The 121896-nt window shown below is 31.4% G+C and overlaps 3 protein-coding genes and 1 long non-coding RNA gene across 7 annotated transcripts; 1 reads left to right on the top strand and 3 right to left on the bottom strand.

Annotated features, from left to right (window-relative positions):
• Nucleotides 1-290: 290 nt before the first annotated feature.
• LOC143256253 (mitogen-activated protein kinase 1-like) lies at nt 291-39163 on the bottom strand. Of its 3 annotated transcripts, XM_076513214.1 has the most exons (11): nt 38745-39163; nt 36812-36938; nt 22460-22515; nt 14738-14927; nt 12242-12374; nt 11880-11951; nt 10583-10662; nt 9028-9106; nt 5001-5110; nt 3594-3751; nt 291-3507 (listed from the first exon to the last, which is right to left on the bottom strand). In XM_076513214.1, exons 1-10 carry the CDS (start codon nt 38864-38866, stop codon nt 3632-3634), a joined length of 1089 nt encoding a protein of 362 aa, XP_076369329.1. In that variant the 5' UTR covers nt 38867-39163; the 3' UTR covers nt 291-3507; nt 3594-3631. The 3 variants fall into 3 exon arrangements, with proteins under 3 accessions (XP_076369329.1, XP_076369330.1, XP_076369331.1); XM_076513215.1 differs by lacking the exon at nt 291-3507 and having other exon boundaries at nt 3615-3751; nt 4920-5110; nt 38745-39162; XM_076513216.1 differs by lacking the exons at nt 291-3507; nt 3594-3751 and adding an exon at nt 5857-5912 and having other exon boundaries at nt 38745-39162.
• A 16505-nt stretch (nt 39164-55668) lies between these two features.
• LOC143256254 (3-oxoacyl-[acyl-carrier-protein] reductase FabG-like) lies at nt 55669-75128 on the bottom strand. The gene is made up of 9 exons (XM_076513217.1): nt 74920-75128; nt 73581-73720; nt 68545-68637; nt 68300-68436; nt 67842-67884; nt 67205-67274; nt 64720-64756; nt 58323-58386; nt 55669-55970 (listed from the first exon to the last, which is right to left on the bottom strand). Exons 1-9 carry the CDS (start codon nt 74969-74971, stop codon nt 55812-55814), a joined length of 795 nt encoding a protein of 264 aa, XP_076369332.1. The 5' UTR covers nt 74972-75128; the 3' UTR covers nt 55669-55811.
• On the bottom strand, nt 70866-73567 carry LOC143256255 (uncharacterized). Its single transcript, XR_013031219.1, has 2 exons — nt 72876-73567; nt 70866-71042 (listed from the first exon to the last, which is right to left on the bottom strand). It is a non-coding gene; the product is annotated as an uncharacterized LOC143256255 (long non-coding RNA).
• Nucleotides 75129-83430: 8302 nt separating the features above from the next.
• On the top strand, nt 83431-110911 carry LOC143256251 (flotillin-2-like). 2 transcript variants are annotated; one of them, XM_076513200.1, is made up of 10 exons: nt 83431-83605; nt 87301-87391; nt 90085-90166; nt 91855-92069; nt 93921-94153; nt 99645-99764; nt 101775-101989; nt 105590-105773; nt 106050-106190; nt 108041-110911. In XM_076513200.1, exons 2-10 carry the CDS (start codon nt 87343-87345, stop codon nt 108068-108070), a joined length of 1269 nt encoding a protein of 422 aa, XP_076369315.1. In that variant the 5' UTR covers nt 83431-83605; nt 87301-87342; the 3' UTR covers nt 108071-110911. The 2 variants fall into 2 exon arrangements, with proteins under 2 accessions (XP_076369315.1, XP_076369316.1); XM_076513201.1 differs by having other exon boundaries at nt 87139-87391.
• Nucleotides 110912-121896: the final 10985 nt, after the last annotated feature.

Genomic DNA, 121896 nt, shown 5'->3' with positions numbered 1-121896 from the left:
ACGCCTTAACCCACTTGGCCATATCTCTTTAAGAAAAAAAAAGTTATGTTCGTGTGTGGATGTGTGTATATAATCAACTAATATTTTGAAAATTCCTTTGGAATAAAAGCTTTGGAAAACAAGAAATATTTTTAACAACTAATTTGTTCTCACAAAAAATTACCGCAATTGTGTGAGCAATGATATTGTGATAATATATATATAAATTTTCAGTCAAGTACATCTTGTTTGTTACTTATAGTGAATCTTTTGTGAAGTTCAAAGCTCACTCTACTTGACACACTCAGATATGGATGTTTTTAAATATTTTTATTTTCCAACAATATTTATCGTTTCTGCCTTGACACTCTCAACTCGTCTTCAATAATCAAGACAATTTATGTCTAAATTTTAAATCCATTAAAAATTACGAAAATCACACTCAAATATTTGTACCGGAGAGGAAAAAAATTGGAAACCATTGTTTAATTAAGTATTCCTTCTGATATTCTACTAACACATCAATTAAATGAAACTAGAGATCAGGTACAAAATGGACTGATGTCCTGGAATCATCTCCCAAACATTTAACCATGACGTACACAACGTCGGCTCTAGAAGAAAAATATAAATAGGGGGTGCAACAGTTCTTCACGTTTTAAACCCTGAATTAATCAACGATTGTAAGTCTATCATCGTTACTCAAACATGCACATTATTAATAAGTTCCACAAGAGCAATGATAATAATTGAAAAGCTACAAACGAAATCTCTTCTGTTAAAACTCACATCAGAACAAAAAAAAATAATAATAATGACGGAAAACCTTGATAAACAAAATTGTTTCGTCACTTTAACTAGTCTAATTCAAGCTTTGCGGTACAGAATTTATACGTCATTTTTTGTTGTTTTTTTGCCGTGCATTATATAACCAGCAATGTAAAATAGTATTATACAAAAACATCATCATCGAACTAAACTACCAAATATTCACTGTAAGTACGAGTAACATTAAAAACAACACTGTGTTACCTTCTACTAATAAAACTGTAAATAGCTGATATGTTAATATACCTCCTTATTCTCTGTGTCTCTGGGGCACATTAAGATTTATTTAAATGACAGAAGTAAACAGTAGTTTCAGCGTCTGCGACCTCACATACAGTCGCTTTTATCGAAAAATAACTTGCTAGTACGTCCATGGCTTCTCTCACACAGGCATAGATTTACATTTGAACAAACGCCACGTTCTTCCTTCACAAGCATGCGTACGTACATGCACTCCGTTCCTTTTCATCAAATACAAATTAAAATAACTGATCACTAACTGATAATACATAAGATGACTGAAACAAATAGTAATTGAACTAAGCAACAGGTTTACTATTCTGTTGTGACCATTCTAAAACTTCGAATTGAAACATATATCACAACTGACTGACTACCAACAACCAATCTTTATCTTATCCATGCATGGAATACGAAGGTATATGAATAAATATTTATGTATTACGCAGTGAATTCACCTATATTCCAAAAATCGCCTTAACTTTCACCGTATACATAAAACTATTAAATAATATTAACATCTTTTATTGTTCACGCCGAAATCCACGTGCCAATCACACAGTTTAGTGTCGCACCTTTAGGTAACAAAGGGAACTACGACAAATTATTCAAGCATCATCGCTAACTACAGTAAACTTCACATGGAAGGATAGAGTATTCAAGATGGCGTGAATAGAACAGGAATGAACGAATTTTTCCTTGCACTGAATAGTACCGATAAAATCAAATCTGGGATAAACAGAAATGAATTAGATTTCTATAAGCATAATTGTCTGGACTCTCCTAAGTACATCTTGATAAAAGTAAATGAATATCTAAGATAAAATCGTCTTGATAAGGTAGGAATAACATTCACAATTTAGACTAATGGAGAAACGAGGCTTGTGACATCACATCCTCGTGTGAACTTTTTACAAGGTTAAATTTGTTTCCTCCACAATATGTAAGTTTATGAATATTAACATATATTAATTTTTTCTCGTTGAAATTCTGATTATTATAATTTAAATAAATTATAGAACATTACAACGTACTTATGAACAAATTATGTTAACCTAAGCGTTACTGGAACGGCTAAAAGTACTTGCTGGCTAAATCACATTTCAGTTGTACGTTTCTAGTTTATATTGTACACTTGTTTTTACAGCCAAAGTTTTTACTATATACACCGCAAAAATTTATAATACTCAAAGAACTAGAAACGAAATCAACTTTCACAGATAACACAAGGTAAGGATCTTTCAGGCTTAACATGAAATCTACTGTTTTAAACAACAATCTATTAACAGAATTTTCTGGAACGTAATTCCTAAGCGCCAACAGTTAATGAAAAGTATTTCATTCTTATTAAGAATATATTTACATTTTTTACGTTTACTGTGTTACTCTGCAGACTAGTGTAGTGTTAGATTATTTTATAAATACCAAGAAAACAAAACAGCTAAAAAGCTGGTCTAAGCCTATTCTTTGATCTAGAACACGGGGAATTTTATATAACTAAAAATAGTGTCTAATTTACTCTAAGTTAACACTATACAACTCCAACTGCACTTGTGGGTACAAGTTAAATTACTAATATAATAGTATTAAATGTTTCAACATTAAAATAATTAATACGTTTCAGCTCACATGACATTTTCTGTTTTTATACAAATAAGTAGAATATTTCAAAAATTGTAACTGTTTGGTCATGAATCGTTTCTATGTCTTCACTTTGAAGCTGGGCAAAACATGTTGGTTTGATTCTTGTCTATTTATCCCGGTTTTCTGAAGAGGATAACTTAAGATTGAATGGATTTTGGTCCAACTTATAAAACAGGTAATGCATACAAAGTTTCAGGCCTGATTAACTTTTAAAAGTAAAGGTCAAAGTAAAGGCATAGACATTTCATAGCAATAATTTCATAAAACTGAAGACACAATTACATGAAATGTAATAATACAGTCAACACATTTACAGTATCACAAGTTCATCACGTAAACACACACATTATCGAATAAACAAGATTATTTTAAAGAACCTCTTGTCTCTCTTAAAACACATATAAAAACGTTAACAAAATTAACTTTATTTTTCTACACAATAAATTTTTAACTTAAAAGAAACACATTAAATTATACATCTGAGTTGTTGGACTTACGATCATTACAGGTCAGATTTGTCTAAGTTACAGCTTTTCACAATATAACTATTTCCTTCTTTAAAATCAACAAAGACCTGAAGAAACAACTCGGCCGACTAGATTCAAAATAACTTGTGCCAAAGTAATATCCAACTGAATTAAATACAATTAATCTGTGTATTTGCATATTTCAGTCCTGTTTAAACAAGCTTCATTACAACAGAAAAAAAAAATCTAAGAGTTGGCACAGATGAATAAAACCAAGTCTTGAAAACTACCATCTTCTCTTCTCAGTAGTCCAACCAACAATCTTTACTCTAAAAACAATGTCCCCAGACTACAGGAGAAAGAAAAATAAAATTGTAAATATGCATACAGATGACACACACTTTCCACCAAACATAAAGTATAATTTATACCTACCAAGAATAAATGTACTGAATTACAGGATTCTGAAGAACTTAAGGTCGCTGCAGTTTTCCTTTAAACAGTACGGTTTCTTCAAATACTAATTCTTTCAGTTTCTCTCTCGGCAGGTCGTCGAGTTCCATGTCGAGACGGAATGGTTCTTCTGCCACAGGCTGATAGAGACAAATATTAATAAAAATTAAGAATATTTCTAGGATAATTAATCTAAAGACACTTTTACATCACTTTTAAAGTGCTATTAATACAAGGAAGAACAAACTTAGCAGCACAAAGAGTGTCTTAAAGATCATAGGGTAATAAACTGCATATAAATTTCCTACTGACTGACACATCAAAATCAGACATACACACTATATATATTATTTAATTGCACATAGGATTTATAGGTAATTCACATATTTTGTTTAAATTGTTAGTTTTTCTTTGTCACAAGAGCACACTGTTCTCAATTACAAACTAGTTAGGAAGGGTGTGACTTGGATAACTTGGAAGGTACAACAAAATTGTAAGCATAAACACTTGCTGGAGTGGTATTGGGACACACTTGATTCCCAAGGGAAATTTGGAGAGGTTTTGAAGAGGAATAGTGCATCTTGATTGACGTGGACATTCTGGTGTATAGGCCAACATACTATTATGGATGTTATACAATTATCAAATGCACTGCTTTTCTGCTATGTGGCTAGTAGAATACTGAAATTTTAGCCAAATCACTTACACATTGAATAAACAAATGTTAAAGGCATATACTGATTGTCCTTATATATTTATATCTCACTTAAAGAATTCTCAGATAATGCTTCAGACATGTTAAAGAATGTATCATGTTTTCAGAGAGCAATTGACAACTTCCTATAAGTATGTTACTAAACACCAGATGGAATAAGTAAAGTACATCTAAATATCTGTTAAACCAGTGTTTCTCCACCACTAGCATGCAGGTTGGCACTGGTCTGATACACACCCAACTTGTTGGGATTTCACATAAACAACAGCAAAACATGAAAGATTATTCATAAACCAACTGTAACAGTTTGGTATTTTAATAGTAGTCCTCGATACCCAAAAGGAACTTGGCTCTTAGCTATAAATCAAATATGGCTCTTTTAATGTTGAACCTTATATTACGTTAACTGGTAAAAATATAACATTGCACTCAACGTTTTGACTACAATCCTCTGTATAGCTGTAGCGTACCAGAGAAAAGTAAAATAAAATTAGCAGTGTTCTACTTCTTTTACCCCACAAGTACTTCACCTTTGTGGGTACCACTGTTTACCATTCAAAGAAAAGCTAATAGAGCTGGTGTAGCAGACAAACCTTAATATAACTTCAGTTATAATATTCTGAAGTATAGAGTCTCTGGTAACGTTTACAAGTATTTCCTGAGAGAGTAAGTACCTCATCAGCTGGATCATAATACTCCTGGAAGTATGAGTGAGCCAAAGCCTCTTCTACCGTTATTCTTTTGTGAGGGTTAAATGTCAACATCTTGTCTAATACGTCCACAGCTACATCAAATGAAAATCAGCTTACAGTATCTATGTCAGTTAAAACAATATAATAAAGATAAAACATATTTATTCACATACTTTTAATGAGGAAATATTTATAACTTGCAAAAGAAAAGTTAGAAACTCGGGACACCTTTACAAATTTACATGTATTTTAATATCCAAGTCCAGGTATCACTCCAAGGTATTCAGAAGGTTACAGAAACTAATTAAAAACACAATTTATTAAAACTTTCCAGTTGTGTTTTTGGATGATCCTATCATCAGACAGTTTCTCAAGAGTTTTGAATGGGCATGTGCTCTTCTTTAACTTAAATCATCACTAATATATCAAGTTTACCACAAATATTTAGAAATAACATAATAATTTGAAACAATGGAATCTATTGGTCTATTTTGACCATTCCATCCTCTAAACTAAATTAAAATAATTACAAAAGATTTTTTAAAGCTAGCCCTTATCATTAAAATAATTACAAAAGATTTTTTAAAGCTAGCCCTTATCATTAAAATAATTACAAAAGATTTTTTAAAGCTAGCCCTTATCATTAAAATAATTACAAAAGATTTTTTAAAGCTAGCCTTATCATTAAAATAATTACAAAAGATTTTTTTGCCCTTATCATTAAAATAATTACAAAAGATTTTTTAAAGCTAGCCCTTATCATTAAAATAATTACAAAATATTTTTTAAAGCTAGCCCTTATCATTAAAATAATTACCAAACTTTTTCTTAAACTCACTTAAATTTACTGTCTCTACAACATCTGAAGGCAATCCATTCCAAAGGCCATCCACCCTGTTCGAAAAATAAAACTGTCTTGGCTGAAGATGACACAAAACCACACCAAAATTTATATCTGTGTTCCTTAGTCTTACTGTTCTCACTGTTAAATGTGAAAAATATTGATGCATCAATTCTACCAATTCCATTTACCATCTTAATCACCTCACTGAGATTCTCCCTAACTCTTTTATTTCAAGAGAAAACAAGAGGTTTCAACCTCTCCTCATATGACAACCTTTTCATCCCAGGCACCATTCTAGTAATCCTCCTTTGAACCCTTTCCAACAGTTCAATATCTTTTCTAAGGCAAGGAGCCTAAGACTGGTTGGTTGGTTGATTTAGTGTTTTATGGCACAAAGCAGCTAGGTTATCTGCGCCAAACGTCCGTTAAAAAGGTAAAAACAAATTAAATGTAGTAAAATACAAAAAAGGAAATGAAGGTAAAACAAAACAGCATTGAAAATCAGAAAAAGCATAAAACCAATGTTGGCCTAAGACTGAATACAATATTCGTAATGTAGTATAACCTGTAATGAGCTGTACAATAAAATTATAACCTTTTTAAACCTGTATTCAGTATTTCAGTAGATAAAACTTCAAATCCTATTTGCTTTACTACCAGCAACAGCACAGAACTTGGACGGCTTAAGAGAATGATAAACTATTTAACCAATATCCCTTTCCTTCATAACTGTGAAGGTTATAATAACCATCCAAATTATGATAACCCACACACATTATCTTGTATTCTTTATAATTAAAACCCATCTACCAATTACTTGTCCAATTCATTAACTGATCTAAATCATATTGTAAATCAGCATCCTCTTCACAGCCACCAACACCCAAGACCTCAATATCTTATGAAACTTTATTGACTGTTCCTTCATCTATGTCATTGATGTTAATCAAAAATAGTAAAAAGTCCTAAGACTGAGTCCCAAGATACACCATTTTCAACATTAATCTAGTTTGACTGAACACCATTTGTAACAACCCTCTGCTTTCTTTCATCCAGCCACTCTTCTAATCCAATTTGCCATGTTTTTTTTCGGTTTTTTTACAAGCCTTTTATGTGGGACTTTGTCAAATGCTTTCTGAAAAGAGAGTTACATTAACTAACTTCCAATCCTCTGGCACTTGCCAATTATTCAAATACTGACAAAAAATAGTAGCAAGTGGATCACATATCCAATCTTTAATTCTTTCAAAACTCTTATAGAAATATCTTTCCCAGTCTTATACTTTTTAAACTTCCAATTGTTTCTTAAAAAAAGAGTTTGTGCATAGAAAAAGAACAACAATGGTTTTATGATTTCATTTTGAAATAAATCTTTTGAAGGTACAAGCGAGATTCAAACTTGCAATCTCCTGTTTGCTAGACAAATTCATCAACCAACTAAGCCAAGAATATGACACCTTCATGGGCTCATATACTTTACCTGTTCTTGATGACGAGAGAAAACCCACTTGAAGTGAAAAATATACATGTAAAAATGGCTGCTATTGGTAAATATATAGCATGGACATTCTCCAAATATGTAACATCAGGCAGCTCATTCATTCAAGACTCTTTTAATTTTAAGTCTAATCTTAATCAACTTAATCATAAAGCCTTAATGGCCAGTTTCGATGTTATATCCCTCTTTACAGAAGTCCTAACCGGTGAAGGCTGCAAGATAGTCTTAGAACTCTATATCCGAGACCCTAACCCATCAATAGACATTCGCAGCAACCAATTAGCAACCCTCATAGAACTCACCATGATGAAGACAAACTTCATGTTCAACAACCACAACTATATACAAACAAATGGCCTAAGCATGGGCAACCCAGTATCACCAGTTCTACAAGTAATTAACACAGCATTACATCCAACACTATACTGGTTCTGATATGTAGATGACACGATTGTGGGATTCACATCTACAGAACACACACTTAATTTTTTTCAATCACATTAACTCTATACATCCCAACATTAACTTCACATGCAAACAGGAAGAAAGCAATCACATATCATTTCTTAACCTCAAAATTGCAAGAACTGATACACAATTTGAAACTAAAATCCACTGAAAAATCACCCATACTGGACTATACATTCCTTGGAACTCAGCACATGAAACAAAACAAAAACTCAACATACTAAGAAGCCAAATAAACACAGCCATAAAACAATGCTCACCAGATAAAATTAACAATGAATTATACAAAATAAAACAATACTTCATCAACATCAGTAAGTTTCCTCCACAAACCATAGAAAACATCATACGCACACACCGAGACAGAAAGCAAAATCAACCAACAAAGTAAATATATCTCATGAAACAATATACTGCTGCATACCATATATTCCCAACATCAGCAAAAAATTAACCAACATTTGGCAAAAACTAGTGACAAAATATGACATTCCAGTTAATACCAAATTTATTCAAAAACTAGGCACAAAACTAAGGTCTATACTATGTAAAAACTACACGGACAAACACCACACCAACATTATTTATAAAATACAATGTGATAACTGCCACGACTTCTATATTGGAGAAACAAGTAGAAAAATGGAAACCAGATTCAAAGAACACAAAAATTAGGAACTGTAAATTACTCTCTTTGTCTTTGCAGGATAACGAAAATTGTAACAAGAATCCACAACAACTCAAACAGCTTGTAACAATATGTATCCTTATTGTTATTGTCCGTCTAACTAATAATCCCACCACACAAATTGTAAATCACTCAGCAAACATACAGCTCCTGAAGTCATGACAAATTACATAATACACGAGATGCTTGCAAGTGTACATCAAAATAAATAATGTTTTTTGTCATGTCACCTAACTAATTTAACCTAATAAGTTTAACTACATTTATAACAATAAATAAGGAATACACACAAAATCTTATCTGGGTCTTCTTATTTTTTGCTGTTAAGTGTCGATGAAACTGAAGCCTACTTTTTGTACTAATGATACAACTATACTAAATAATTTATCATTTAATTAAGTATTGCACTTAAGAACACAGCGTAATAACATGCAAAAACAAAGAATGTTACATAACTATTACAATTTTTCTGGCTTTTTAACTCATGTGATAAGACGTAAAGCCAACTAACCTTGCTGATTAGCATCAGGGTAGAGACGATTCCAAGGAACCTTTGGTTTACCTGGTAATGACAGAAGATAGCTTCTAGCCTGTAATACATTAGTATTAGATGAAAATAAAACTTCATATAAAAACAAAAAGCATCCTTCATTCATCATATGTAAACAAAGACGCTAGGCTGAAAACATTGAATAACAATCAGAATACTTTGTTCAAAATGCTGAACAAGTTAAAAGGTCAAGAAGAAAGAGACAGAAAACCAATAAAACAGATGTATTTTCAAACCTACTTATTCCTTACAAATTGTTTTTAAGGTTTAATGGCCATATCTCTGCACAAAAGTCATCTAGCATAGCTAATAACTTTATTTGTTTCTGCTGTCTGTGAGACTATATTGGGTCCACTCAAACAAGATTAACTCGTGTGAAAGAACATAAAGGTTTGAGATCCACGTCTAAATCAAGTGTGCTTGAACATACCCTAGATCAGTGTGACAAAATCATACATTCAAGTTATCTTAAGAACTTAGTAAAGCCTCTATACAAAAGGAAGTTTGCTTATACAGAACTCAAGACCTGTAATTATAATCAAGTCAGTTATGTTTGCTGATTATGTTGGGTTCTATAACATTTAATTGGTGATTTCCCAAATAAAAGTAACTTGCTTTGAACAGGAATTAATGACAATGTCTTTAAAATTCTTAAACCTAGATATAAAGATATTATTACTTCTTTCAAACCTGAGTAGTTACTTTGATTTCCTGAAAAGAACTACGGTGAATAAAACAGACAGTATTATTATTTGATTCTAACAGTTGTACCTCGCACTGTTTCTGCCTTAAAGTATCAAATTTAAAACCAACAAGAGTAAACCAAACCTCTTGGTTTATCAGTAATTCTCAACTAATGGATTTCTGGTATTTTGAAGTTTTCATTCATTTATGTTTTAAACAAGTTTTTGTTGTTACCTTCACCTCTTGAGATTGCATTCAAGAAACAAATAACCAAACTAAAAAATAATCTTATAACAATATTTGAACTGTATTGCAGAAAGTAATCCATTGCAACAGCAAGATACGTAAAAGTAGGTTAGAAATATTCCTGTTTACTCTGTATCGTCTTGAGATTAACTGAACAGTAAACGTTACAGACTTATTGTACTTTTATTAAAACTGTTAAACTAGTAATATGACTGGTATGTTTGATATTTCTGCTGAGTTGATAAATCATTAAATGTTTCCCATTTTGTATAAATTGTGATACCACTCTCATTCTACGTGTGATATGTATATCTTTAATCATTAAGACTTATTCTGTAGTGTTCAACTGGCCTGAAGGCAGTCTTAAGATGTTGTCAAATTGATTTTAGTGTGATTTACATTTGTTTTGTGTGTTTCAGTCATATGAAGTTACAATAATGCTGTAAATCTGATAACACTGCCAGCTGAAAAACTAGTCCCATATTAATTTGATTTTACAAAAACGTTTTTAGGATGACATCTATTTCAGTTTGTCTTGCTGTAAAGGTCAGTAAGGAATTGATTCAGGAGAAAATAACTCAGTTACCTTTTCATTAATGATGCAGTTAAGATCCTCTTGAGATGGAGATCCAAGAATACCAAGAATGTGGTTCAGCTGATCCAGATCTGTAAACAATATAACCTATGTAGAGAGTCATCAAGTAAACAATGTAACCTATATAGAAAGTCATCAAGTAAACAATGTAACCTATATAGAGAGTCATCAAGTAAACAATGTAACCTATATAGAGAGTCATCAAGTAAACAATGTAACCTACATAGAAAGTCATCAAGTAAACAATGTAACCTATATAGAGAGTCATCAAGTAAACAATGTAACCTATATAGAGAGTCATCAAGTAAACAATGTAACCTATATAGAGAGTCATCAAGTAAACAATGTAACCTACATAGAGAGTCATCAAGTAAACAATGTAACCTACATAGAGAGTCATCAAGTAAACAATGTAACCTACATAGAGAGTCATCAAGTAAACAATGTAACCTACATAGAGAGTCATCAAGTAAACAATGTAACCTACATAGAGAGTCATCAAGTAAACAATGTAACCTACATAGAAAGTCATCAAGTAAACAATGTAACCTATATAGAGAGTCATCAAATAAACAATGTAACCTATATAGAGAGTCATCAAGTAAACAATGTAACCTATATAGAGAGTCATCAAGTAAACAATGTAACCTACATAGAGAGTCATCAAGTAAACAATGTAACCTACATAGAAAGTCATCAAGTAAACAATGTAACCTATATAGAGAGTCATCAAATAAACAATGTAACCTATATAGAGAGTCATCAAGTAAACAATGTAACCTATATAGAGAGTCATCAAGTAAACAATGTAACCTACATAGAGAGTCATCAAGTAAACAATGTAACCTACATAGAGAGTCATCAAGTAAACAATGTAACCTACATAGAGTCATCAAGTAAATAATGTAACCTACATAAAGAGTCATCAAGTAAACAATGTAAACTACATAGAGAGTCATCAAGTAAACAATGTAACCTACATAGAAAGTCATCAAGTAAACAATGTAACCTATATAGAGAGTCATCAAGTAAACAATGTAACCTACATAGAGAGTCATCAAGTAAACAATGTAACCTACATAGAGAGTCATCAAGTAAACAATGTAACCTATATAGAGAGTCATCAAGTAAACAATGTAACCTACATAGAGAGTCATCAAGTAAACAATGTAACCTACATAGAGAGTCATCAAGTAAACAACACTATGGAACACTTTCAGGAAACAAAACTTCTAAAACACACCTTTCTTGAGTTAACATAAAATTCATTATTTATAACAATACTTACAATGTTTTCCTGGAAAGATGGGTCGATTAGACAACATCTCTGCCAAAATACAACCAACTGACCAAATATCAACTTTACTAATACTAAGGAATGACACGTTCTTTTCATAAAAGCATGTTGTGTTTTAAAGACCCATATGTTTATAAAGTTGACATACATTACCTATTTTCTGTAAGGAATATTTATTCAAAAATGTATACAAGATACAGCACTGTTTGATACAGAAATTGTACAAGATATGAAAAACGGTTAATTCATAACAACGTTCAAAGTTGTACAGAACGTTTACAGTTTCACATACACAAAAGATCAAAAACAACTTCTAATGCTTGACCTTGAGGTACATCGGTTAGAAAGGATACTAGACTTGGTATAGCCTTTACTATTCAGCATAATCTCTGGGGCACGATACCACCTGGTGGCTACATACTCTGTTAGAAAACCTGTATGGTCGTGGTCAGGATCAGCCACTCGAGCAAGACCAAAATCACAAATCTGGGAAAAAAAAAATTAACAACATTATTCTCTGAAATAGGTTTTCTATCTATCAAAAAATTTGTTACTGATTTAAAACAGAGATGAATTCTTAATTTAATTGCAAGTTTTTGTTTTCAAACCAAAACTTGAATTCAGCAAAAATAAATAATATTGAAACACAGTAACAAAACTGTCATGTTAAAGTATAGTGACTGAAACACAGTAATAAAACTGTCAAGTTAAAGTATAGTGATTGAAACACAGTAATAAAACTGTCAAGTTAAAGTATAGTGATTGAAACACAGTAATAAAACTGTCAAGTTAAAATATAGTGATTGAAACACAGTAACAAAACTGTCAAGTTAAAGAACAGTGATTGAAACACAGTAACAAAACTGTCAAGTTAAAATATAGTGATTGAAACACAGTAATAAAACTGTCAAGTTAAAGTATAGTGATTGAAACACAGTAATAAAACTGTCAAGTTAAAATATAGTGATTGAAACACAGTAACAAAACTGTCAAGTTAAAGTATAGCAATTGAAACACAGTAACAAAACTGTCAAGTTAAAGTATAGCAATTGAAACACAGTAACAAAACTGTCAAGTTAAAGTATAGTGATTGAAACACAGTAATAAAACTGTCAAGTTAAAGTATAGTGATTGAAACACAGTAATAAAACTGTCAAGTTAAAGTATGGTGATATTGTACACAAAAGTGCAGAACTATATTTATTTTTCTATAGAAACATACACCCTTGTGCAAATTAATTGAAACAAATGGTCATTTTACGATATTTTCAGCATGGGGGCCGGTGTAGGCTCGCTGGACCCGCTGATTTCCTTTAATAGTCATTTTTTCACACAGACGGCACCATTAGCTGTGTTTTGCAGTACAGTCGATCTATTACTGAGATATATGACAAAATTTTGAGGAATATTATGTTGTTCGAAATTGCATTAGAAGGGCAAGGAGACCAGTCAAAAAACAACTTACCAACTCAATGAAGAAAAAACGGTATCAATGGGGTCTGAAATACAAGAAGAACTGGGTGCAAGAACAATGGGGGAAGGTGTTATTCAGTGATGAGACTCATTTCTTCGTACAGGGTCAAAGAAGTCTGCATGTTCGCAGATCTCCAGGTGAGAAACTTTGAGAATCTCACATCAATCAGTTCATAAAACATTTCTTGGAGAAGATGTTTTGGGGCTTTTTCAGCTACTATAGCGTCGGAGGCTTACATATCGTAGAAGGTATGACGCGAGGACCACAGTACATCAAAGTTTTGCAGAGAAGAGTTGTTCCAGAATTGAAAAAGAGATTTCCAGATGGATCTGGCATTTTTCAGCAAGATCTGGCTCCGTGCCACACATCAAAACTTGTGAGGAATTTTATGAGTACAACACGAATAAAGGTGCTGGACTGGCCTAGAAACTCTCCAGACTTAAATCCTATTGAAAATCTTTGGGCAATTTGTAAAGAAAGACTTCGGGGAAAAGACTACTATGAAAGATAAGCTAATTGAGACCATAATAGAGGTGTGGTACTGCAATCCAAAAATTAGTAAAGATTGCAGTCAACTCGTGGACTCGATACCAAAGCGGATTAATGATCTTCTGAAAAATAAAGGCAGTCATATCATGTATTAATTTGTGAGTAATTATTGGATTCTCAGAAATGAAACGCAAAAAATTGAAAAAATTGTAATTTTCCGTCTTGTTTCAATTAATTTGCATAAGGGTGTATATATATACATACACATGCATGTTTCAAATATAATAATTTACAATTAGACTTACAAAGGAATTGGATATCATATTCAATGATTCACATGATGATATACATATAACATATGAAGCATATACATACAGATACTTTGCTTATAAAAGTCTTTCATAAAAAGTGGTACATTAAGCATCATAAAGTAGTCTACTTTACGAGGCAAAACAAAACATGACAAATTTGTACTGTTTAGAGGCCACAAATGGACCTGCCATCCTCACATGCACAATAAAAATTAAAAATATGAGACTCAGGAATTATCAAAACATCTGAACATGTATTAACCATAAGGATACCACTTGGTGGCCACATAATTTACAAAGTAAAACTCACACTAACAGCTTGAAGTAAAAAAGTAAAATCTATACTGAGTCCAATGGCAAAAAACGTCTTAATACAAACCTGTATATGATTATAAATAATAAAAAACGTCCTTTATACTTAACTTCAAAAGGAAACAATGTTATGTAGAATAAGGAAAAACATTAACCGATACATTTACTAAACAAATATATTTATTTCACTTAACTTACTGTTGCACATTCCATCAATTATATAAATATTAGCCATAATTTATTCATTTGAGATGGTGACTTACCTTTAAATCACAGGAGGTGTTCAGCAGTAGGTTACTAGGCTTGAGGTCTCTATGTAAAACATTTGCTGAATGGATATACTTCAAACCTCGAAGGATTTGATAAAGAAAATAGCAGATGTGGTCATTACTAAGTTTTTGAGTTCTCAGTAATTTGTATAAGTCTGTTTCCATCAAACATTGGACAATATAACTGCTCACAGGTCAAGGAACAACCCTTTTTTGTCAACCTCACACAACTATAATTAAGATACACAGTTAATAAGTAGTCCCTTGTTTACTTTTCTAAGCATCACACATTACAGCTAATAAAACTAACATTAAGAAAATAGTTGCAAGTTAAAATATTTACATTGCTGTACAATAACAGACAATTATTATGGCTGTATCTGATGGTTCATTTGCTAGCTAGAGATTGAATGATTGTTCTAAATGTTCAGAGGTTCTTCAAGCACCACTTAAGAAGTGCCAGGTGTTTTCTTCTTTCCTTACCACTTTATACAATGTTTGAATAGCAATCATGATTCAATTTCACTCACAGGAAAAACCTTGAACTTTTAATTTGTATAATGACCATTACTTAAATAATAAGTTATATTAAAAACACACATACAACTTGAATGTTATATATGTAGCAACTTCTTCTGTGTATTGGAGCAGACAATTACAGTGAGTATAGGGAAGGAAGGGTAAACTTTCAGCAAAAATGCTTCAGTAAAATGTACTGGGTGTAAGAGAAGTGTTTACAGCAGAATAAGTAAGAAACAAATATATATACCTAAACTAATATTTTATTAAGTTTATTAGGTACATTTATAATAAGTAGACTGACTGTCAGCCTGTTTGGAAAGGTGACTGTTAAATAAATTTTCCTTAAATCAACTGCAGTTATTTTAAAAAGTAGGACCTCAAGCACTGAACATAGCTATGCGAGTATCACAATTAACATCAACTAAGTATATATAAGAAATGTGCATTTCTTTATATTTAAAATATAAATACTTGATTACTGTCCTACATACATGTTTTTAACCCCTATACAGCAGAAATGTTGTAAGTAACAACATCAGTTGATGACTTATACAGCAGAAATGTTGTAAGTAACAACATCAGTTGATGACTTATACAGCAGAAATGTTGTAAGTAACAACATCACTTGATGACCCTTATACAGCAGAAATGTTGTAAGTAACAACATCACTTGATGACCCTTATACAGCAGAAATGTTGTAAGTAACAACATCACTTGATGACCCTTATACAGCAGAAATGTTGTAAGTAACAACATCACTTGATGACCCTTATACAGCAGAAATGTTGTAATTAACAACATCACTTGATGACCCTTATACAGCAGAAATGTTGTAAGTAACAACATCACTTGATGACCCTTATACAGCAGAAATGTTGTAAGTAACAACATCACTTGATGACTTATACAACAGAAATGTTGTAGGTAACAGTATTAGTTGATGATGGCCACCATTTAAGGTTAAACTAAATGTTAATAGTTTACTTTATTTATTACCTACACTGAATGAAATTTAAATCGACAGTTACTACAACATCATCAGTGATATATTATTTTTCAATCTTTGTTTAGTAACGTATTCTGAACCTAGATAGTCGAAATCTACCCTTTGTTACAGTCGTAATCATTAAATTTCTTTTGTAAGTTGTTCCATGTAAAAAGTTATAAAAAGACATGTTGTTCTGAACTACAAGGACTTGTTTGTCATTCTTTCATTGACATAAACACTAATTAAGTCAGGTTTGTTGTTTTTCCTGAAACATGAGAAGACATTAGGAGACCAATGAACAATATCAAAGTACAAGAAAAGAATTTGAGTGACAAGAGAAAACATTTCAGTGAAACACGATTCAAAAGAGCCAATGTAGTTAATAAGATAAGAATTTTCTTGTTCTCAAATAATTCTGAGTTGTTGGCTAAGTTGTACAAGTTTTATAAATAAGTGAGAACTTGATTACATTAAAATATAACACCTGAAAGAAGTTATGTATTTTTCAGTTAGATTGTGGTACTCACTAAACACAACTCATCTCTAGTTAATCATTGTTTTCATTTTTAATTAATCACCAGATTCAATTTCTGTTTTTCAGTAACAGAAGAGTAGAACAAACTAAAAAGGTTAGAGTTTCTGTGGTCCAAGATGTTCAGGTTAAAACAGATTTAACAATGTCTGTGTAGACAAAAGCTCCCTACCATCTACAGAACTTAATTCACCTGTGCCCCATTCCTCTGCAAGTTGACTCACCCAGGGTCATTTGGTTGAGTTCAAACAAAGTAACTTTAAATTAAAAAAAAAAGGAAAAATATACTGGAACTAAATGTAGATTTAAAAGTAATGGAAAAGTGATAAATACACCAAAATACAATATTCAGGAATTATATTTAATTGAACCCTAACAAGGGATTTTCATATTACAATGAAAAAGGGTGTTATATTATTAAAAGTAAAATAAATTCTTGTAAGAAAACATTTATGAAGATTGTATTGTTTGTTAATTTTGCTATTACAGAGTTCTTTTCAGAATTAATTTCAGTATTTGGCCAGATAATATATTCTCCAAAACAAGAGGTAAAATTAATGTTTCGTGAAAAACTAGCTGAACTGGAGTGATTAATTAAACAATACAATAAAAGATTAATTAAATACAATAACAGATTAATTAAACAATACAATAACAGATTAATTAAACAATACAATAACAGATTAATTAAACAATACAATAACAGATTAATTAAATACAATAACAGATTAATTAAACAATACAATAACAGATTATTTAAACAATACAATAACATATTAATTAAACAATACAATAACAGATTAATTAAATACAATAACAGATTAATTAAACAATACAATAACAGATTAATTAAACATTACAATAACAGCAACTTTTGCATCAGGCAAGTTCCGATTTCAATAATTACAACATTTTGATCCAAAGGTTCACGTGATCCTCAGGTAATAGTTAAGTTCGATAGTGTGGTTCAAAACATTGTAATTATCAAAATCAGGTCTTACCTGTTGTAAAACTTGCTTTTATTCTATTTTTGGAATTAATTAAAAGATAAGATGATTGTATAACTGTTACTTGAGAGGATGTACAAGACTGTTAGTTATAAAAACATGTTACTACATTTAGATGCAGTTAAAGAAATAAAGCTGTAAATATTTATGTATAATAATAGTAATAATCTACTTCAAGAGCATATTTCTATTTTATTTTTAACAACCAATTCAACAATTATAACATACATTCTGCTAAGTGACATGATATACCGTACACAACACTGGGTTCATGTTTAACAGTGTGTGAAGCACAAATATTTGGACACAAATACCAGAAATTAAAATAAATTGAAATATTAATACATTTAGAAATGATAAAACATTTCCTTAATCAAATATTAAATTTTGAGATATACAAAACAGTTTGTGTTTTCAGTAATTGAAACATTAATTTTAGTTGGCTTTTTGTACTGTTTTTGAACACATTTTAACTTGCTTGTGTTAACGTTAGTTATCCTTATTTATTTTGGGTAGGACCACACTTGTCTTCTTAATCATACAATTGTATTTATGATCTATTAATGAATAAATCTTTTTGAAATAAAAAACACTGAGCTATTTATCTTTTCATATTATCCACTCTATAGGGAGAAAAAATTATATACCTCTCATAAATAAACCTTTCAAAGTCAATGAGGCAAATTAATGACATGTATTTTGATGGCACTGTTTGAAGCCTAATCAATACTCACTCAGATCTCTACAGAACTGCCAGCTATTACCTTAGACTAGTACTGAAACATTTCTTGAGTGGGTGGTTCTCTCCAAGATACATTTTTAGGTAAGAGAAACATTAACTTCAATATGCTATTCACTTCTCCACAGAGCTGAAGGCAAGGCTCTCACATTAATAACATCCCAGACCTGCACAAAAGAGGAAAAAGCAAGCCAATTCAGCTGGCATTGGTCTGGTTCTTAGCTTCGGGGTGAGTGACCTGAACTACACTTACACGTAAATACCCCAGATCTACTTCTGATTGAAGGATACATGCATCTACTTGGTTTCATACTAGTAGGATTACACTTATCTGAAATAATATTATACATATCTCTCTCTCCCTAGCAGTTCAAGAGTGGAGAAGTAAACAGGAAGGAGAAACATGGTAAGGAATAATGTTAGACAGTGCTTGGACCAAACAGGGATTGCACATCTGTGTAAGGTCCCAACACTAACAGATTATCCAACAAGTTACTACAATCAGAGACAGCAAGCACTTTCTGCTTCTGTTTCATTTTAATAAAAATGTTTAGATTAAAAATGTATGATAATCTGAAAGTGCAAAAAGTACATTATTTCACAAGAAAATCAAAGCGCCATCTAGCTATGCATACAGAATGACTCCAAGCTAGTGCTTGGAGTCTTATCTCTTGTTTGTGTTCACCACAATCTCTCCAAAGTGAGAATAAAGTTTATATTGATTAAAAAAAGAGAAACTTGGTGAAATTCTAGTAATAATAATAATAATAATACACAAAAAGTTATGATGCAATAATAATAATAATAATACACAATAAGTTATGATGCAATAATAATAATAATACACAAGAAATTACAATGTAATAATAATAATAATACACAAGAAGTTACAATGTAATAATAATAATAATAATACACAAGAAGTTATGATGTAATAATAATAATAATACACAAGAAGTTATGATGTAATAATAATAATAATAATACACAAGAAGTTCTGATGAAATAATAACACACAAAAAGTTATGATGAAATAATAACACACAAGAAATTATGATGAAATAATAATAATAAACAAGAAGTTATGATGTAATAATAATAATAATACACAAGAAGTTATGACGTAATAATAATAATACACAAGAAGTTATGACGTAATAATAATAATAATAAACAAGAAGTTATGATGTAATAATAATAATACACAAGAAGTTATGACGTAATAATAATAATAATACACAAGAAGTTATAAATAATAATAATACACAAGAAGTTATGATGTAATAATAATAATAATACACAAGTTATGATGTAATAATAATAATACACAAGAAGTTATGATGTAATAATAATAATAATACACAAGAAGTTATGATGTATAATAATAATACACAAGAAGTTATGATGTAAAAATAATAATACACAAGAAGGAAGTTATGATGTAATAATAATAATACACAAGAAGTTATGATGTAATAATAATAATACACAAGAAGTTATGATGTAATAATAATAATAATAATACACAAGAAGTTATGGTGTAATAATAATAACACACAAGAAGCTATGATGTAATAATAATACACAAGAAGTTATGGTGTAATAATAATAATACACAATAAGCTATGATGTAATAATAATAATAATAATAATAATACAGAAGAAGTTATGATGTAATAATAATAATACACAAGAAGTTATGATGTAATAATAATAATACACAAGAAGTTATGATGTAATAATAATAATACACAAGAAGTTATGATGTAATAATAATAATAACACACAAGAAGTTATGATGTAATAATATAATAATACACAAGAAGTTATGATGTAATAATAATAATAATACACAAGAAGTTATGACGTAATAATAATAACAATAATACACAAGAAGTTATGATGTAATAATAATAATAATACACAAGAAGTTATGATGTAATAATAATAATAAACAAGAAGTTATGATGTAATAATAATAACACACAAGAAGTTATGATGTAATAATCATAACACACAAGAAGTTATGATGTAATAATAATAATAATAATACACAAGAAGTTATGATGTAATAATAATAATACACAAGAAGTTATGATGTAATAATAATAATACACAAGAAGTTACGACGTAATAATAATAATAATACACAAGAAGTTATGATGTAATAATGATAATAATAATACACAAGTTATGACGTAATAATAATAATAATAATACATAAGAAGTTATGATGTAATAGTAATAATACACAAGAAGTTATGATGTAATAATAATAATACACAAGAAGTTATGATGTAATAATAATAATACACAAGAAGTTATGATGTAATAACAGTAATAGTACACAAGAAGTTATAAATACTAATAATACACAAGAAGTTATGGTGTAATAATAATAATACTCAAGAAGCTATGATGTAATAATAATAATACACAAAAAGTTATGATGTAATAATAATAATAATACACAAGAAGTTATGATGTAATAATAATAATAATACACAAGAAGTTACAATGTAATAATAATAATACACAAGAAGTTATGATGTAATAATAATAATACACAAGAAGTTAGGATGAAATAATAACACACAAGAAGTTATGATGTAATAATAATAATAATACACAAGAAGTTATGATGTAATAATAATAATAATACACAAGAAGTTATGATGTAATAATAATAATACACAAGAAGTTATGATGTAATAATAATAACACACAAGATGTTATGATGTAATAATAATAATACAGAAGTTATGATGTAATAATAATAACACACAAGAAGTTAGGATGTAATAATAATAACACAAGAAGTTATGATGTAATAATAATAATAATACACAAGAAGTTATGATGTAATAATAATAATACACAAGAAGTTATGATGTAATAATAATGATACACAAGAAGTTATGACGTAATAATAATAATAATACACAAGAAGTTATGATGTAATAATAATAATACACAAGAAGTTATGATGTAATAATAATAACACACAAGATGTTATGATGTAATAATAATAATACACAAGTTATGATGTAATAATAATAACACACAAGAAGTTAGGATGATAATAATAACACACAAGAATTTATGATGTAATAATAATAACACACAAGAAGTTAGGATGTAATAATAATAACACACAAGAATTTATGATGTAATAATAATAACACACAAGAAGTTATGATGTAATAATGATAACACACAAGAAGTTATGATGTAATAATAATAATACACATAAAGTTATGATGTAATAATAATAACACACAAGAAGTTATGATGTAATAATAACACACAAGAAGTTATGATGTAATAATGATAACACACAAGAAGTTATGATGTAATAATAATAACACAAGAAGTTATGATGTAATAATGATAACACACAAGAAGTTATGATGTAATAATAATAATACACATAAAGTTATGATGTAATAATAATAACACACAAGAAGTTATGATGTAATAATAACACACAAGAAGTTATGATGTAATAATGATAACACACAAGAAGTTATGATGTAATAATAATAACACAAGAAGTTATGATGTAATAATAATAATAATACACTAATGTATAATCTTAATGTAACTACTAAAATAAGATACTTTTACTGTGATACATTAATAATACTATATTAATCTTAATGTAACTACTAAACTAAGATACTTTTACAGTGATACATTAATAATACTGTATTAATCTTAATGTAACTAATAAACTAAGATACTTTTACAGTGATACATTAATAATACTGTATTAATCTTAATGTAACTAATAAACTAAGATACTTTTACAGTGATACATTAATAATACTGTATTAATCTTAATGTAACCACTAAGCTAAGATACTTTTACAGTAATACATTAATAATACTGTACTAATCTTCATCAAAACAAAATGAAAAAGATACACATCCTTCATCTGGTCTATGGTTTCAGGACATAGTATATCTCTGATGTCAATAATCTTGAAAAAGAGAAAAACAAATGTATAAAAGAATATGTTTTAATAATCCAAACAAAGATACCAGATCATACTTGAATCACTATGAATACTGAACAATTCAGATATTTAAATTTCCTTGAAATGGAACTTAAAAGGTAATTCTCAATACTCCATTCTTTCCAAGCTATGATGGTATTTGTTTTAGGAAACATGAAAAGAAAGGGTGTTTGGGTATTATCTGACATCATTACTTTAAATGTTTTTTTTTAATGTTTCTACTATTTTATTTCTGTGAAACTAAAGAACTGTATTTTATCTTTGTGTAGCTGCTTCATTGTTATTGCGTAGCATAAACAAACTTTAATTTTTATGTAGGGTAGAACTTAACCAAAATCTTTGTGCCTAATTTCTGATGGACATTTTGTGACTTACACATAATTCTATCCTTACTGACGTTCTACACATAAATACATATGCACTGATTTATTCCTTTCTAAGAGCACCTTCGATTTGTAACCTAATGTACTGTGTGAACAACAAGTGACCATTCTGCCCTTTGAAAATGTACATATTTAAACCCATCCATTATTTTTCAGGAAATCCTCAGTTCCCTCTTAAAACTCTTGTAAAGTGTTGGTCTCTGTTACTGCTGGTGGTAATTCATTCTCTGAGAGTCAATAACAGTAAACCTTCTTAACTGGAACCTAATCTAGCTCTTTCAAATCCTAAATTTGTGTCCTCTTGTCCAATTATTTTTGGAATTCAGTGTAAAAGAAAAAGATGCTTCTATCCTTTTGATTCCATGAATAATCTAGTAAACTTGAATAAGATAATTTCTCAAGAGATCATAACTTATCCTTAAACAATAATCTTTCTACCTCTGGAATCATCCTAATCATGTTCAATAAATTAATAACATTTCTCAGATAAGGAAACCAAAACTCTATATAGTATTCCATATGAAGCCTTACTAATCATTCATATAAATAAATTATTACTACTTTAACTCATAATCAAAGTCTATAAATACATCTTAAGATTCTGTTAGATTTAACTACAAGAAAAAAAAGACTATTTCAATAGCTTGAGTAGGTTAAAAACCACCATGTTAAAATCAGTATATTCTGTCACATTATTGGATTAACACATTTGGAAATAGTGTGTTTAGTTTTAGCCTCTACTGGTGAATAAGTGTTAGCTGAAAACCTATCATAGAGTGGGAGTTAAATATATTAATGTGAACTATTACAAGATGATAAAACTGTGATTTAGACAAGTACAGCAGTAGTTTTAACATTTCTAGAAACCTTCTAAGGCCAATTATGTCCAACTTTTTTTTAAATTTTAGTCTGATGATGAAAACTTGAAAATTACATAAGCATCTGCTTAATACATCTAATCCCAAAAGTTTTTTCCTAAGTATAATAACTTTAAGTGTAATAACTACGTATAATAATTTTAAGTGTAATGTGTGTTTGGTGTTTTTCTTATGGCAAAACAACAAAGGGCTATCTGCTCAGCCCACCGAGGGGAATCGAACCCATGATTTTGGGGTTGTAAATCCGGAGACATACCGCTGTACTAGCGGGAGGCATTAAGTGTAATAACTAAGTATAATAATTTTAAGTGTAACAACTAATTATAATAACTTTAAGTGTAATAACTAAGTATAATAATTTTAAGTGTAATAACTAATTATAATAACTTTAAGTGTAATAACTAATTATAATAACTTTAAGTGTAATAACTAAGAAAAATAACTAAGTATAATAACTAAGTGTAATAACTTTAAGTGTAATAACTAAGTATAATAACTAAGTGTAATAATTTTAAGTGTAATAACTAAGTATAATAACTTTAAGTGTAATAACTAATTATAATAACTTTAAGTGTAATAACTAATTATAATAACTTTAAGTGTAATAACTAAGAAAAATAACTAAGTATAATAACTAAGTGTAATAACTTTAAGTGTAATAACTAATTATAATAACTTTAAGTGTAATAACTAAGAAAAATAACTAAGTATAATAACTAAGTGTAATAACTAATTATAATAACTTTAAGTGTAAAAACTAAGTATAATAAATTTAAGTGTAATAACTTTAAGTGAAATAATTAAGTGTAATAACTAAGTATAATAACTTTAAGTATAATAACGAAGTGTAATAACTTTTAGTGTAATAACTAAGTGTGATAACTTTAAGTGTAATAACTAAGTATTATAATTTTAAGTGTAATAACTAAGTATAATAATTTTAAGTGTAATAACTAAGTATAATAATTTTAAGTGTGATAACTAAGTATAATAACTTAGTGTAATAACTTTAAGTATAATAACTAAGTGTAATAGCTTTAAGTATAATAACTAAGTATAATAATTTTAAGTAATAACTTTAAGTATAATAACTAAGTGTAATAACTTTTAGTGTAATAACTAAGTATAATACCTTTAAGTGTAATAACTTTAAGTGTAATTACTAAGTATAATAACTTTAAGTGTAATAACTAATTATAATAACTTTAAGTGTAATAACTAAGAAAAATAACTAAGTATAATAACTAAGTGTAATAACTTTAAGTGTAATAACTAATTATAATAACTTTAAGTGTAATAACTAAGAAAAATAACTAAGTATAATAACTAAGTGTAATAACTAATTATAATAACTTTAAGTGTAAAAACTAAGTATAATAAATTTAAGTGTAATAACTTTAAGTGAAATAATTAAGTGTAATAACTTTAAGTATAATAACTAAGTGTAATAACTAAGTATAATAACTTTAAGTGTAATAACTAATTATAATAACTTTATGTGTAATAACTAAGTATAATAATTTTAAGTGTAACAACTAATTATAATAACTTTTAGTGTAATAACTAAGTATAATACCTTTAAGTGTAATAACTTTAAGTGTAATTACTAAGTATAATAACTTTAAGTGTAATAACTAATTATAATAACTTTAAGTGTAATAACTAAGAAAAATAACTAAGTGTAATAACTTTAAGTGTAATAACTAATTATAATAACTTTAAGTGTAATAACTAAGAAAAATAACTAAGTATAATAACTAAGTGTAATAACTAATTATAATAACGTTAAGTGTAAAAACTAAGTATAATAACTAAGTGTAATAGCTTTAAGTATAATAACTAAGTGTAATAACTTTAAGTATAATAACTAAGTGTAATAACTTTAAGTGTAATAACTAAGTATAATAACTAAGTGTAATAATTTTAAGTGTAATAACTAAGTATAATAACTTTAAGTGTAATAACTAATTATAATAACTTTAAGTGTAATAACTAAGAAAAATAACTAAGTATAATAACTAAGTGTAATAACTAAGTGTAATAACTAATTATAATAACTTTAAGTGTAATAACTAAGAAAAATAACTAAGTATAATAACTAAGTGTAATAACTAATTATAATAACTTTAAGTGTAAAAACTAAGTATAATAAATTTAAGTGTAATAACTTTAAGTGAAATAATTAAGTGTAATAACTTTAAGTATAATAACTAAGTGTAATAACTAAGTATAATAACTTTAAGTGTAATAACTAATTATAATAACTTTATGTGTAATAACTAAGTATAATAATTTTAAGTGTAACAACTAATTATAATAACTTTAAGTGTGATAACTAAGTATAATAATTTTAAGTGTAATAATTAAGGGTAATAACTTTAAGTGTAATAACTAAGTATAATAACTTCAAGTGTAATAACGAAGTATAATAAATTTAAGTGTAATAACTTTACGTGAAATATTTAAGTGTAATAGCTTTAAGTGTAATAACTAAGTGTAATAATTTTAAGTGTAATAACTAAGTGTATGTTTGTTTCTTTGGGAATTTCGCACAAAGCTACTCGAGGGGTATCTGTGCTAGCAGTCCCTCATTTAGCAGTTAAGACTAGAGGGAACGTAACTAGTCATCACCTCCCACCGCCAACTCTTGGGCTACTCTTTTACCAACGAATAGTGGGATTGAACGTAAATTATAACGCCCCCACGGCTGGGAAGGCAAGCATGTTTGGCGCGACTTGGACGCGAACCCGCGACCCTCAGATTACGAAGCGCACGCCTTAACGCGCTAGGCCATGCCGGGCCCAACAAAGTGTAATAACTTTAAGTGTAATAACTAAGTATAATAACTTTAAGTATAATAACGAAGTGTAATAACTTTTAGTGTAATAACTAAGTGTGATAACTTTAAGTGTAATAACTAAGTATTATAATTTTAAGTGTAATAACTAAGTATAATAATTTTAAGTGTAATAACTAAGTATAATAATTTTAAGTGTGATAACTAAGTATAATAACTTAGTGTAATAACTTTAAGTATAATAACTAAGTGTAATAGCTTTAAGTATAATAACTAAGTGTAATAACTTTAAGTATAATAACTAAGTGTAATAACTTTTAGTGTAATAACTAAGTATAATACCTTTAAGTGTAATAACTTTAAGTGTAATTACTAAGTATAATAACTTTAAGTGTAATAACTAATTATAATAACTTTAAGTGTAATAACTAAGAAAAATAACTAAGTATAATAACTAAGTGTAATAACTTTAAGTGTAATAACTAATTATAATAACTTTAAGTGTAATAACTAAGAAAAATAACTAAGTATAATAACTAAGTGTAATAACTAATTATAATAACTTTAAGTGTAAAAACTAAGTATAATAAATTTAAGTGTAATAACTTTAAGTGAAATAATTAAGTGTAATAACTTTAAGTATAATAACTAAGTGTAATAACTAAGTATAATAACTTTAAGTGTAATAACTAATTATAATAACTTTATGTGTAATAACTAAGTATAATAATTTTAAGTGTAACAACTAATTATAATAACTTTTAGTGTAATAACTAAGTATAATACCTTTAAGTGTAATAACTTTAAGTGTAATTACTAAGTATAATAACTTTAAGTGTAATAACTAATTATAATAACTTTAAGTGTAATAACTAAGAAAAATAACTAAGTATAATAACTAAGTGTAATAACTTTAAGTGTAATAACTAATTATAATAACTTTAAGTGTAATAACTAAGAAAAATAACTAAGTATAATTACTAAGTGTAATAACTAATTATAATAACTTTAAGTGTAAAAACTAAGTATAATAACTAAGTGTAATAGCTTTAAGTATAATAACTAAGTGTAATAACTTTAAGTATAATAACTAAGTGTAATAACTTTAAGTGTAATAACTAAGTATAATAACTAAGTGTAATAATTTTAAGTGTAATAACTAAGTATAATAACTTTAAGTGTAATAACTAATTATAATAACTTTAAGTGTAATAACTAAGAAAAATAACTAAGTATAATAACTAAGTGTAATAACTTTAAGTGTAATAACTAATTATAATAACTTTAAGTGTAATAACTAAGAAAAATAACTAAGTATAATAACTAAGTGTAATAACTAATTATAATAACTTTAAGTGTAAAAACTAAGTATAATAAATTTAAGTGTAATAACTTTAAGTGAAATAATTAAGTGTAATAACTTTAAGTATAATAACTAAGTGTAATAACTAAGTATAATAACTTTAAGTGTAATAACTAATTATAATAACTTTATGTGTAATAACTAAGTATAATAATTTTAAGTGTAACAACTAATTATAATAACTTTAAGTGTGATAACTTTAAGTGTAATTACTAAGTATAATAACTTTAAGTGTAATTACTAAGTATAATAACTTTTAGTGTAATTAAGTATAGTAACTAAGTGTGATAACTAAGTATAGTAACTAAGTATGATAACTTTTAGTGCAATTAAGTATAGTAACTAAGTGTGATAACTAAGTATAGTAACTAAGTGTAATAACTAAGTATGATAACTTTAAGTGTAATAACTAATTATAATAACTTTAAGTGTAATAACTAAGTATAATAATTTTAAGTGTAATAACTAATTATAATAACTTTAAGTGTAATAACTAAGTATAATAACTTCAAGTGTAATAACGAAGTATAATAAATTTAAGTGTAATAACTTTACGTGAAATATTTAAGTGTAATAGCTTTAAGTGTAATAACTAAGTGTAATAATTTTAAGTGTAATAACTAAGTGTATGTTTGTTTCTTTGGGAATTTCGCACAAAGCTACTCGAGGGCTATCTGTGCTAGCAGTCCCTCATTTAGCAGTTAAGACTAGAGGGAACGTAGCTAGTCATCACCACCCACCGCCAAATCTTGAGCTACTCTTTACCCAACGAATAGTGGGATTGAACGTACATTATAACGCCCCCACGGCTAGGAAGGCGAGCATGTTTGGCGCGACTTGGACGCGAACCCGCGACCCTCAAATTACGAAGCGCACGCCTTAACGCGCAAGGCCATGCCGGGCCCAACAAAGTGTAATAACTAAGTATAATAACTTTAAGTGTAATATCTAAGTGTAATAACTTTAAGTGTAATAACTCAGTATAATAACTTTAAGTGTAATAACTAAGTATAATAACTTTAAGTGTAACAACTAAGTATAATAACTTTAAGTATAATAATGAAGTGTGATAACTTTAAGTGTAATAACTAAGTATAATAATTTTAAGTGTAATAACTTTTAGTGTGATAACTAAGTGTAATAACTTTAAGTGTAATAACTAAGTGTAATAACTAAGTGTAATAACTTTAAGTATAATAACTAAGTGTAATAACCTTAAGTATAATAACTAAGTGTAATAACTTTTAGTGTTATAACTGAGTATAATACCTTTAAGTGTAATAACTTTAAGTGTAATTACTAAGTATAATAACTTTAAGTGTAATTACTAAGTATAATAACTTTAAGTGTAATAACTAAGTGTAATAACTTTAAGTGTAATAACTAAGTATAATAACTTTAAGTGTAATAACTAAGTATAATAACTTGAAGTGTAATAACCAAGTATAATAACTTTAAGTGTAATTACTAAGTATAATAACTTTAAGTGTAATTACTAAGTATAATAACTTTAAGTGTAATAACTAAGTGTAATAACTAAGTATAATAACTCTAAGTGTAATAACTAAGTGTAATAACTACGTATAATAATTTTAAGTGTAATGTGTGTTTGGGTGTTTTTCTTATGGCAAAACAACAAAGGGCTATCTGCTCAGCCCACCGAGGGGAATCGAACCCCTGATTTTGGCGTTGTAAATCCGGAGACATACCGCTGTACTAGCGGGAGGCATTAAGTGTAATAACTAAGTATAATAATTTTAAGTGTAACAACTAATTATAATAACTTTAAGTGTAATAACTAAGTATAATAACTTTAAGTGTAATAACTAAGAAAAATAACTAAGTATAATAACTAAGTGTAATAATTTTAAGTGTAATAACTAAGTATAATAACTTTAAGTGTAATAACTAATTATAATAACTTTAAGTGTAATAACTAATTATAATAACTTTAAGTGTAATAACTAAGTATAATAATTTTAAGTGTAATAACTAATTATAATAACTTTAAGTGTAATAACTAAGAAAAATAACTAAGTATGATAACTAAGTGTAATAACTTTAAGTGTAATAACTAATTATAATAACTTTAAGTGTAATAACTAAGAAAAATAACTAAGTATAATAACTAAGTGTAATAACTTTAAGTGTAATAACTAATTATAATAACTTTAAGTGTAATAACTAAGAAAAATAACTAAGTATAATAACTAAGTGTAATAACTTTAAGTGTAATAACTAAGTATAATAACTTTAAGTGTAATAACTAATTATAATAATTTTAAGTGTAACAACTAATTATAATAACTTTATGTGTAATAACTAAGTATAATAATTTTAAGTGTAACAACTAATTATAATAACTTTAAGTGTGATAACTAAGTATAATAATTTGAAGTGTAATAATTAAGGGTAATAACTTTAAGTGTAATAACTAAGTATAATAACTTCAAGTGTAATAACGAAGTATAATAAATTTAAGTGTAATAACTAAGTATAATAACTTTAAGTGTAATAACTAAGTATAATAACTTTAAGTATAATAACGAAGTGTAATAACTTTTAGTGTAATAACTAAGTGTGATAACTTTAAGTGTAATAACTAAGTATAATAATTTTAAGTGTAATAACTTTTAGTGTGATAACTAAGTGTAATAACTTTAAGTGTAATAACTAAGTGTAATAACTTTAAGTATAATAACTAAGTGTAATAACCTTAAGTATAATAAATAAGTGTAATAACTTTTAGTGTAATAACTAAGTATAATACCTTTAAGTGTAATAACTTTAAGTGTAATTACTAAGTATAATAACTTTAAGTGTAATTACTAAGTATAATAACTTTAAGTGTAATAACTTTAAGTGTAATAACTAAGTATAATAACTTTAAGTGTAATAACTAAGTATAATAACTTGAAGTGTAATAACCAAGTATAATAACTTTAAGTGTAATAACTGAGTATAATAACTAAGTATAATAACTTTAAGTATAATAACGAAGTGTAATAACTTTTAGTGTAATAACTAAGTGTGATAACTTTAAGTGTAATAACTAAGTGTAAAACTAAGTGTAATAACTTTAAGTGTAATAACTAAGTATAATAACTTTAAGTGTAATAACTAAGTATAATAACTTTAAGTGTAATAACTAAGTGTATAACTTTAAGTGTAATAACTAAGTATAATAACTTTAAGTGTAATAACTGAGTATAATAACTTTAAGTGTAATAACTAAGTATAATAACTAAGTGTAATAACTTTAAGTGTAATAACTAAGTATAATAACTTTAAGTGTAATAACTAAGTATTATAACTTTAAGTGTAATAACTGAGTATAGTAACTTTAAGTGTAATAACTTAAATGTAATAACTTTTTGTGTAATAACTAAGTATAATAATTTTAAGTGTAATAACAAAGTGTAATAACTTTAAGTGTAATAACTTTAAGTGTAATAACTAAGTATAATAATTTTAAGTGTAATAACAAAGTGTAATAACTTTAAGTATAGTAACTTTAAGTGTAATAACTTAAATGTAATAACTTTTTGTGTAATAACTAAGTATAATAATTTTAAGTGTAATAACAAAGTGTAATAACTTTAAGTGTAATAACTAAGTATAATAATTTTAAGTGTAATATCTAAGTGTAATAACTTTAAGTGTAATAACTCAGTATAATAACTTTAAGTGTAATAACTAAGTATAATAACTTTAAGTGTAACAACTAAGTATAATAACTTTAAGTATAATAATGAAGTGTGATAACTTTAAGTGTAATAACTAAGTATAATAATTTTAAGTGTAATAACTTTTAGTGTGATAACTAAGTGTAATAACTTTAAGTGTAATAACTAAGTGTAATAACTAAGTGTAATAACTTTAAGTATAATAACTAAGTGTAATAACCTTAAGTATAATAACTAAGTGTAATAACTTTAGTGTTATAACTAAGTATAATAACTTTAAGTGTAATAACTTTAAGTGTAATAACTAAGTATAATAACTTTAAGTGTAATTACTAAGTATAATAACTTTAAGTGTAATAACAAAGTGTAATAACTTTAAGTATAATAACTAGAAGTATAATAACTTGAAGTGTAATAACTATATATAATAACTTGAAGTGTAATAACTAAGTATAATAACTTTAAGTGTAATAACTTTAAGTGTAATAACTAACTATAATAACTAAGTGTAATTACTAAGTATAATAACTTTAAGTGTAATAACTAAGTGTAATAACTAAGTATAATAACTCTAAGTGTAATAACTAAGTGTAATAACTACGTGATAATAATTTTAAGTGTAATGTGTGTTTGGGTGTTTTCTTATGGCAAAACAACAAAGGGCTATCTGCTCAGCCCACCGAGGGGAATCGAACCCCTGATTTTGGCGTTGTAAAATCCGGAGACATACCGCTGTACTAGCTGGGAGGCATTAAGTGTAATAACTAAGTATAATAATTTTAAGTGTAATAACTAATTATAATAACTTTAAGTGTAATAACTAAGTATAATAACTTTAAGTGTAATAACTAAGAAAAATAACTAAGTATAATAACTAAGTGTAATAATTTTAAGTGTAATAACTAAGTATAATAACTTTAAGTGTAATAACTAATTATAATAACTTTAAGTGTAATAACTAATTATAATAACTTTAAGTGTAATAACTAAGTATAATAATTTTAAGTGTAATAACTAATTATAATAACTTTAAGTGTAATAACTAAGAAAAATAACTAAGTATGATAACTAAGTGTAATAACTTTAAGTGTAATAACTAATTATAATAACTTTAAGTGTAATAACTAAGTGTAATAACTAAGTATAATAACTAAGTATAATAACTAAGTAATAATAACTTTAAGTGTAATAACTAAGTTATAATAACTTTAAGTGTAATAACTAAGAAAAATAACTAAGTATAATAACTAAGTGTAATAACTAAGTGTAATAACTTTAAGTGTAATAACTAAGTATAATAACTTTAAGTGTAATAACTAATTATAATAACTTTAAGTGTAATAACTAATTATAATAACTTTAATGTGTAATAACTAAGTATAATAATTTTAAGTGTAATAACTAAGTATAATAACTTTAAGTGTAATAACTAAGTGTAATAACTTTAAGTGTAATAACTAAGTATAATAACTTTAAGTGTAATAACTAAGTATAATAACTTTAAGTGTAATAACTAAGTATAATAACTTTAAGTGTAATAACTAAGTATAATAACTTTAAGTGTAATAACTAAGTATAATAACTTTAAGTGTAATAACTTTAGTATAATAACTTTAAGTATAATAACTTTAAGTGTAATAACTTTTAAGTGTAATAACTAAGTAAGTGTAATAACTTTAAGTGTAATAACTTTTAAGTATAATAATTTTAAGTGTAATAACTTTTAGTGTAATAACTAAGTGTAATAATTTTAAGTGTAATAACTTTAAGTATAATAACTAAGTGTAATAACTAAGTATAATAACTTTTAGTGTAATTTAAGTAACTAAGTGTGATAACTAAGTAACTAAGTGTAATAACTAAGTGTAATAACTTTAAGTGTAATTACTAAGTAAATAACTACGTGTAATAACTTTATGTGTAATAACTAATCTGTGCTAGCAGTCCCTCATAAGCAGTTAAGACTAGTAGTCATCACCAATAACTCTTGAGCTACTCTTTTACCAACGAATAATGGGATTGAACGTACATTATAACGCCCCACGGCTGGGAATAATTAAAGCTTTAACAAAGTGTAATAACTAAGTGTAATAACTTTAAGTGTAATAACTCAAGTATAATAACTTTAAGTGTAATAACTAAGTATAATAACTTTAAGTATAATAACGAAGTGTAATAACTTTAAGTGTAATAACTAAGTATAATAACTTTAAGTGTAATAACTAAGTATAATAACTTTAAGTGTAATAACTAAGTATAATAACTTTAAGTGTAATAACTAAGTATAATAACTTTAAGTGTAATAACTTTAAGTGTAATAACTAAGTATAATAACTTTAAGTATAATAACTAAGTGTAATAACTTTAAGTGTAATAACTAAGTGTAATAACTTTAAGTGTAATAACTTTAAGTGTAATAACTAAGTGTAATAACTTTAAGTGTAATAACTAAGTATAATAACTTTAAGTGTAATAACTAAGTGTAATAACTTTAAGTGTAATAACTAAGTGCAATAACTTTAAGTGTAATAACTAAGTATAATAACTTTAAGTGTAATAACTAAGTATAATAACTAAGTATAATAACTTTAAGTGTAATAACTTTAAGTGTAATAACTAAGTATAATAACTTTAAGTATAATAACTAAGTATAATAACTTTAAGTGTAATAACTAAGTATAATAACTTTAAGTGTAATAACTAAATGTAATAACTTTTGTGTAATAACTAAGTATAATAACTTTTAAGTGTAATAACTAAGTATAATAACTTTAGTGTAATAACTTTAAGTGTAATAACTAAGTATAATAACTTTAAGTGTAATAACTAAGTAATAACTTTAAGTAACTTTAAGTGTAATAACTTAAATGTAATAACTTTTTGTGTAATAACTAAGTATAATAATTTTAAGTGTAATAACAAAGTGTAATAACTTTAAGTGTAATAACTAAGTATAATAATTTTAAGTGTAATAACAAAGTGTAATAACTTTAAGTATAACAACTTGAAGTATAATAACTTGAAGTGTAATAACTAAGTATAATAACTTGAAGTGTAATAACTAAGTATAATAACTTTAAGTGTAATTACTAAGTATAATAACTTTTAGTGTAATTAAGTATAGTAACTAAGTGTGATAACTAAGTATAGTAACTAAGTATGATAACTTTTAGTGTAATTAAGTATAGTAACTAAGTGTGATAACTAAGTATAGTAACTAAGTGTAATAACTAAGTATGATAACTTTAAGTGTAATTACTAAGTGTAATAACTACGTGTAATAACTTTAAGTGCAATAATAGCTAAGTATAATAACTTTAAGTGTAATAACTAAGTATAATAACTTTAAGTGTAATAACTTTAAGTGTAATAACTAAGTATAATAACTTTAAGTGTAATAACTTAAATGTAATAACTTTAAGTGTAATAACTAAGTATAATAATTTTAAGTGTAATAACAAAGTGTAATAACTTTAAGTGTAATAACTAAGTATAATAACTTTAAGTGTAATAACTAAGTATAATAACTTTAAGTGTAATAACTAAGTATAATAACTTTTAGTGTAATTAACTATAGTAACTAAGTGTGATAACTAAGTATAATAACTTTTAGTGTAATTAAGTATAGTAACTAAGTGTGATAACTAAGTATAGTAACTAAGTGTAATAACTAAGTATGATAACTTTAAGTGTAATTACTAAGTGTAATAACTACGTGTAATAACTTTAACTGTAATAACTAAGTATAATAACTTTAACTGTAATAACGAAGTATAATAATTTTAAGTGTAATAACTAAGTGTATGTTTGTTTGGGAATTTCGCACAAAGCTACTCCAGGGCTATCTGTGCTAGCAGTCACTAATTTAGCAGTTAAGACTAGAGGGAAAGTATCTAGTCATCACCACCCACCACCAACTGTTGGGCTACTCTTTTACCAACGAATAGTGGGATTGACCGTACATTATAACGCCCCCACGGCTGGGAAGGCGAGCATGTTTGGCGTGACTCGGGTGCGAACCCGCGACCCTCAGATTACGAAGCGCACGCCTTAACGCGCTAGGCCATCCCGGGCCCAACAAAGTGTAATAACTTTAAGTGTGATAACTAAGTATAATAACTAAGTTTAATAACTTTAAGTGTAATAACTAAGTATAATAACTTTTAGTGTAATAACTAAGTATAATAACTTTAAGTGTAATAACTAAGTATAATAACTTTTAGTGTAACTAAGTATAGTAACTAAGTGTAATAACTAAGTATAATAACTTTAAGTGTAATAACCTTAAGTGTAATAACTAAGTGTAATAATTTTAAGTAAAATGACTAAGTGTAATAACCGTTCTGTTCAAATTGTTAACATTTAACAAAATTATGGTACTTTATAACAATATTTCAATGTATTAAAAATCACTTATAAATTCTAAAAATAAAGATCCATTTAACAGTAATCAGTGATGTCGAGAAAACCCACTTGTAGAGAAATATATATGTGAAAACGGCTTGTTTGGGTTGAGAAAAGTTTTTACATTGAGGAATGAACAGCGTTTCAACCTTCTTCGGTCATTGTCAGGTTCACAAACGTAAAGGTCGAAACATTGTTCATTCCTCTATGTAAAAACTTTTCTCAACCCAAACAAGCCGTTTTTACATATATATTAAACAATAAGTTGGAACTGGCATAAATAAAATACTTATAAGTAAACTTGATAAGATAATGTTGCAAATTGCATTATACAAAGACCAAAGTGTACTGAAGGCACCAAGTTTTACCTAAAAACTTCTATACGAATCAATGGGTCACAGAAATCTCTAAAAATAAAACAATATAAACAGGTGACACCACTATTTTTGTTAATAAAGCATGGTCGAAGCTTTATATATCACGATAAGAAAAGTATATAAACACTAGAATAATGTGTCACTCCTTCCTGTTGATGCTGAAACGTGCTGTAGATATGGCCTGGTTCTTTCCATAAATGTTTAAAAGGTATTTATATCATGTGATTTTTAATGTCGTTTTATTAATGTTTTAAGGAGCAACATTCAATTAATGGAAAGATTTTGGTTTTAATTTGTGACACACAAGCTTACATTAAAAGACTAAAAATCAGATATTTGTGTTTTAGGCAGAATGTCTATAGAACAACTTACATTTTCATGTTTGAATCTGGTTAGAATCTTAATTTCCCTGAGAGTTCGTTGACAGTAAGTCTGGTGCTCAAACGGAGATATTTTCTTGATAGCTACTCTCATATTATCAGTGTTGTCTTCTGCTGAGCTACAATTAAAATAAGGCGAGTAACCAACAGTTAGAATATATCAGTCTTACTGAGTCTGATGTTAGAAAGTAAAGCAAGAATTAGAAAATAGTTTTCACCAAATATGTCCTCACATTAACCATACTATAAAGATACAAAAATTAGTTGAAACATTGTATGATCTACAAAACAAAGCTAAGAAAGTATAAATATTCTAAAATAGAGTTCAAATAATTAAATAATACACGTATAATTTTAGAAGTTTAAAAGAGACAACTTTAAAAGTATATGATTTATAAAAATTTGATGGTTTTAAAAATAGGTAAATTTTTACTAGTGTTTTTTTACAGATTCACTGAGAAAGCCCTAATAATATAGTTTCTTATTTATAAAACAAATGTTTCTTGAGCACAAAATTGTGTTTTTATACTTTATTTTAAAAATGTGTGTGTCTGAACAGCAATAACAGAATATTTTTAGTTTCACTATCACACCCTGGCTTGAAACAGTTTCAATACACATGGTGGGCAGAAAGCCCATTCTGTAGTTTTATGTTTAACTAAAACAAAACAAAAATTACAGACTGAAAAATATAAATTTTCTCAGCTTGATTACTTTCTTTTCCCAATTCTGACAAACCTTATTTTCACTAGAAGTAAAACTGTGTTATTGTGTGTTATAAATTTACACTTTGAGTTTTCCTTTTTCACTGTTGACAATATATATTTTTTTTGTAATGCAGCAAAAGCATGTTTTCCGTGGCTGATTTAAGGTTGTGTGGGCTTAAGGGCTAATAATTTTTGTGGGTCCTACATCTCATGTAATTTTGCATGAAATAAAATTTTCAATGAGCTCTCATTGAGACTATGGCACCTGGTGGGGCTGAGCACCTCTAGCCCCTACTTATATATGCCATTGCATGTTTTCTTAATTTATTTACATGTATAATTTTATTCATTATATCTACCACCTAATTCAACACATATAAAACTAATTTAGTAACAATTAAAATACAATTTTATTTTATTATTGTAACTAGTTATTTTTCAAAGTCTGTTCTTTATCTTGAGATTTGACATTATTTGTCTATGACAACTAGTGTTTTGATAAATAACAGCTCAGACATTATGTTTCATACTCATGAAGACAAGAAATATAAAACTTTGAAACTTATAACTTAAACGAATTTTAAAGGTGTCACTATCTGTCGTCTTTAGTAAGTGTACTATAAAACATAGCATCTAACTGTAAAAATAACTTGCAAGATAACTATATCATTAAACTTATTATAACTATAGGTATAACTAATTGCATTTAGTGAGAGCAACAGTGATATTCGATACACATAACTAGCTTTCACTGTTAATTTCTTTTTAATTTACCACAGCACTTGTAATGGTAAACTTACGTCGTAAGAGACTGCATTTTAAATTACAGCTTAACAGTAATGAAATCTTAATTAATTTCTTTGTAGCTTATAAGTTAAGTTTAATAAAATGGAATAATAAACTTATACTTTAAGTTACACAATATAATATCAAACTGTATTGCTTATTGTCACTCTTTTAACTTATCTGTACTCATCAGTAATGCATGTATAATATTAATACGTTTTGAAACGTAGTTCTAATTTTTATATTTGAGATAGTGCAATTTTATTGAACGAACGAGGTAAATAAAATTTATCTATAAACTACAATTCAGTTTGCTTGGAGCATATAGTCACTACTTACAGTTCATACTGGCAAACTAACCGACTTTTCAATTACAAATAAATTTAAAAAAAAAAAACTAATTAAATCAAACTTTCAACAACGACCACTTACACAACCATTCCATACGCTCCCTCGCCAATGTACACTAAATTTGTATATCGAGGTCCAACCTCAAAAACTTGTCCTCTCACCACTTGCGACGAAACATCACTCGTTCCAGTCGCCATTTTCATACAACGGCGCGGAAACACTGTGCAAGCGATGACGCTATTCCCGGAACCTTTCCTGTGAAAATACTAAGCCTATGGTGAACTCGCCCTTTTGATAATTTCCCTCGGGTGTCGACAACATTTATAAAATGCAAACAATCGCATTCATTCAGTTACATTATGACCATGGTAGGAACACTACTTTGTATAGACTACAAACATATAGGTTGTTGAGGTGCTGTATTCATTTGTTTTCTTAATTGCAATAAGTTTATTATATTAAATATAACACTTGGTAATGATGAAATACAACATATTGTGTGCACAGCCTTATGAAAACCCAGCTAAACAATTAGATCTCAACTTTCTGATGTACCGAAATATTTGAAAGGGATTTACCAAAGTTTATGATCTTACACATTTTATTTTTTCTTTCTTTTTATTTTTAACTGTAAAAAAATTACGCTCCTTGGACGGTAAAAACAAAGCAAAATAATTATTACAAAATATGTATAATAAATTGTGTGGATAACGGGTTTTCTTTAAAAAAGGTCATTCTCGTCTTATGCTCTTAAATAAAGATTGAGATAAATCAATATATTTTAATTTGTTTATCGTAAAGCGAAAGTTACACAATGGGATACACGTGCTCTTCTCACCAGAGGTATCAAAACCCTCTTTTTAGCATTATTATACATAAACCCTCAGTCTTACCACCGAGCCACTAGAGAGAGGCAACACAATATCGTAGTATCTTAAACTGTTCATGGATATCTGAGAGTGTCAGATATGAAAAGTTCACCCATTTGTTTTTTGTTTTGTTTTTTTGAATTTCGCGCAAAGCTACTCGAGGGCTATCTGCGCTAGCCATCCCTAATTTAGCAGTGTAAGACTAGAGGGAAGGCAGCCAGTCATCACCACCCACCGCCAATGCTTGGGCTACTCTTTTACCAACGAATAGTGGGATTGATCGAACATTATAACGCCCCCACGGCTAAAAGGGTGAGCATGTTTCGCGCGACGGAGATGCAAACTCGCGACCCTCGGATTACGTGTCGCACGCCTCAACCCACCTGGCCATGCCAGGCCGTGAGGGTGTTGACATCAGTCTAAAGTCAGTGCGTAATTTCAGTGGCCACCTTCATTTATGTTCAGCGTTTATGATATATACCTTTACACACCTTTCTGGGCTAGTCTCATATACTCTACTGTTTGTTCATTTTGTAGCATATTTTATATATGTATTGACATATATATATATTTTTAATACAGTGTATACAATAATAAATGATATATTAGGTTACGTTTTCATCTTACCCGAATCCAATAAATCACTCTCAGCAAGTTCGAGGCACACATATGATATAAGAGTAATAATTAAATCCCAATAGTCGGTGTGAAAAGAGTACCTCATATACAACTAACAGTAATAATTAAATCCCACTAGTCGGTGTGAAAAGAGTACCTCATATGTAACTAACAGTAATAATTAAATCCCACTAGTCGGTGTGAAAAGAGTACTTCATATATAACTAACAGTAATAATTAAATCTCACTAGTCGGTGTGAAAAGAGTACCTCATATATAACTAACAGTAATAATTAAATCCCACTAGTCGGTGTGAAAAGAGTGCCTCATATGTAACTGACAGTAATAATTAAATCCCACTAGTCGGTGTGAAAAGAGTACCTCATACATAACTAACAGCCTATTCACTAAAATCTGGGAACACTGGTGTTCGTCAAACAAAGAAATAAGTTATTAGTCCTTGATTTCAGTTATCAACAGTAACGAGCCTAGTATAACCAAGAGGTTAGGGCAGTCAACTCGTAATCTGAGGGTCATGAGTCCAAATCCCTATCACACCAAACATGCTCGCCCTTTCAGCCACAGGGACGTTTTTGTATTGTCAATCCCATTATTCGTTGGTACAAGAGTAGCCCAAGAGTTGGCAGTCGGTGGTGATGACTAGTTAGTTGCCTTCCTTTTAGTCTAACACTTAAATTTGGGACAGCTAGCGCAGATAGCTTTCGAGACGCTTTGCGCGAAATTCAAAACAAACAAACAAACAGCAATGACGTTAGTAGTCTCACCATTGGCTTTGTGCCTCGCTGGTACAGCGGGGATTTACAACGCTAAAATCAGGGGTTTGATTCCCCTCGGTGGACTTAGTAGATAGCCTGATGTGGCTTTGCTATAAGAAAACACACACACAAACACATAACATTGGATTTAAAAAAATCAACGAGGTCATTCATACTTGGGAGTCCCCTCCTAATACAGAGACAAGTCTACGGATTTACAACCTTGAAATAAGGGGTCCGATTCCCCTCGGTGAACTCAGCAGATAGCCTAATATGGCTCTTCTATAAGAAAAACACATACACATACACACAAATACTTTGGGAATTATAAAGTTATATGTTCATAGCCATGTGTGTTCGTGAGAAAATAATGTGTCAAAACTAGAATTTTATATGTATGGAAGTTTCGAGAGACCCTTAAATCCTCAAGTAAGACAAATAATTTCGAAAACGTCGTGCGTGTCCTTCCCAAACAACTAAGTTTGAAGGTTGTGCTTCTGGTTTCTTGAGAGATCACACAATTTCGGCGTTGAGTAAAAAAATAATAAAATATTCGAAAACGTACGTCTGTTAAACAATACGGAATAATTACTTGTCTATTAGTAATATGTCGAACATTCTTTATATATCAGCATTAAGTTAGGTTACCTGTGGTGAATGAAAAGACTTGCAGTATCTTTAGAAGCAAATCAAACTAGTTTTGTACCAACGTTGGCGCCAGGCGAATAAATCTCTTAAAGTGAAACAGTTGTACGGAAAACAGCAAAATGAACTATGTAATTCGTCAAAAAATACAGTACGTACAGATAATCCCATAATTAGTTGAAGGGGCCCGGCATGGCCGAGTGTGTTGAGACGTTCGACTCGAAATCCGAGGGTCGCGGGTTCGACTCCTGGTCGCACCAAACACGCTCGCTCCTTCAACCGTGGGAAGGTTAATATGTGACAATCAGTCCCACTATTCCTTGATAAAATAGTAGCCCAAGAATTGGTGGTGGGTGGTGATGACTAGCTGTCTTTCCCCTAGTCTTGCACTGGTAAATTCCCTAATTTACGGTTAGCGCAGATAGCCCTCGAGTGGCTTTGCGCGAAATTCAAAACAAACTAAAAACAATTATTTGAAGTGTCAACGAATAAAAGCACGAAATACTGTTAACTTTCTAATCGTTGTAGCAAAAGCTCATGTAATCTCATTTTAAAAAAATCACTGATATGAAATTAAACCTTGACTTGTTGTTAATCTTGAAACTAAATAACAGTAAATCATTGTTTAACTATTACAAAATAAAAGCTGAAATATTGCTATACACTAGACAAAGCTTCATCCGAACAAACCTGGAAAATTCGATTTGTAGAAAACGTGCTACTGACAGATAAGCCTAACATTATATACGAGATCTGCATTCTCTTCATATTTACCGACAAGTATTAAAGTCACAATTAAATCATGTATCCACTCTGGACATAACACCAAACAGTTTTCACCATCAATATATTAAAGCATTGCAAGCAATATAGCACACATCTCTTTTTGAACAAAGTACAGTTTCACTGAGCAGGTTACGTTGTCTGAATGAAGAACACCAAGAAATCTTTCCAGGATTATCTAACAGATGACAATATGAGGACAAAATGAATCATGCAAGAACAATGTGAAGGTCACTCTCAAAGCCCTGCAACATTAACGGACCGAAACCACCAACACAAAACTATGTAGGTGCAAATGTTATGAAGATGTAAAGTACTGAGAGTAGTGTAGGAGGCGTCATCAGGGTGAGTTTGTTTGTTTGTTTATTTTGAATTTCGCGCAAAGCTACTCAAGGGCTATCTGCGCTAGCCGTTCTTAATTTAGCAGTGTAAGACTAGAGGGAAGGCACCTAGTCATCACCACCCACCGCCAACTCTTGGGATACTCTTTTACCAACGAATAGTGGGACTGACTGTCACATATTAGCGTTCCCACGGTTGAAAGAGTGAGCATGTTTGGTGCGACCAGGATTCGACCTCAGATTACAAATTGAATGCCTTAACCCACCTGGCCATGCCAGGCCTCATCAGGGAGAGACAACTCGTACAGTTATTCTGGTTCCAAGCTCTTGAAGATGTGAGGGAGGAAAACGCTGGATTTTTTGTTAATTTAAATTGATTCAACGTTTGTCCATTAACTCTATGGCTCGGCATGGCCAAGTGCGTTAAGGCGTGCGACTCGTAATCTGAGGGTCGCGGGTTCGCATCCCCGTCGTGCCAAACATGCTCGCCCTCCCAGCCGTGGGGGCATTATAATGTGACGGTCAATCCCACTATTCGTTGGTAAAAGAGTAACCAAAGAGTTGGCGGTGGGTGGTGATGACTAGCTGCCTTCCCTCTAGTCTTACACTGCTAAATTAGGGACGGCTAGCACAGATAGCCGTCGAGTAGCTTTGTGCAAAATTCCAAAACAAACAAACAATTATATAACGTACTTGGAAGAGTAGTTGTATATTTATTGATCAAATTAAACAATGGATTTTGTGCTATTTTATAACAAATATGAGAAAGATGATAATTAATGAACCATAACCAACTCAATGATAAAATATAAACCTAAATGTGTCTCTTTAAAGTTACATAACTTATAAAATAATTCAACTAAAAATAAACACCCTTTTATCTGAAGAACAGTTTACACAACGAATAGAAGGAAGCTGTTTAATAATAAGGCTTATGTTTAAGTTTTCGACACTGTCCTTAAAAAGGCTTTTTTTAACCTTTCAACTCTGATCTTGATAAGGTTTCTATTTAACCTCTCAACTCTGTCATTGATACGATTTCTATTCAACCTTTCAACTCTGTCCTTAACAAGGCTTCTGTTGAATCCACACAAAGAAAGTTGACTTTTTTTTTTTTTTGGTATTCATAAACTATCTAGCTACGTTTATTAGGATCCACCAATCACATTTTTTTAAATACTGTAACGTGACATGTAACTGCTGTAGCCCTATAAATGTGAAGTGTAGTAACATCGTGTTTAGTCCCCAGCTGTGAATAAGATAGTCATGTTCCAAACGAACACACATTGGTGGTATTCATTTAACGAGAGTGTTATTTCTTTGTCCGGCTGTTCATGGACGTTTGCTATCGGAATTTATAAACGATGGCAATCGAAATGATGTACGTCTAGAATACCTGTAACCATCAATTGTCGCTGACAGACCAACTAATGAGATAACTGAACGAAACAGTAATGTGAAACGGATATCAGACTGTTTGTCAATTGACGGAAACACAATGTGTTGTTCTAACAAATCAAGTCAATAGAAGTGGTGTAATAGTGTGAGAAATACCACCCTGCTATGGACTGAATCCTTTCAAATTTGAGGGAAACAACGTGTATCTGAAGTGACCCTTAATTTTAACCATTTAATTCCATGGAAAAATGTGTTGATTCAAGCAAATATTTGATTTATAACAACAACAAAAAGCAGTTTTTCTTGTCATCAGTTTTACATCCGTTATATTGTACTGCTTGTATATGCAAGCATTTATAATTATAAACCGGAAATGACATCTGAACAGCTGGTATGGGTATTAACACTTTTATTGATTAGCAGAGAATAACGTTTCGAGCTTCCTAGGTCATCTTCAGGTTATGAAGGTTAACATTTTTATTTCAACTGAATGATATCTGAACGGTTGATTAAGACAGAGAAATATTTCTGCTAATTTCTGTTTGTGATTTGTTGAAGTCCAACTCTTTAGGTAGGAAGTAAAGTTTCTTACACAAACTTCTACTGATGCTGACAATTCAATTGACACTGATATTAGTTTTTGTGGTTACCAAGCTACCTACTGCATGGTGATATACTAACACAATGGATTGAATGTTTGTTTGTTTGTTTTGAATTTCGCTCAAAACTACACGAGGGCTATCTGCACTAACCGTCCCTAATTTTGTAGTGTAAGACTAGACGGAAGGAAACAAGTTATCACCACCCACCGCCAGCTATTGGACTACTCTTTTACCAACGAATAGGACTGAAAGGGCGAGCATGTTTGATTTGACGGGGATTCGAACCTGCGGCCCTCAGATTACGAGTCCAACGCCATAACTACCTGGCCATTATAGAAAAAAATATCTTATTGTAGAAGGAAAATGGATTATATATAATTTTTATATTTAAATAAATAACTGACGGAAAACAGGCACTACGTATATATATATGTGTGTGTGTGGGGGTATTTTATTTTTGACAATCAATCCAGTAATTCCCCGAATTTTTTTAAACGCAACAAAAATCCACTCTGGGAGTGTCTGCGACTGACAAGTACGTGGCATTATTAAATATTCTGGTTTGTAAGATGATGTAGGTTTACAATCGATTAACTGTGATAAAATTACTGTTTCTAAAAATAAACAACCAAGGTACATTAAGGATCACTGGTTATAATTAAGAGCTAGCGTCACAATGAACGTGGAGCCGTAGAGTTGAACGCGTGTTATGTGTGTGTGTGTGGGTAATATGCTGCAATGACGACTGTTGAAAAAAACAGTATCTGATGTAACAGTACATCAAACTTGTAAAATCAGGACTGGATTACAGCTAACCTAAATTTTAGTTATATCGTATTAAACTCAACTATTTTTCAAGTGGCCTAAATAATATCTTGTCTTTACATTTAATGTTTTTGCTATTTATTGTCTGGTATCGTGACTTCACGGGCGCAAATAATTACCGTCTGCAACAGATACAACGTCACGTAGCCAATTTTATCAAGATCCAATCAAAGCACAATATATTTATTCTTCCCGCTTATCGATTTACTAATCGTCAACAGATTCTGCTGAATGTTTCCTGAACCGGATAAGACTTAATGACGTCATGGAATATGACTTTAACCTGTCGTTATGTAAACTTTACACATGGAAATGTCACTAACATGAATTAGTACTTTTTTTTTAAATATTCATTTTCATAACATTTATAATAAAGCAAGTTCAATTTGATGAATTCTTTTAACCTTTTATTAAGTGTTGTATACACACACAATTCTTCATTTTTTTTCTATTTCTTTAATTGATCAGCTGTAAGTTTACGTATTTTTCAACTCTAAAATACATAGTTTGAGTCTTCGTGATGAACGAAGAGCAGATAGTCCTTCACACAGATCTGCGCCAAAAAACACCTTATATTTGCAGTTTTTAGTTTAGAAATGTTTCGTATTTTTAGCTTTCTTTTCGTGAATTAGTGAACCTGCGTTTACAATAATTTAATATCGATTTTATTCATTTTTGTAACTTTCTTTTGAAATTCTAAATTAATTGTGATTTTCAACTTTTAATTTCGTCTTACAATTTTTTAATTCGAGTGGTTGAAGTCTTTTATTTTCCTTTGTTGTCTTAAAGTAAGTGTCAGGGTGTCTTAAGTGTGATCTATTACTGGAATTTACGACACGTTTGTTATGACTTTAATGTGTCCGTTTAACGTGCGATGTTAAAGTTAGGATTCCGGAAAACAATGATGTAAGAAAACGTGTATAGATTATCTCTCTCGGTCAGGAATATTCAGATAAGTTTTCTAAATTATTGTGAAAGTTTTATATAAGTACTTAATACATTTTTGTAATCCACATGTGTGTGTGAACGTTGAAAAATTACAATAATTTTCCATCTTAGATAATAGTTACAAATACGTGTTTGGTTCATATCGATGTGAGGCGTCTTCGTTTGCACGTTTAAAACCATTTTAACAATGTTCAGGCTTCGCTACATTATTTACGTTTGAAATTTCATCCCCTTCCACTTATTAACGAATTTTGGCAAATAATAGAAGTCTGAAACGTTGGTACTTATTTTTGTAGTGTTTATGCTGAAGATGGAATTAGGAAAGTTCTATTGCTTATCTTGTGGACAATTTTAAATTACATTCCTACTAAACGATTTGTGAGTTTGACACGAACAGTAGCATTCCGTCAACAGTCAAGTGAAATGTCTTCGCTTGAAGGGGGTATAATTACTAGTCATGTCAACGTATTTTTCATTTTACAGGCCGTATTTTTAAAGATTTTTTTTTTATGAAACTAAGATATTAATTTTTCACCATAGCAACTACATACTTATATCCACATCAACCCAGTAACGACTGTAACTAATTAAAAATACTGTTCTTACACAATTGCATGGCTAGTGCTAGTCGTCGATAAAAGAAAAAAAATGGACTGTGGAAGAGATGGGGCTAGTTATATCGTATTTTCCAGGTTCTGCTAATGAAAACCATAGTCTTTCCATATTCTCCAGAAGAGAAAAATTAATTTGGAAAATTCCATGCGAACCCTGTAACGGGAAGTATTTCCTTTGGATGTGTTTATTTGGAATGGTTGCTGACGATAGTAATTATGAGATACCACAATAGGACTCTGATCTGACTTGAGAGCGAGACATTTCATTATATTTTATCCTGTATGGAGGTATTTTATTCTAATGCATTTTTATCAAGAAGTTGTTTTATAACAGAAGTAGGAGCCAGACAATTATATATGTGAAACCGGCTGGTATGGGTAGATAAAGCACTATGTAGAGATTGTTCGCTCCTCTATATAGTGCTTTCTCTATCCATACCAGCCGTTTTTACACACAATTTTCTCTACAAGTGGGTTTTCTCGTCGTCACTGATTAGGAGCCAGACAGTTTAACAATGACTAACTTGTTCTCAACATACATCTATTTGTTCAGTAGTGTTTTCCAACTTCTTTATCTGTTCGAGTTCACTGTAATTCTATTAATGAAATTTCTGGAAGTTGCATTTTACAGATAAATTATTCTTAGATCTTTGGTATCAGAAAACGTAAATATCGCACACAGTTGTTAAAAAAATAACGTGAATTTCATTTACAGTGTCTACCAATATTGTTACCTGTAGTGTGAGCAGTGCAATATACAGGTGAAATATTTTGCTTACTTTATAATAATAATGTTGTGCCACTGTAGTAAATCTTTAATATACTTCCTATAATGTTTGATTACTTCATCCATATTAAGAATTATACTAGAAGCTGCAGCACAAATCTCTTTATTTAAGTAATGGTTGAATGGCTATAACAGCAAGGGTATCAAGAACGATAAAAATAGCTGACGATCAAGTTATAACAACAGTGTGTGGTAAGTATTACAGTTAGATGGATCTGAGAAACTAATACTACCATTATGTATGTTCATATCCTTTAGGCAGGGGTCATTTTCAGCTGAGATAGCTTCATTTTGTCTACCAGGGTAGTTGGCTTCTGGAATGGGCTGCCACTGGATGTTTGTTGTAGGGGCAGTAGATTTAAATTACTAAAAATAAAACTTTATAACTAAATGAATGATAAAAGCTGGTTTTTAAGGTGTTAATTTTAGTTATTTCTTTAATTTATTTATTTGATAGTTTTAGTTTAGAGAATGGCCCAGCCAAGATGGACCAACAGATCCTTTGTTGTCCCTAAATATTATACACGAATTATAAGAATATTACAGTTTATTTTTAGGATGTAACCTTCAAAAATAAAATTGTGTTATCCATGATTTTACAAGCTCTAGTTGCATAGTAAAATATATAGGTTTTAATACAAGGTGTTGAGACTAAATCAACAAAACCTTTTATCTTTTTGTTTTGAATTTTGCACAAAGCTACACTACAGCCATCTGCACTAGCCATCCCTAATTTAGCAGCGTAAGACCAGAGGGAGCCAGACTAGAGTTAAGGCATCACCTACTGCCAACTTTTGGGCTACTTTTTTACTAACGAATAGTGGGATTGACCGTAACACTATAATGTACCCAATTGCTGAAAGGGTGAGTATGTTTGGTACAACCGAGATTCGAACCTGCAACCCTCAGATTACGAGTCAAGCACCTTAACACACTTGGCTACACCGGGCCGATATTTATCTTTAACTAAATATATTAATAAACCAATAATTATTCCAGTTCCTGTTCATAGGCGAGGGCAACATATCCTCTCACTCAAATGATTTTTATAAACTAAAGCATAAGATTATATTACTTACCTGTAAGTTGAATATGTTTATATTATTTAATTTCAAATCAACATTGCCAACATACAAACCGAGAATATGTACAGTATGTATTTATTATTTTATACATGGCTTTAAAAAGAAGTTATTACTAACTTCACCAAAAATTGATTATTATACACATGTTATAGTCTTAAAAACAGATTACACAATGTAACAAAATGTTTACTTTTTCTCATTCCTGGGCAGAAAGTTTTATTTTCCAATTGCTTATGCCTAAAGTAAATAGAAAATACCTATTTTTCTCTTCAAACTTTGCTTTTGTGACCTGGATAATGAAATTTTCAAATTTACCCATTTTCCAGAACATTCCAGATAGATTCAGTGCTGAGTAGCTGATAGAGAATTTTCTCAAACTTACAAGAATTTTCAAGAACTTTCTGGAATGTGAGAGAACTTGCACGAATTTTCTAGAATGTTGGAGAACTTAGAGAATTTTCTAGAACTTTCCATAGTAATATATATATACAGGGGCTCACCACTCACCACTTCAGTTTTAGCTGCTTAAGTGAACATATAGACCTATCTGATTTTTATCAGAGATGGTATCAAGGAGCTGCAAGCATTCTCCAGATGCTATGTACGTGGCCAATTCATCAAGTCAAGAGCGAAAAAGTACTCTGTGACAGCAGCTGCTAAAATGCATGAAGCCTACAAGGCATATTTTGGCATGCCTGTCTGGGATCAAGACAAACCCTGGGCACCTCGTTTTACCTGCGAACACTGTAAGAAAACTCTAGAAGGTAAGACGGATTGTTTTTGCTTCCTTGAATAGTAAGATTTTATATTATACAGATTTTAGACCTTTCAAAATTTAAATATCTTTTGGTGCACCTCAAAGAGGAATACAACAGCATTAAGACCTTGCTAGAAGCCTTGAAATATGATAAGTATGGCTGGGAGGTTATCGGAAACTTCAAAATGGTGACATTCCTGATGGGTCTCCAAGGAGGCTTTACCAGTTTCCCTGTTATCTTTGTCTTTGGCACAGCAGCACACTACAACAGGAAGCACTAGCCACAATGAACCAAGTTCTCTGTGGGGAGGTGCAATGTCCAGTGTGAGCCATCAGTGGACCTTCAGAACGTGTTGTTCCCACCATTGCACATAAAATTGGGTCTTATGAAACAATTTGGCACAGCTGTTGATAAGGAGTCTGCAGCCTTTGAGACTTCTTCCCTGAGCTGTCTGAGGCAAAGGTCAAAGCTGGTGTCTTTGTTGGACCACAAATAAAGAAGATCCTGGAGTGCACAGAATTTCCCTGGAAGTTCAGTGGGAAGGGAAAAAAAAAAAAGCTTGAGGCAGCTTTGTCACAATAGTTTGGGGCTTCTTGGGCAATCACAAGACCAAAATTTATGTGGCACTGGTGAAGAACTATGGCAAAATGGATGTCCCTGAAAGTCCATATCCTTGACGCTCATCTTGATAAATTTAAGGATAGCATGGAAGCACATTCAGAGGAGCAAGGCGAGAGCTTCCACAAATATATACTGAACTTTGAACACCTCTATCAAGGAGAATATAACGAAAACATGATGGGAGACTGTATTTGAGGTCTGATACGTGAAAGTGATTTACATTACAGTCGTAAATCTTGAAAAACTACTAACTTCTAAACATTTTTGTATAACTTTAGTGTAAATACATGTTAATCTTAATTTATATGTTGTTTTATTCAGACCTTATGTAAATGAAAATGTGCAAATTTGCCCATTTTTACATGGAAAATATGTTAATTTCTAAGTTTCATTATCCATACCACAAAAGGAAAGTTTGAAGGGAATGATGGCCATTTTCTGTACTTGTACAACATAAGCAATTAAAAAATAACACATACTATCCAGGAACAAAATTTGTGTTACATAGTGTTATTAATGGTAAAACTATTTTCACATTAATAACAATAGTACCCACAATTACATAATTTGTGATGCCTTGAAACTGGATCTTCTCCAGTGTACCAATAAATAACCATCTTATTACACTAGCTTTCTTAAAGAAAGTAAGGAAATGTATTACAAGTGAATCTATCTCCTTCTGAAGTAAGGAGATTGAAGACAAAGTTAAAACAAGGTGAATAGCAACCTTTATTAAAGTGATAAAAACAAAAAGTGAACAAATACACTACCTCAGAGAGAACACTTCATTGGGTTCTGATAGTGTTATTTCAGAAAGTGACAGAACACACAACACTACATACACAATTCTATAGTACCATACCAAAAGGTGTAAAAATCACAGCACTGCCTACAAAATTCTATAGTGACATACCATTAGGTGTAGAAATCACAACACTGCATACACAATTCTACAGTGTCGTATCACTCAGTGTTGAAAGCACAGCTCATATCTATATTCAAAATTCTACAGTGCTATACAACTGAGTGTGCATCTCTGGTGGTCATTCTGATACAAAGTAAGGGCATGTCTTTGAAACAACAACTGTACAATAATTAGTTGTCCACCTTTTCTTAGTATACTCTACTATACAACAATCTTTCTGACAAGAAAGCACAGGAAACATCATAGAGGAATGACCAGAAACAACTGACTCATTAACAGAGAAGATAGCTATTCACTGTTCCATAACACAGCAATCTTTCCTACAGTTGTTCAGTTGATCCATGGTAAATGTCTAGTTACAGCTCAAAAGACACAAGATATCAAAGAGAATACTCATAATAATAGGTACTTAATGGTCATTCTGATTTAAGAAAAACAACTCAAACACCTTTCCTGACCAACACTGTGTTTTTAAAATATAAACAGAGCAGTGGAAAATAAGTACCTCAAAATAAAAACAAGGATATAAGTACCTCATTTAATAACAAGTATACTAAAGGGTAGGAAATAAGAACCTCTAAACAACAACAAACATATTAAAGAGCAGGAAATAAGAACCTCTGAACAACATATTAAAGAGTAGGAAATAAGAACCTCTAAATTAGAAACACATTAAAGAGTAGGAAATAAGAACCTCTAAACAACAACATATTATAGAATAGGAAATAAGAACCTCTAAACAACAACATATTAAAGAGTAGGAAATAAGAACCTCTAAACAACAACATATTAAAAAGTATGTAATAAATACCTCAAAATAACAAGTATATTAAAGGAGTAGGAAATAAGTACCTTTATTGATGGACCTCAGCGTTTAAGAATTACAAAGTGTTCCTGGTTTTACTTCTAATGAAGAAAATGTGGGACATTAAACACAGAATAAAAAAGAAACGTCTCTCTGTTACAGACAGCAAACAAATGTAAGGTTTCAAATTTCCATCCTATCAACAGTGCATCCAGGTAAAGAATATACAATGACCTAAGATTGAAATAAAACAATTTAGCTCAACACATCACTCAACACTCTGCTCTATGTGTTAAAATTAAACTAAGTCCATTGGCTTGAGCAAAATTTGTTTGGCAACGAAATTTTTACTGCATGGAGCAAAGAGAAAATGTTTCTTATCATCCAAGTTGTCTTTCAGGACCCCAAAACTGTTTTTGAGGCTTAAAAGATTTTTAAACTTACATTCCCACCATGAATGTGATTTGATTTAGCTGAAGTTAACTGAAAAACATGGTAAAAGTAAATGAAAATTAAAACACTTTACTTCATCCAATTCTTAAAGTGTAAACTTTCATCACTTTTGTAATTACCAGATTCAATTTAATCAACCGTAATCTGATGTGGTATAAAACCTGGAAAATTCATATGCTGCAATTCAACCATGGTGATCTATGTTGTTAATATCAGTACAGAGAAAATGAAACAAATCTCTTCCCTTAACTATGATTAAAAACCTTGTACTCACTGGATGAATCAATATAAAAAATACAAGTTCTATAACTGGTGATAAGACAACTATGATTTTAATATTGTTACACTGATAGTACATATGACCATATCTCTATTAATACCATGAAATGAGAGATTTTTTCCACTAAGTGCACTTCCGAGAGTTAATTAATTCGGTTAATTTTCAGTATGTGTGTTTTCTAACTATGAACCTTCTTCATGAAATTAACTGAATAAATTTTGCATTTGTCACAAGTAGGCTAAAACCAAGAAACATACATGTGTTTGCAGAACCATTCTGTATCTGTTGTGATCTTACCACAAGTTGTAGATTTTGATGAACTAGATAAAAATGTCCTAATGTAGGAAAGCCCACTATTCAAGTTAAAAATTTCTGGTTATTTCATAAGAATTAGGTACTCACACTTGTCAAGTACTACTATCTAATGAGAGATGAATTATTCCTTTCGATAGACAAATTCATGATGTCAGAAAAACATTTAGGTTCAAGAAGTCTTGACACAAAATGATAAAATCCTGTAACTTAAGTGATTTTGAAAGGTGTACCTTTCTTCTTCAGTGGTATGCTGGGAATGGATGTATTATTTTATTTCTTCTTCAAAACGAAGTAACACAAAAAAGAATAAAGATATGATGAAATTGTTTTAACTTGCTAAGAGAAATAAATCCACAGGTATAATATTTTATTAATCATAAAATTTCAAGTTTGCTCCTGAAGACGAATTGTTTTTTGTTTGTTTTGAATTTCACACAAAGCTACTCGAGGGCTATCTGCGCTAGCCGTCTCTAATTTAGCAGTGTAAGACTAGAGGGAAGGCAGCTAATCACCACCACCCACTGCCAACTCTTGGGCTACTCTTTTACCAACAAATAGTGGGATTGACCTTCACATTATAACGGCCCCATGGCTTAAAGGGCGAGCACGTTTGGCACTACGGGGATGCGAAGCAGCGACACTCAGATTACTAGTCGCACGTTTTAACACATTCGGCCAGGCCGGGCCCTGAAAAAGAAAGGTTCACCTTTCAAGACCATTAGAGTTTTAGGGCCTTTATCATTCTGAATAAAGACGAACGTATGAAGAAGTTTGTCAACTAAACCTTAAAGTAAAATTTTAATAGACATCACTTGAAACTTTATTATTAATAAAATATCTTTAAATTAATTTTAAGCATTTGTTTCTCTTAGTATGTTTTGTTTACTTATTCTTGAAACAGAATAAAAATTAAACATTTTCCTTATTAAAGTAAGAAACCTTAATCAGATTACCAGCAATATTAATCATTACAAGCTCTCATATAAACACAGACACGTATCTCAGATTATTACCAACTATCGTATTTTGTATAGAATAACATTAAAAGGAACAACAAACATTTCTGTCAGCTTGTAAATTAACACAATATATTTTATTTTCAGATACTTTTAATTACTTCAAAATTTCTTCTGAAACATCTGGTATTCATCTCAGTGATGATGAGAAAACCCACTTGTAGAGAAAAAAATGTATAAAAATGTAAAAACAGCTGGTTTGGGTTGAGATATGTAGATGACACGGTTGCGGGATTCACATCTAGAGAACACAAACTTAATTTTTTCAATCACATTAACTCTATACATCCCAACATTAACTTCACACTTGAACAGAAAGAAAGCAATCAAATATCATTTCTTAACCTCAAAATTACAAGAAATGATACACAATGTAAAATGGAAATCTGCCAAAAAATCACCCATACTGGACTATACATTCCTTGGGACTCACATGAAACGAAACAAAAACTCAGCATACTAAGAAACCAAATAAACACAGCCATAAAACTATGCTCACCAGATAAAATTAACAATGAATTTGGCAAAATAAAACAATACCTCATCAACATCAGTAAGTTTCCTCCACCAACCGTATGAAACATTACACGCACACACCAAGACAGAAAGCAAAATCAACTAACAAAAGTAAATATATCCCACAAATTAAAGGCCATGAAACCATTTTCTGCTGCATACTATATATTCCCGACATCAGCAGAAAAATAACCAACATTTGGCAAAAACTAGCAACAAAATATAACATTCCAGTTAATACCAAATTTATTCAAAAACCAGGCATAAAACTAAGGTCTATACTATGTAAAAACTACACTGACAAACACCACACCAGCATTATGTATAAAATACAATGTGATAACTACCATGACTTCTACATTGGAGAAACAAGTAGAAAAATGGAAACCAGATTTAAAAAACACAAAAAGTCACCTTCATAAGTTTTCAAACACTGCAAATCAAATAAACACAACATAACCACAGAAAACACTCAAACACTAAATAAAGAAACAAACATAAACAAACACAAAATTAAAGAAGCCTTACTTATATCACAACTCAAGCCCAAAATAAACCAATACAAAGGAACACCTTTATACCTATATTAATAAATATAATCAAACCCTCCACATTCCTACACTCAGTTACACAACCCTCTTCAAACATGTGGTCAGCTATCGGTCAGTTACCTTTTTCTTTCTTTGTGAACCTGACGATGACTGAAGATGGTCAAAACGTTGTTCGCTCCTTTACATAAAACATTTTCTCAACCTAAACCAGCCATTTTTACACATATGTGAACCTGACAATGACCAAAGGAGGTTGAAACATTGTTTGCTTCTCTACTAGTGCCTTCTCTACCCATTCCAGCCGTTTTTACACATATGGTATTCATCTGTTACAAATATGATGACAGGGTATATTGTTATTGTCGACATTTTTTGCTTCAAAAACTAGTATGTTGCTTTAAAAATAACTTGAATGTTATTGATTTATACAGCATGGTTGAGAAATAAATGTGTGGAAGATATTATATCATCATAGCAATAAACTAACTTTTGTTTATTTAAAAGTAATTTTACTTTTATGTGCATCACATCCAGCATACAACTCTCTCACATTTAACAGACTTATGAAAATTATTTTTCCACATAAGTCACAAGAGGTCAGATTCCACGGCTTGGTCTTAACGGGGACACATGATACTTCGGCCTCCATCAATAGCAAGTGTCTGTCCTGTTATGAAAGAAGCATCATCCGAAGCCAGAAATGCTATAGTTTTTGCCACCTCATCTACAGTGCCAACACGCCCCATTGCATGAGTGGTCTTGCTGTGTTCTAGAAACTGTAAATATATAGATTTAATGATCTTATTAAACTAAATAAAAATGTGTGTGTGTGTGTATATATTTGTTACTACAAGAAAATGTACACAATAAATTAATATATGAAAATGATCAAAACTGGCCACTGTCTAATGAAGCTTCACAAAGATATTTCATATACTCCAAACCTGGAGCAGCTTCCCATTTGTACACTATTCATGCATACATTTGTCGATAAAACAGGCTTAAAACTAGTAAATAAAATACAGCCAATGCAATCTCTTACAGTAACTAATAAATATGGTAGGTAGTGTATATTTCTGTTTTATAAAAGATGTAGAATAGTCCTGTGCAAGACCTCTGATTTTGGAGCTGGCAAGCTACATTTGATTTTATGCAATTTAACACAATATTCAAGTTGTGATGCATTATAAGAGAAACAGTTAATACCTTAGTGTGGGTTGTAGGATGCTCCTGGAAAAACTCTTTGAAAATAAATTATAGTTAGTTATCATCATGGGTTGAACAAGTATTAAACACAGAAAAGGGTCCATTTAAAGCACACTAAAAATATGTTTGCTAGCATTTACCACAATAAAAAACAATCTTTAATGTTTTATTACTTCATCTGAATATTACAGTAACAATAAAAAGACTGTGAAATAAGGTTCTAAAACGGTTTGAGATTTTAGACGTAAGAAGTTGTTCTAAAATTAAGAAAAAATAGTTAGGAGGTCATTTTGTGTGTGTGTATGTGTGTCTCATAAGAGCTTTAACACATACTGGTAACTACTGTTTTGTCATCTCCTTCATTTACAAATATTCTTTAGTTTTCATGTATGTTAGTATACATACATCAACACATTAATGGTTTCACACCACTAAGAAAAGTGTGTTCACAGACTACTAATTTGTACATAAACATTTACATTTAACAGCCACAAGTAAACTGAAAGGCAGTGGTGTCACTTCAAGATGTTTCTCCTTTTACTATCATTATTATTTCCATGCAGTTTATTTTGTAAAAAAATCATCAATGTTTATAAATTAGGCAAGTGTAGAGGAATGAGAGCTTCTAGGCATATTTACACCCAAGATAATAACGACACACCAAAAACGGTAGTTAGCATCAGACACAGCCACTGTGCAGGTTGATGTCACAGACACACCCATTTTGATGCTAGAGATAAATTAGTATATTGACTATTATTTTGAAAACCTAGCAAGACAAGTATTACGAACAAGATAATGAATCTAAATAATACAAGATATTAGTATAGAAAATGTGAAAGAAAAGACCACCATGTTCTTATATTCTGCATTTCTACCACCACCGTTTCACACGGAACATTATATGTTTTATGTTGCCTGTATATTCAGTTTGTCAAGATACAGATGTGAAAAGTTGTTGTAAATGACCCGTGTTACTCCTCATTATTTTCAAACTGTTTGATTACCTCTTGATAGCTTACACATGGTTGATATCACAAGTTTACGCAAGCCTCTTTCTGACGAGATAGTATTTCATCTCTCATTTATTGTTTGCTTAGATTCTTGTCTTGCTCGAATAAGAACCTTTGCCTTCTCAGTTGTATTCCTGAGAGGATGTTATGATGGATCAGAATCTGACAGTGATTCTTATCCGTGAGGTTAGCATCAACTTATGATATTCATACACCACCAACATACATTGTAGATATAGTACACCGACTACAATACGAATGAATAAATGACAAAATTAATTACAATCATCACTGTTGAAAAGTCTCAGTTTTCTACCTTGACCATTTCTGTTACTAACAGCATCAATGAATTTACACGTAATCCTCTCCTGGTGCTGATTATAGCTCCTACTGAAATATGACACCTTGCTGCAGTGTTTCACATGGAATATCGTTGACCCGCTGAAACTTCTGATTTCTAAATGGTTAACTGTCATGCTGTATTTCAATTTTACACTGAATTACACTACTGCTACTGGGCATAGCATGATTGCAAATACTTTTTATATTAGTGTGGAACTTTTGTTGGGTGAAAAACAATTACATTACATTGTTACCATCAGCACTAGAATACACAACATGGCAACATGCTTTAGTTAACTTTTATATAAAATGGATGCAAAATTATTAAAACTAACATGGGTTCAAACGGATAAAAGTTAATGTGAAATTCTTAAAAGTATAGTACAAAATGGTGTAGCTTCAGTGTGTAATATGATAATCATACTAGTTTATTAGATTACATTATATAACAATGACTATCTTAAGCCTAAAAAATCTGATATTTGATTCAAAACTGAAAACACATCACTATATTAAAGGCCTGCATCTGAACAGCTAAGATACTTTAACATAAAAGTAAAAACATACCTTTTTATACTGTTCTTCAGACATACCTCCACGCTTATGGACATTAGTTATTATTACCCCAGGACTATGAAAAAAAAATTAACTTGCACAATTTGTAACTGACACTTGGATGCAACGTAATGGCACAAAATAATATCAAATATTAAGATTTTGGTAATACAAGTTCACATTCTAGAAATTAATCATAATTGAAAAACTTTCAAGGAAAAAGTTTAACTCAATCCAAAGCACAGGTAGCATTATTAAATGGTAATTTGTGACAAGATATAAACTTTCAGTGGCTTCAAGAATTAGCATTTGAAAAGCTACATTTAGTTATTAAACATATTAGTCAAAGTGGCACAGCTATTGTTCAAAATACACTTTTTAATACAAACTATGTGAGAATAATGACGTGTTTTCTTTTCCAAACACTTTTCAATCAACCTTCATTTCTTGACAGACTGACTTGAAACTTATTGTGGTTATTCTTTGGTTTAATATGCCTGGTCCACCATTTTTATTTATGCCTTTTTGATGATTTTATGGGGGTCAAGGTTAAGAAAAATCCAAAAATGTATATTTTGGGCTTCTAAGGGGTCATATTTCTAGTGATAAAGTTGAAAATTAGCACAAATATAAACTTGCATGTGCCCAACACAATGACATGAATGAAACTAGCTGCTTTTGAGTCTTTTTCAAGAGGGTGTGTGGGTTAGAAGCACAGTTGAGGTTTTTGGTCAAATACTTGGTCATATTTTGACCAATTTACCCTGGATTTGGTAGGAAAGTTACCTTTATAGATCTCTCACTTCATTCACAGACAAAAAAGTGGACTTTTTAGTAATTAAAGAGGTGGGTAATATGTCACAAAGAGGTGGGTAATATGTCACAAAAAGAACAATTTTATGACAACAACTTGTATTTCAGGAAATTTACATTGAATTTTTACAGATCTCACACATAGACATGAAAATGTTAAATATGCCCATTTTTAGTTGTTTTAAAGTGATCAAAAATTAAATAAAGCCCCAATTTTAGGAGTTTTGTTTAATTACTTTCTTTGATCAATTTATATGTAAATTGAGGAAAAGGTACTTTCTACACATTGACAAACAAAAAGATGTTTGTCCATTTTTAGTAATTACTTGTGGGCCACAAAAAAACATAATTTCAGGGGTTTTCTGCCAATTACTCCATATTATTTTGGTCAATTTAAATGAGATTTGCCTTACAAATGTTTTTCTTTAAAAGGTCTCAAAAAGATAGACAATTTTGAAATATTTGCCTTTCACTCAATATTTCAACAAAGAAAGCACAATTTGATTGGAGGGGTGAACTATTCATGCATTTACAAACCAACTTATTTGGGATTTAGTACAAAGCTACCTTCTTTCAAGTTCAAACCAGTGAAATATATTTTTGATTTCTCCGGTGTCAAATTGACCATCTTAGGTTTAGGATGTTAAGACATGTTGCATTCATCGGCAAATATTGGTTTCTTTACTTCTGTTACAAACTTGAGCTTATAATGTCGAGAGAAAATGTATTTGAAATAAAATATACCAAAATTTATTGAAGAAGCACAAAGATTAAAATAAAACCAAACCAGAAGTAATGCAGAAAACACAACCCATTTGACTGAGCCGTTTCAGGTTGTGGGTGATGCACACACACCTTTTATTAAATACACGACAAAAGTAAGACAAACATTTAATGTTAAGAATGCAGTACGTGAGGAAATCTTCAAGTAAAACATTTGCAAAGAAGATGCCATTCATCAAATTATCATACTCAAAGAAATTATGAGTAAATGTTGCTCAAGATCTGTGGGTAATTCATCTTAGAGATTCTAAAGTTTTCCTTCACATATCTTTATAAAAATCTGGTTTGTAGTTTTAGAGTTGAATATTTGCTATGTATCTAGTAACCATAATTATCATTCATCACATAATAAGCCAGAACTAACATACACAAAAGTACTTGAAACTAAAAAGCAAAAGTTCGTACATTAAAACTGACTATATTTACCCCTTTCGGCACTGAATAACAACTTTGAATGTTTGGCATAGCGCTGAATATATATTTTTGATGCTTCAACTAATTACGGTATCAGTACTAAAAACATGATATCTCAGCAATAACTCAACAAAAGTCCCTAAAATATTCAGTGATTGTACCCAATACTATATATGTTAAATTAAATACATAAGAATAACAGGAATAAAGGAAGGTCACCTGCCTTGCTAAGCCTTAAAGTAGACTGCGATTGCTAAACACGCCAAAAGGGTTAATATTCAGTGATTGTACCCAATACTATATATGTTAAATTAAATACATAAGAATAACAGGAATAAAGGAAGGTCACCTGCCTTGCTAAGCTTTAAAGTAGACTGCGATTGCTAAACACGCCAAAAGGGTTAATATTCAGTGATTGTACCCAATACTATATATGTTAAATTAAATACATAAGAATAACAGGAATAAAGGAAGGTCACCTGCCTTGCTAAGCCTTAAAGTAGACTGCGATTGCTAAACACTGCGAGGGTTAATATTCAGTGATTGTACCCAATACTATATATGTTAAATTAAATACATAAGAATAACAGGAATAAAGGAAGGTCACCTGCCTTGCTAAGCCTTAAAGTAGACTGCGATTGCTAAACACGCCAAAAGGGTTAATTGAAGGTTTTGTCCACAAAACTTATTCTTCAAATTCAAATTACACAAATGCCTTCACTTGACGTAAAAATATATCTCGGGACATCTAGTATGTGTATTAACACTTTTACTAATGAAGAAAAGAACATTTCGACCTTCTTAGGTTGTCTTTAGGTTAAAACGTTGTTCTCTGCTTTATCAGTAAGTGTTCATACCCATACTAGCTGTCCCGAGATATATTTTTACATAAAGGCTTATCGACTCTAAATATAAGTAGGTGGAAGTTTTCATTTTCTTGTTTTAACCCTATGAACCCAGCACCATTTCAAAACTCCTTTCTGCATATGATAGTTACTTTTGTTTTTCAAATCTTAGTTAAACCACTTTACTATCATCATATAAAAACGGAATTATCATATTGTATGTTGTGCAAAATATGTTTTCTAATATTTAATCACTTTGTTTCAAAGAAAATCTTTCCAAAATTACTTATACTGCAGTTTTTGTGTCAGGTGACCCGTGAACTTTAAAACATCTTGATGTTACGAACATTTTCTTCTAATACACACAAGATGTCATGTGAAACCTAAAATCTGCAAGCCTGGTTGCCTGGGAAATAGATATAAAATTTGTCAACCCTTGACAGTTGCCATGTCCACTTCTTATACTTTGACTTGAGATCTTCAACACACGTGTCAACAAGTGTATGGAGTTAGATATTAACACAAGTGTATACAGTTATTAGAAAGAGTTCAGTTTACACTACACTCTACTGATGGTTTAATTTGGATTTGGTGAACAGTTTTCCTTGCATGAAAGTTGAGAACATTAGATAATGAGGTTTTGAACATTAAACAAATGAAATGTGAAAACTTTAAGATAAAAAAAATACTATTGTTATACTTCCTATGAGAATTAGCTTGCAGGTGAACTATTCAAAGTGCAATTAACTACCTGAAATTACCAAATTTGTTATTAGAAATAATAACAAAAATTAAAAATGTTTTATTTTCTTGAAACTACACACTTTTATGAACATTCTTATCATATTTTAAACAATTTCATCCTCTAGTTTCATTTTCAGAATGAATTATGATGAGAGTAATGTTATCTAGTAAAAAATTTATAGCTGGCAGTCACAAGGTTGAAATTTTTATTTGTTCCTTGTCAAAGTAAAAACCAAAAAAACTGCACTTCTTACAGCATAACTTAGGACTAAAGAACAAGACCTGTAGATAATGGGTTTTTAACTTCCCCAATCACTATCAGCTGCATGCTTTGACTGACACGTTTTAATGATCATATCGATTAGATGAAAAAAATCTAAACCAAAACTATAAATTTTATTTGTACAAGTTTTTTATACCTTTTTATTGGCAAAAAAATAAACCTTTCAAAAACAATGAACAAAGTTGATACAGGCAATAACTGTTTAGAGTGACACTTGAGGATAAAGTCTCTGAGAACTAATCTATAAAATGAGTTCATGTGGGAAGGACAACATTCCACTTTTTTTGTCAACTTGTTTAACAGTAGATTTTATGCATGCTGCCCTTTTCACCTTTGAATTGTTCGTAATGAAAACTCTGCTTAAATCATCTATAAACATATTTTTTGTCCACAGACTAAAGAGGTTAATGCTGACATCAAAATCCTTCATAACAGAACCAAATGTGTGGCCAAACTTGGAAGAAGTCCAACAACAGAACCAAATGTGTGGCCAAACTTGGAAGAAGTCCAACAACAGAACCAAATATGTGGCTGAACTTAGAAGAAGTCCAACAACAGAACCAAATGTGTGGTCGAACTTTGAAGAAGTCAATCAATAGAACCAAGTGTGTGGCCTAAGTTGGACGTCAAACAACAGAAACAAATGTGTGGTCTAAGTTGGATGTCAAACAACAAAAACAAATGTGTGGCCTAAGTTGGATGTCAAACAACAGAAACAAATGTGTGGCCTAAGTTGGATGTCAAACAACAGAAACAAATGTGTGGCCTAACGTGAAAGTCAAACAGAATGAAAAAGTGACTTGTCATATAACCTTCAAGTTTTTACAAAATATGAAATCACTAATTAATGATTTGCCATGATGCTACATTGGAAAACGAAAGTTAAGGAACAATGACCAATAATGACAAAATGCCATGGTTTTGAAAAGACAATGTAAACTTAATGTAACATCTATCTGTACATTTCATTAACCAAAAGGACTGTAAACTTAATGTAACATCTATCTGTACATTTCATTAACCAAAAGGACTGAAACATTTGAGTAAGAGTACAGTCAAGCTAAATTATTATTTATGTGATTTACAATGAAATGCATGAAAAATAATCAGACTTTTTAATTTAACACCATCAACCTTTTAAATAATTTAAACTAACAGATTAACTTTAACTTTTCCTGTCACTGGGGACAGGTACTTTTGCTTGTGAGAAATACAACAGGTTTTTATAGACATTTAAAAGCTCAAACTTTTATATCTTGATAAAATTAAAGTAACTCAAGAGAGACATCAACATTGTATCTCAGAAAGTCTGGTATGGATATTAACACTTTTATTGATAGCAGAGAACAACGTTTTAACCTTTCCAGGCCATCTTCAGGTTAAAAAGAGAAAGTTTGCAACTCACTGTTGCCTGGCATGTCTTAGGGATGAGAGAATAAATGGGTACAGGATTGTAGGGGGCGTTGCAGTAGCATATTAGGTTATTAATTAGCATAACATCAACACTTTGTAACTTTTAGAAAAGTCCAACAGTGGAACTGTTTGTCTGTTTTGAATTTTGCACAAAGCTACTTGAGGGCTATCTGTCCCTAATTTAGCAGTGTAAGACTAGAGGGAAGGCAGCTAGTCATCACCACAAACTCTTGGGCTACTCCTTTACCAACAAATAGTGCCTTCACATTATAACACCCCCACAGCTGAAGGGGCGGACATCTTTGGTGCGACTGGGATTCGAACCCGCAACCCTCGGATTACGAGTCAAATGCCTTAACATGCTTGGCCATGCCAGGCCACAGTGGAACTATATATTACCCAAGAAAACAATAATTTATCACCACAAATTAATGCAAAACCAAAATAGGAAGATGAAAGAATCACTTGAAATTTGACAAATTAATGAGATTTTCTTACAGGAATTAATCAGAACCAAGACCATGCACTGAATACCAGTTTATTATCATTTGGCTGGGAAAACAAACAGCTCATTCGAACTAATAATGTTGAAACCTAAATACATTATTTTATATACATTGTTGTCCTCCAGTGGCACAGCAGTTGGTCTCTGGACTTACAACAGAAACTGGGTTTCAATACCCATGTTGGGTAGAGCACAGATAGCCCATTGTACAGCTTTGTACTTAACTACACCCAAACAAATGCTATTGGTTGATATAGTTTTATGACATTTTAAAAATTATTGTATAAGACAAAGATATTTTATTTTTAATTATTTTAGAAAACTATTAATTTCTATCATTTATAATTCAAAACGTTTTCTACTAATTGCTTAATTTTTACATGACCTTGTTAGAAGATATTTCATTGTAACTACCTGTGCTTACAAATGTGCTTAAATATTCTGTCAGTTAATTTAGAAGTTGTGCATAAAAACTCACCAATGAAAGTTTCCAGTATCCGAACCAACACTAAAGAACTGAAACTATTTGTAGATAGTACACGATGCTATTTAATGAATAACTTTATTATACCTGATGCAACTCTGAAAGATTACTAGCAATACACTTACTTCACTGCATTCACTCTGACCTGCCGTGCTGCCAACTCTGTAAAAATAAACAGTGGTTGAAAAACTGTTTAAAAAAAAAACAAACAAACCAAAACTTCAAATGTAAATAGGCTTATCAAAAATAACAAATGAAGTCTGTCAAAGCAAAATATTTAATTTATACAAGTTTTCAAATCAGTTAACAGACATTTGTAATGAATACTATTCACAGAACACTGAATATTATTGCTGCTACCATACCAAACATCATTATAACAATTATCTATGATGACAAGAAAACCCACTTGTACAGAAAATTATATATGTAAAAACGGCTGGTATGGGTAGAGAAAGCACTATATAGAGGAGCAAACAATGTTTCGACCTTCTTCTGTCATCGTCAGGTTCACAAAGAAAGAAAGGGGTAACTGACTGATAGCTGATCACATGTTTGAAGACGGTTGTGTAATTGACTGTAGGAATGTAGAGGGCGTGCTTTGATGTTTGATTATATTTATTAATATAGGTATAAAGGTGTTCCTTTGTATTGATTTATTTTGGGCTTGAGTTGTTGTATAAGTAAGGCTTCTTTAATTTTGCATTTATATTTGTTTCTTTATTTAGTATTTGAGTGTTTTCTATGGTTATGTTGTGTTTATTTGACTTGCAGTGTTCGAAAACATGTGAAGGTGACTTTTTATGTTCTTTGAATCTGGTTTCCATTTTCTACTTGTTTCTCAATATAGAAGTCGTGGCAGTTATCACATTGTATTTTATAAATAATGTTGGTGTGGTGTTTGTCAGTGTAGTTTTTACATAGTATAGACCTCAGTTTTGTGCCTGGTTTTTGAATAAATTTGGTATTAACTGGAATGTTATATTTTGTTGCTAGTTTTTGTCAAATGTTGGTTATTTGTCTGCTGATGTTGGGAATATATGGTATGCAGCAGTATATGGTTTTGTGATTTTTTAAATCGTGGGATATATTTACTTTTGTTGGTTGATTTTGCTTTTTGTCTAGGTGTGTGCGTATAATGTTTTCTACGGTTTGTGAAGGAAACTTACTGATGTTGATGAAGTATTGTTTTAGTTTGTCTAATTCGTCGTTAATTTTATCTAGCGATCATAGTTTTATGGCTGTGTTTATTTGGTTTCTTAGTATGTTGAGTTTTTGTTTTGTTTCATGTGCTGAGTGCCAAGGAATGTGTAGTTCAGTATGGGTGATTTTTCGGTGGATTTCTGTTTTAAATTGTGTATTGAGTGTTGTAATTTTGAGGTCAAGAAATGAAAAACACCTAAATACTAAATAAAGAAACATAAACAAATGCAAAATTAAAGAAGCCTTACTTATACAGAAACTCAAGCCCAAAATAAACCAATACAAAGGAACACCTTTATACTTATATTAATAAATGTATCCAACATTTAAGCACGCCCTCTACATTCCTACACTCAATTACACAACCGCCTTCAAACGTGGTCAGCTATTGGTCAGTTACCTCTTTCTTTCTTTGTGAACCTGACAATAACCGAAGAAGGTCGAAACGTTGTTCGCTCCTCTACATAGTGATTTCTCTATCCATACCACCCGTTTTACATATATAATCATTGCAACAAGTATAAAACAAATTAAATACACAATACACACATTTACATTTTTTGTACTCGCATGAAATACCCAAGCTCTCTGGTAGGATTCAAATGTCCTCTCATGATTCACAGAGACCTCAATGTATCATTCACATAATAATAATTTTTTTTTTAATTACTTGTGTAGCTACTCCAAATACACTGATTCTTTATCTGATGCATCTGTTGTCATTGTCCAAGATTAATTAAACTCTTTTTTTTTTTAAAGCACAAGTAGTTCTAATTTAGTTCCTCTGTTTTTAACTGGATGTTTTTCATTTTCTGAATTATCCAATATTCTTTGTTTCTCCCAATTTTTGTTACCATTTCCCACATGTTTTAATCCACAGATTTGTAGTTTTCTTCCCATGTTTCTGTTGATAAAAAAAACAAGAATACTTAGCAGAAAACCTCCACATATTGTTCATTCCATAAGTGAGAATTAAAATAAAATATGACACTTTTCTATAGATGTTTAGGAAGCAGAATTATGGAGCTTTCGGGCAAAACATTGCTTGTTTTTAGAGCCAAACCTAAACAACATTACCCCAGTGCACACCCAAAAGGTCCACTTGGTGTGGATAAAAAGTGTTAGGTTTCTAGGTTTTTCTTCTTGGGCGGTCACACACACACATCCTTCTATTATTATAAATCTCTTGAAAGCAAATAAATATGTGATTTTTTAATGGAGGGTTAGATAAACTGTAACTTTCATTAGCATTGAACAGTGATCTTGACAGGGTTACTTTAGTTCACTATCAATGATAAAATATTACCTTATTTAATTTATGTAGTAAATAAATAAATTACAATTAAAAACTAAACCTACTCATTGACATTCACATTCCAGCATTACAATACACTGACGAGGACTTACCCAGAGCAGCTGTCCGAGTCAGTTGGTCTAAAGCTGCTTTACTCATGTTGTACACAACCACCCCTGGAAACTAAAGCACTCACAAATAAATACTTCATTATCACAAAGCGTCATGAAACAGTCATTTAATTAAAATTATGATTAAACTGTCAACTATTCAAAATTAGTGTTTTTTATCATTCCAACTATCCAAGAATCAAGATATAACCATTATGAACTGTCATGTGCAACTCACACTGGATTTTAATTACAGGTGTAGCAATACAATGATACAATACATGTATTGTATTGTGATGCTTTGTGATAATCGTATCCATACTTCAGTATGATACGATTTATTACAAGTCCTGTTCTAATTAGGTTTACACGGATCATACTGCATGTCATCTAACTGACTGGTGACCTTTACAATTGCTTTACCCCTGGATTTCACTTGACATTCTGTTCCAATATTGCAGATCTTCAATAACTGACCATTTGCAAAATGTCTCTGTTCAAACTCTAAACAAGTGGCTAAGCCTTTACAAAATCTCTAAGATGAGCTAAGAACAATAATTTTTCAATGGATGAGTTTTGCAATGGAAAGAAAATATTTAACTCTTTTATATCTAGTTAATTAGTAACAAATATAACTTACTGCTCTGAGTCCTGTCACACTGGAAACATTAACTATGTTCCCTAAATATAAAAATCATACCATGAGACGGAGATTCCAAAGCCATTTTCCATGATGTAAATGAAAATAATTAATTAAAGTTGCAGATTAACAGTAATTAATTGTAGATTAACAGGCATATTTGAAAGAAGAAAAACAAACAAACAAAACACTAACCAGTATTTTAAATCATTGTTTCTTACAATAACAATACAGAGAGGTTAAAAAAATGTGCAAACAAACGAACACACACAATTTTTTTATTTTGCGTGATAATTCTAGTGAGCAAATGTGAGTTCTTTCCAAATGAAAACTAAGATATTAACACACACTTCAAATTTATCAGTTCAATGTCATTATTTGGTAACACAGAAAAAATCGCTATTTCCTACATGTTAAAAAATTCTTACTTTTTAAAATAACAGATTCTCAGTTACCTTTTCGTTTCAATAAGGTGAGGAATCGCAAGCTGCATTAAGTGAAACACAGATCGCACGTTAACATTCATCTGATAGTCAAATTCTGACAGAGACGTGTTTTCTGTTGTACCTGGAATCAGAATTCCTGCACTGTTGACCTGTTAGGAAAGAAATGTTACAAGAAGTAGTACAAATCACCCTGTAACATACTTATCTATTTTTATTAAATTCTATAAAGTGAATATACTATGTTTAGTTGAACTCACCAAGATATCCAATCTCCCGTAATGCTTGATGGTTGATTTAACCAGATTTCTGGCATCATCCTCATTTGACAAATCAGCAGGTACAAGAAAAACCTGAAACATGGGTAAACTTGTAAAAAGGTAAGCTGTAGTTACGATCGGTAACACAGGTGGAAGTATTTAATTATTGTTAACAGTTTGCATTCAATTACTGAGAAAAACTTAAATTATCATTCCAGAAAATAATAAAGAAAACTGAAAATAAGTGTTGTAAATATTTTTAAATAATACATTGTTTTGAAATAATGATAACTGAAAATGTGCAATACCCTTTTATTAAATATACATGAAATTACATACAAACTTGGACAAAGATAAAAGTATAAAACAATGAATAATATTGATAGATTACTATCAGTTTGAATAGTAGCAAGCTAAAACTTGTGTTTACAAAGTCAATTAAAGTTAATCGCAAAGTCTTTATAATTTGTAACCATCTAATGAAGCTGGTGTTGTAATTAGAGAAGGAATAAACACATTTTTAATGTACCAATGCTATATTCTGATAAAAAAAATTGTTTTATATGTGTAAGACTATATGATGCAGATATATTGAAACGAGTACCCCACCTCATATTTTATAACTGTCCTATTTTCAGCAAATAATAGCACATGAAAGAAGTAAGCATTTCTTTTTATTCAAAGTAACAAACTATAGAGAAACTGTAATGTAGATTGAAAGTAGTGGAACCAAACAAGTAATAACAGATATACTCCACACACCCGAAAATAATTGAGTGAAATATTGACACTAACCAGACTGTATGCATACAAATGTCTGTTTTGTGATAAACTAGTCTCTAAGCACAAGAACTGTGGAGTTGTCAACTATAACAACTTAACTATTTAGAGGCCGCTAGTTTCTCACAGATGACAAACGTGTCTAATAAAACTTTGTGTACTGAAAATTACATAGAAAAAAATTCCTTTTACTTTGAAATTACTTTTCAGGTCAATTCTCTCAATTAACAACCAATAAAAACTAATTTATATTACTTTTCAAGATTGAAAGAAACTAGTTCCTGTCTCTGACATTTATATTCCTTGTACTGGACAGTGAAAATAATGGTTTAAACAAAATCAAGGAAAAAATTAGAAGAAAAGTGTTCTCTAGTAGATGACATAAATGTAGTCAAAATGAAATCAATAATAGGTCAAAATCATCACAAAATATAAAACACATTTAAATAACAATATCCAAGATATAGAGAGTTTGTCTTTATAAAGATTCTATATGTATTCCTGCAAAGTTAGTGTTGTTGTAATGAAAGATATAAACATCCAGATTTCACAGTATTTTAAACAGATGGCAGAATGCAAGCAGGTCTAGCAACTGTTTTAATTCATGCACGTTACCACAGAGGGAAACTTTCTTGTAGCCATTTGGTAAATTCAAATTTTATAGTCAATTATTGTAAATGTTTATTCAAATATATCCCAACTACACAGCAAAAGGGTTACACAAACACAAGGAACTCAGTCATGTAGATAGTATATATTTTATGTGCAAGTATATTGATGTGACAACAAACTCGCATCCATTTTTTGCAAAAAAAGATTAGTTCACCAGCCTCACATACCATATGATTTGCTGAATTCACTTGTGTTATTTGGTACAGATGTGAAAGGTTGCATCACGATAGAATATTAGATACTTCAAGAAAAGTAGAAATGTGTCAGTTACATTAAACAGTAGAGTAATACATTATAAAGTTATGACTATATGTGAAGTAGAGAAGATGGCAGTTAAAGGTAACAAAATCAAATTAAAAATGTCATGGTAACAGAAAAATGAAGATTATATGATAAACACTGTTGAAAGAGGAAGGAGAATATATGTGGAAATCCTGACAACAACCACGTACAAGTTGAAAATCTAAAGTAAAATGAAACTTTGAATACGGTAGTATTGTGCAATTATCTAACTTGTGAAACAATTATAAAAAGAGAATAACTAAACACGGTCAACCCTCAGAAAGTTGAAAATCATATAGAATTTTAACTACAGGAATATCTAATTCAAATGAAAGGAAGTTATCACTTCTTTGTATAGACTCTTCATTAGTTCTTATTTGGGACACAGTGTTCATTCTTGGGTTTCTTATCCTAAGGAGGACATTCAGTTATTCAAAATAGCTGAAACAAAGATCAATAGGATGATTCCCGAGACTGTGAAACTAGGTTAGGTTAAGGTCCCTAAAATTACTTCCTCTTGAAAAAAAGAGAACCAGAGTGGATCTTATTGAAGTGTTCAAAATTATAAAGGGAACAGACAGCATCAATGATTTATTTTTCTTTTTAATGTTTAATTACAAGAACAGAAAATACATTTAATAGTCAGTGGAGCATGTGTCTGTTAATTATACAGAACTTTGTTTCACAATCACAATGGCATGGTTGCCTTCAAACTTGGTAGATACAACACGACTGGAAAAGTTCAAGAGAGCGTCAGATGAATCCTTAAAAAAGGAAAAAAAAAAAAAAATCAAGGCTTGATATAAGGAGAATGGACATTTGATGAAATGAACGAAAGAGGCAGGATTGGCCAAACGAAGCTTGTTGTCCCTCAAGTTTTATGTCATGTTTTGACTATTTTACCCAATTTCAAATAAACTTTACTAGACTATTCTGAACGTATACATCTACCTAAAATATGGCGGAAAAAACATTTTTACGACATTATTTAATCACTTGTCAACCATGTTTTCTCATACAAAATCATGATCTGATATTGTCAAACAACTTTTGTCATAGTTTGATAGAATGTTCCAAAATACACTACACAAATTAAATAGAAGTATATCCAAAAAATAGCCAACCTCCTTTTCTCCCCGGTTACCAATGTATTAACATTTTTCTAGCATTCTGATAGGTGGGGCAACTGCACCAGTGCTCAGGTTAATTAAAAACTTGATATCTGAAACTTTAAATATTCAAACTTGGGAAAAAGTATTGTATAATACTGAAAGTTTTAATAGGTTACATTCAATGACACAAATATGCTTTCCCTCAACTAAAAACATATCGAAGGACAACTCACTGCCCAATCTAGAAATTCCCATCCACTAAACTTAAAAAATAAATAACTCAGAATCAGTCATTATTATTCTAATTTATTTGCATTTACCACATCTTAAGGCAATCTGTTCCAAAGACCAAACACATACTTGAAACAAACTGTTTTTAGTGTATTTTATAAAGAAACCAAAATTCTTATTTGTTTGCCTTAGTTCTACCATTCTCACCACAAAGTATGAATAAAACAAAACAAAAAACAATGCATATTTCCTTAATCTTAAACACCTCAATCAAACCCACTGTAACTTTTTACATTTCAAGATAAAACACCTTTCCATCTGAGATTATCATATTAGTGGCAATCATCTAAATCCTTTTGAATAATTCAGTATTCTTAACCGAAGACAGTACCTCCAAATGTAGATTAATCAGAGACTTGTACAATGAAATTATAATCTTTCAAGATTTGTATTAAATATTTCTATAGATACAGCCTCAAATCCAATTTCCTCTGCCACTAGCAACAGTACACTGTTTGTTCAGTCTTTAAAAACTGGACAATAAGAATATCATATCTTCTTCCATCATCCTGTTAAGGTTATTTCCAACAAAATTATATTCAAATGATGACAAGCCACATAGAGTCTTGTGTTTTGTTGTAATTTTTATTGTAATTAAAACCACCTATCATTTAGAAACTAAACTCACCAGTTAATTCAAATTCTTATCAAATATAGCAGCATTCACTTCATGGCTAAAAACACCCACAACAATATTGAATTAATAGTAAGGCAAGTGAAACCAGAAATGTTTTAAATGTTGTTAAACAAATGTGCAGACTTTTAAAAACCTTTCCCACCACTGATGTTAAATTAGCTAGTCTAAAATTAGTGGGACAATTATTTTCACCTCCTTTAAAATTAGAGAAACATTAGCTAACTCCCAATTGGTTTTGTTCCTGCCCACTCTTCAAAGACGTAGAGAAAACTAGTTGGAAATACCTCATGCCCAATTTTAACCTCCTTTGAAACCCTTGAGGAAAGATCATCTAGCCCAGAAGATTTATATTTAAGCTACTCAATTTTTAACAAGTGGAGAATTAATGTATTAATCTTATTTGATCTTGTATACATCTAGTAAGTGTTCAGTACTGAAGATTTCAATTGTCATATGCTCAGTTTCACATTCTTTTAAATGAAAATAGCACTCTTTTTCCCAATATTCCTCTGTGTACTAATTATAAAACTGTACCTTGCAGAACAATGAAAACTTACTTAACAAACACTGTCTTTATAACCATGTTCTGTAACGAAACTTCTGTAATGGACTAAACAACCTGTATAAACCAAAAATATATTAAATATAACAATAGAAGTCCAAAATAAACTTGCAAAGAACTGAAACAGAAATCTGATTATTTACAAGAAAAAACAATTAGTAAACCCATGTTTGGCAAGGTCGAGGTGCATACAACATGAATCTCGGTTATTAATTTCAGTAATTTCAGATGCATTAGGAAAATAACCAGAAAAAAGAAAAATCTAATTTAACAAACAATAACACAATGTTTCAAAATGAAATAATTTCTCAACAAAGCTAACAACATCAAGCAATAATTCTTTTCAAACATTTCTTGAGAACCAACTCATTTTTAAGAATAAGGAACAATTTTTACCTAGTGGTTATACTGTAAGGTTACATTTCATGTGACTATTCACAAATCCACATAACCTTTTACAACCTTAACACCTGTACTTCACTGTCAGAGGAAGTTTGTGTCAGTTTTGTGAAACATACTCAAAATTATGTGAAAGATAAAAGTCAAGTCAGTAGTTTAATAGAACTAAAAATTCATAATTGGACTACAAGACAGAAGGAATAATACTTGAACAGTACACAAAACCATAACAAAATAAAAACTGAATTCATTATCTCACAGTGCTTCCAAAATACAATTATAGCCCAATGAAATTAATAACCTTATCCTCAGCCAACCCAGCCTCTTTACACTTGTCAGCAGTTTTCTTTAGGTTTTCCTCATTTCTTCCTGTCAGAGCTAACCAGCATCCGAGCGATGCAAAGTGGACAGCTGTTCCAGCTCCGATCCCAGAGCTAGCACCTAAATAATTGAAAAAGAATATTTCCCATTATCTTATGCAAGTTCACAAATATAAGTCATTTCAAACACTTTATTAATTAATGACTTAAATGTAGTACAGCACATGTTTTACCTGTATTTTAAATGAAACTAAAACTCACAATAATTATTTTTTTATTTTGGAAAAAGTTCCTATAATTAAACTAATCAGGCTATGAGAATTGTAGTTTTAGAACTATGTATTGTTTTTTAAGTGAATTTAGATTATATCATCCTAATATTCTTGAAAACAACAATTTTAGGAGTATTTCTTTGAAACAGTATTAAACTCTAAATTAGAGCAAAGGGTGGATTGAATATTATGATCTCAACACTGACTACATTATTACTTTTAAAAATATGTTTACATATTCTTAAGGCTTCCAGTTCTGAGATAAATGTAATTATTTAGAAATAAAGCAACAGTATATAATGGTTAAGTAGGATTACCTTGAAGTGCACAGCACACATAAAGGCAATATAACAAAATGTTATTACATCATAAAGTAACCCCACAAAGTTATGCTACCATATTTATACTGTAATTATCTTAACTAAATCTGTGTAGATAAGAAGCCTTAAGTACTACTAAATATATTGTACTTTTGAAACTTGCAATAAATTTGCCTTAAAAATTCAAGCTGAAAAATAAAAGTTCAGGAAAATTGGTTCAATGCTGTACAATGATTTGTTATAAAACTGTGTTATCCATAACTGCTAATTTTCAGTTATTTGTGTCAGTTAGATAGAGACACAGATAGAAATGTTATTTCTATCATAAACATTGAGTAATATTCCCAGAATGTAGTTATCGCACCAATTCAGCTTTGACCACTATAAACTTTCAACTTCTTCAGATTTTAACATTTCCCAAAAGAACTATATTAGAAGTGTCATGATATAATTATTATAATACTTATTTTATTGTACTTTTGACGTGAGGAATTAATTTTAAGAGCTGGTATATTAACTATATTGTTATAACGATGACCCTACAAAGTTCGGATAATATAAATCTTCGTTTTGAACTGAGCCTGTCGGTGAAACTAATAAAATAATTAATTGTTCATATTTAACGTAACGGATATCAACTCATATAGTTTGGTGACTAAACATTTATAAGGTCAACTTGTTCAAAATGTAATTACACAGTTTAAAGAAAAACCAATAAATCAGCTTACCGCTAATTAAAGCAACTTTGTCCTTAATAACAGGCATATTGGTCATGAACATATCAGATCTACACTTTACCCCCTTGTTAGAAGTACACAGCCAATTTTTTATTGAAATAATTGAAATTATCACGAAGATGAAAATCAAGCTAATTTCCAGCAAATTAACTAACTTGCTTCGAAAAGACCAAATGGGTGAAAGTGTGGGTAAGAGACTGCTGGAATTAATAATGCAATTTGCTTAAGGAAAGCAAATAGTCTTTAAAAGCTTTTAAAGTTATTTTAAATAAATATTTTGTTCATAAAGTTTTTAATTCTAGATACTTGTAATAAAGTAGACAAGCAGATTTTACTTAGATTGAAGAGATCTAACTCCAATCAAAAGTAAAATTCTGATATTATAATGGACACTTCTAATAAAGGCTTCACTTTAAACATTAGTGTGAAGCCAATCTATCATTAACTTCACTACATTACCCTGACTTAGAGTTGTTCCAGTAATTGCACTTCTCAACAGTAACTATCTGCGCTATATCTGCAGAAGGCTATCTGCGCTAGCGTCAATAATTGAGCAGTGTAAGACTAGAGGGAGGGCAGCTAGTTATTATCACCCACCGCCAATTCTTGGGCCACTCTTTCACCAACGAATAGTGGGATTGATCGAACATTATCACGTCCCCACGGCTAAAAGGGCAAGCATGTTTGGCGCGATGGGGATTCGAACCTGCGACCCTCGGATTAATCAACGTTATTAATTTCATTAAGCAAAGTAATTAGGAAAGGAACCACAATAATTTATCTAATTCCGAAACAAAAACAATATTCTAGAATTAAACCACTTCAAAATCAAAATATCAAATAACAATCAATAATAATTACTTCTAATTATACCTCCTGAACTGAAATGTTTAAACTTTAAAGTATAGACATGCTTTTTATTAATTGTTAAACTTCGAGGTTACATCTTATACGACCAGCTAATTTACACAATGATTCTGAACATTAATGTCAGTACGATATCACTAGAGGAAGCTGGCGACAGTTTCTTAATTCAAACATACTCAAATTCAACTTGCTTTAGCTAGAAGGTGATCGAGTTAATACTTTAATATAACAAAAATTTATTGTTGGACTAAACAACAGAACGAATAATGTAAATAATAAATGAACAATAAACAAAACCATAACTAAATAAAAGTATAATTTGCTGTCTCATAAGTTTCGCAAAGACTTCCCAGAATGCTATTTTACTCACATCAAGAAATTTTATTATGTGATGATGTTTGTTTGTATCAGGTCATCCCATAAGTAATGTCCGAAAATTTAATACAGAACTTGCATCATTATTTCTGTCTCTATAAAAGGCTTTAATGACTAAAATATATAGTAGGACGTGAATAAAAATGTTTATACAAATAAAAGAAACTAACCCAACTCCATTTTTAGATCATTAATCAAATAAACCCTTATGAAAATGGATGTGTCTGAGGAGCACATTAGGCATATAATGTTTTATGAGTTTAAAAAAGACAAAAGTGCAGCAGAAACTACACGAAACGTTCAAGATGTTTATGGTGCGGAGTCTCTCAATGAAAGAAAATGTCGAAGGTGGTTTCAGAAGTTCAGATCAGGTGACTACGGCGTAAGTGATGTGCCACGTTCAGGTCGTCCTGTTGCAGTGGTTCTCAACCTTTTCTGACTTGCGGCACACTACGACAGTTTGTAAATTTTCGCGGCACACCTGGAAAGCCTTAACGATTTTTTTAAGTGCAAGTTATACGGCAAGCGTTAAAAGCCTTAGAACGAAAATTACGGCCATCAAGCGATATTAATGTCATTGTGCATCATGTTTAGATACACGTAACACAGAAGAGTTAACTTAAAAAGGCTTAGAACGAAAATCACGCCAAAGCAAGCGATGTTAATGTTATCTATACATTGACAATACTATCGCTTGCTTTGGCCGTGAGTGTCGTTTTAAGCCTTTTTAACGATTTTGTGGTGTAGCAGAAAAATCAAAACTTTTAATTTTTACAGTTCACGAATCAGTGTCTCCTTCCATCTCTCTTCTGACCACACCTTCTACTCATTGCCGAACTTTACCTTCTTCAAGTCAAGACGTTTCCATGGGGTCTCCCTCTTTGATACCCCAAAAATTAAAAAGCAACACTCGTCCGCGCCCTCAATCATTAGTACGTGTACCGATAAATATAGACTCGATCATTCGAGCTATAGCAGGATCCATAGAGGGCGATAGACCCACATCCAATAAAGAAAAAAAAAAACGCAGTCGTAAGCAGAAGGACTCTTTACCGTCTTCTCCTCTGAAATAATTGCACATGGCCACACTATTCCAATGGAACTGTCGAGGTTTCCAATCAAATGTGATTGACATTAAAGATCTGATTGACTTGTATCATCCCATATGTCTTTCTTTGCAGGAAACATTTCTACAGCCTACAAATACAGTTACTATCCGACACTATTCATTAAACCGGAACAACAGGCTATGTGTAGGACGGGGACGTGGGGAGTTGCATTGCTGGTTGATCAGCATGTGCCCATCTGGTCCCTGTCATTGACCACACCCTTGGAGGCTGTAGCTATCCGTGTCTCCTTGGGTTGTACCATCACTATTTGCTATCTATATCTTACGTCTGAAACGCATTATAATCAATCAGACCTCGATACCCTCATTAAGCAACTGCCAACCCCCTTAATAATCTTGGGAGATTTCAATGGGCACCTGGGGTGGTTCCTGTATTGATATGAGAGGGCACGCCACAGAGCTTTTGCTCCTAAACCACAACCTGTCTCTTACACATATTTTCATGCACCTGGCCAGTCATTTAAAACTATAGATCTTTCTGTCTGTTCCCCTTCGCTACTCACTCACTTTTCCTGGGAGGTTGACATCAATCCACGAGGTAGTGATCATTTTCCCATTATCATACGAGAGATTGGCCGTGATCAGTACCACCCAACCCACGTACCTCGGTGGAAGTTGGTCCAGGCCAACTGGCGTTTTTTCACTATTCTCTCGGAACTTGATCCTGCCATCTTATGTAAATCATCCATAGATGATTTATAGCAACAATAACCAACAGTATTATTCAAGCTGCTACTCGATGCATCCCCAAAACCTTGACATATTTCCCACGGTATCCCCGCCCTTGGTGAAATTCTGCCTGTTTTATAACACGAAAAACTCAGAAACGTGCTTGGGATAAATTTCAAAGATATTCCACGCTCTCAAACCGCATTGCATTTTAGCAAGCTCGTGCACGCGCTAGGCAAGTTAGACGTCAAAGCCAGAAGGAATCTTGGATTAAATACACTTCCAGCATTTCTTCAACCACCAGCACAAAAGTTATATGGCATAAGATCTGGAGGGTGAGTGGAAGATATACTTCTGCCCCCCCTCTCTATCTTAATATCTGATGGCCACGAAGTTGCAGATGCACAGAGCATTGCCAATACTCTTGGGGACTTCTTCTCTCATGTATCTATCTCTTCAAACTTATCCCCTTCCTTTTTAGCCATTAAAACACAGGCAGAGCATCTGCCTCTTTCCTTTTCAACTGACCATTCCTATGACAACAATTGCCCTCTTACACTGATGGAACTCAAACTTGCAATTCATCAGTCTGGCAATACATCAGTTGAACCTGATAATATACATTTTGAGATGTTACGCCACCTTTCCCAGAACTCTCTTACTATTCTCCTAGCTGTCTTTAATCAGATACAGCAGGAAAATATCTATCCAGATGCTTGGCGACAAGCTATCATACTTCCTATTCTGAAACCTGGGAAGGATCCACCAATTCCTTTGAATTACCGTCCCATTGCTTTGACAAGTTGTTTCAGTAAGATCTTGGAGAGGATAATCAGTGCCCACCTCATTTGGTTTCTTGAATCAAACAACCTCGTCTCACCTACTCAGTGTAGGTTCAGAAGACAACGCTCTACGATACACCACCTAATTCGCCTAGAAACATCAATCAGAGAATCCTTTTTAAGGCGACAACATCTTGTTACTGTTTTTTTTTTAATTAGTTAGTTATTCTGAATTTCGCGCAAAGCTACTCAAGGGCTATCTGCGTTAGTCGTCCCTAATTTAGCAGTGTAAGGCTAGAGGGAAGGCAGCTAGTCATCACCACCAACCGCCAACTCTTGGGCTACACTTTTACCAACGAATAGTGGGATTGACCGTCACGTTATAACGTCCCTACGGCTGAAAGAGCGTGTATGTTTATCCGACCGGGATTCGAACCCGCGACCCTCGGACGAGTCGAACGCCTTAACACACTTGGCCATGCCGGGCTTTTTTTTTTTTTTTTAAAGAAAATGCGACGATACAACATGAAGATATGGCATCTTACAAGACCTTCACTCGTATGGATTGTGTAGCAATTTATCACTTTTCATCCAGGAATTCTTTATGAAGCGCCGATTCCAAGTGCGTGTGGGCTCTACACTTTCTCATTCTTTCCCACAGGAACTTGGAGTCCCTCAGGACTGTGTTATGAGCGTCACACTTTTCATTTTAAAGATTAATGCTATCAATGAACAGCTACCCCCTAGAGCTGCAAACGGTCATTTTGTTGATGACTTTCACATCTCATGTCAGTCATCAAACATGTGGTTTATTGAACGGTAGCTACAAACTGCAATCAATCAGATACAGAAGTGGACCACAGCAAATGGTTTGAAACTTTCACTCTCTAAAACCGTTTGTATACATTTCTGCCGCAAACAGGGAATCCATCCAGATCCAGAACTCCGTCTTGATGACATTGTACTTCCTGTTATCCCTGAGGCAAAGTTCTTAGGTCTTATATTTGATTGTAAATTAAATTTTATGTCGCACATCAAGCAACTTTTTATCAAACGTCTAAAAGTATTAAACATTCTCCGTGTTCTCTCTTCTACTTCTTGGGGAGCAGATCGATACTCCATGCTCAAAATTTATCATGCCCTCGTCTTATCCAAACTTATCCTCTGCATTAAAACTGTTGGATCCTGTCTATCATCAGGGGCTTCAGCTTTGCATTGGAGCTTTTGGTACTTCTCCCGTGCAAAGTCTGTATGTAGAATCTCACGAACCCCCTCTATATATTCGCTGTTCGCAACTATCTCTAATGTATGCTCCCAAACTTCAATCCTTATCACAGCATCCTACCTGGAGCTGTGTTTTCCAACCACAATGGACCACACTTTTAATAACAGAAAATCTGCCACTGTTCTTTTTAGTCTCCGTATCTAGGCACAATTAGAAGAATTGGATTTATCCTTGAATAACATTGCAGTCTCTTCAAATCAGCCTATTCCACCTAGGCAAATTACTATCCCCAATTGTAACATATCTTTGAGTCATGTGAGGAAAGCAGATACACCTGATTGGAAATATCGGTCTTTCTTTGCTGAACATCTTTCATTTAATCCATCCATTCCTATGTATACAGATGGTTCAAAATCGAGTGACTCAGTGGGCTCTGCCATGGTTTGTGACAGTTCGAATGTGGCACACAGACTCCCTCCCTATAGTTTTTGTTTTCACTGCCGAATTGTATGCCATCTCTCTTGCCCTAACACATATTGAAATAATGCGCTATACAAATTGTACAATATATACAGACTCACTCAGCTTTCTATTGGTCCTGAAATCATTCCATGATAGTCACCACCCTCTTCTTATCAATACTGCAAACAAACCGGCCCATCTTTCTCATCTGTCTCCGTTCAATTCTTTTGGATACCAGGTCATGTTGGTATTTGTGGTAATGAGCTGGCCAACAGAGCAGCAAAGTCTGTCTGTTCTGGATCTATCATCCCAGTACACATTCCATACATGGACTATGGTCCAGTTATCAAATCCAGACTGTACACCAGATGGCAGGCAACTCGGAATGAGCAACACAATAACAAGCTTTTCAAATCAAACCTTCTCTAGGTCCTTGGCCCTCTTGCTTCTGTAAGGATCGAAGAGAGGAGGTTGTTTTGGCAAGGCTACGCATTGATTACAGTTTTTTTAACCCACCACTTTCTTTTATCTGGTACTGCTGCACCAATGTGTGGTCTATGTAGCACTCAAATCATAATCATTTACATTTTATTATCATGCCGTCGTTACAACATAGAACGACGACACCATTTTAAAGATATTTGTGAGACAGGTTTGCCCTTGACTTTGGCCCATGTTATAGGTGATACTGCCCATCTCACTCATGTTTTTACATTTTTAAGAGCCATTGGTCTTTTACACTTAATTTAAGTTTTTTTTTTATCAGACTATATAGTGTTTTAGCATGATTTCTTTTATACATTTTAATGTTTTAACACGATGTCTTTTACACATTTCAATTTTTATTTTGACTTGAACCCAGGACTGGAAAAGCCAACTTCAGGTGACTGTCTGCAAATTTGATCTTAATACTTCAGCCTTAATTTTACACATTTTGGTTTTTATTTTTCTTTTGAATTGAACCCAGGACTGGAAAGGCCAACTTCAGGTGACTGTCAGCAAGGGTGTACTTCTTGCTTTAGTCTTCCTGGCAGTTCCTAATTTTACATATTTTACTTTTTACCTCAATTGCCCTATACCTATACTGTACTACATCTTGTTTGGCACAGATAGCCTTCTAGCTTTGTGCCAATAAACATTGAATACCTACCTACCTTATTTTAATTTTCTGCCTTTTTCTTCTTGACATTTTTTTCAAACCGATGTATCACCACTTAAAAAAGTTTTGATCTCGCTTTGTTTTCGTTCAGTTATCTTGAAAATTTCACTTGCACCAAAATGATCCCACTCATTCTTGGCGTTAGTGTTGTAACATGTTCTGTTATTGGGCGAACTCTTTTGGATTATTTGATAAAAATAATGCCAGGTCCACGTAACAAAAACAATTTAATATATTTCTTCGGTGATGTTTGATAAAAGTTGTTTTCAATTGCAGGCCAACTTCAAAATAATGTCTCAACAAAAATTTCGAGACTAATGGTATATATGCATAATTAAGAAATAAACATACTCTCAGAATCTCTTCGCTAATGGATAGATAACAAACAACCGATTGTTTGCTTGTTTTTTTAAAATTCGTGCAATGTTACACGGGGGATGTCTGAGCTAGCCGTCCCTAATTTAGCAGTGTAAGACCACCCGCCATCAACTCTTGGGATATTCTTTTATCAACGAATAGTGGGATTGGCCGTATATTATAACGCCCCCACAGCTGAAAGGGCGAGCATGTTTGGTGTGACGGAGTTTCGGACCCGTGACCCTCAGATTACGATTCGAACGCCTTAACCACCTGGCCAGGCAGAGATAGAGAGCATTCATTAGATCCAGCTTGTTATTATAATAGCAAAATCTTTCATCCTTTTTTTTTGAGGGGGGGGGGTAGCACATATACACTTCATATTTGTAAGTTCACAAACATGGCGTGGCCAGGCGGTTAAGGCGTTCGACTTGTAATTTGAGGGTCGCGGGTTCGAATCCCCGTCACACTAAACATGATCGTCCTTTTAGCAGTGGGGATGTTATAATGTGACAGCCAATTCCAATATATGTTGCTTATAGAGTAGCCTAAGAGTTAGCGGTGGGTGGTGATTGACTAGCTGCCTTTTTTTCAGTCTTACACTGCTAAATTAGGGAGGGCTAGCGCAGATAGCCCTCGCGTAGCTTTGCGCGAAATCCAAAACACTCCACCCCACAAAGACTTAGCACCCTGATTATATTTTCAATTTTTGAAAATAAATTTTGTTGCTTGTTTGCATATCTAGTTGTTGATAGTAAGAGACAAACAGACACGTGACTAATGAATAATGACAATTCTAGCTCGTTTGATCATGAAAATTTTACTTTGTATTGAGAAGAAAGTTAACACTGAATGAAAATAGAGATGTTTTAATGCAATATTTGAGTCCTCAAATCCTTAAAATTGGAAGTTTTGATTTTGCCAGGTGACAGAAAATTTCATCACGTCAATTTCTCAAATTAATTTTAATTAAATAACTTTACCCTACATAAAAATAGATTTAGTTTTTAAAAAGTGGCTTAATTACTGGTATTTAAATCTTATAGGTTAAACTGTCTAAGTTTAAAGTACGATGGAGGCGTTTATTCAAATATATACTTATCGACAGTATAAAGCGTTAAGAATACACATCGCACAAAGCTACAAAATGAACTTTTTGCATTATGCACGTATCAAACCCCAATGTTTAGCCTAAATACTGCCGAACTTACCATTGAGCTCCTGAGGGCTACACAGATGAAAAACAATTAGATTACGTCTGAGTATGTTTTTTATTTTTTTTATATTGCCAACCCCACTAGTACAGTGGTAAGTCTACGGATTTACAACGTTAAATAAGGGGTTCGATTCCCCTCGGTGGGCTAAGCAGATAGCCTGATGTGGCTTTGCTATAAGATAAACACACACACACTTTTTAAATATTCAATGCTGTTTGGCCCTCTAGTGGTGAGTATGTTTAAAATCTTTGCAATTACTTGTGTTAATTTTAGTGACGGACGGAAGAGTAAAAAAATTTGTGGATGTTCAAATATTATTATTAGTAGTACCACATATGCAGAAAACTGGTGTTGTTTAAGATTTTAGTTTGCCGTATTTGAAGTCTTAGATGAAATCAGAAGTGAAAAAAGGAGATCTGTGACTAGAAGGAAGCGGTAAATACCAAAATTACCTTATGATATTGGCTCAACGTCGTACCATTAAAGTTTAAACTCACCCACTTGCTAGATTCATATAATATTAATAGTAGTGGTTCCTTACTAATGAGATATTAGTAATAATACTAATTTTATTTTGTTATGATTGTATTTGTATGATTAAGTAGCTATAAATATAATACACACAACTTAAGATAAATTCATCTTTAACGTAGAGTTATGATACTGATGGATAATAATTTAATGTAATGTTTACACATGAATATTTGTGTTTTTGTTGTACAAGTAATTTACAACCAGTAGTATTACGTAAATGATTCTACTGGAGCTTTTAATATAGCTAACTGTCGTTGGTATTTTACCACAAATATTAATATAACATTCCTAAATAGTATGAAGTAATGTTGAAACCTCTTTATGGGTGTAGGAAAGCATATTTGAGAAATATCTTAACCAGAATGATCTATCCTTCTAAGTTTCGTAAGTTTAATGTATCAAGAAAATAATTATTAAAAAAGTGTCGTGCCATGCATTTAATTTGACACCATTTGACTTACCAGAAACACCATAAGGAAACTCGTTTTTCAAAGTCTAAATTTGTATTATATCTTCATGATGAATGCCAGCTAATGTGTTTAATGAGGTTTATTGTTTTGTTTTAATCTTTCCTGTGTGTTTTTGTGGAAAAAATTAAAGATAACAGTTCTTTTTTTAGGATTGAAAATTGTTGGTTCTATGTAGAAATGAAGGCTGAAGAAGAACATGGCACAGAACGTAGAACATTGTCTATAAACAAGAACTTAAGTTCACAAGAAACAGTGTGTTAACATATCTGTTATATGTTTAGATGGTTCAAATTTTTTTTAATTGTAGTTGGTGAAAATATATTTTTTAAAAAACATTATGAAAAAATATGAACATTTATTGAAATGACTTTAGATGTATGCTAGTTTGAATATGACGAGTAATATTATCTTTTAGCTATCTTCATGTAAACAGAACAATTCAAAGAACAACACATCTACATCTTATAATGACAGATCATGTTTTGTTTTAAACTTTTTAACATGAAAAAAATTTTGAAGAATATTTGTTAGATCAGAGAAATATAACATTAATGGTAAGTTTGTATAAGCCTGTATCTACTGGTAGTGTTAGAGTCTTTCCTTTTGACTCTTCAGATTTGTTGTTTTGTTTTACTTGTGAAAGTTTGTGTTTGTTTCTATGGCAATACTTTAGAGTACTGCTGGAAAATTGTACTCTCTGTCTGAAACATCATTGAATTACTTTTGGGTTTTGAATATTATTGAAGAGCCAAACACCATTCAGAAATGAACATTGTTGTTCAGGTGAACCTGTTTTAGGTTTAATGACTTTTATTTATTAAAAAGACCAGTAGAACTAAACTTAAGCCATTGAAGCTGTTGCTAGTAGTAGGACAAATAGGATTTTAGGTTGTAACTACAGAAATATTAAATACAAGTCTGAAGAGGTTACAATTTCCTCTTATAGCTTACTGGCTGAGACTACATTAGGAATATTGTGTTCAGTCTTGGGCTCCTTACTTTAGGAAAGACATTGAACTGTTGGAAAGGGTTTGGAGGAGGGTTACCAGAATGGTATCTGGGATGGAGGGGTTGTCTTATAAGGAGAGATTAAGATTCTTAAAATTGTTTCCTCTTAGAAAAAGAAGAGTTGGAGGGGGTCTGATTGAATGTTCAAGATTTCAAAAGGAATTATTAATGTTCATGTATCAACATTCATCATATTGAACAGGGCAAATTATAGAACCATGGGACACAAATGTAGATTTAGGCACAGGTAGAAACTGGTTTTAGCTAAGACAATTTTATTTTTTAAATAGAGTGATTGGCCTATGGAGTTGGTTTTCAGATGCTGTACAGGCAGTAAATTTGAGTTAGTTTAAATGAAGCTTGATGTATGAATTATAATGACTTTATTTTATTTAATAGTTTCAGTTTGGCTGAGATGATGGAACAGTCAAAATAAACCAGTGGGTCTCTTGTTGTCTTTAAACATTATGCTATGTTAAGATATAGCTAAATGCACTGTCTTTATAACAAACATAAATATTTTCTGTGTACTATATAATCAGTGATTAATTTGAGAAGATTTTTAGGTGGTAAGAAACAGAGCCTTGTGGTTTTTATCTAGGAAACAGCTTTTGAAACAGATATTTAAAATAGAATTGTGACCAAACATTAAATTTATGTTTTTTCTCATTGATTAATTCTGTATCTTATAAAGTCTTTGTTAATCTTCACAGAACATAATATTATTTATAGATAAGTTCCATTTAATTTTTATGTAATCAGACATTTTTTTTTACCTTCATATATATAGCCAGCTCTGCATTTTCTTATTGTTATTTGTTGTATCATCATGGCATATATATCTACACACTGAACTAAGGATTGTATTTACAGTGATATGTATATCTGCACACTGAACTAAGGGTTGTATTTACAGTGATATATATATATCTACACACTGAACTAAGGATTGTATTTACATTGATATATATATATATCTACACACTGAACTAAGGGTTGTATTTACAGTGATATATATATATCTACACACTGAACTAAGGATTGTATTTACAGTGATATATATATATACACACTGAACTAAGGGTTGTATTTACAGTGATATATATATATATCTACACACTGAACTAAGAGTTGTATTTACAGTGATATGTATATCTACACACTGAACTAAGGGTTGTATTTACAGTGATATATATATATATATCTACACACTGAACTAAGGGTTGTATTTACAGTGATATATATATCTGCACACTGAACTAAGGATTGTATTTACAGTGATATGTATATCTACACACTGAACTAAGGGTTGTATTTACAGTGATATATATATCTGCACACTGAACTAAGGGTTGTATTTACAGTGATATATATATATATCTACACACTGTACTAAGGGTTGTATCATCATGCTATATATATCTGCACACTGAACTAAGGGTTGTACTTAGTGATATATACATCTGCACACTGAACTAAGGATTGTATTTACAGTGATATATATATCTGCACACTGAACTGAGGGTTGTATCATGCTATATATATCTGCACACTGAACTAAGGGTTGTACTTACAGTGATATATACATCTACACACTGAACTAAGGGTTGTATTTACAGTGATATGTATATCTACACACTGTACTAAGGGTTGTATCATGCTATATATATCTGCACACTGTACTAAGGGTTGTACTTACAGTGATATATACATCTGCACACTGAACTAAGGGTTGTATCATCATGCTATATATATCTGCACACTGAACTAAGGGTTGTACTTACAGTGATATATACATCTGCACACTGAACTAAGGGTTGTACTTACAGTGATATATACATCTGCACACTGAACTAAGGGTTGTACTTAGTGATATATACATCTGCACACTGAACTAAGGATTGTATTTACAGTGATATATACATATGCACACTGAACTAAGGATTGTATTTACAGTGATGGTGATGTTTGAAGGAGGGGAGGAAGAACTACCTCATTGAAATCTGTCTGTGGAAACCTATTTCGCTTTGCTGTTATAAAAAGATTTCACGATCACAGACTTGAGTGGACTTTTGGTGTTAAAAGTTTTTTATACAATAATTTTTGTCTGTCTGATAGATAAAGCCAACTGAAAAGATGCGTTAACTCTTTAGTTACGTCATGGGCAACATTCACACTGTTGGACCAAACGAAGTTCTCTTTGTCTCTGGTATGTAAATGCTTCTTAAGTTTTTAAGTTAAGATATATACAAGTCATAATTGTAATGAGTGTACAGAATATTGTGAAGTAACTTATTGTAATCTATTCTTGTAACTGTAACTTTTCAACATTATTAAAACTTGGGTTAAATACATTTTGACGTATAGAACCTCTCAAAAAAGAATGAAATTTATTTGTTGAAACTTTCACAAGCCATATATTAATGAATATTTTAATACTTTATTCAGCTAAATAACATCTTCATTCGTAACTTTATGTGTAGAGTTAGGCAACTAGTGGTTTTACTGACTGACTGAAAACAGAGTTATGCCTAAAGAAACAAACAATTTATAATGTTGAAACTTGGGTTTCAGTACAATAAAAAGAATACAGAAAGTCCATTGTGTAACTTTGTGTCTAACACCATGAAAACATGATGGCAGTATATCAGTGACTTTAATAGTTTGAATAACCAGAAACAGTAGTAATTAGAAACCCTAACTTATATTGATTAATTATTTTCATGAAGTGAGACACAACGATTAACGTGAATGGCTTTGAATTAATTGAAAATAATAAAGAATCATAATGATGATATTTGATTACTGAAAAGTTAGAATAATTAAAAATATTAAAAAATCCAAAACACTAGTTTATTTTTGTGAAATTGTTTCATCTGTACTTTTGATAATTACTCTGCTCTACTTATGCGTAGAACAGTAAAAAATTGATATAAACGTGTGATCAGAGCAAGTTAGAAACTTAGATCAACCTGGTAACGAGTATAGCTAATTACAGTTACATTATGTAGATTCTTATTTATAACAATTAGAATGCATTGTGTCATCAATTTGGTACCCCTTACCCTTAATGATATATTCATCCATATACCCAATAATATGTCATGAGGTTTGTCTACCTTAGGAGATTCAGACTATTTCTAAATTTATATAATGAGCTACTAATGCAAACCTTTTGTGATTAAAGTATAATGATATAAAGTAACAAAACTAGATATATGAAATGGTGAAATAAAAAACTGTTATTGAAGGTTACAATAATGAAAGCACAGAGCACACCTTACCTACAGAATGTATATACCCTAACGTCTTAATGTCAAGTACTGTCATATATTTAATTTATTGCTACTATAGTGTGTTGTCTACACTTTTCCTTTCATCAATACCCTTTTAACTAATTTTTTAACAATTGGTGTTTATTATAAGTAACATTTTTAAAGTTATACAAAATACCTTTATAGAATACGATGAATTCCAACAATCAAAACCAGCACAGTTATAATGTAAGTATAAGGTATTATTTTGGAACACACAACTTGTTAAATTATTATTATTTACTGAACAAAACAAAAAGGGTAGATATAAATCATTTAACAATAAATTATGTTCTAGTGAATTATTAAAACAGTGATGATGGTATATTTGTAGACTGCACACTATAGGGGCACCAAAGTAAGTTATGGTATTTTACTTTAAATGCCTTTATCAGCTTCTTGTCATTCCTCAGACCTACTTTTCTCCACCTCATTAGCCCAATATTTCCAAAATATATTGTTGGCCAGAGAATGGATTAAACAAAATAGGCTTTTAGTTGTTTTTTTAGAATGGGTACAGGATAACTGACCAATGAACTAGTTGGACTTCATGACTTTATGTTATCTTTCCAATATGTTGTGATGTTATAATGCGTTTATAATTTTCCAAAATATTTTGGGAATTTGAACGATTTATCTTCCAGAAGCTTGGGCTGTGATCATGGATTTGTTTTAATAGTTAAAAATCTGAAAAATATTTTGAAGGATGCTTGTTTTCATAGATACATATTTTTGCACTCCCATGTGTTAATAGTATGAAATAGGGTATCCATTTATTGTTATATGTTAATAGTTTGTTCAGAGGGTTCATTGTTATGGAAATGAAAGTAATAGTGTTGGTATATTTTCTATGAAGTGAATGATTAACATTTGTGATAAAAATCATGTTAAATTGGAGATACATTTTAATTTGTTCATTAAATTCAACACAATGATTAAAAGGGATATTTTTCATATTTCTTTAAACTTCTAATTAATATTTTGCTTTTAATTGCTGTGTGGTCATTTAGATTAACAATATCTTTAAGGACATTCAAAATTATAGTTGGTGATTTATACATAATACAGATTTATTTTTATCAAACAATGACTTTTTTTAAAATTTAGTCTAAAGTTTTGAAATTCTATCAAGATAACACCAATAGCTGTAAGTAATCTATAAGTGTTGAATGTACCCAAGGGGGCATGATGTCAGTATAGTACGATAGACAGATATAGTTTATCGTTCACATCAGTGAGAATCACTCCTTTTCTAAGTGATTACGTGTAGTTTTCTTTCTTATGGTGAACTTTGAAAATCTGGTGTTAAATAACAAAACTTCTGTGATGGGACAAAAAGCCTGCTACATTATTTATTTAAAGGCCTTGAAGTGCAGATGTGTCATTGGAGAATTGTGAGTTACCACTGAAAGAATGTATAGACTGTGATGTTTAAAGTTAATAAATCTGTATGGTTTTCAGATGTCTGTTTTATGTTAACCTGTGTGCATCTCAGAATATGATTAATGTATCTTTTGATAAGCTACACTTCTCATTTTCTTTAATAAACAGAATTATAGTAAGATTTGATCAATATTTTCTTCTATAGGAGGATGGTCAAACTCTTCAAGAAAGAAGAAGGTTGTTGGAGGGTATGCCTGGGCCTGGTGGCTGGTTAGTGACGTACAGAGGTAAAACAAACAATTATTAAGTAAAATGTGAAGTCCAGTAGTTTTTATAGGTTTTACCAAAAGTTTTTATTTTGTGACTCTACGCAGTAAAGACAAGGACAGGAAATATGAATTCATCATATGTCCACTAATGATTTCCATGTGGATAGGTTTGACTGTATAGTGACCACAAGTAACAAATTTGTTTTGAATGGATGTGTGCTGTGAAAAGGTTAGGCAGACCTAATGTTCAGTACACTATATGGAATCACCACAGACTGATTGGACAAGTAACGTACACAGGCCACGAAGAAAAGAGCTTGCAAAAAAAGATTAGTTACAGCTCTGGATTGCAATAGTAATGGTTTAACAAAAAACTTGATAATCATGTAAGAGATGCCATTCAGTCCATTGTAGTCGAACTTTTAAAAGCTAGTTACTCTTCATTTAATAGTTATATGGGATGTCTTACAACCAGGACTCACATTTCTTTTATTTTGATGGCTACAAGAAAAATATCCATATTTTGCCTACTTCTATGCTAGGTTAACTGGGTGTGTTATTAGTTAGATTGATGCAATATATGTCTTTTATCATTTGATTTCTAATATGAGGTCTGGTCCTATCATTTTAGTGTTATTCCATTTTGGTGTATGGACGTCTCTGAAAAGATGGACTACAGCAGATGTATCAGTATTACAGAATTTCATGTGGCTGTTACCCTCTTCAATTCTAAATTTTAGTCTTGTTTTATCTTCAATCTGTTACAATCCACATTCACAGAGGATACTAGAAACAAGACGTTGTTTAATGGGTACTTTGTGCTCTGACTGAATCATGTTCTGTTGTGGCATCAGAATATTTTCATGATGTTATGTACTTTATGCATCCTCTGTATGTTCTCAGAGAAATCTTTGACAAAGAAAAATATCTGTATGTTTGTAGTTTTCTTTCTTGTTATTCTTGTGTTTAATTATCACAATTTTTTCCACGTGTATTGAGAATTCAGTATATAATTTGAAAACAACAACTAATAACTATACATAGGTGATCGTATAATCAACAGTTGCTAATTGTTTTGGTTTTACACTGTCAAACCTATCCACACAGAAATCATTAGTTCATGTATGGTGAATTCATGTTTTCTGTCCTTGTTTTTAGGTAAATCATATCAAGTGATGTGTCGATACAATTGTAGATTGTCGATACAATTGTCGATAGCTTCAAGGTAAAATACTTGTACCCTATTGCCACACCTGTAGTTTAAACCATGTAGTCTTCACCAGAATCTAATGTTAGTCCTTTGATTGTAACATCAACCATACTTCTCGTATCATTTCACTGATTTAAATACTCTTTGATATGTTCAGATTTCATTACTGTAGCTGCATGTGATTCTTAAATATTTTTTGTCACTTTTAAGGTTTTAAAAGAGAGTTGATAGATATTCATTCAATGTTGTAGCAAAACCTAATTAGAACAGGACATAGATTAGAATAATTATTATTTTTTAAAATTTGGATCTCATGATTTATAAATATAACAGTCTTGTTCATGTTTATCTCATGTTTATATACAAAAAAACTTCTGTAGAAATTATTTACAGTGTACGTGTTATTTTGAAAAGTTACATCAAAGTTTTAATTCTTTATTATAGAGGTGGTATGTTTGGCACATGTTTGTATGGCTTGCTGTTATATATTATCCAGGTTAAGTTTGGAAGTCATGACTGTTCATCCTTCCTGTCAAGGAGTAGAAACTGCTCAGGGGGTTTCTCTTAATGTCACTGGCATTGCTCAATGTAAAGTATTAAAAGACGAGGCATTTCTCGACATAGCAGCCGAGCAGTTCTTGGGTAAAAGAACGGATCAAATTAAGAATGTCATAGAACAAACTCTAGAGGGACATTTACGTGCTATCTTAGGTTTGTCTTTTATGGTTATCAGTACGTTACTATATTGAGTAAAACTGTTAAATGTATGAATAATTGAATAAAAAAAGACCATAAATATTTATTGATAAATTATTAATTGACCAAATGAGTAACTGAACTGAAGTCAGTGTGAAATGTAATACCAAATTAAACACCTGTTGTATAGTCCAAATTCTGGTATGTTTTTTCATAAAAATCAATATGAAATATAAAACTAAATTACACCTGTGTTCTTTAGTTTCTTCTGTGTGATATTAAACATTATGTAATACTTCTGTGTGATATTAAACATTATGTAATACTTCTGTGTGATATTAAACATTATGTAATACTTCTGTGTGATATTAAACATTATGTAATATTTCTGTGTGATATTAAACATTACGTAATACTTCTGTGTGATATTAAACATTACGTAATACTTCTGTGTGATATTAAACATTACGTAATACTTCTGTGTGATATTAAACATTACGTAATACTTCTGTGTGATATTAAACATTATGTAATACTTTTGAAATGTACTTACAGATCAGAGTGATGATATGTAAAAAACAAACTTGCTGGAGGTTAAAAACAACTTATAAGAAAATTAAAAAAACAATTATAACAGGAACTATACTCGGAATAATAATTTGTATTGAATCTTTGTAAAAATGAACTGGAATGTTAAATAGTTTTATTTGTTTTAAACAAACCTGATTTTTGTTGTGTTAATTTTTACCACCAAACTGTTTTTTCTTTTTTTATCATTTCAGGCGTTGTTTGTGTCTTCCTAACACTAATAGATCTGAAGTTCTTATGTAATTTTTAATGGATCAGAATGTATAATGTTTAGAATATTTTGGGATAAGCCAACATTCTATGTCAAGTTCAATTTCTACATAGGTAACTGAAAACATGCTGTTGTTCTGTGACCATAAACATTTGCTTTAGTGCATTCTCTTAGATACTTTTTAAAATGTGATATTTATATCAAGGAGAGCTACAAATGATAAAGGCCTGGCATGGACAGATGGTTAAGGCACTTGACTTGTAATCTGAGGGTCGTGGGTTTGAAACCCTGTCACACCAAACATGCTTGCCCTTTCAGCTATGGGGGCTTTATAATGTGATGGTCAGTTCCACTGTTTGTTGGTAAAAGAGTAGCCATGGACTTGGTAGTGATGACTAGTTGCCTTCCCTCTAGTCTTACGCTGCTAAATTAGGGAAGGCTAGCGCAGATAGCCCTCATGTAGCTTTGCATGAGATTCAGAACAAACCAAACCTAGGAAGAAGATGGACAACAAAAATGTTGTGTAACTGAACTTTTGTAGATTATTAAGGAAGTAATCTTTTCATTGTCTTAAAACATTGAATGTTTAAAGAAACAGTTCCATAAAATATCTTACAAAACAGTATCAGTTTGTGGTTTGTAACCTTCTTGAAAACGTTTACAGTTTGTGATAGTTGAAGTCTAGTCTTTAAAATTCCATCTGAGTTTTCACAATATTTAACTCTTCACCAATTTTGTATGAAAATTCTGTTTTATACTTTTATTTTATGAAATTAAACTCGCTAACCCTAATGAGTAAAATAAGTAAACTTTGGATTGTTATAAGATGATATACACATTTACACCTATATTTTTGTTAAACACTTGTACTAAATTTCAAGCACTTTTTTGTTGGACTATTCTGACTGTAGAAGGTTTTTTTTTTTTTAATTTACTTCTATTGACAAACCTTGTGTTTGTGTCTTAATAGCTTCTGTGAAAATAGGTCATAAATTTCTCTTCACAACCAGTTGTCTTTATTTTTAAAGTTGCTTTTAATTACCTTCTTCTCACCATTATCCTTGAAGGAACATTAACTGTAGAAGAGATAGTCAAGGACAGAGACCAGTTTGCATCCTTGGTTCGAGAAGTAGCGTCACCTGATGTTGGTCGGATGGGAATAGAGATTCTCAGCTTTACCATTAAAGATGTGATTGACAATGTTGAATATCTCGCGTCTTTGGGCCGAGCTCGAACTGCTGACGTAAAACGAGATGCGAATATTGGAGTAGCACAGGCTGAAAGAGATGCTGGCATTAGTGTAAGGTTAGATTAGTGGATGTATTTCTTGAAAGGTTGAATGTCAAAGCAGATAGCCTAAACGTAACTTAAAACCTATAAAAATTGTCATTTGTAGTGATATATGTATGTAAATTGTCCTAAATAAGCAAAAACTAAGTTTAAGAATATAATACATTTGAAATTATGAAAGGGGGAAAAAATTCTTTGATCAAAATTATTTCATTGTCCCAAGTATCCTGGATGTTGAACCCCGGTCTGAAAATCCTGTTACGTTTAGAAGTAAAAATTGGATAAGCATCATTTTCTTGTAATTTAAGTGTTCAAAATATTGATTTTTAATATAATATTTATTTTTTCCAGTGTTTACTGTCTGATTTGTAAAGAATTATATCAGATATGATTACTAAATGAACTAGGAAGTGAGTTCTGATGGTTAAAATATGAATTTTCTAGAATTTTTTTCCTTGTGATTCTGAATATTAATATTTAGTTTTGAAATAAATCTTTTTTTCATATATGCTATTAAGTGAAGTATTTAAATTGGAAACTAGACTAATAATTACTGATTTATATCAAATATGAATCTACCAACATCAATATAAAAGTTTTAGATGGTAAAACATTTTTTTGGAAATTCTTAAACTGAAAAAGGTACAAAGAAGAGTAATAAAAACAGACATTTGTTTTTAAATTTGTTGTTCAGCAAAAAATAAGAACAAAATCTTTCATAATTTTTTAAATGTAGTTTGTTTACTAACTTTAAGACACTTAGAAATGTTAATATGACACATCTGTTGTGTGGTTTGTGTTATTGTATTGAGCAAAAGCTTGAAATAATTTGAAGGTGAGGATGAATGTTTTGTAGATTTTATTTTTCTATTTGGTTAGAGATGAGTAATTTAATCAATGTAATCAGTCACCTATCAATAATAATTTCATCAATTAGTTTCATGTAACCTGATTAATTAATCTAAATTAGTGTTTTTATTATTATTTCAGCAATTTGATTAATCAAAATTATGATTAACTTCATTATAATTACAATCATCAACTGATCAGAATTGGGGGCCAAAACTAAAATCTAGAGCTCAGTTCCCCATGGTGGACACAGTAGATAACCCAATGTGATTGCAAAGCTTTCCTACAATGTTTTTATTGTGAAACTGGAATTTTTTTTATTTCAGAAATTCCACTTGCATTTTTTTATCACTAGGTTAGTTTAAAAAAACAGCTTTTAGTTTAGCAGAACAAAATTGGAAGAAAGCCAAATTATTAAACTCTTAACCAGAATATTTTATTTGATGCATGTGATAATTTTTAATCCCATTTCCATATAAAATATATACATATACAATATATATATTTTTAAGACATCCTCTTCAAGGTGATATTCTTTGCTCATTCAAGCACTCACTTAGGCCTATAAGACCTAATTCTTTTCTCTTGAAAAATGATGACTTAAGAAGGATCTGATTGGGGTGTTTAAGACTATAAAGGGGATCTATAACGTGTATGCAAAAACGGCTCGTTTGGGTTGAGAAAATATTTTACGTAGAAGAGCGAACGATGTTTTGACCTTATTTGGTCATTGTCAGGTTCACAAATATTTTCTCAACCCAAACGAGCCATTTTTGCATATATATTTCTCTACAAGTGGGTTTTCTTGGCATCACTGGATCTATAATGTATTGATGCATTATATTTTTGTTTGTCATACTTAAAAGGGAGAATAGTAGGATTATCGAACACATATATAAATTGTGGGAGGGTAGGAGTTGTCTTCAGCTAAGACAGTTGCATTTTTCTAACAGGCCTTTGGAATGGTTGCTTATGGATGTTTTTGTTCCTGACTTTTCATTGAGAAAACCAAGAATTGGCAATTGGTAATCAATTTATTCTGTCTCAGCTGCTTCCTATCACTACTCAAGTTCACCATACAGTCTATTCTCACCTTGGCATAGATGTTTTCTTCAGGGTTGTGGATGACAATAATGGATGTCTTCAATGCTTGCCTACATTTACTTGTATAACGTCAGTCTTGTCCTCATATTTTGTTTGACCATCTAGGGGTGGCTTATCAATTTTGGACCCTCTCCTTTGGACTTGTTTCCTTATGGGTTTTGTCAAGTAGTCAGGGCTTTTGCCCAGAATTTGCTTGCTCTGGGGCTTCAATTTCATTATTACATGAATGACTAGCTTCTTCTTATTCATTCTCAACAGGAATTAGTCAACCATACTCAGTAACTCTTTTTTTTTTTTTTTTTTGGCAGCTTAGATGAGGTGGTTGATCAAACTGGAGAAGTCCTTGCTCAGATTCACTCAATATCTTATCCATTTGGTGGTCTTGTTTGACATTCATATCAGTCAAACCCAGCCTTCTCCTTTACAACTTCAGTGGAATGTTTGATTCACCATGCCCTTTGTCAATTACTGCTTCCAAGGTTATATTGTTATTTGGAATGTGGTCTTCAGTGAAATCTCTAGTCCATCTTGGTCATGCTCACATGCAATTTCTTCAGTGAGCACTTCATGAAGAATGGAACCTTGCTTGGTATCTTCTTTCCACTCCCATTTCTTTTTCTTCTTCCCTGAGAGCTGATCTTCTTTGATGGCTGGACAAGGCCCTTATGTCAATGGCTGTGCCTCATTCTCTCCCCCATGTCCAGATCTACAGGGCTGGGGGTATGGGGTAATCACAATGAAGCTTCAAAAAGTGGTTTGAATATCAATGTTCATGAACTGTTAGCCATATGTCAGACATTGCATCACTTCCTTTTCACCCGACATTGTCTGGTGATGGTTCATTAGGACAATCATATGGTAGCACATAACACACACCATGGAGACCCTGGTCCAGAGATCTCTGTTTTTCAGATATTATATCTCTTATTCTGGGCCCATGCAGATCACATTTGCCTTATTGCTTGTCATTTATCAGTGCTTTCAAGCTGGTTGTGAATTATCTTTTGGATTCTGACTGGATATATCCAACGGAGTGGGTATTAATTAGATCCTTTTGTTTTTGGTTATTTTTGCCTTCAGTGTGGTGTTCACCATATAGATGTCTTTACTATGGGTCTCAACACCAAATTACCTCTGTTTTAGTCATCTATAACTCATTTACAGGCTCTGGTAGTCAATACCTCCAGCCAGGGTTGATCACAAAAGAATCTTTGTCTACTCACCCATCCCATTAACCCTTTTGCTATGGGTCAGGGATCAAAGGTCATGTCATTGCATTTGTTGACTTGCATTCAAAATTTTATTGAACCATTATTTTATGAACTTATGTCACTAAGTTTGTAATCAAATTGTAGATTATAATTCAAATTTAATATTATGTATGAGTTAATTTCTTAATGTAAAAGTAAATATTAAAAGAACACACCTTTAATATAGGTTTTAGTGAGTCACATAGTATACTGAATGCAGCACTGTTTAAAATAAGATGTTTCTGATGTCAAAATATTAAGGCAATAGTTTTGTACAAATAAGGAACTCAAATTACTAATACTAACAAGCTAGAAATAAAATAAGAACCTTGTATCTTTTTATTTTGATTAGATATGACTTATGTACTGAATCGAACACAGTAACTTTATAGACCTCTTTCTATTTTAGGAAACAGTCCCTTATATATACTTATTTCACTATATATTGCATGTGAATAACCAATTGATAGGTTAAAATGTCCCGTAATAGATTTTTCAATGATTTTAATCTGTGAAAAGGATACCATGTTCTTACAAAACAAAACTTCAAGAAGGTAGGATGTGTCTTTAGTTTGCTCGAAGTTTTATATTTTGTAAACCTAAATACATCATAGTTACTAAGCTTAATAAGTTATAGTGTAATTCTATGGTATCAGTATAATTATTTATGATTTTTTGGTTATTCAACTGCGTACATAAAAACCTAAAACAAATTGTTGTTTGATATCTTCCACGTGTGAAAATTTAAAAGCTTAACAACATATGTAGTGCAGCAACCAAGTTTGAAGATCATAGCTTGAAGAAATAATTGTTTGCTTTATTTCTTTATATACTGTTCTGTATTTTTAGAAAAATAAGTTTAATAATTTATTTCAAAATAGTAATAATCTTTTTACGTATATAAGGTATAATAATTGAAATGTGTCTTTATGTTACAAAGTGCTAATTCACTAAAATACACTTAAGAGAGGGAAGACTAAAGGTTAGTTTTATATTGTTGAATGCCTTGTGGATGTAGATGATGCAATATCTTTCTATTTGAAACAACCAATACAATGGAGTGAGATGTCAGAAGGTAGTACATTCTTTCAACGGGAGCCTGTATCCTACTTTTGCATGGATATTGGTATCCCACGAGAAGGTTTTGTATGCAGCTGACTTACTGAGTATGGTTTTCCCATGTTCTAGCATCTTTACACACAGGTGTGCATTACCCAAACTTCTCATTGTGATATTGAGTTACAGTATCTTTCTCAAGTTAGGATCGCTTTCCTCTCATAGCCTATTCCATTCTCTACCCTCATATCTTGCACATTCCACAAAAGGGTCAGGAGTATACCTGGCTTATAAGTGGTGCAGCTCCCCTTTTCTGATCTTCAGATCTGAATCTTTCATTTTCAGGGTTATTTTTCAGATGCTTTTAGAGAGTACTTTTGTTTTTCCCTGATGCTGGTCTTTTCCCCTTCTCAGTGGGGGATTCTAGCTAATTTTCTGAGAGGAGGGACGTACCATATCAAAAGTTATAATTTTGTTATACTGAAAATGTATTTCAGATAGGTACTTCCCACCCTTCTTCTCTACTTTCATGCAGTGCTATGCATATACAATAAGCTCAACAGGTCCATCACAGTGTGTTATGACAGAGGACATATACAATAAGCTGAACAGATCCATCACAGTGTGTTATGACAGAGGACATATACAATAAGCTGAACAGATCCGTCACAGTATGTTATGACAGAGGACATATACAATAAGCTCAACAGATCCATCACAGTGTCTTATGACAGAGGACATATACAATAAGTTGAACAGATCCATCACAGTGTGTTATGACAGAGGACATATACAATAAGCTCAACAGATCCATCACAGTGTGTTATGACAGAGGACATATACAATAAGTTCAACAGATCCATCTTTCCTTACATCATAAACTCCAATATGTACTCTGTGGTTGACAGAGAATGTACACTTCATAGCAGTGTGGATCACAGTGTGTTATGACAGAGGACATATACTTTGTAGCAGCATGGACCATACCATGAAACGACAGAAGACATACACCCTGTGAGTAGCACTTCTTCCAATCATAAGAACAGGATTGCTGATGGAGTGAATCCTCAAGAGGCAAAATATATAATTCTAGGTAGTTCCAATCTAACCCCTGCCTAAAACTGTTTGTTTGACATAAAGATTCTGTTAATTGTTTCTAAGTGTTAATTGATATGTATATCTGTAATTTAGCATGTAAATCAGTTGTGAATGAACTGTCAGTATAGCTGTTTGTATTTACAGGAAGCAGAGTGTGAAAAGTTGGCCATGGATGCAAAATATTCAGCTAATACAAAGATTGAAAATTCAAGTCGTCTTTTCCAGCTGCAGAAAAGCAAGTTTGATGCAGAGGTTAATACGAAAGTAAGTACAAGTTTTCGGAACATTTTGGAGTCTTTGTCCCACATAGAACGTTTATAGTTGTCCTGTATGTTTTGTTTGATGTTGTATAAAATCGTATTTAAAGTATTGTAGTTTGCTCACACATATGACTTAAGTACCGTATTTTTAAAGCCCAACAAATGTATGTCTGTTATCACAAAATAGTTTTCTGTTTTCAAAAGGAAATGAACTGTTGTTTCTATGATAAGGTGAACTTGACTGTGGTAGCACACCATATTCTCGTAGGGTTTAAGGACCAAGTCATTGCATTCATCTGTGTTGAGTGAGCATGGTTCAGTGGTTATCATTCTGAACTTTGGAGTTGAAGTGTGGTTACTTATCACCACTAAAACCAAACCACACTTTGGGGCTATGAGTGCACTGTAAAAGTGAAGTCCAAATCCAACTCTTTGGTCTGATGGGAGTAATCGAAGAGTTGATGGTCTGGAGTAGCTGTCCTTTCCTCTAACTTATCAATTAGAGATGATTAGATTATACAACTTTTCACACAGAAGGCAGACATACACCACAGTTCACAATATTTATAAGATAGATAGCTCCCTTGTGGCTATCCACAAAAAGAAAACGAATAAACATCTCGCATCAGCCACCGGTGACATCTTATAAATATTGTGAACTGTGGTGTCTGTCTGCCTTCTGTGTGAAAAGTTGTATACACTGGCAAGTTTCAACATTTACTTTTAAAATGATGGAAGAACAGACATGATTAATGTTGATGTAAATTTTACTTTGAAAGCAGGATATTCTACACTAAGCCATTAGTAATTATTTACATTTCAATATGATGAAACATTAATAAAAATATAGAAATGCTCAACAATTACTTTTCATAGAGGGCAGTATAAGTAACTTGGTGCTTTGGCTCTGAGTGATACAAAGAGTGTGAAATAATTAACCTTTTTAAAGTCCATAAAATAATATAAATTGATAGATTAACATAAACTAGTCCTGAATACCTTTACTTGTAACATATAATTTAAGGACAAGAGGAGATCTTGTGATCCATCTAGATTATTCTATTCTTTAAATTAGACAATAAAATAAAAAGTGTAAAACATCAAATCCTTATAATACAAGTATTGATCAAGCTTTCTCTTTAACTTCCATAAATTTATTGCATTCACAACATGCACCCAATCCAAATGCAAACTGCCCTGTTAGAGAAATGAATCTTAGATAAAGATCACCTCTACTTTAGCAAAATTTACATTTTCACTTCCTGTTCTTATCATTAAATACAAAAACGGAGATTCATCAAAGCTATTAATTCCTTTAACAAACACATCTAATTCTACTTTTATTAAGAGAAAACGGCATCAGGAACCTTTCCCTGGCTTTGTATGACAACCAGTTGTTTTCTTAACAAGCTGTTAATTAAATGTAATTATCTTCTTTGATCTTGTTTCCATCTACCTACTGTTCAAAATAATGAACATTACCTAAATCTTCATTAGTAAAACTGAATACAAAGCACAAGTTCATACTCAGCTATCTCTTAATTATCAGACTGTATTATCCATCAAAGGCACTACTCTAATTCTAATATTTTGTTTACCCTTAATGTATTTAAGTAAAGTATGTTTAAAAACAAATTATCCACTTAAGTGTTTGAGTATTTTCTTAACATTTAAATTTTGACTAATTTGAATACCCTCCGATTTATGTACTTTTGTAATTTGACCTCCCCCAACCAATCTCCACGTAGTACAATATTGTCTGAGGGCTTACAGTATTAAAAAACCAGTTTTCAATACCCATGGTGGGCACAGCAAGAAAATAGCCCATTGTTTAGTTTTTTTGCTTAACTCCAAAGAATCAGACAAACAAAAATGTAATTTGAATTTTTTTTTTGTCTTTAGCAAAATGCTATTTTTGTACTATAGAAAATTGCAAATTTAAATTTGGTTGCATTATGTTTCTTATGAATTTTTATTGTTGTCAAAAACTTCGAAACTTGTGCTTTTCTCATAGAAAGCTGAAGCACAGTTGGCTTACGAGCTTCAGGCAGCCAGGATGAAACAAAAGATTAGGAACGAGGAAATAGAGATTGAAGTTGTCGAGAGACGAAAGCAGATTGACGTTGAAGAGAAAGAAATAGTCAGAAAAGATAAAGAGCTTACAGCTACAGTGAGGTTGACAGCAGAGGCAGAAGCCTATAATGTAGAAAAATTGGCTGAAGGAAAACGGTCAGTATATGATGGGAATTTTTTTAAGGAAAATAATTAGAACGTGGTTGGAATGTTTATAAAGAATATGACTAGTAAACGGTTTATAAGAGTTTGACTTGTAAACGGTTTATAAGAGTTTGACTAGTAAACGGTTTATAAGAATTTGACTTGTAAACGGTTTATAAGAGTTTGACTAGTAAACGGTTTATAAGGGTTTGACTAGTAAATGGTTTATAAGGGTTTGACTAGTAAACGGTTTATAAGGGTTTGACTAGTAAACGGTTTATAAGAGTTTGACTAGTAAACAGTTTATAAGAGTTTGACTAGTAAACAGTTTATAAGAGTTTGACTTGTAAACGGTTTATAAGAGTTTGACTTGTAAACGGTTTATAAGAGTTTGACTAGTAAACGGTTTATAAGAGTTTGACTAGTAAACGGTTTATAAGGGTTTGACTAGTAAACGGTTTATAAGAGTTTGACTAGTAAACGGTTTATAAGAGTTTGACTAGTAAACGGTTTATAAGAGTTTGACTAGTAAACGGTTTATAAGAGTTTGATGAGATGATTGGTAGATGGTTATCAGTTTTGTTGGGGAAAATTCTTGTTACATAATTGATAGGTTTCTGAGAAAAAGCAGGCAGATAATTTGGAGGTTTATACAAGATGGTCGATGTATAGTTGGTTTTTAAAGATAAACAGTTGGTATATAATTGATAAGTTTCTAAGAATGTAGTAAACAGGTAATTAGAAAGCTTTTACAAGATGGTTTGTACATGATAAATTTAATTACATTATATTACTGTTAAGTTTTTGTGGTACTAATAATAGTATGCCATATAACATTTTATTAAGCCTGTAATATACGTATTGAGATACCTTGTAAGTCTGTCAGTTAAATATTTTGTAGTTGCAAATTTATCTTGTTCCAGAAGTCTTTGCTTAAATAACATTGTCCATACATGATGTGTAGGTAGTTTAATGAGAAGGTGATGTTGATTTCCATGTGAATTTGGAGTCCATCCTGCTATACAGACTCTGCAGCTTTTAACAGAGATTCACATTATCACACTAAAATGTCTTTTAGTAAATATAATAGGTTTGTGTGTAGTTTCTTACAACATTTTGATGCTATTACTTTGCTTGGGACAATGGTGATTTTATTTCATGTGACTATGTTGTATAATTATTGATGGTATAGTTTTCAAAGGAATTTAACCATACTTTCTGAGCATATTTCTTAGACTGTGAACTTTGCATAAAGGGTAAGATCAACTATCAATTTCACAGAAGTTTAATGTCATTTTAACTTTAAATTATAATCTTTGTTTTTAGCTACTTTTGAGTCCTAGTTAAGCATTAAGGTAAAAATGGTTGTTAATATCATCCAGTGGCTGATTGGTTTTTATTAATTTATTGCACACCCCAGTTTTTTATAAATCATTTATTTATTTGCTTGTTTAGAATTAAGCACAAAGCTACACAGTGGGCTATCTGTGCTGTGCCCACCACGGGTATTGAAATTCGGTTTTTAGCGATGTGAGTCTGCAGACATACTGCTATGCCACTAGGGGGCAAATCATATATTATTAATTGAGCGTAAAGATTGAGATGATTTGATAACAAATAGTTATTGAATAGTTAGTTATAAAGGCAATGGATACTTTGTTGCATAAAGAAGAGAGAGTGGTCATCATCTGGTTCCTAAGGTTGTTGGGAAATATTGAGCCATAAAGTATGTCTGAATTCATTTTACAGGTCTGTGTTTAACTTTTTAATTATAGTCGAATATAACAGTCTGTTCTTAATATGCAGCAGAAAATGGTCATTTGCAAGTTTGTGCTGCTGCATGTGTATGCATGCATAGCAATGGCCAAAACAATTGGATAACACTGACACAATTGTTAACTGGCCTTTGAATGGAACAGTTTGAATGTTTGATACTATGGTGTGCTCTTGGCCAGTCATAGGAAAGTATTTATGATAGTGGTTAATGTGTAAGAAACACATTCTGATCATAAATCTGAGTTTTATGCTCTTCTAAACCAATCCGGTTTGATCCGGATCGGGGAATGATCCGGAAACCCAATCACACACATGTTCATCCCCATAGACAATTAATTCTCTCGTGCACAGTACTTGAATATATGAAAATTGATATTTACCCTTAAGATAATGCATGCATTTGTATATATGATTGTTTTGTTCTATTGCCTTCATACATGTTATATGTTTCAGTTTTGTTACATTATAATTATACCATCAATGTCAACCAAGCATGTAAGAATACTTGATTAAGAATACCTATAAATAGATTCACTCTGAGGTTAGCATGGTCACAACCATGTGGGATTTCTTACAATAGATACTGGAGGCTTTGGAATTTAGGGGCTTCCCATGTACCTGCTGGTCGAACGAGGTATTGATTTGTTCATCTATTGGAAACTTTCAAAAACTGTCTTGATTTTGATAATGTAAGAGTCAGAATGTATAAAATATTTAGTATAGGTCTTAATTCATTGTTTCTATCTTGCCATGGTCCCATGGTGAATTAGTATGTCTGTTAAGCTGTAATTTCATGTTCGTACCAGTAACGATATGGCATTTGCGTACAGTTGTTTTTTATAGGCCTGTAAATCAAATATGTGTGTGTGTTTACTTCTATGAACTTTGGCAATGTTGCTAAACTTGTTGCTTCTTGTTTGTTACAGTTTCACGGTGTGGACGGTATAAATGTTGTTCGTCACATTAAATTATATTTAAACATCAGTGATCATTGTGTGGATTCATATGGGGCAACACTCATAGATTTGTTTTACCTCAAATTTGAGTTTACTGATTAGTTTTAGATTTTACCAGTTTTGAGAAAAGGCTAAGAAAAATTTAAGAACAGTTGCCAAAGTCCTGAAAAGGGCATGTATTTTTATATTTGTATAGCTAACCTTTATTAAGAAACAGTTGTCAAAGTCCTGAAAAGGACGTGTATTTTTATACTTGTGTAGCTAACCTTTGTTGAGAAACAACCTCTGTGGTAAAGATGTACACAGAGGTTAGGGTGAAAGGGAGATAATATTTAATTATTTTTGTCAGGTTTTAACAATCAGCAATATTTAACTGCTAGCTATGTATAAAATTTAATGGAGCTTGGATGTTAAACTAGTGCTTTTCGATTTATGGCCATACCTTTGTTAAAGGGTAGGTAGTCAAATAAATATTTATTTGTCAAAGTAACATTTTTTTTCGTTAAAAACTTAAAGAAATGATGACCATATATTCTGTCTTAGTTAGATTTTGATTATGTTTATAACATAAGCTTTACAGAAACAATAATAAACACACTTTTTCTTTGTATTAAATTAAAGGTAACTAATGTCATTTCAAGACAACAAACAAGTTGAATAATATTTTTATTTTTGTCAAGTTCGGCCCATAATTTTATTTCTATTCCATATATTGAGGTTTCATAAATGGCCGTCAAATTACTGTTATTTTTGTGATATTTGTATTTGGTAAAATTTCATTTTTTCATAAAATGAAACATGATTTACTGTTCAACTTAAACCAATGTGTCAGTGACACTAACAGGTTGAAAATGTAACTACTAATATGTCCTTTCTGCAGCGTGCAAACGGTTGAAGCTGCTCGTGCAGAAGCAGAAAGCATCAAGGTGGTTGGAGCTGCAGAAGCTTATGCTATTGAAAGAATAGGAAAAGCAGAAGCTGATAGAATGAAGATGAGAGCATCAGCATATAAACTGTTTGGTAACGCTGCTGTTCTGAGTCGAGTCCTAGAGGTTCTTCCAAAGGTTTGTCAGTATTCTCTGTCCATATTTATCTTGGATGAGGAAATGTTTAACGAGTGGCTTTTTGAGGTAATTTTAAAACCCATAAATAAAAGATAGTGTTGAGTTAATTTAGTTTAAGTGGTTTATCTGATGGCTTTTGATACTGTAGTGAAACGTTTATTGTTTCTGTTTTTAGACACAGATTACTAAATACTTTGTCAAAAATATCTCAGATTAACCTTTTCTTTAACATATGTATCAGACAAACTGAGTATACTTTGATCTTTACCACTTTAGATTGCAGCCGAAGTATCTGCGCCACTGGGTAAAACAGATGATATTGTTCTGATTGGAGAAGGAGATCAGCCTGCCTATGGTGCTCTGATGAGTCAGGTTAGGCCTAATATACATGCCCTGACTGATGTGGATCTCCAGAAGGTATTTTCCAAGTTCTTTCATCATATTAATGTGATGTGGCACAGTGTGGTTATTACAATGCTTGGTTAGCAATTTGTGGTTAATGGGTAAAAGTTTTGTTGCCAAATGTGCTTGTATTTTCAACTGTGGGTGTGTTATAATATGACAGTTCCTCCAAATTTTAACTGGAGAAGAGCATCTCACTACTTTGTCAGTGGATAACATTGACTAGCTGTTTTATTTCTAGTCCATCACTCCAAAATTAGGAACAGCTAATGCTAATCTTTGAATAGCTTTGTGTAAAATTTATCAAAACAAGGATAAAAATAACAAACAACAAGCTCTGTATGACCTATTGGGGTTGTGGAAGTAAACCTAGTTTATGATTGTATTATGCATTTTAAAAGTATATTTGAAAGTATTTGTTATTTTCATATTATTTTACTTTGAAAATATGCTGCTGCTTATAAAACAAAAATAGTGTCAAATTATCAATAATTTATTATTGTTTCTAAAGTTTAGCATTTTAATTACAATTTCTTGGTGAAATATTAAAATTAAGTTAGAAATACCATACCAGTCCCCAGAAATATTATACTTACTGAGTACAATTATTTATGAAGCAGGAACTTATCATATATGGTATTCAGTTGATACAGGGGTTGAAGAAACATTACATATGAAACATTGAGCATCTCATGTCAACATGATAATTGTCTGGATTGATATTTTATAATCTGTATTTTTCTTATGGAACACAACTTAAGGTTTCAAAACATATGAAAAGCAAAACCTATGAATTTTTCCAGCTTTTATTTTGTGCAAACATTCAAATAATATGTTAAAATGTGACTTCGAAAATGTAAGTAATTTTTTTAATATAATATGCGGGTTTGGTACTGTTATTGAAGCATTAAAGGTACAAGCAGTGTATTTTGGTGTCTTTTATTTGTTTGTCTGGTTATTTGCTTTCATGCATATTGAGAAGTAAACTCTTAGATATTTTACATTTATAAGTTAAAGCAGTGAATATTGTTTCAAACATTCATAAATTGGTTTTAAAATTTGGAACTTTTAATTCTACCAAAACAAAAATTTAAATTATAAATGTTTAACGTTTTCTTTAAGTAAAGAAAGTTTAGAAATGGATTGTAATTTATCTCAAAAGTTTAAGTAGCCTTTGTGCTATCAGTGTGAAGAGATTGTTTAAGTTATCATTTTGGTTTGCTTACACATCCTTATCAGATGGTAGACTTGTGACATCAAAGGATTTTAACATCGGAAACCTTGTCTCTAAACACACCTTTAGTAGTTGAGCAAAATGAGAGAGATTTTCGGAGAAATTCTTTATGTATTGTTGAGGTTCATTTGAATCCACAAATGTTACTTGAAATGATCTGCTGTTGAACTGGAGAGTTGTGAAGTTACTTGTAACTATGTGGGTTCAAGTGAATCCCATTTGTGTGTGAAGTATTTGTTTGAATTCTTGTTTCTGGATGTGATTGTACTTAATTATATTTGAAATTATCTTAAAATATATTTCTAAACAAGTCAATGAAATCTGCTACGTTTCTTCTGTTCTACAAATATTGCATCAGACATACTTGTATAGCTCCAATTAAATTGAAGTGGTGTAAACAGACAAGTATAAGAGAGAGTGTTCTGTGTATCGTTATAATATATTCTTTATTTCCTTAAAATAATATGTTATTTTAAATTTATCCCCTGTGTACATTGCTTTAAAAAAACTTGCTGTTTATGACAGCAGGAATACTAATGTTTGATTCTATTTTTCATTATTACCAAACTCGGTACTATTGTAGCGTACTGTCCATATAGATTTCAATGATCCCTGTTTGTATTTCTTACAGGTAGTTGTTGAAGTTCCTGGGGCCAAGTAGAAATTTCTTGGAAGTTTGAAACATCTAAAAGTTCTTATTATTGTGCTTGACTATTTAGCAAACAGTGAATTTCTTCTTTCAGCTCTTTAATACCAAAAAGTGTTTGGTCCTGTTAAGCTTGCTTAAAATATGTAGTTCTTCTTTTAGTTTGAAGATAAAATAATAAGTTCACATTCTATTATTATCTTCAGTGCAGTTTTCATTAAGTATTACTTGCACAGTGTTAATAATTTGAAAACTGCAAGCAGTGAGTTACTCTTTACTTTAGTGTAGTTCTAGGAAAGCATATCTGGAGTTTAGTATTTCCAGGAACGTAATATTTGGAACAGTCTATCAACAAGCAGTATCTCGGTTGGTTTTTATAATTGAAAATGTTTTGTTCTGTATTTCTCAGTGTTTCATTATGTTTATGTTGAGTTAAACAGTTCGTATTTTCATGTAACATAGCCATTAGTTCATAATGAAAATTTATTAAAAAGTTTGAGTATGTACCCACTTATAAAAAGTGATTGGGTGACACCGAGGTCCATCCCATATTCACTACGTCATTAAGTTATGTGCTGGTCACTTCCTAAGCTTGCTCACTAATACTGAAGTTGGTTTATTACTAGGTCTGTCACTGTTAAAGTTTGTAAGAATGTAATTATTTAAAAATGGAGTTCTATATTATTGGGCTTGTACTTCTGATAACTCGCACTAGAGAGCACCTGTCATGGAGTACTAGTGTAAGTTGAGGTTGTGGTTCATGTGTCATGACAGCAGAATATTACTTCTTTAAAAGATTGTTTACAGATATTCAAGGTTTTATTTATTTCTGTTTCCTTCAGTCATATCCATATTAAAAAAATGACTAATTTTGAATTATGAATTGTGTTGGTTACTAGTTATCCACTTTTAGTGGTGATTATCATAAGCTAACATCATAAACAGGCTTTGCCAAGTATGACGTTAGTCCTAGCTTTCTGTGATATTGTTAGAGACTAGAACAGCCTACTTTAGATACAGTCTGCACGAGTTGACTGTTGAATTAAAAATGTCTAATGGATAAAATGTAAAGTTTAATAAACCTGTTGGCTTCCATTTAATGTTAATATTAAATGAAATGAAAAACTACACTGAAGATGATTCATTATAAAGCCAAAGCTATTCTAAAGATGTGTTTTATTATTAAGCCAAAGCTGTTTTAAAGCCGTGTTTTATTATTAAGCCAAAGCTGTTTTAAAGGCGTGTTTTAATATGAGCTCAAAGCTGTTCTAAAGATGTGTTTCATTATGAACCCAAGGCTATTTTAAAGATGTGTTTCTTTATAATAAAAATTTGTTTAGTAAAGCTTTCAAAGTAATGAGTTGTGAGATGCATCATTCAGTTTAGGCCTTCTTGCACTTCTAAATTGTTTTACTTTGTTGATGCTTTCGTGGGATAAATGTTGTGAAACTCAGCAGTAGTTAGGACATTTTTGTTTTTGGTTACCCTGACATCTAGTGGCCCTTTTTGTGGTTGATTACCCTAACTTCTAATGGACATTTTTATAGTATTTTCTTTCTTACTGTAATATTCTTCCTTTGGTTCTTCCAATGAGGAATGTTTAGTGAAAGTGAAAGATTATAGAAGAAAGATATTTATATCACGTATTTAGTTTTCCTTTTATTTGTTTTTCAAATGTTCTCAAAATGTTAAATAATGCCAGATCTATTTTATTTCATAATATTTCAGTGGTGCATTTGTTGTATAATTTAAAAAGCATTTGGTTATCAGTGTTTTTGTCATGGTAGTTCATTCCTGTTTTGTGTTGTTTTGAATCATGTTCATGATGTCATTTTAATTTTTGCAGTGTGAATGTACAATGTAACATTAATTATTTTAATTTTGTCTTCTATAGATCTTACTTTATTATCAGTTTGAGGTGTAGATTTGATGTATTTGCAATCATAAGCTACTTTTTAACTATTATTGTGGTTTTATTAATAGTTTTTCTCAATGATTGTAGGCTTGATTGTTGTATGTAACTTTACAAAGTATTCAAGACCATTTTCTTCTTCACTTAAGAAAGGTAACAGACTGTGAAATCATGCTTGTCAGAAAGCATACCTTACTCATTAATTTATCTTCTACTGTCTAAGCAAACTAATATATTTGAACAGTGGCAAGTTTATCAGTATATTTCTGATCTATTTGTTGAATTGTGGAAAGTTTTTATCACTCTTTTGTCACACTAAATTTTGTGTAATTCTGGTCATTTTGTGTTTTTTGTAATATTGTAAGGATCAACAGTGAATCGTGGTTTATTTTATGAGTATTTATTTGGTCTCAACATTTTGTGTAATTCAGTTCTGGTGATTATATGCAATCAAAGTTTGGTTGGTACACTTAACAACGTAGTTAAATTATTTATCATATCTTCTTTTTTTAATTTTTAAAAATTTGTAATTGATGTGGTTGAGTTTATTGATATTTGGTCTAACTAGGGTTTATTTACTGAAATATTTGGTTTAACTAAGGTTTATTTACTGAAATATTTGGTCTAACTTTGGTTTATTTACTGAAATATTTGGTCTATTTTTGGTTTATTTACTGAAATATTTGGTCTAACTTTGGTTTATTTACTGAAATATTTGGTTTAACTTGTATTTATTTACTGAAATATTTGTCTAACTAGGGTTTATTTACTGAAATATTTGGTCTAACTTGGGTTTATTTACTGAAATATTTGGTTTAACTAAGGTTTATTTACTGAAATATTTGGTCTAACTTTGGTTTATTTACTGAAATATTTGGTCTAACTAGGGTTTATTTACTGAAATATTTGGTCTAACTTTGGTTTATTTACTGAAATATTTGGTCTATTTACTGAAATATTTGGTTAACTATTTACTGAAATATTTGGTCTAACTTTGGTTTATTTACTGAAATATTTGGTCTAACTTTGGTTTATTTACTGAAATATTTGGTCTAACTAGGGTTTATTTACTGAAATATTTGGTCTAACTTGGGTTTATTTACTGAAATATTTGGTTTAACTAAGGTTTATTTACTGAAATATTTGGTCTAACTTTGGTTTATTTACTGAAATATTTGGTCTAACTTTGGTTTATTTACTGAAATATTTGGTCTAACTTTGGTTTATTTACTGAAATATTTGGTCTAACTAGGGTTTATTTACTGAAATATTTGGTCTAACTAGGGTTTATTTACTGAAATATTTGGTCTATTTAGGGTTTATTTACTGAAATATTTGGTCTAACTTGGGTTTATTTACTGAAATATTTGGTCTAACTTTGGTTTATTTACTGAAATATTTGGTCTAACTTTGGTTTATTTACTGAAATATTTGGTCTAACTTGGGTTTATTTACTGAAATATTTGGTCTAACTTGGGTTTATTTACTGAAATATTTGGTCTATTTAGGGTTTATTTACTGAAATATTTGGTCTAACTTTGGTTTATTTACTGAAATATTTGGTCTAACTAGGGTTTAGTTACTGAAATATTTGGTCTAACTAGGGTTTATTTACTGAAATATTATGTCTAACTAGGGTTTATTTACTGAAATATTATGTCTAACTTGGGTTTATTTACTGAAATATTTGGTCTATTTAGGGTTTATTTACTGAAATATTTGGTCTAACTATGGTTTATTTACTGAAATATTTGGTCTAACTTGAAATATTTGGTCTAACTAGGGTTTATTTACTGAAATATTTGGTCTATTTAGGGTTTATTTACTGAAATATTTGGTCTAACTAGGGTTTATTTACTGAAATATTTGGTCTAACTAGGGTTTATTTACTGAAATATTTGGTCTAACTAGGGTTTATTTACTGAAATATTTGGTCTATTTAGGGTTTATTTACTGAAATATTTGGTCTAACTATTCACTGAAATATTTGGTCTATTTAGGTTTATTTACTGAAATATTTGGTCTAGGGTTTATTTACTGAAATATTTGGGTTTATTTACTGAAATATTTGGTCTAACTAGGGTTTATTTACTGAAATATTTGGTCTAACTAGGGTTTATTTACTGAAATATTTGGTCTAACTAGGGTTTATTTACTGAAATATTTGGTCTATTTAGGGTTTATTTACTGAAATATTTGGTCTAGCTTGGGTTTATTTACTGAAATATTTGGTCTATTTAGGGTTTATTTACTGAAATATTTGGTCTAACTAGGGTTTATTTACCTCTTGCTGTTTATGATTATTTAAAGCCATATGAATCAAGGCTGAATGTTGATAATGTTTGGTTTGAGTTTTGTGCATACATTGTTTTAGAATCTGATAATAATTTATGAGAATCTACAGTATTCTATTGTTTAGCATAATTATAGTAATTATAGTGCTGTACTGGGGTTTGTTTCATGGGAAACAGCTTCATTCAAAACTAGCACATATCACTCTATGGTGGAACAATTTATGACATATGAGTAAGTTATCTTTCATGAACATACTTAAAATTGGCAGTATTAGTACGTATATATGACATTTTTTAGTTTGTGTGTGTTTTAATGTAAGTTGAATAGCACAAAAGGTAATTCAGAGCTCGGGTGGAAAGAAGCTTGATGCTAAAACAAATTTTATCTCATGGTTTATAAGCTTTTTACTGCCAGGTTTTACATATCAAACTGTCAGTTTTAAATCTGTACCATTTCATGTAGCTTAAGAGAACCAGCATTGATTGTATCATTTTAAACAATAATAAAAAAAAAGTTATTGCATTTATTATATGGAAACTTTAAAGTAACAAGACATTTAATAAACTAGTTTTAGGTACAGTTAATAGTGGTTAGTATGTCATGGTCAAAAATAAAGCTTCACTCTTTGGGTATGTGAGTATGTTTTAATATAATGGTCAAATTTTATTATCTAGTTAAATGAAAGTAGTCTACTGATATGATATTGGTGTTACTGATGAACTACATTCTATCTTTATCTCCATGTAGCTGTTTGTTTAGCTTTGACTCAAAATTTTCAAACAAAACTTTGGCTCTAAGACAAAAATAAGATTTTTTTTTCACAGTTGGTTGGCTTATCATTAAATGTTAAACACAGTACAAAAGTTTTTGACACAGATTTGATACATAATAAAAATTACAATGTATTTTTATGATATAGAGTTATAGTAATGAAAGTGAATAAAAATCATTTTTATATTTTACTACATTAGTTTTAGATGTGAATGTAGCTAAAAGGTTAAGAGATTTTGGGATTCGATAGATTGGAGGAATTATTATTAGGTCTGTAACAGGTTTTGAGGTAGAAATTTGGTGTTATCTCTGTCAATTAATTATAATATTTGGTGTTATCTCTGTCAATTAATTATAAAATTTGGTGTTATCTCTGTCAATTAATTATAAAATTATAAAAGCAATGCAAGATTCTATTCTCTTTCCGTGTTTAAATTTTTTGGAGGAAAACATGCTTCTAGTGAGTGAGGATCATACCTGGAATAAGTCAAGGATCACCCACGTGGAATAAGTCAAGGATCACCCACGTGGAATAAGTCAAGGATCACCCACGTGGAATAAGTCAAGGATTACCCACCTGGAATAAGTCAAGATTTTTAATGTTCCTTCCTCCCTTCAATTTTTTTTGCAGTAGTTTCATTCCAAATTACTAAATATTATGCAATATTTTGTTTACAAAAATGTATTTCTTAGGTTCTTGTAGGCTATTTTTGTCACATCAGATATATAAAGATGTGTGATTTGATGTAGTAATAGACTGTTGGTATGATATAGCTATACCTGTATTACCTTCATCATCAGATAATAGTTTGGTATGCAGAGTAAAAACAGTTTGTAAATATTTGGATATTTTTATGTGTTTTTAAAAGTCATGGATATCAGAACTTGATGTCACATTTCATACCCTATACATTTCTATAGTGTATAATGGAATTTCAAGTGCAGGTTAAGATGGCTTATGTCATATTTATGTTTAACTGACCACCATGGTCTTTATGAAGAGAAGGCTTTGTGGTAGTCTGTCTTCTTTTTTTAAATAATTTGTGTTGAATTTCTAAAACCATGCAGATATATTGTGCAGAATCATTTTCTTTTAACTAAAGAAGTAATAATTGTATAAGATTATTTTGTGACTTTATAGGATGCTCTTACAAATTGCATGCTTTGCTTAGGGATATTAATGTGGATGAATCCCACCCCTTTGTTGTACAAACATTACTAAACTCTATTGATGTATGTCCATTTCAAAACTTCCATGTTTTGATAGCTTGCTTATGCAATTAATTTCTAAGGTGGTTTGGTTTCAGTGGTGTAGCTAGGGTTTTCAGTGCCCCCTCGTGACTAAATGTAAGCCATAATTCCTAATTATGTAGCATCAATTTGCCCCCCTTCCCCCAACTCTGTGTCTGGGGACAGATGTACCCCCCCTAGCTATGCCACTGTTTGGTTTACCTGTGCTGAAGTCAAAGTTCTGTTTATCACCAGTTATCTGAATGTGAAAGCTGCTTGGTAATAAAATACATACACGAGCTAATTTGGAGCATCTAAGTTAGTGTTCGATTTGATTAATTACACTGTTTTATAATTACCAAAGATTTTTCTATATTTAGTGACAAATATCTTACAGGATTTGAGAATATGTTGTTTTATTAGATAAATAACAACATAAGAACAACAAAGTGATAAATCAAAGTAAGATTCTTTGAATGAGAAACATCAATGATGAACAAAATTTTTTATCTTTGAAACATAAAGTTTTTGCTACTCAAACTAAGAAAAAAGAAATTCAGTTTTTGCACTGATTTGTCAAAATCCTGTTATCATTGTGGAAGTAATTTCCACAGCCTTTCCTTCAACTTGTTAACTTTATACTGTAGGAGATATAGAGTTGTATGTCAGTGTAAGTGTGGCCCTTTGAAAACATAATACGTAACATACTTATTAAGACATTTTGTAAAGGATTCTTAATGTCCATCAGAATGTTACAAGGATGTCTGTTAATTTATAAGACTTCTTAAATGAATTGCCAGAAACATCCGTGGTATGCTCTGGGGAAAAGAATATCAGTACCTTCCTTTGACGAGGTCTCAACTCCTGTTTTTTTCTAGGTACAATATATAAACTGTGTGAATATTTTCCTTATATCTTTATAATAATTGTTTATTATTTATCTTAAGTTTATTGTTATTTATTGATACTGACAAATCTTAAATGGTGTAGTTAAGTTCTCAAGATATAAATTATTTGAATTTGAAGAGCTGAATTTATTGTGAACTGTGTAATGTTACAAGAATTATAAACATTTTTAATTCTTATGTATTGTATGTGAAGTCTCACTTGTTTTATAACTAGTTTTGTATTATTTTAAAGTACTGTAATTATGCATGACAATTATTGGAATAAAGTGTTTTGTTATATACAATATTAATTCAAAACATGAATAATTCTTGCAGCTCACTTATTTTAAAAACATATGGACATACAATTAGTTTAGTTACTTAAAGTGATCATCTTTACAAACCTTGGTAACATGTTCAGTTTAATAACCCTATAGAATTCAAAACATTAAAGTTAAGCCTTTCTTTGATAAATTGTTTAGGCAGAGTATTCATTATGAAACTTTGTAAAATGGATGACAACTGCCTGTTGTGGAGACACAAGTGTAGAGGGCGACTTTCAAAATCTTGTTCTCTACACTTGAGTCTCCACAACGGGCAGTTGCCGTCCATTTTACAAAGTTTCATCAAAGTTAAGCCTTGTTTCATTACTTTTCTGAAACATGAAATATTGTATTGTTTCTGATATGTTTGAACAAATTGAGTACTTTCTGGGCATAGTATGATTAGCATGTCAGAAAGTGAATCTGAGGTCGTATGGTCCAATGATTAGCATGTCAGAAAGTGAATCTGAGGTCCTTTGGTTGATGACCTACTGCTAAAAAAAAACCAAAAAAGTGTTTTAGGTCTGTGGGTGTCAAGAGTAGCTTAATGCTTAGTGGTGTTGATTGGTACCCTCTAGTACCATTAAAATTAGTGCAGATAGCTGTTATGTAGTTTTGTAGAAAATTAAAGTAAACAAAACAAAAGACTTGTTGCAGGTGTTTTATTAACACTAACCAAACAATTAGGTTTCATGTTCTTAAAAGAAGCTTTGAGTTGATAAATCTCCTTGCCTAACTTACTAATATCAAGTATTAATCACAAAAAATAAGGAATCATATAACCAGATTGTTTGACATGTGTATCCTTTGTCATTAGGAGCAGGTTAAAGATGGCTTGGGAAACAAAATTGTTAGATAAGATGATAAATTATGCTTTAAACTTTTTTTAAAAAATTTGCTTGAAAGGTAAATTATGTTGATAAAGATAGGAAAATCAATTAGCATGAAAGTGTTAACATTCACAAGTACATGTTTTGTGGCTTGATTCCAAAATGAGAATTTCTGGTTCTCTTTTTACTCTTCTCCTCCCCTTCCCCATGATTGATTGCTACACTTTGGGAGGAGTCTTACCAGGAAAGGTTCTGTATTTTCAGTTTATCTCCTCTGGGATTTGAATATTCACCCACGTGTTTGCCATATGTGACATTCCTTGAAAGGGAGGAGAGGGTCCTGATGGTTGAGGGATGTTGCTGATGGGTCAGTTTATATCGTGGCACTTCAACACATCTCTCACTCTGTGTGTATTCATGTACGTGGTGAGGGAACCTCCCAGGGAAGGTTTTATTCTTTCAGTTTACCTCTTCTGAGATCTAAACATCCACCTGGGTGGTGACCCGTGTAGGGAATGAGAGGATCCTGGTGGTTGAGGGGTCCAACTCCAACACACCACTTTGGCCTTGAATTACTGTAGACGGGCAGTTTTAAGGTAGTTCCCCAAGATCAATCGGTTAGACCATTTGGGTCAGGGTCAACTAAGTGCCAGCATAGGACGCTCTCAACGGGTGTAGTGGACATTATGTCTGATACTGGTGTTCGGATATAAAGCTCACGAAACCCTGGCGTCACTGCAGTGACCTTATGTGGCACTGTAGTGCATCCTCTCGTAGAGCTCCGTGGTGGATGGGATCAGTGGGTACTGAAATACTCTTTTTTTTTTTATTATGGATACCCCTCAAATAAGTATGACAACATAAAGAAAAATCCGACTATTGGCAAACGACCACGCATTGATGACTGTGTACGGTCGAACTCACAACTTGAATATAGGTCCTGCAATATTTAATTATACATTTTTTACCTGAAAAACCCTTAGGGCAGATGTCGCCATTTTTTTATTCAGTAGGGTTTAGAAGGGCTTGCTGGTTCACTAACATCAGTAAACCGTAAAAATACGGTTTGGGGACATTTAAGTGGAAACAGCTTCATTACAACGTTCCAAACTCCAATTGAAGTTAAAGGCCATTGGGGATATACCCATTGAGGTTACTCCTCATTCTATATTGAATTCTTCCAGAGGTGTTATAGTTGAGAGGGATTTAAAGACCATTTCAGAGTCAGAAATCTTCACAGGTTTCACCAGCCAAGGTGTTACAGCCTTGTACCGAATTTTTACTCGTAGAGTTGGGATTATGGAGCCATCAAATGTTCTAATATTAACATTTAAAACATCACGTCCTGATACCACAATTAAGGCAAGATATCTGAATTGGAAGGTACTGCCTTATATTCCTAACCCTGTTAGATGTTTCCATTGTCAATTATTTGGTCATTCGAAAGCATCTTACTGTGGTTCCTTGACATGAACCCATTGTGCTGGTAAAGACCATGATGTTTTTGAATGCCAAATAGAACTGCATTGTATTAACTGTAATGGTCCACATCTTTTCTGTTTTACTTATTGCCCTAAATGTGTAGAAGAGAAAGAAGTACAATGTCTAAAAACAATTCACAATATTACTTACCCAGAAGCTCGGAAATTATTATTTCCAATTCCATCTCGGATTTATGCTGCTGTAGGAGTCTAGACAGACGTTTTCGTGCCTCCTACAGAATCCTTAACAGCATATCTTAATCTTGTACCCTACAAAATCAAAAAGTTAACGACGCAGTATCTACTTCTATCTCTTTTTCTACCACATTTTCCAGTTATTGCCCAACTTTACCTTGTTCAAGATTAGGTATTTCCATGGGGTCTTCCTCTTTTGACACCCCAAAATTTAAACCATTCTTTCACGATCTCAATCACTGGAATGTATGCCCACAAACACTGACCTGCCTACTTGATTCAGAGCAGGATCAATAGAGGGTAACAGACTAACATCTAGTAAAGAAAAAAATGCGGTCACGAGCAGAAGGTTTCTTTGCCATATTCCCCTCCAAAATAAATAAAAATTGCAACACTAATCCAATGGAACTGTCGAGGTTTTCAATCAAATGTGAATGAAATCAAGAATTTGATTGACTTTTATCATCCCAAATGTCTTTCTTTGCAGGAAACATTTTTAAAACCTACTAACACAGTCACAATTCTACAATACTCCTTATACCGAAATGACAGGTCATGTGTAGGACAAGGACATGGAGGAGTAGCACTGCTGGTTGATCAGCATGTGCCAACCCGGTCCTTGTTATTGAAAAGGACCTTGGAGGCTGGAGCCATCCGTATCTCCTTGAGTCGTATCATTACTGTTTGCTCTCTGTACCTTACCCCTGGAAAAATTATAATCAATCAGACCTTGATGCCCTCATTGAGCAACTGCCAATCCCCTTTTAATGTTTGGGCATCTTTCCTTCTTGAGTGGTTCTAGTATTGATGTGAGAACTCGTGCCACAGAGCATATGCTCTTGAATCACAACCTGTCACTCTTCAATACTGGCTGTTACACTGCCCAGTCAGTCATTTACTGGCCCGGCATGGCCAAGCGTGTTAAGGCGTTCGACTCGTAATCCGAGGGTCATTGGTTCGAATCCCGGTCGCACCAAAAACATGCTTGCCCTTCCAGCCGTGGGGGCGTTATAATGTGACGGTCAATTCCACTATTCGTTAGTAAAAGAGTAGCCCAAGAGTTGGTGGTGGGTGATGATAACTAGCTGCCTTCCCTCTAGTCTTACACTGCTAAATTAGGGACGGCTAGCACAGATAGCCCTCGAGTAACTTTGTGCGAAATTCCAAAAACAAACAAACAAACAGGAACGCAAAAAATTATCTGACATATTTTAGGTCATAGAAATTGCAAACATACTGGAGAACATTTAACAGTTTATATTGTAATAAGTTTCTGCGACGTCTTTATATGGGGTCCGTACAAATATTCATGGGTACATAGTCAGGTCATTTTACAGATTCAAATAATATGATAGGACGAACGCAGTAAACTTAATCGTGTGACTTGATGAAGACATCAATGGTTATACAGTTTTGTAACGTCATCAGTCATATTTGGTATCAGCCTTTTCGCTTGACATTAACTATAGATCACTTCTATGCCAGTCTATTCTACTGACATTAACTATAGATCACTTCTATGCCAGTCTATTCTACTGACATTAACTATAGATCACTTCTATGCCAGTCTATTCTACTGACATTAACTATAGATCACTTCTATGCCAGTCTATTCTACTGACATTAACTATAAATCACTTCTATGCCAGCCTATGCTACTGACATTAACTATAGATCACTTCTATGTCAATTTATTCTCTTTGTGCGAAATTTAAAAACAAACAAACAAACAAACAAACACTCATTTACTGCTATAGATATTTCTATCTGCTCCCCTTTGCTTTTCTTGGGAGGTTGACATCAATCCACAGGGTAGTGATCATTTTCCTATTGTATTAAGAGAGATTGGATGTGGTCAGTGCCACCTGACCCGTGTGTTTTGGTGGAAGTTGTACCAGGCCAACTGGCCTTCTCATTGCAATCTGGGAACTTGATCATGCAATCTTATGTAAATAATCGAAAGATAATTGTGCAGCACCAGTAACTAACTATATTGTCCAAGCAACTGCTCAGTGAATTCCCAAAACCTCAACATCTTTCCCATGGCATCCTCGCCCTAGGTGGAATTCTGTTTTTTATATAACACAAAAGCTCAGAAACGTGATTGAAATAATTTTTGTAGATATCAGATGCTTTCAAACTGCATTGCATTTCAGCATGCCCATGCCTATGCTCGACGAGTTAGACGTCAAAGTCAGAAGGACTTGGATTAAATACACCTCCAGCATTTTTTCAACCACCAGTTCAAAAGTTATATGGCATAAGATCCAGAAGGTGAGTGGACGGTATACTTCTGCCCTCTCTCTATCTTAATATCTAATGACCATGAAGTTGCTGATGCTCAGAACATTGCCAATACTCTTGGTGAATGTTTTTCTCGTGTATTTAGCTCTTCAAACTTATTTCTTTCCTTCTTAGCTATTAAAACACGAGTTGAACATTGCCTCTTTCCTTTTCGACTGATCATCCCTATGACTACAATCACCCTCCTACACTGGTGGAACGCAAACTTACGCTTCATCGGTCTGGTAGTACATCAGTTGGACTTGATGATATGCTACGCCACCTTTGTCCTGGCTGTCTTTAACGGGATATGGCAGGAGAATGGTTTTCCTGATGTGTGGCGTCATGATATTGTACTCCCTGTTCTTAAATCTGGGAAGGATCCAAAGATTCCTTCGAATTACCGTCCTCTAGCTTTGATGAGTTGTCTCAGTAATACCTTAGAGAAAATGATTAATGCTCATCTTGTTTGGTTCCTTTAATCAAACAACCCACTCAGTTTGGGTTCCGAAGACAATGCTCCATGATAGACCACTGAATTCTCCTTGAAACATTAGTTAGAGAAGCCTTTTTGAAGTGGCAACGTCTTGTTTCTTTTTTTTTTATTTAGAGAAAGCTTGTAATACAACATGGAGATATGGCATCTTGCAAAACCTTCACTAATATGGAATGCATAGCAAGTTGCCACTTTTTATTAAGCATTTTTTAATAAACTGCCAATTCCAGTTCACACTTTTCATTATAAAGATTAATGCCATTAATGAACAGCTACCCCCTGCAATTGCAAATGGTCTTTTCGTTGATGACTTTCACATCTCATGTCAGTCATCAAACATGAGGTTTATTGAGCAGCAGCTACAAACTGCAATCAATCATATACTTAAGTGGACCACAGCAAATGGTTTTCAACTTTTTCTTTCTGAAACAGTTTGTGTACATTTCTGTTGCCAATGGGGTATTCATCCAGATCCAGAACTTTGTATTGATGATGTTGTACTTCCTGTCATACCTGAGGCAAAGTTCTTAGGTCTTATATTTTACTGTAAGTTAAACTTTATTTCCCATATCAAGCAACTTTGTGTTAAATGTACAAGAGCACTGAACATCTTCTGTGTCCTCTCTTCCATCTCTTGGGGAATGGATCGATACTCCATGCTTAAAATTTATCATGCCCTTATCTGATACAAACTTGACTATGGGGCTATGGTTTATGGTTCTGCCAGAACCTCAGCACTGAAAATGTGTGATTTTATCCACCATCAGTGGTTTCGGAATTTGCACTGGGGCCTTTTGTACTTGTGGAGTACCATGAACCCCCTGTGTATATTCGCTGTTTGCAACTGCCTCTTATGTATGCTTCCAAACTTCGCTCTTTACCACAGCTTCCTACTTGGGGTCGTGTTTTCAATCCTCAGTGGGCCACACTCTTTCATAATAGAAATTTTGCCATTTTTCTTTTTAGCCTTCGTATCCAGGCACAATAAGAAAATTTGGATTTATATTTGAATAGTACAACATTATCCACAAATCGGCCTCTTCCACTATGGTTAATTACTATCCCCCACTGTGACCTATCTTTGAGTCATCTGAGGAAGGCAAATACTTCTGATTGGAAATATCACTCTTTATTTGCT

The sequence above is a fragment of the Tachypleus tridentatus genome, chromosome 7 (genome assembly GCF_004210375.1).
Source record: "Tachypleus tridentatus isolate NWPU-2018 chromosome 7, ASM421037v1, whole genome shotgun sequence".
Taxonomy (NCBI): Eukaryota; Metazoa; Arthropoda; class Merostomata; order Xiphosura; family Limulidae; genus Tachypleus; species Tachypleus tridentatus.
Note: the sequence above shows the minus strand (reverse complement) of the source record. Positions and strands in the feature narration are given on the sequence as shown.

Bases quoted from the DNA above. Each gene is read 5' to 3' on its own strand.
- LOC143256253 (XM_076513214.1), bottom strand. From the start codon at position 38,866: ATGAAAATGGCGACTGGAACGAGTGATGTTTCGTCGCAAGTGGTGAGA. The intron at 12,375-14,737 runs GTAAGTCACCAT...TTTTTTTCCCAG, and splicing joins ACACCTCCTGTGATTTAAAG to ATTTGTGATTTTGGTCTTGC. The intron at 5,111-9,027 runs GTTAGTTGGCTT...CATTTGATGTAG, and splicing joins CCCTGATGCTAATCAGCAAG to CTGTGGACGTATTAGACAAG.
- LOC143256254 (XM_076513217.1), bottom strand. From the start codon at position 74,971: ATGTTCATGACCAATATGCCTGTTATTAAGGACAAAGTTGCTTTAATT. The intron at 73,721-74,919 runs GTAAGCTGATTT...TCAATTATTTAG, and splicing joins CAAAGTTGCTTTAATTAGCG to GTGCTAGCTCTGGGATCGGA. The intron at 55,971-58,322 runs GTATGTTTTTAC...ATATATTTACAG, and splicing joins CTGAAGAACAGTATAAAAAG to TTTCTAGAACACAGCAAGAC.
- LOC143256251 (XM_076513200.1), top strand. From the start codon at position 87,343: ATGGGCAACATTCACACTGTTGGACCAAACGAAGTTCTCTTTGTCTCT. The intron at 90,167-91,854 runs GTAAAACAAACA...TATATTATCCAG, and splicing joins CTGGTTAGTGACGTACAGAG to GTTAAGTTTGGAAGTCATGA. The intron at 105,774-106,049 runs GTTTGTCAGTAT...TTACCACTTTAG, and splicing joins TCCTAGAGGTTCTTCCAAAG to ATTGCAGCCGAAGTATCTGC.